At 45.5% G+C, this 144179-nt stretch overlaps 2 protein-coding genes and 1 non-coding gene across 6 annotated transcripts; 1 reads left to right on the forward strand and 2 right to left on the reverse strand.

Moving 5' to 3' along the window:
* Positions 1–13431: 13431 nt before the first annotated feature.
* On the reverse strand, positions 13432–13525 carry TRNAI-UAU. Its single transcript has 2 exons — positions 13488–13525; positions 13432–13467 (listed from the first exon to the last, which is right to left on the reverse strand). It is a non-coding gene; the product is annotated as a tRNA-Ile (tRNA).
* A 16501-nt stretch (positions 13526–30026) lies between these two features.
* On the forward strand, positions 30027–97833 carry HAAO (3-hydroxyanthranilate 3,4-dioxygenase). Its single transcript, XM_044292470.1, has 10 exons — positions 30027–30276; positions 37902–37980; positions 43909–43992; positions 51407–51513; positions 76665–76754; positions 80914–80957; positions 87068–87213; positions 91100–91168; positions 95170–95252; positions 97659–97833. The coding sequence occupies exons 1-10, from the start codon at positions 30194–30196 to the stop codon at positions 97735–97737; spliced, it is 864 nt and encodes a 287-aa protein (XP_044148405.1). The 5' UTR covers positions 30027–30193; the 3' UTR covers positions 97738–97833.
* Positions 97834–102920: 5087 nt separating this feature from the next.
* TMEM229B (transmembrane protein 229B) lies at positions 102921–112207 on the reverse strand. 4 transcript variants are annotated; one of them, XM_044291449.1, is made up of 4 exons: positions 110820–111137; positions 110586–110708; positions 107324–107401; positions 102921–104088 (listed from the first exon to the last, which is right to left on the reverse strand). In XM_044291449.1, exon 4 carries the CDS (start codon positions 104061–104063, stop codon positions 103587–103589), a length of 477 nt encoding a protein of 158 aa, XP_044147384.1. In that variant the 5' UTR covers positions 104064–104088; positions 107324–107401; positions 110586–110708; positions 110820–111137; the 3' UTR covers positions 102921–103586. The 4 variants fall into 4 exon arrangements, with proteins under 4 accessions (XP_044147384.1, XP_044147383.1, XP_044147385.1 ...); XM_044291448.1 differs by lacking the exons at positions 110586–110708; positions 110820–111137 and adding an exon at positions 112097–112144; XM_044291450.1 differs by having other exon boundaries at positions 110586–111137.
* Positions 112208–144179: the final 31972 nt, after the last annotated feature.

Consider the following 144179-nt stretch of genomic DNA (forward strand, 5'->3'; position numbering starts at 1 on the left):
AGGATGGAGCGGCCGAGCGAGCGGCCGCCTCTCAGTGCGCCTGCGCAGATTGAAGATAGGTACGGCCGCGGCGCAGGCGCCAGATTTTGAATGCAAACAGGCAGGGCCAGCAGAGAACGATTCCGTTCCCTGGCCCTGTCAATCACAATGCGGAGGGGGCGTCATTAGGATTGGAGGATGCGGCTGCTACCAGCAAGTAGCCGCCCTACTTGCTGGTAGCAGGGTAATTTGCATATTTTAAAAATCGCTTTTTATCAAATTCTACTGAACCAAAATGATTAATAGTTAAGGCTGCATGCATCCTGTAATTGTGGGAGGGGCCAGGTCCCCTTCTTAAACCCCCTGCTCTCTTACCCCGTTGCCGCATTCGCTCCTCCGTATGTTTCGTCACTTCCGGTAGGTATCGCCGTGAGGTAAGTACGCCGGCCGCCTCACACCGCGTGTCCCTGGTCGTTCCGCTCCCCCCCCTCCTCAGGCTCGCCGTCTCGGGTCTCGTCGGCGCCCAGCCACGCACACCGCCCCGTTCCCGCGGGCTCCCGTCCGACCGCACTCTCGCGAGAGGTCGGCCCCTGCCGCGGACGGGTCCCGATCGCAGCGGCCGGCGCCGTTCCCTGCGCCGGCTGCTGGGAGGTGGAGGGGGGGGGGGTGAGAGCGGAGGAGGAGCCCCGACCGCGCCATGACTCCCACACACAGCGGGCGGCACGCCAGCCGCCCACGCCTCCCCAGAGACAGCGTGCAGCATGGCACCATGCCACCATCCCACATGTCGCACCGACACAGCTCACGCCAGCTACTCCTTCTAGGAACACAATTCAACTCCTATGCTGTAACATATGTTAATAAACTGCACTCCACCACTTCACCACATGGTCCTGTTCCGTGTCATCACCCGACATGCCATTCAGACCAGGGCGTCCTGCGAGCAGGCGCCATGCCACATGCCGTCGTGGTGATATGTTGGGGGCCAGTTCCACATCTCACTTGTAGGCCACCCTGTGCAGGCCATCCCATTCTCCCATGGGTGAGACTCCCCACATCAAACACGTGCCAGTTGCATGGGCCCATTCGTTCCCCATGTCCGAACATCCTCAACCCTTGGTCCCAGCACCGTCCATGCACAGCGCCGGCCGAGTCTCCATCATGGCACTTGCCCGCGCGCACGGTGGGCAGCATAGCCAGCGGTCCTCGGCTGGTCCCTGCAAGCCTGCGACCAGCTATGCTGCTGATCACGGACGCTCGGGGTACTTGATGGAGGCAGGGCGGCACTCTCCACGTGCCTCGGCTCCACCGTCCACTCATCCGTGCCCCCTGCACCTGCCAGGCAGCGACACCCACCCACCGCCACGCCTCCCGGGTCCGGCCATGGCCTCCCAGGCCTTCCACGCCCCAGCCGGCATCGCTCCTTCCCTGCACCCCACGACCTTACAGCCGGGCCTCACGGGACCCCCGGTCATCGCCGCCCCCATCCTCACATCTTCATTTCTTTTTTAGGTGCCAGTAGCGTGCGTGGTCCCCGCCGTGTCTTGTCGCAGCAATCTGACATCAGGTTTAGGTATTAGGCGGGGGTACTACGGTCACACCAAAAAAAAAAGAAAAAAAAAGGGTGTTTATCTTCCAACAGGTTGCAGAAGGTTGCTACCTACCACTCGCGGGATTTCGTTAGTTCAAAGGTTCCGGTAAGTTAATACGGCAGTACCGTCCACCCTAGCCTGAAGCGTTCAGGTGTCTTCTCTGTCCACCTTAGCCTGAAGCGTTCAGGTGTCTTCTCTGTCCACCGTAGCCTGAAACGTTCAGGTGTCTTCTCTGTCCACCTTAGCCTGAAGCGTTCAGGTGTCTTCTCTGTCCACCTTAGCCTGAAGCGTTCAGGTGTCTTCTCTGTCCACCGTAGCCTGAAGCGTTCAGGTGTCTTCTCTGTCCACCGTAGCCTGAAACGTTCAGGTGTCTTCTCTTTCCACCGTAGCCTGAAACGTTCAGGTGTCTTCTCTGTCCACCTTTGCCTGAAACGTTCAGGTGTCTTCTCTGTCCACCTTAGCCTGAAGCGTTCAGGTGTCTTCTCTTTCCACCTTAGCCTGAAGCGTTCAGGTGTCTTCTCTGTCCACCGTAGCCTGGAGCGTTCAGGTGTCTTCTCTGTCCACCTTAGCCTGAAGCATGCAGGGTCTTCTCTGTCCATTAGCCTGAGGCGTTCAGGCGTCTTCTCTGTCCAGGTACCCTGAAACGTTCAGGTGTCTTCTCTGTCCACCTCAGCCTGAAGCGTTCAGGTGTCTTCTCTGTCCTTTTGCCTGAGGCGTTCAGTTGTCGTCTTTGTCCAGGTTGCGGCAGCTGCAGGTGTCTTCTCTGTCCATCTACCCTGAAACGTTCAGGGGTCTTCTTTGGCCAGGTACCCCGGGGCCCAAGGGTCCCCTCCGTCCCCCGTTGTCAACAGCATCGGGGTCTCGTCTTGATTGCTTCTGCCTACTGCTCACAACCCCCGCGACGGTCGCAACCAAGACGTCAGGTATCCTCCAGGTCCACGTTCCTGGCGGCTCCCAGGCAACCCTGCTTGCGCTCCAATCCCGGAATATCCAGGTCACTCCTCGCCACCAACCCCGGTACCTTCAGGCCGCCTCCTTTCCGCTGTCTTCAACTCCGTCTCCGGGCTCACCCGATATTCCTCCGTTTCCTTCAGTGTTCTTTCTCACCCCGCTGTGTCCATCCTTGAGCTTGCACAGTGGTGGGTCCGTCCGCATCTGCATTGTTTTCGTGTCCACTCCGCTTTTCTCACGTCGCTCCTAACTTTTCCAGTCCTCAGGGCCAGCCGGGTCGTTCTCGTTGTTCCTTAGACGGTAAGGCAAGGGTCTCGAATCCCAAGCTTTCAGGTACGTCATCCATACGTTCACCCACGTCCGCAGCAGACACGGTACACGGTCCCCATGTCCGTTCCAGCGGCCATATTTTTGTCTCTAATTCCAGGTCTCGCTTAAGTCTCGTCCGGCGGCGAAACCATGTCTCAAGTCTCAGATGTGGACGACGCGTTGTCCCTCCCGGGTACTTCGGTCTCTGGCCAAGGTGGGCCCGAGTCCCTCCGAAGATGGACCGTACCGAGGCTGGTGGCAGAGTTGAGCAGAAGGGGCATCAGGCACCCAGCCTCAGCCAGAAAGGCGGAGCTGTACAGGTTGTTGATGACGGAATCCGGTCCTCCTGAGAGAGAAGATCCGACCCCGTCCATCCAGCAATCCTTGGTACAATTGCAGGCCTCAATGGATTCTCTGGTCTCGTCCGTGGCCGACATCAGGTCCAGGGTGGTGGACTTAGAGGCCAGGGCGCCGGCTCCATCTCAGGCGGTGGTCCCTCTCAGCGATCCCCCGCTGTATCAGCTACCAGCTCCAGGTACGACCCCTGCCGCTCCTGTGGTGGCTCCGGCACACTTCGTGCCGGACAACATCAGGAAGGACATTTTGGCAGGCAAGGACATGAACCTCGCGTCCATCCTGATCGCGTCCCACGATGCGGCGGATAACAAGACCTTCGACTGCGGGGAGATCTCGGTGGTCCTTCGGGCCAAAGATGGCCGCCTCAATCGCAAACTCACGGTGCCGGAGTTTGTCTTGGCCTTCAGCCTGTATAGGGATGTGATCTGCTCCGCCTACCCAGCTCGCCGGGAGGAGCTGGACACATACCTATACAGGGTCACTGATCTGGGGCACAAGTACGGCGGCACGGCTTTCTACGATTATCATCGCTCCTTCTCAGCCAAAGCCGCCGCCGCGCTGACCCAGTTTCAGTTTACTGTCAGCTGGGCCACCTTGGACATGGAATTGTTCTGCCGGCACTTCGCCGGTCTCCGGGCCCCCGCATGCTCAACATGCCAGTCAATATTCCATGCCACCGAGTGGTGTCCCCAAACGGCCACGACCCAGCCAGACAGGGCCATCCCAGGCCCCTCCGGGGCTTCCCGCAGCCCCTCCTCCACCGATAAACTGGGCAGACCCATCGTGTACCTTGGCAACAGTCAAGTGTGCAATAATTTCAATTTCGGGTCATGTCTGTTCAGCGGGTGCAGGGCCCTGCACATCTGCTCCATTTGCTTCAGGGCTCACCCCAGGTCCACATGTCCCAAGAAGGCATCAAAGCGCCTATGACTGGCCGACTGCAACATCGACCTCCTGGCCCTCCTGTTACGGGAGCATCCGGTGCCGGGTTTTGCGGATTTCCTGATCACGGGCCTCTGCTTTGGCTTCGACACAGGGTTGGTGGCGCTCCCCCATTCCAACTGGGAGTGCGACAATCTGCAGTCGGCCAGAGCAGATCCTGCCTCGGTTCAGGAACTCCTGAACTCGGAAGTAGAGAAGGGGTTCCTCCTGGGCCCTTTCAGCCAAATTCCCTTCTCTCGCTGGCGGATCAGCCCCATAGGCATTGTGTCCAAAAAGGACTCAAATAAAAAACGTTTGATTTACGACCTCTCCGCCCCCCATGGTTCTGTCATCCCCAGCATCAACTCGCTGATTCCTTCTGAGGAGTTTTCCATGTCTTATGCCTCCATTGACGAGGCCATCGCCCTCATCCTCAGCGCTGGGAAGGGCACCTGGCTGTCCAAAGCTGACATAGCGGACGCTTTTAAACTGCTGCCTATCGCCCCACACCTATGGCAGTTTTATGGTATCCAGTGGGAGGGCAGGTTCTACTTCGCTAACCGGTTGACCTTTGGCTCCAAAAGCAGCCCGTGGTTGTTTGACCGGTTGGCGCAGGCCTTACATTGGATCCTGCTTCACCACGGCAGCACCCCGGCGGTCATCCACTACCTGGACGACTTCCTCCTTATAGAACCTCCGCTATGTCAGCCAGCCGGGCTGCGCTCCCTCCTGGACCTGTTTTCCGGCCTTTGCATTCCCATCTCGCAGGGGAAAACCGCGGGGCCTGTCACGTCCATCACCTTCCTGGGCATCGTCCTGGACTCCGACCGGATGGAGGCCAGGCTGCCAGAGGCAAAGCTGTCCCAGATCCGGGAAGTCGTGGCAGGGGCCATCACCTCGTCCCAGGTAACCAAGGTCGAGCTCCAGTCCATCCTGGGCCGGCTGAACTTTGCCTTAAGGGTGATGCCCCAGGGCAGGGCCTTCATCTCCCGCCTGCTCTCACTTCTTCCGACGGCCTCCGAACCCAGCAGCATCATCCACCTGGACAGAGCTGCCACGGCAGATTTGCGTATGTGGGACAGCTTTCTCTCCACCTGGAACGGGGTCAGCCTGTTTGTGTCCCCGTGGTCCTAGTCGTCCACCAGGGTGTTCTCTGATGCCGCGGCGTCTCAGGGTTTCGCGGCCATCTGCGGATCCCGGTGGTTGGCTGGGCCATGGCCTCCTCAGGTCAGTGCTGATCCACAGTCCCTCAGGTCATCCCCGTTCCTGGAATGTTACCCCATCGTGGCAGCCGCATCTGTTTGGGGTCACCTCTGGGCTAATACCAGCGTAATGTTCATCACCGACAGTCAGGACCTGGTGGACATCGTTTCCAAAGGCCGAGCCAAATCCGCCAGGGTCATGTCCTTGCTGCGTAAACTAGTCTGGCTGGCCATGGTCAATAATTTCCATTTTACTTGTGCCCATATACCAGGTGTCAGCAACACGGCGGCCGATGCCTTGTCCAGGTTCAACTTTCAAACCTTCTTTCAGGTGTGTCCCGAAGCAGACCAGGCCGGGGCCCGGATTCCCGGTTTCTACGACCTGATGTTGGATTGAGGTCCCTGCTGGCTACCGCCAAGGACCTCATGCACCGGTCCCTCTCGGTCAACACGGTCCCGAATTACAACACGGGTTGGAACCTGTACCAAAAATTTGCAAAAGATCATCCTCAGCAAGATACCGCCTTTGTGTCATATGTCATGGCTTTCATGGCCCATTGCCATGTCAATCTCAAGCTGGCACCTAGCACCATCCGTTTGTATCTGGCCGGGGCTCAACATTTCTTGGTTCTACAGAATCCCGAAGTTCGCACAGCTTTCACTTTCCAAGCCGTCAAGGCCACTCTCAGGGGTATTGAAAAAAGCAGCAAGGAGTCAGGTCCTTCCCGTCGACCGGTCTCAGGCGAACTTTTCAGGCAACTATCCGCATCCCTAGATGGCAACCCTTTTGGCCCTTCCGTTAGCCTGGTCATCAAGGCCGCGATGTACCTGAGCTTCTATGGATTCCTGCGCCCAGGTGAATTCTCAGTCTCTTCCCAGAAGTCGACCTTCCTGAAGAGAAAACAGCTGTCCTGGAATCAGGACCATCTGGTGTTAAGTCTTCCATCCACCAAGACGTCGCAAACCGGTCCTCCCATACGGATCCGCTTCTTCAAATCCGAAAACGCCTGGTGCCCTGTGGTGGTACTCCAAGGTCTCATTGATTCCACGCCTTCTCCAAATCCCGAGGCTCCGTTGCTCCCGTGCCAAGGGAAGCCCCTATCCACGCCACAGTTTGTGTCATACATCCGGTCCCTGGTCGCTGGGTTAGGGGTGGACCCCAAAACCATATCAGGGCATTCCTTCCGCATTGGGGCGGCCTCCGCAGCCTCCAAGCTCGGGACACCTCCGCACGTCATTCGCCACATGGGTAGGTGGAGATCTGCCTGTTTTTCCCGGTACATTCCGGATCCGCTGTCTGAAACCCGCCAGGTATTCCGTTCCTTGGTTTTGTAATCTGTTTTTCACGCATTAAACAGCACCTTCCCTACCCTGTGTCTTTTGGCCCTCTTTTAGGCAGGCCCACGTCCCGTGGCTCCAGGCACACACCAGCCACCGTTAGGACCCCCTCCTGTCACCCCACTGACCGTGGCCGCGGCCACAAATAGTTAAGGCTGCATGCAGCCTGTAATTGTGGGAGGGGCCAGGTCCCCTTCTTAAACCCCCTGCTCTCTTACCCCGTTGCCGCGTTCGCTCCTCCGTATGTTTCCCCCCCTTGTTCCCACCCCTTTCTTCTACTCTCCCTAGGGTTGGCCCTCTTTTAGGCAGGCCCACGTCCCGTGGCTCCAGGCACACACCAGCCACCGTTAGGACCCCCTCCTGTCACCCCACTGACCGTGGCCGCGGCCACAATTTAACTTATGTATAGGGAGCTCGCAGTATAGGGATTATTAGTAAACAAAAAAAAAAAACGGTTTAGTGGGCTGACAGAAGCCCTTTAAAGAATGTATTCTATGTATAGGGATTTTTACATATGTGTTTATTATATACTTGTACTATTGGATCGGGATTGTTTTAATTATGTTGGTTTTTATGAGCATATTTTGAGTGGTTTTAAGTATAGCCTGGAGGGTGACGTGTTTCCTCTAGTGAGCTGGGGGAGGGTTGGCGTTTAAATAGACATGGCTCAGTATAGCCTTAGATTTCACCCCTGTTGAACCCTTGCGCGAAAACCCGGGTTGGGCTGTGATACGAAGGAGAAAATATTGTGTTTTAAAAAAATGCTATCAATTGTATTGTGTTTGTGAGTATAATAAAACCCTTATTTATTCAATTGCACTGAAGGTACTTCACTATTGTGTGATTTTGATGCTCTGCAGACGCTGGATGGAGATCTAAGTTGGGAGTATCAGTATCTTGTGTCAGAATACTGGGTTTACTGCATTTGGAGGATAGTGCTATTTGCACCAACTGAAGCAGTGCAGGTGAATAGTGGTGTAGTGAGGAGCAGAACATATACAGTATATACAGTATTACTACCTGCAGAGTGTCTCATCATGTCTGCCAGTGTCTGTTTGTGTGTTGTGTTTTTTTTCTTTACACTAAGCTTTATTAACAACTTGACAATATCACCTAAAGACAGGCAGCCATTTTACATCACCTACAGACAGGCAGCCAAGTACATATACATGGTTATTTTGAAGTGTGGGGGAATTTGTGGGGGTATTGTATGTTTTGTACTGTTACCTAAATTGCAAAAATACCAATAAAAATGGTTTGTTTAAAAAAAAAAAAACTTTTGTGAAGTTACTATAATAACTGCAATGCAAATCATTATTCCGACACTAGCCCTATGTACTTATAACATGAATATATGCAGTGTGCTGACCCAGCACCTGTATGTCATGTAACAATGCTGCTTTACATGACTGATGCCATGTTTCAGTTAAGCCATGGATGCATTATATAGCGCTTATTCAAGGGCTACGCCATTCTACTGCTTATAGGGGTCAACCGCCTGATATAAGAAAGGTATGTATTTTAATTACAATTACGTGTTATAAAATTATATGATTTCCTATTATATAAATTATATAAACAAATAAATGTAAAAAAATTTAAACTAGAATACCCCTTTATCAATCCAAATACATATTAGTCATAAATTTTACACTAAATAAAAATGGCGCAGTACAAGCCTATCTTAAAAGGGTTATCCCATGACTAAATAGTATCAGACATCATATAGTACATGACAATCTCTTTCTAACAAAGCTAGAACCAGCCCTGTACCTCACATGGATCCAGAGATCTCCACATTCATGGCTCTGGTAGATTTATATCAAGATGACAGCTCAAGGGGAGTGTCTGTTGTGCTGCAGCTCAGGGGGCGTGTCTCAGCTCTCCCTATCACAGCTCAGGGGGCGTGTCTCAGCTCTCCCTATCACAGCTCAGGGGGCGTGTCTCAGCTCTCCCTATCACAGCTCAGGGGGCGTGTCTCAGCTCTCCCTATCACAGCTCAGGAGGCGTGTCTCAGCTCTCCCTATCACAGCTCAGGAGGCAGTTGAAGGATGAAACTGAGCATGTGCGGCCACTCAGTAAGCAGGACAAAGAAATAAGAGAAAAAACAAACAGCAGGTGGCGATATACAGATAGATTTCAATGAATAACTCAGTGGCTATAAGAAATTTTGAATTACATGCAATTACAAAAGTATTCAGTTCCAGGGGATGGTTTGAAAACTGTAGAATATTTTTTGTGGGACAGCCCCTTTAATATATCTTCCCCATTAGGCCTCATTTATCGAAACTGATAGTAAGGCTTTCTTTGTTGCCAATAGCAACCAATCAGCACTCAGCTTTCATCACCTAAACTGCTGAAAAAATGAAAGCTGAGCCCTGATTGGTTGCTATTGGAAACAAAGACAGCCTTCCCTCTCAGACAGTTTTGATAAATAAGGCCAATGTACTAAGCAAAGTGCCATTCACATCAGTGACTGTTTACTTTTCATAAGGGTGTGTTCACACACCAGATTTACGCGTATTCCATTTGAAATCTGTGTGTCAATGGGAATCTATGGCGTAGTTCATACAGTGCAGATTTTTCTGCCACCGATTTAAAATCCATGCCTTGGATTTCTGATGCAGATTCCACCGCAAATACAGTACACATCAGATGTTTCCGATCAGCATTCATACTTGCCAACTCTCGGAATGTCTCTGGGGCTCTGGAAAAAAGGGGAGACCTCCTGGACTACAAAACTAAGTTTCCCAGGACTTCCTGGACATCAGCCCTGGGTGTGACGCACCAGATACAGCCCTGTCGTACACACACATTGAGGAGGCGGAGCATATGTTAAAAGGGGGTGTGGTTTGTGTTAAAGGGGTTTTCCAAGACTTTTCTACTGATGACCTACCCTCAGGATAATGAAGGAGCAGCACTTCTGTACCTTCTAGACTCCTTTAGACATGCAACAGCCCATCCAGAACATCGGATCCACGGTGCTCCATAGGTACATTTTCGAATAGAAGATGCTTTATTATCAGTTAGTCCATGAAAACATGTACAAAAAGGTGTATAAAAAGCAGCAACGTTTCAACTATCACCAAGTCTTTGTCAAGCATAGTATGACATGCTGTCCCAAAACATTTATAGGGCACGCGATACCACCCACAATATAAACAGACCAATGATATCAAGTCGATTTCCATTACCCAACCCAGGCTTGAAAAGCCACCAATACATAAACCCCACAGTGTATTACTAGACATAATTAACATATTGCTCATCATAATATGGAGAGCATTCAGCGATGGACCCCTCACCTCCAGGGGCGTAACTACCATAGCGGCAGACCAATGCGATTGCTATGGGGTCCCGGGCAAGAGGGGACCCAGTATTAGTTGGGATTATCTCCTCTTCTACTGGAGATGAAAACTTGGTCAGGACTCCACCATCTAAAGGAACAACTTTTAGCAAACCAGGCAGCTGAAAAAATGGCCCACAGGTCATTGAAAGGGGGGGAGGGGCCTGGTTTGATCCTTGCTATGGGGCCCTTACTTTTCTATGTACGCCACTGCTCATCTCATGCACCTTCATCAAGCTTGGCGTCTCATAATGTTTTGCCGACCGCTCCATGTCTCCACCCATTCATGATGTCATCTACAGCTGCAATGGCAGACCTGTGACCACACCTCTCCATGATGTCATCTAAAGGAACAACTTTTAGCAAACCAGGCAGCTGAAAAAATGGCCCACAGGTCATTAAAAGGGGGGGGGGGGGGCCTGGTTTGATCCTTGCTATGGGGCCCTTACTTTTCTATGTACGCCACTGCTCATCTCATGCACCTTCATCAAGCTTGGCGTCTCGTAATGTTAAATGTTAGAAAAAACGCGCAATGTAACCCCATCATCAGGTACTCAAATCACGTTATCAGAACCCGCTCACATGATTGTTCAACCACTCCTCCATCGGTCCGTCCAGCACATTGTTTTGCCGACCGCTCCATGTCTCCACCCATTCATGATGTCATCTACAGCTGCAATGGCAGACCTGTGACCACACCTCTCCATGATGTCATCACATCATGTGATTAACTTGCTATCACATGATCGCAACATACGTTTCCTTCTGGCCTAGCCAGCTACTTATCCATATGATTAAACATCACCATGGGGACCAATATATAAACAACTCCCTATCGTGGAACTAGGTACCAATGAAGGTATCCATCATCCAAACAACAAACTGATCACCCAAAAAAAGATCAATACTAGGAACACTGCAAATGGCCAACTATATATCTTCATGCATGGTAATGGTCCAACGCCGAGCACTCTCCACCTACATACACAAAATAAATGGGAAAATATAGTATGAAAATTGTTTTTAATTGATTTTAATATTTTCCCATTTATTTTGTGTATATAGGTGAAGAGTGCTCGGCGTTGGACCCTTACCATGCATGAAGATATATAGTTAGCAATTTGCAGTGTTCCTAGTATTGATCTTATTTTTGGGTGATTTATTTCCCCATCAGTTTGTTGTTTGGATGTTAGATATCTCCATGTTGTGATCATGTGATCGGAAGTTAATCACATGAGGTGATGACATCATGGAGAGGTGTGGACACAGGTCTGCCTTTGCAGCTGTAGATGACATCATGAATGGGTGGAGACTATGCGTGACAAAGACTAGGTGGTAGTTGGAACGTTGCTGCTTTTTATGCACCTTATTGTACATGGTTTCATGGACTAACTGCTAATAAAGTATCTTTGGACGAAAATGCTGCCATCAACTTCTACTTGAAAAAACTAACCTCAGGATAGGTCACAAGTATGTGATTAATGGGGGTCCGACACCCGGGACCCCTGCCGATCAGCTGTTTAAGAAGGCACCGATGCTCATAGTAGTGCTGCTGCCTTCTCCATCTTTTCCTGGGCCATGTGATGTCAGTTCATCGGTCACATGGCCGAGGCGCAGCTCAGCACCATTCATACCTCCCAACTTTTGAATTCAGGCACAATAAATGCCACACCTCTAACTCTGCCCAAAGCATAACTATACACACCCAGTTCCCTTAACGCCCCCACATAGTAATTATTCCCCCTTTGTGCCAGCACACAGTAGTAATGTCCACATTGTGCCCCTCACAGTAGTTATGCCACCATGTGTACCCTTCACAGTAGTTATGCCTCTGACAGTAGCTATGCCCAGATGTGCCCCCTCACAGTAGTTATGCCAGATTTGTATCCTGTCACAGTAGTTATGCCAGATTTGTATCCTGTCACAGTAGTTATGCCAGATATGTGCCCCCTCACAGACAGTAGTACTGCCCAGATATGTACCCCTGACAGTAGTCATGATCAGATATGTGCCCCCTTACAGTAGTTATGCCCAGAAATGTGCCCCCTTCACAACAGTTATGCCTGATACGTGCCCCCTCAATGTAGTTATGGACAGATATGTGCCCCCTCACAGTAGTTATAGCCAGATATGTGCCCCCTCACAGTAGTTATGGCCAGATATGTGCCCCCTCACAGTAGTTATGGCCAGATATGTGCCCCCTCACAGTAGTTATGGCCAGATATGTGCCCCCTCACAGTACTTATGGCCAGATATGTGCCCCCTCACAGTAGTTATGGGCAAACATCACACTGCTGTGTAGGATCAGGAGTCCACAGACTGACTCCCGGCCTGCCCCGCTCCTCCTACACAGTGCAGCAGCAGGATGTGTGACAGTACATTGTGCTGCTGCTGTTCAGCGCCGGCAGCTGAATAGTGATGAACACTGAGACAGCTGAGAGGACATACCTCAGCCGCTCCAGGACCGAGGAACAGCCTCTGAAATCTGGGACTAGTCTGTCCCGCCGTGTGTGGGACAGTTGGAATGTATGCCCACAGAAGTGAATGGGGATGAGCTGCAATACCAAGCACAACCACTATACAATGTACAGCGCTGTGCTTGGTGAGCATGGAGAAGGCTTCGGTGATCACAGGAGCATTGGTGATCCGCGGCGTCCCAGGTCATCAGTATTAGGGCTCATGCACACGACCGTATGCCCTCCGAGACATACGGTCTGTGAGCGGGCCATATGTCCCGAAGCGGCATTGATCGTACGCACGGGAGTACACATCATCATAGGTTACAATAATGCTGTGTCCCGCGGGCGGCCCAATGCGCACAGCATCATAGTAACCTATGATGCTGTGCGCTCCCGTGAATGATCAATGCCGCTTCGGGACATATGGACTGCTCACGGACCGTATGTCTCTGAGGGCATACGGTCGTGTGCATGAGCCCTAAGAGTGTAGAAAACCCCTTTGTGGCTATATTTCCACATAAGTGTTCAGAGAAGATGGCACTGCATGTGTTTCAACCATGTGAACACCACCTCACAATGCTTCTCTCGAGCCATTGCTGCGGCGGGAGTGATGTAGTTCCCGACACGGACATGGCTCAGGAGAGGTGCTGTTTCTGAGAAAAAAAAATCTGGAGTGCCCGCTCCCCTTTATTTTATAAGCAAGCACTGAATCCCAGGCATGGAAAATATCCAAGACCTCCATACAATGGATGAAAAGCCCCTACACATACAGGCAGTCTGCGAACACTTACCGTACATATATACTGTACAATCACTAGCAGTACTACCTGGAGCAGGATGCCCCAGGGATATGCTGTACTCTACCATAATTCACATTTAATAAAACCACAGAATGCTCCCTGTGAGAAGAGATATAAACCGCAGTCCATGAGGCAGAATGAATAAAATAGTTCATGAAAAGTGAAGGAAAAAGATCATGCTCCAGGTGAGGCTCGAACTCACAACCTCGGCATTGCTCTGCATTGTACTGCTGTATAAGTACCGCGCGCTAACCGATTGCGCCACTGGAGCTCTGACATGTGTGCCTGCAGAACGCTTTATCAGCCTTCACCAGGGGCGGGCCTATGATGTCATATTCCACGCCCACTACCTCCGTTCACCGTCTATTGTCAGCCGGGAGCTCCGAGTCAGTGAATGAGCGCTCCGCCCCCCCCCCCCCCAGTACAGCTCAGTGTGTGCCTTGTTCTGTATGGATTTATTGTTGTGACGCTGACCTCTAGCGGCGCATTCTGATATTGCAGCTCTATTATTATCCAGTGTGACAGCGGTTCTCTGTGACAGGCTGGAGCTATATACCACGGTATGGCAATAGGAAGCGTGCCAGCCCTGGAAGCCATGTGCCAACACAGCCATCAGTGACACTGCCAAGTACAGGTGCCCCAGGATACTACCACAGATCCCGGGTGCTTCCGCCACAAAAGACCTCGTGACCAGCCACACATGCCCCCCCCCCCCCTCCATAGTACGGCCACTGTGCCAGTCATACACATCACTGCCAGCCACGCGTATCATATCACTGCCAGCCACACATACCCCATATCACTGCCAGCCACACATTCTCCCATATCACTGCCAGCCACACATTCTCCCATATCACTGCCAGCCACACATGCCCCCCCAGTACTGCCAGCCACACATGTCCCCATATCACTGCCAAACATGCCCCAATACTACTGCCAGCCATACATTCCCCATATCACTGCCAGCCATACATGCCCCATATCACTGCCAGCCATACATGCCCCATATCCAGACACACATTCTCCCATATCACTGCCAGTCACACATACCCACCATAGTACTGCCAGCCACACATGCCCCACAGTATTGCCAGCTATACATGCCCCTATAGTACTGCCAGACACACATGCCCCACAGTATTGCCAGCTATACATGCCCCATAGTACTGCCAGCCACACATGTCCCCAATATCACTGCCATTCATGCCCCCATACTACTGCCAGTGCCAGCCATACATGCCCTATAGTATTGCCAGCCACACATGCCCCATATCACTGCCAGCCACACATGCCCCATATCACTGCCAGCCACAAATGCCCCCCCCATAGTACTGCCAGACACACATGCCCACCATAGTACTGCAGCCACACATTCTCCCATATTACTGCCAGCCACACTTGCCCTATATCACTGCCAGACACACATGCCCCATAGTATTGCCAGCTATACATGTCCCCCATATCACTGCCAGCCACACATATCCCCCATATCACTGCCAAACATGCCCCATATCACTGCCAGCCATACATGCCCCATATCACTGCCAGCCATACATGCCCCATATCATTGCCAGCCATACATGCCCATATCACTGCCAGCCATACATGCCCCATATTACTGCCAGCCATACATGCCCCATATCCAGCCACACATGCCCCATATCACTGCCAGCCACATGCTGCACCTCACGGGACTCACTGGCACGGCTTCATGAACTGTGAGCACGGGGATATGGCCACCATTTTAACCAGACTTGTCCACAGGCGATTTTTATCTGTGGGGAAATGTAAACCAGTAAGTGACCGCTAACCATCCACATCCCCTGGAGAACATCACAGACACCATCCGCCGCATCACAAGCCGTATCCGCCAACATAATCCGACGTGTCCAAAGGTGCAGAGACCTGAACAGGGACTCATTTCAGCATCTTTTGTGACTTGTGGGTAATTAAAAAAAAACAATCCACTTGCTCGTTCATCTTGCCATACTATTGCTGGAGGCGGGCTACTTTTTTGTGGGCCACCCTGTATAATTATAATATTACTACTGCTACTACTACCATTACTACTATTACTACCATTACTACTATTACTAATAATAATAATATAAATATTATGCTACTGCTACTAAGGTACTATTGCTATTACCAGTAATAAAATTAGCAGTAAGGCCTAGTTCAAATATCAGTTATTTGGTCAATTATTTCCATCAGTAATTGTGAGACCAAACACAGAACGGGGGCAGGTCTTTCCATTATACATTATCTTTGAGTAGGCTCCATTACTGATGGAAATAACTGACCAAATAACTAAAATGTGAACTCAGCCTAATATCATATTTAGAATATTAATACTACTGATAATATTATATATATTATATATAATGACTCTGTGCGTTTTTTTTCCACACAGTCGGAAGCGGCGGAATGGTTGGACCTAAAGGGCCTATGAAAAGTACGGAAGGTGGGTGAGGAGGGAGGTTAATGAGGGGAGGTGGCAGGGGGGAGGTTTGGTGGTAGGAGAGAGGTTGATGGGTATTGCGAAATGCCCTATCAACCATGCAGGTTGTTTTTTTTTTGGGGGTGGGTTTAAGGGAGGGATTGGCTGTCGTCGTTTGCTGTGCAGTTATGCGTGCTTCTCCGTTAAGAAAGGGGGGTTAGAAAATCCCTTTATCCATAGGATATGCCGTGTAACATTCTATTTTGGAATGTGAGAGGGCTGGGAGACAGGGTGAAGAGGACGGTGGTATTTGATCTCGTGGTCCGCCATCTGCCGGCGATTGTGGTACTATTGGAGACCCACGCTACATTAGATAGGATTTACATACTGAAAAGGAAATGGGCTTCTCTTGAGTACCACGCTTGCTACTCCTCTTATGCAAGAGGGGTTAGCGTATATATTCATCGTGGGATGGAGTTTCAACCGCTAGATAACCTGATTGATAAGGAAGGGAGGTTTGTATTCCTCCACGGGTATTGGAAAGGGCAGGAGGTCATACTGGCTTTTATCTATATTCCTCCACCATTTAATGCAACGGTGCTTTCACAGTTAGTCCAATATATATCCACAAAAAATCAATGTGCACTATTAGTGGCAGGTGACTTTAATGCAGTACCTGATCCTGAGTTGGATCGGTTCTCGTCGTTCTCTGGGTGCGGTCGCACGGGATCCCCCTTGACTGCTGTATGCCAGGAGTTGGCGCTGGTCGATATCTGGCGCCACCTCTATGGCAACAAAAAAATCTTTTCATGTTTTAGCCAGTCATTCGGATCAATGTCCCGTATACATCTGGCGTTTGCAAGTCGGGATCTGTGCGGTCGCGTCCTGAGAATGAGGTATGAACCTCATGGAATCTCGGATCACTCCCCAGTTCTTGTTATATTTGCGGAGGCCCCAAATACAGGTAGAATCTTTAAACTGAACCCGCACTGGCTTGATGTGATAGGGGAGCAATCCCGAATAGACCAGGATATTCAGGAATTTTGGGACCTTAACGTAGGATCGGCACATATTCACTACGTGTGGGACGCTTTGAAAGCCCATATAAGGGGCTTATACTTTAGTAAAATTAACAGGTTTAGAACAGAAGTACGGCGCAGGGAACAACAATTGACAGACTTAATAAGGAGTTTACGTGCCGCATTAATTGACTCCTATACGGAGCAATCCATTAATCAGTTAAAAGAGGCCAACTTACAGCTCAAGACGCTCCTATATAATAAAGCACAACATAAGCTCCTATTTCAAGGCCAGAATCGTTTTTGCGAATCTGGTAAAACGGGCAGGTTTTTGGCTCGTTTGGTGGCCAACCAGAGAGAGTCTACCAGTATAAGAGAAATCAGGAATTTTCAGGGTGTGGGGGTGAGTTCTGCAGAGGAGATAAGGGAGGAATTTGCGAGATATTATTCTACCCTTTATAAATCTGAGTCTATGTTTAGTCGTACCGATATGGATCAATATCTTCAAAGATTAGAGCTCCCCCAGTTATGTTCTCAAGATAGAGAGCCCTTGGACTCCCCTATTCTTTTAGAGGAACTCCAGGCGACTCTTCCCTCTCTAAAATATAAATCATCCCCTGGTTCAGATGGATTGCCGTTTGATCTCTATAGGTACCATGCTAAAGTACTTTTGCCGATCCTGCTTCTAGTCCTGAATGAATCCCGCGCATGCTGCTCTTTACCTCCATCATTTAGAGAGGCAGTGATCATCTTGGTCTTAAAAAAGGAGAAGGATCCGTGTGATATGGGGTCATATAGACCCATATCACTTTTAAATACAGACTACAAGATTTTTGCTAAAATTTTGGCCAATCGCTTAAAGGGGGTTATAGCGGGTTTGGTACACCCCAATCAGACGGGTTTTATCCCGGGACGGCAAATACAGATGAGTCTATATAGGGTTTATTTGAATTTGTCTGTTGGGGGTAGTATAGACCACTCCATTCTGTCTTTAGATGCTGCAAAGGCGTTTGACAGGATGGAGTGGTCCTTTTTGTGGGCTACAATGTCCCATTTTGGCCTTGGGGATTCGTTCCAGGAAATGACTCAAATGCTATACGCACAGCCAGTTGCATCTATCAGTGTCAACGGTATCAGCTCTTCCCCCGTGATGATGCAGAGAGGGATGAGACAGTGATGTCCCCTGTCTCCTCTCCTCTTCGCTCTTTTTATTGAACCATTGGCTTCCCGGATTCGCTTAGATAATTGTATAGATGGTTTTGGGGTGGCGGGAGTGGGCGAAAAAATAAGCTTATATGCCGATGACGTGATTCTGTTCCTGGATCAGGGATGGAAAATTCTCCCGTATGTTATAGAGGTAATAGAAGATTATGGCAAACTATCAGGTTATAGAATTAATTGGTCAAAGTCATCGCTCCTCCCACTGAACCGCAAAGCTGTAGATGAGGGGAGGCGAGTTCGTGTTTTGGCTCCTAATGATACTTTAGATTATTTGGGGGTTAAGATTGGGGTCCCTATAAATAGGTTTTATGATCTTAATCTGGCCCCGGTTTTGAATAAAGTTAGGGACAAAATCAGCGCTTGGCGGAAATTGATATTGGCACAGACGGACCGTATAGCTTTGATTAAAATGATTATCTTACCGTTAGTTTTGTTTCCGTTGTGTGCCTCCCCTATCTGGATAGATGATATCTTCTTTCATAGGTTGGAGACTATGATTAATGATTTAATTTGGGGAAGGAAGAGGGTGCGTATAAAGCAGAGATATCTATGGCTGTCGGAGGCAGATGGTGGGCTGTCATTACCTTTTTTTCAAGGTTATTTTTTATGTGCACAGATTCAGCACTGTTGTTTTTCTAAAGAGAGTCTACTTTCACGCTATTTGACAAAAGTTTTTGATAATCCAGTTGATAATATCTTTGCATGTTTGGAGACTGGGTTTATGGGAATGAGGAGGTCCTTGCTGATCCCGTGCTCACTGCAGAGGATTTGGAACAGACTGAAGAAGATCCTTAAATCTTCCGGTCCGTTTGGTTTCACCCCTCTGTGGGAGAACAGGGGGCTGGAGGAGTTCTTCAAAATTACAGATTTTGGTTATTGGTTACGTAGTGGTATTAACAGAGTGTCCGACCTTTTTTATATGGGTCGCTTCAAATCACTTTTGGAATTTGGTTTTTCAGATAGTTCACCATTAGACCTATTTATGTATTCACGTTTGAAACATATATTTGAAACCTCTAGGAATAGGGGTGTTATTTTTCCACGAGAGAATATATTCTTTGATTTTTGTGACGCTCAGAAGTATGAAAAAGTGAAGTTATCTAGACTTTATGCGAAACTTCGGATGGCACTGGCAACTGTAATACCTTTCAAAAGCACAGATAAGTGGGAGCAAGAGCTGAATTGCCCCCCACTACAGTGGTCTACTATTTATAGGAATGTGAAAAAGGCGACAGTTTCCAGTGCGCATAGGTTAATTCAATTTAAGATACTCCATAGACTGTATTATACGCCTAAAACCCAAGGAAAATTTCCCCAAAATAAAGATCGGGATTGCTGCTGCTCTAAATGTGGATATGTTAATGCAAATTATGTCCATCTGCTTTGGAGCTGCAGCAAAATAAGAAGTTATTGGGATGAGGTTTTCGCTACCCTACAAAAGGAGAGTTCAATGAACTATAACCCGGGAATTTTGATAGTGATCTTTGGAGATTATGGGTCAGAAGTGGAAGTCCCGCCCCAGGTTAGACGGATTTGGATGCGGGGATTGATGGTCGCTAAGGCTATATTGATAAAGTATTGGGGCTCTGTCTCCCCGCCCTCAATAAGGGAGTGGGGTTCATACCTCCAAAGAATTAAGGTATATGAGGACATTGAAAGGAAACGGAGAGTTGCACGCATAACTGCATAGCTATAACTAATATTGATACTATTTTATACAATAATGAATGGAGTGACGGCAGCCAATGGGGGGAATGGGGGGGGGGGGGGGAGATAGTTTATTATTATATAATACCTTGAGGGTGTTCTTAGGAGGTTGTGTAGAATTTTTCTTGTAAGGACATCTATGATTGCCATGCTGGGCACACCGCTGTGAATAATATTGTTTTATGTATTAATACTATGACTTGGAAAATAAAAATATATATTTATTTAAAAAAAAAATACTACTGATAATAGTAGTATCATCATAATTATACTACTACTACTACTAATAATAATAATAATAATAAATTTGAATACTTATAATAATACTAATTAATAATAGTAATAATAAAACCATATTTATAATGATTGTATTATGTAATCATTTAACAAAAATAATATCACTCTGACATATATTATCGTAAATGCCATCACGTCCCAGACCCTCAGCTGCCCTCCTCATAGACCAGTGATCCCAGAGAAGCTTGGCCCATGATACTCCTGTTATCCAAGCCTCGGGCAGCTGGCGGCTTTACGGCACTCTCTTCTCCATGAGAACCAAAATCATTAAAACTTTCCAGTCTGTGGCTAATTGCCCCCTGCAAAGCACAAGCATGCCGCCTCCATGTCACCATTGTCCCAAATGCACTTCAGAGGGTGACATTAAATGATACTGATGTGACGAAGAACATATGGCAGCATCCCGCATCATGGAAGATTACAGAACCGCTCATTAGAAGTCCTATTGGGTTGTTCCTTAGTAAGATTTGTTTCTGACAACTAATATGGCTGCAGTCACTCTGCGTTCCAAAACCCCTGATCGGCCAGTCTGTATATTTCCGGTATACACTGGTACATTCCCTATTCCCATAAGGCTCCATGAATACGGAGTTGTGAGAACGGAACCTGTATAACATTCCTATGGCTCGGTGTGCCGCCATACAATGCCTCTCTATGACACTGTATAATGGGGGAGATTTATGAACTAGTCTAAAGCAGTGTTTACGTGATACAATTAGCAGCGTGTTTATGCTCATAAATCACCCATATTAGCCACTGTAATACACTTCAGGAACGTTTGAAAAAGGCTTCCTATTGTTTTCAGTGAAAAATACGTGCCATAGTTCCCAACTTTAAGCTGATGGTAAAGTGGTATGTCACTTCTCTGAAGCTTCGCAAGTGTTTACGGAGCTGAAAAAAAGAATACACCAAAAAAAGCTTCTGGATTTCAGAAGCTCAATTCTATGTTCAGTTTACTGTGTGAACAGAGCTTAAAAATTAAACAGCTTTTTGTTTTCTACGCTTTTTGACATAAATCTGCCCCATTCTGTGCCAGAATCAATGCCTCTAGTTTCTATGTAATACAATGTCTATTAACTCTAACCCACTGTACAATATGGCCCAACTATTGTCCACTATTCTGAGGTGCATAGGGTGTCTTAACTTGTTTCCCCTTTGCAGCAGCAGGGTCTGGAAACCATTAAGCTGGAATAACTTGCTGTCTTTCTCTCACTGTAACAATGCAAATCCTCCTCCTTTAGTTCTTTCCTCCTTTCATCTTTTGAAGCTCATGGAGGTGATGGGGCTCCAGGGCTTGTAGCTGGAGTCTGCTCCCTTCCTCTTCCCTCTTTACAGCTAATTTGATGGAAAACTTCTGGAACCAGGGCTGGGCCAGGATTGTTAACTTTGGCCATGCCTGGCTCATGCTGGAACAAATGAGTGTGTAGCATAGCATTATAATGATTTATGATGCTATGTAACCCTTACAGTTCTGGAATGTATTGTATAACACTGACAGCATTATACAATACAGCACCCAGACAACCCCTTCTTCCGTTTTTAAGAACTGGCTATCAACATCCTGGAGATAGACCATAACCCTGAAGTTGTCAAAGGTGTTAATTCATTGCCTAACGTGTATCCTGTGCATGCAAAAACCAACCATGCCATCAAGCAAGGGACTCAAGCTCCTAAGTGATTAAGTCTCCCTCCTAAATGAAAGTATGGAGAGGACTCAACAATAACTGGAGCAAATAGAAAAGTGTCTACAGACAGAACAGAGAGAAGCTTCACAGGCTAGAATCCTTCCTCCTTCTGGTTCCGAAAAGTTCTAAAACCTGACTCCAAGTAGGCTGCCTATAACCAGCTACAATGAGCCCTAGAGACCCATTTGCAGGTACTGCCACAAACGTGGCCACACAAAACAGATGAGCTGGCAGTTAAAAGGGCATCTTCCAAGGCAAAGGACCTCCCCTCGGGAGGAAGAAGGTCCAGAAGAACTAGGTTGGATTCCCAGGTACGTGGGACCCTGTCATGCGTTGGTCCTCTGTGCATGGGTACTAAGAACCCATTCTGCAAGTGGAAGAAACCAGGCTTCCATAACAAGGAATCATTGTAGTGCAAGTCTGAGATGACAACACTCCTCCAGTAGTGTTTAGCATGGACGTTCTCACAAATCGCTATGGAGAGATGCTAGAAGCACTATGGTGGTCCTTGCCTACAGCTTTTCACGCAATCAAGAAAGTAGTTCAGCAAACTATCAGAGCACTGTCCAAACAGCAAAAGTTTGACAATCAAAATGGTGAAGTCTGTTGTGTCCACATCAAAGATGCACAGCTAATAATCTTACAACCTGGCGCAGAAAATGAGTTATGTTGCAGAGCTTGCAAAGACATCCAAGACTAACAAGCCTTAGTGGAACCCATCCACTAGAAAGAACACCCAATGGTCTTAGCAGCAAGGTGTCTAGTAATAGTCTCCCAAGGGAGAGTACTAGGGATGAGCGAATCGACTTTGGATGTTTATTTGTCACAACCAGACAGCTGAGAAGCTCTGACAGAGGCCTTTCAGAACCTCCTCCTTGAGTTTCTGTGTTGTGGTATTCAGCTCCTCCTCTCGTTAGCCTCTCTCAGCTGTCATGTGTTGGACTAATTGCTTCCCTTTAAACTCTTCCCCAGAAGGCTTTTCTGGGCGGCTTATACTACTTCCTGGAGTGTGTGTGCACGCTGACTCTGTCCTCCTGTTTTCTGATATCAAGGAGAGTTTTGCTTCCGCTCCCATCTTGGTGCAACCTGATGTTTCTTTACCCTTCATAGTTGAGGTTGATGCTTCTGAGGTGGGTGTGGGGGCGGTCTTGTCTCAGGGTTCCTCTCCTGCCAATTGGCGACCGTGTGCCTTTTTCTCAAGAAAACTCTCCTCCGCAGAGAGAAATTACGATGTGGGAGATAGGGAATTGTTGGCCATCAAGTTGGCTTTTGAGGAATGGCGCCATTGGCTAGAGGGAGCCAGACACCCTATTACCGTATTTACTGACCATAAAAATCTGGCCTACTTGGAGTCAGCCAAGCGTCTGAACCCGAGACAGGCCAGATGGTCGTTGTTCTTTTCTAGGTTTAATTTTGTTGTCACGTTCCGCCCTGGAGTTAAGAATGTGAAGGCAGATGCCCTGTCACGTTGTTTTCCGGGAGGCGGGAATTTTGAAGACCCGGGTCCCATTTTGGCTGAAGGTGTGGTGGTCTCTGCTCTTTTTCCTGAATTGGAGGCAGGGGTGCAGGCAGCCCAGTCAGAGGCTCCTGATCTTTGTCCTCCTGGGAGGTTGTTTGTGCCTCTCGCTTTAAGACACAAGATTTTTAAAGAACACCACGATACGGTCCTTGCTGGGCACCCGGGGGTAAGAGCCACACTGGATCTCATCGCTCGGAGATTCTGGTGGCCTGCGCTTCGTAAGTCGGTTGAGGGTTTTGTGGCAGCCTGCGAGACTTGCGCTCGTGCCAAAGTCCCTCATTCACGGCCATCAGGTCCTCTCCTTCCCTTACCCATTCCTTCCCGTCCTTGGACACATCTGTCCATGGACTTCATAACGGACCTGCCTCGTTCCTCGGGGAAGACTGTGATTCTGGTGGTGGTGGACCGTTTTAGCAAAATGGTGCATTTCATCCCTTTTCCTGGTTTGCCCAATGCTAAGACGCTGGCGCAGGCATTTGTTGATCACATTGTCAAATTGCACGGTATTCCTTCAGACATAGTCTCTGATAGGGGCACGCAGTTTGTTTCCAGATTCTGGAAGGCTTTCTGTTCTCGCTTGGGGGTTCGGTTGTCATTCTCTTCTGCTTTCCACCCGCAGTCGAATGGCCAGACAGAGCGCGTCAATCAGAATCTGGAGACATATCTGCGTTGTTTTGTGGCGGAGAATCAAGTGGATTGGTGTGTTCTTTTTTGTCCCTTGCTGAGTTTGCTTTAAATAACCGTCGTCAGGAGTCCTCTGATAAGTCACCATTTTTTGGTGCATATGGGTTTCATCCACAGTTTGGGACTTTCTCGGGAGAGGGGTCTTCTGGTTTACCTGATGAGAACAGATTCTCCTCGTCTTTGTCATCTATTTGGCAAAAGATTCAAGATAATCTAAAGAGCATGAGTGAGAGATATAAGCGTGTGGCTGATAAGAGACGTGTGCTTGGTCCGGACCTGAATGTTGGTGATCTGGTGTGGTTGTCTACCAAGAATATCAAATTGAAGGTTCCCTCCTGGAAGTTGGGTCCTAGGTTTATTGGGCCTTACAAAATCCTGTCTGTCATCAATCCTGTTGCATACCGTCTTGATCTTCCTCAGACTTGGAAGATCCATAATGTTTTTCATAAGTCCTTATTGAAACCTTATGTTCAACCCATTGTACCCTCGCCTTTGCCTCCTCCTCCGATTATGGTTGATGGGAATCTTGAATTTCAGGTCTCTAGGTTTGTGGATTCTCGTCTTGTCCGCGGTTCTCTTCAGTACCTTGTTCAGTGGGAGGGGTATGGTCCTGAGGAGAGGATGTGGGTCCCAGTGACGGACATTAAGGCCTCTCGTCTCATCAGGGCTTTCCATAGGTCCCATCCTGAGAAGGTGGGTTCTGAGTGTCCGGAGTCCACTCGTAGAGGGAGGGGTACTGTCACAACCAGACAGCTGAGAAGCTCTGACAGAGGCCTTTCAGAACCTCCTCCTTGAGTTTCTGTGTTGTGGTATTCAGCTCCTCCTCTCGTTAGCCTCTCTCAGCTGTCATGTGTTGGACTAATTGCTTCCCTTTAAATTCTTCCCCAGAAGGCTTTTCTGGGCGGCTTATACTACTTCCTGGAGTGTGTGTGCACGCTGACTCTGTCCTCCTGTTTGCTTCAAAGCTAAGTGTTGTACCTTTATCTGTTATTTTCTGTTTGCTGGATCCCAGGTGACCCTGACTCCCTCCGTATCTTGTGTAGGGAGCCGGTGGTCGTGTCCCCTCACTATTGTAGGGTGCTCAGGGCTTTATAGTCAAGGTTCGTGGATATGCAAACCTCCACCATTCGGATCTTTGCATAGGCTGAGCAGCCAGGGAAAGTGCCAGGTCTTCTGCAGGGGTCTCCCTTGGTTCCTTAGTTTTTGGATCCAGCGAGTCGTTTATACATGTTGCTTTGCCTTGTTTCCTGTACACCGTCCGTGACATTATTAGCATAAAACTTTGTTAGAATACTGTACGGAGCTGTACAGTATAACAATGTATTGGCTCCAATGAGCCGAATTGATTACTTCACAAAGTCTCTCGAGACTTCGGATAATAACTTCAAAAATGAATTTCTACTGTAAAAAACCTTTTGGCTCACCGGAGCCAATACATTCTAATACTGTACGTTTTATGCAAATCGACTAGAATCAGATGTTTCATGCTAAGTCGATTTGCTCATCCCTAGAGAGTACCCATCTATCTTTTGAACCTGGGCAAAGAGCGTGTAGTGCTCAAGAATCACTATCCAGTTGCCTGGCTGTTACAGGTAACAATCCAAGATATCTTCAACCCACCTGCCACCATTGTCCTACAGTCTTCCCAAACACTTCCTGAAAAATATTCCAGGAGAGACTTTAACCATGCCATGTTGGGCGGAACTTTATGTGGGTAACCTGACCACTCCAGCTAAAAAACTTGAGGGTGTGCTCAATGTGGCTAAAGAACATCACTAAGCCTTCAGTAAATATCCGATGTACTTTAGTAAAGCCAGTCTCATCCAGCATACCATCCCAACTGGCTCACACCTGCCAGTTAAAGACAGACACCAGCCAATTCAACCTTCCATGTACCAGCCTGTCAAGAAAATAATCTGAGAGATGAAAGAAGCAGACGTCATCCAAGCTGTTGTCAAGAAGAAGGATCCATCCAGTTCTGCCTGGACTATAGAAAGATCACCAGTATTACACGCAAAGATGTATACCCATTATTACGCATAGAAAAGTCCCTAATCGCACTTGGATCTACTGCTTACTTCTCTATCCTGGACTTAACCAGTATTTACTGGCAAGTACCTTCCAGAGACTAATGGAGCGATGTCTAGGCCGCAAAATTGTACTTGGATGATGTGATAGTCTTTTTTTTTAAATCAGTACACATGATCCCTCTCTGCTTCTAGCTTGTGAGCCAATAAGAAGGCTGCAATATACTTGACTTTAGGAGTAGTAGTGTTTGCGAATTTTGCTCTATATTCGTTTTTTCGAATATTCGCTATATTGCTATATATTCTTGTTTTAGAATATTAAGAATATTCGAAAAAACAAAGTTATAGCAATATAACGAATATTCGGAAAAAAAAAACGAATATAGAGCAATTTAGCTAAAATGGAGCTCTAATCATCTTTGTCTAATAATTGTAATTTTTTTCTAATCTGAAGTTCAGATTGGAAAAAAATTACAACTATAAAAAAAAAAGATTATAGCACTATATTAGCTAAATTGCTCTATATTCGTTTTTTTCGAATATTCGCTATATTGCTATATATTCTTGTTTTAGAATATTACGAATATTCAAAAAAACTAAGTTATAGCAATATAGCGAATATTCGAAAAAAATCGAATATAGAGCAATTTAGCTAATATAGTGCTATAATCTTCTTTGTCTAATAGTTGTAAGTTGAAAAATTTGCAATAAAAATTCAAATCCGAAAATTCGAATTACAAAAATTCGCATATTACACAATCATTACATTGCCGATTTTTCAAGAAAAAAAATCGTGAATTTTCGAATATTCGACGAATATTCTAAAAAATATTCGCGAAATATCGCAAATTCGAATATTACCCCTGCCGCTCATCACTATTCGGTACCTAGAAAACTGAAGCCACCATCAGATGCCACATGGAAGTAGCCAAACTCCATAAAGATCAGCATTGCACCTGAATAGCACTGCTCCCTGATGCATAAGTCAGGTATTCTGATCATTAGTGACCGTCACATACAGTATATAGGTAAACAGATAGTAGTCAGTGGTAAGAAATAGTCTGTTTATAGTGGTTTTCTGAGACTTATAAATTGGCGACCTATCCTCTGAATAGGTCACCAGTATCTGATCGGTGAGGGTCCGACACCCGGGACCTCTGCTGATCAGCTGTTTGAGAAGACACCTGCGCTTCTGTGAATGCCATGGCCCTCTCCCTTGATGTACATTGTATAGTGGCTGTGCTAGGTATTGCGCTCAGTCCCATTCACTTCTATAGGGCTGAGCTGTGCCTAGGCCACGTGACTGATGAACGTGACGTTACTTGGCCTAGGAAAAGCTGAGATAAGGTCTCTGCACCGCTAGCTTCTTAAACAGTTGATTGGTGGGAGTCCCGCGTGTCAGCTGCATGTGTTCTCTCTATGCCTCGGCAGCTCATCTTCTTTCTCTCCTCTTTCATCTCCATAGACTTCAGTGGGCTGTGTACGTGCTTTCATGTACACATTTGATCAGTCAGTTCGGAGACAGTGAACAGTGCAGTGGGAGTGAATTAAGCGCAGAAACTGGCAATTTAATAAAATATATTACAGAGCTAAGTGTGCTTTAACCACCTAACTGTTTTGCCCACATACCTGGTCATGAATTCTTCTGAAATGCCAGATGTGCCCTGGTCAGGAGATTCTAATGGTCTTTGTTCTATGCCTTTGTCACAATTGTGGAGAAAGCAGTTTGTTTAATTTATGCTAATTAGCCCCTGGGTGCAACAAGGGCAGTGTCCTTGCATCTCCCTGATTTGGAGGCTCTGCTCATTTTCACTGCTGGTCATGCCCACACCACTTTAACTAACAATGCCAGGCTGTGAAGACATATTCACAACTGACCCTGACGTTGCACCCATATAATCAGACAGATGGCAATGGTTCTTCTTCAATCCTTAATGGCATTCTGGCATTCTTGGCACGGCCTCTCATAGGCCTGTACTACTGATATTTACACATAGCCTTGTACAGCTTGTGGTGAGGCTCTTCTTCTGCATCTAAGATGTCTACTTCACTTCTCAGACCTTCTGATGCTCACTGTGTATCGGTAGCTCAAGATACTTTTTACTTGTTCAGTCCTGCTCTTGGATTGGCCATAACTGATCCTGTGAGCAGTGCTGGCCAATCCAGGGGTAGTAGGAAGAGTCTTGGACTACCAAATGCCCAGTATGCATCAGGTAGCCTGAGAAGCAGTGGGGTCATCCTGGATGGCAAAAGAGGTGTCCAGGAATTGACAGACCTCCATCTGAAAAGATGAAAATGGGGGCACCAGGTAAGTGTTCTGTTCATTCCCCAGTTAATATGAATTTTTTAACTGAGCTGGAGGGTTGCTTTAAAGCAGGGGTGCACAACCTGTGGCCGGGGAGCCACGTGCGGCTCTTGATACCATTCTGTGTAGCCCCCCCAACCATCTGGTGACAGACATGTATGTCTATGTCTTGTTGCTGCTCACATGTATTTTTCATGTACTGTATTCTGCCATTAGATGGTATTCGTGGAAGTGTAACCAGGCATTGATTCTATACACTGTATGTACAATATACCAAAAATACAGTATTTCTGTTGGTAATACCCTTTTAAGATTTATTTTTGGCCCTTGGGTTTGCTTCAGTCTGATTGTATGGTCCCAACCAGAAAAGGTTGTCCACCCCTGCTTTAAAGCTTAGATTCTTAGGTTTAAAACAAGACCTCAAGGCTCATATTTCTAGGTGATATACAGCCCGTGACAGAGCTGTTAGTAGCAAGGCAGTATCACATACTGTAACTCCTTGGCCACTGAATATTATGAACACTTTCATGTGCTAGTAAAATTTAAAGGGATTATCCATCCTGAAGAATTGATCAATACTTACCTGGCAGATCCTGACCTTATCAGACAGAGGTGAAGCTTCTTGAGAAAGGGGCATGACTAGGGTTGTCACCTTTCCCAACAAAAAATACCGGCCAGGTTAAGCCACACGCAAAATGGGGGGTGGTTGTGGGGGCATGGCTTAACATGGGGTGTTAAGTCGCTGTCATACTGTGGCTTCTAATAATATTAATGCCCCCAGTAATATTAATGCCCCCATTAGTGCAACCCAGAATTAATAATGACCCCATTAGTGCCCCCCAGCATTAATAATGCTCGCATTAGTGCTGCCAGCAATAGTAATGCCCCCATTAGTGCACCCCAGAATTAATGCACGGAATTAGTGCCCCCAGTAAGAGTAATGGCCCTATTAGTGTCCCCAGTAAGAATTAGTGCTCTCCTGTAAGAGTAATGCCCCCATTTGTTCCCCTAGGAAGAATAATACCCCCATTTGTGCCCCCCAGGAAGAATAATGCCCCTATTTGTGCCTTACCAGGAAGAATAATGCCCTCATTATTGCCCTCAGTAAGAATAATGCCCCCATTAGTGCACCCCAAGTAGAATAAGGCCCCCATTTGTGCCCCCCAGGAAGAATAATGCCCCCATTTGTGCCCCTAGAAAGAATAATGCCTCCTATCAGTGCGCCCCAGTAAAAATAATGCCCCCATTAGTGTCCCCCCAGGAAGAATAATGCCCACCATTAGTGCTAATGCCCCCTTCTCTGCTTCTGCCCCCCCCCCCCCCCAAAAAAAAGACCTCCTCCATTTGATCACGCCACTGTGTGATACAGGACCTGCGCTCCAGTGTGATGACGTCTCACAGGTCCTGTCCTGAGCTTCCAGTGATCTGCACAAACAAATGGAGGAGGTGAGTGAGGGGGGGGGGGGGGTAATGGCTGCACTAACAAGCGCTCCACAATGAACATAGTCGGTAGAAAAAAATTACCGGCATCAGCAGGGCCACTAAATTACCGGCCTTGCCGGTGAGATACCGGCCAGGTGGCAACCCAAGGTGTGACCTAAGATTAACCATTTTGTGCCAAAATTGTACCACATTTCTGGAGTAGAATTCTTACTCAAAGACCAATGTCTATCCCTGCGCCAGATTTATCATCCAGCCTGAGCCTCTGTGATAAATCTGGTGCAGGTCCACAGAGCCTGATCTCTTTACTCCATCTACAGGATTAGTAGATCTGGGCCACCTTCTCTGAAGGAACAGTTCAGTAAGCAGCAACAGTCCTGAATACTATTTTAGGGGCTCGCATGACACCTTCACACGTACAAGCATGTTTTCTTTATATTTTCAGCCAGCTCTGCTCGTCTTTACCTTTGCACCTTCCAACCTTTGTTCGGTAAATATGTAGTGGTCTAAACAGCATGTTCTGCTTTTTTCTCTACAAGACTGAATATTATGCCAACATCCACGTTCCTCCATAATACGGACACTGCATTAAGATATGGAGATGCAAGCGATTAACATAAAGCAATGGCTACAAGAGAACAAGATGTCTTTCTTGCCTCCTGTGTGCAACAAGCTTATGTAAGTACAGGGATTTATCCGGGGTATACAGTACATACGTGAATTTTTTGTTCCGGTTGCCAGATTAGCACCTAGACTGTGCTATAGATGGAGATGAGGGCATTTACCTGCTGGTTGTGTGAGCAACTGAATATTATAAAATGTAAATAAATGATTGCACTTAAAGGGTATAGTAAATATTTGTGTATACAGGGTGTTGACTACAGCACCCTTCCCTTCTGGTGTGCTGTCTCCTATTATACACAATATAAATGCACCTGAAGGGTATGACAGGAGGATATGTGTTACTTAAAAGTTGCACTATACTGGCATCTGTCTAGGGCACTATTGAGGAGGGTGTTGTAATTTATGTATTAGAAATAATAAAGCTAGGTACTGGGGGGGGGGGGGAATTCAAATGATTTCATGATATGATTAGGGGTGTTTGATCTGTGGGTTTATTATAAGCACATCCCCAGTCGTGGGTCCATAGGCTTTATATCCAAATAAAGGCTATTATACTCAATAACAAGGGCTGTGGTTGGTGGGGCACATTCTAAAATCTCTACCATGAGCACCAGAAGAGCTTGCTTTGGCTGGTGCTACTGGTCAGTGCGGGAAAAAAGTTAGAAGGAATAGGCAACCTACCAGGAGAGGCATATCATAGTGCCCCCCCCCCCCCCTTAATAGTAGATTTAATGAATGTGATGGCATCTGACCTGCAGTACCTGACACAACCTTCTGATAACATTGGTGCTGCTTTTGAAAAACAACAGACCATTTCTTCCACTGTCACAGTGTATTCCAGTACTTATGTAATATATCTGTAAGATAGGGGCTAACTATGAGATAGGTGGGGGTCTAACAGCTGGGACCCCCACGGTTCATGAGAACAGGAAACCCGTGTCCCTCAGAGCCCTCTAAATGAACGGAGTGGTAAGTAGAGCTTGCGCAATTTATCTCTATGGGACCTGCCAGAAATCGCCTAGCATTACACTCTAAGATGCCCGTTCTTATGAACAGTGAGGGTCCCAGTGGTAGTACCCCCTCCAATCTAATGATTGTCCCTGCCCTGTGATTAAACTAAATTCACACCCTTTTTTACAAGCCATACCGCCTTTAAAGATAGGCCACACAAACACCTTTACATAACACAGTCATGTAGTGCCCTGGAGCAAGGGTATTTTGAAATCTGGACATTCGTGGACATTTGCCCCTATTGATGTTATGCTGCTATTTAAAGCCATCAACTTCCTACTTTATTACACTTTTAAGAGTTAACTTACACTGTGATTTATGCCATTGTTTACACTTACTTTTTTTATATTGTTGAGTATATGTTTAATTATAAATGCACAGCCAGTTCATACTAAGAGACTTTGGGAATTTCTAGTCTGTACACTGAGAAGCTAGTCATTTTCCACTGCTGTCATAAAGGACTATGCAGAGCAGAGTTTTGAAAGGAAAAAAAAAAATAAACGGTGAACTTTTGACCCTCTGGTTTAGCTCTGTCTGACTGTTGCTTATGTTTGGAAACTGCTTAGTCATTTCTATTGACTGGTATGAGGCACAATATAAGCCTATGGCAGCCGTGAACTGCAACATTGTTTCTGTTAGTCTGTACTTCTCTAGCTGCAACCATCCTAACTAGAAGGTTCTGAATCAGTTAGAAACTTATAAAAATAAAACCGTGAAAGCCCCTAGAGGTTTGAGGATAGGGACCATTGTTCAGTAGGAGAGACTTTGCCAGATGGCAGGAGTGACCAGAAGAAGATGCTGAGACGGGGATGCTTTGTCCAGGGTATCAGTCTTCTGAGACGGAGAGAGAGAGAGAGAGGGGGAGAGAGGGACAGCTAGCTCAGGGCTTTCCTCAGCACAGAACCGACTTCTGCCAGGGAGGAGTCTGGAGAATCCAGTGTAGTGCCTTGCCTCCAGGAAAGCACAATGGTTTACTGCAACTCCTCGATCTGTGGACTTATTTCCCATTGGGGTGCACCATATTTTACCATCCCCTCCAGAGAGCAGCAACACATGGTGTCCAAGGGATGCAGTGTAGTGTTGGGACCACCACAAACCTGGTCACTGCACTCACTGTGTTTTTGGACACTGACTGGAAATCCACATGCAGTACGCCGCCCTGCAGGGTATTGCGATGTGAGGTCACGGTTAATAGGCAAGCGAGGGTTACTCACAGTTTGTAGGAAAACCCTTGAGAGGCGTACAGCAGTGGTGGAGAGGCTGGCACAGGGGTCCTCTGGGGCACACTCTGTATTTAGGGACCAGCCCTGATGTTGGGTGAGGTGCCCTGGATGTTGCAGATGGTTAATGTGCCTAGGGCAAGGTCCCTTTAAGGTTCGTGACGCCAGTGCCTGTAACGGTGGCACACCGGTTTATAGTTGTAATAAGTGAGGAACACAGGTTGTGGTGAACCAAACTTTTCTTTACTGGAAACAGTTCAACTTTATACAATTTGAATTCAGTTCCAATTTGCAGCAGCAATCAATAGCAGAGGTTATGTCAATGGCAGGTAATGTTCTTTGCAAGATACTCAGAGGGTAAAATCAACACTCACAGACCAGGCCGAACTATTCCTCAGATATCCTGGCTGTCTGTATCCCAAGGCCCGTATGCCCTAATGCTGGTAGCAATCCTCCTCAGGTATATATCCCTTGCTTTAGATTAATAATCCTTCTGCCCTTCAGCTTACTTGACTAGCTGGAACACTGGCTCTGCTCTGCTTGTGGGAACTGCAGGTTTCTCCCAGGAGGCAAACTCTTCTCTTGGGGTGAATCTTCTAAGCTAACTGCGGCTCAGGAACTTCAGGCAGGCTAGACTACACTTACTAGCCCCCTGGACTGCACTGCCCTTTCCTGTCTGGGCCTAACTATATATACTAAGGGTTCCCTAGCTCCCTCTAGTGTCTAGGAGGCTGAACTACACCCTAATAGGCCTGCTACCCAGATAAACAGGAAAATATGCATAAAACAACATATCAATACAATAGTTACATTAACCCTTGTGTAGTGCCTACATTTACCTAGTGGGACACTACACACACACATGGCTGAACTCCAGAAGGTGCCGAAGGCTACTGCAGCTGCTGGGAAATTTGCCAACACTTTTTCCAGGAGCTTATGGTTGTTCCAGTGGAGTTGTCAGGTAAGATTATAGTCCAGTTGGAACAGACTAAGACATAGGTGTAATAAGTAACTAGGAAGACCCAAAGAAAATCAATAATTTCTCTGCTATACCACAACCACCACCATCAGTAATAAGTAAGCTCAGACAAGAGAACGGTTGTAATGATTATGGTCTTGATAGTTACATTCTTGATGAGGTTGAAAAAAGACACAGGTCCATCAAGTCCAACCTATTATAATCCAAAGGAAGTCAAAAACCTCTATGAGGTGGTCACCAATTGCCCTATATTATTGGAAAAATGTGTTCCCGACTCCAAAACTGGCAATCAGAATAAATCCTTGGATCAACATCCCATCTCCAGAAATCTAGTATCTATAACATGTGATATTATTACTTGGAAGACATCCAGGGCCCTATTCAACCTGTGCAATGACAACCATCATAACATCTTGTGTTCCATAGTCTCACTGATCTTATAGTAAAGAATCCAGTCTACGATGATGGTGAAACCTTCTTTCCTGTAGACATAGAGGATGTCCTTATTGTCCTGTTTACAGGTAAAAAAGGTAAAAAATAATTAGTAAAAATATCTCTGTACAGTCCATTCATATATTTGTACTTTGTAATTAGATCTTGCCTAAGCGGTCTTTTCCCAATACGGAATAACCCTAATTTTTGTTTGGGTGCTGTAGACCATCCATTCTCTTAATTACCTTGGTCACCCTCTGCATCTGCTGTAGTTCATCTATGTCCTTCTTATACACAGGTGCCAAAAATTGCATGCAATATTCTACATGTGGTCTGACAAGTGATTTGTTTTGTGACAAATCTATGCTGTTGCCATGAGAACCTATGATTCTTTTTATCTCATTATTTTATTTGCCTTGGCAGCAGTTGCCTGGCACTGGTTTCTAAAGATGTTAATAAACCCCATGGCATTTTGTCTCCTGTCATTGGTCTCCCAGCACTCTTCCCCCTACTACCCATGTCCGCTTGCTCCTTATTCTGCATGCTCACCTTTTCTCTTACAATCTATCATTCATATTCTTGGCAGTATCACAGCAGTATCATGCCGCTAAGGCCTATAACCAAACTTTTCTGGTATTCCAGTAACTTTTTTTTAAAGGCTGAGCCCAGTGATCTACAAGCCATTGATAAACTGGAATAACCCTCTTCCTTGGAATAAATGAAGGGTGGGAACAGTCACAGATGCCACTTAGTGTGATGCCTGTCCCGAAATTGGCTTGTGACCAACGAAGATAGGCAGTGAACAATAGGAGTTGTCACCAGTGAGCAGTTTTTTTGGAGTTCACACATGAAGTTGCAGGTAAAGTTAAAGATATTCCAAGTTCCCATATTGAAGCAAATCCAGAAGGATAGAATGCCTCACTCCTCTCAACAACCAACTACCACCCCCAGTCTCAGAGATATCCAAAAACACATCTGCCCCTCCTCTGTCTGTACTATAACTAGCAGGGGTCCGGGTTCACTACCCCCAACTGTTCCACGTAGGTCTTGCACTTCCTACAAGCCTGGTCTGAGGATGTAAGAGGGACTTATGCCTCAGTAGGTGGCATGCAGGTCAGTGACCATGGTTTAACCAGTATATGGCAATTAAAACAATTAATTAAAGTTGTCCATTCCTGCTTTATAGTAACTGATTTACTCTATGTGTAAAGAAATTGTCCATGTTTTAGATATTGGTGACCTATTATCTGAGCTGCACTATGCTGGCATGGTCACTACATGTATAAAATAAGAGAGAAACAAGGAACGAGAGTTAATCTGATCCTTTGGGAGGCGTTCTTCCCAGAGAAAAGAACTGGAGGCGCCAATGTTGATAGGAGGCAAAGAGAAGAAAGTAGATGTGTTGGAGTAAGCCAGTACAGTGGGAGTATGGTACACTGTAAGTAAAAGAGGGAGGCAGCTGTAAAGCCAATCATCGGGGGCAGATGCCTACGTGTACTGACATTTTGCTGGAGAAGAGAACGGAGGATGTGGACAACCTACTGAGTGTGTTAAAACTCTAGTGGTCGTGACGGTTCCCCAAAAAGGAAAAAGAAAAGAAAAGGACAAAGCGCAAACCTCAAATGTGTACCAAGAAGTTAGGTTATGTTACTCAAATGGGTAGAGTTTCTCCCATAACCACATTCAATTAGGAATCACCACATGGTGAATTACAGAATGTTAATCGTGCACAATTATGTAAAACGTAAAACATAAAACGTATAGATAAAAAACTATATAAAAAACAGCGTGCTAAAAAAATGTTAAGATATCAGAGTATTTACTCACTTCACTGGGGGGTAGTCTGTGGGATAAACTCAAGACACCCAACAAACCAATCCCTCTAGCCAGAGTCGCAGATATTGATGGCAGCCAATTACACAGGGGCTTCTTAGCAATATCTTTATAACAGATTTTGCTCAACGCGTTTCGGGGTGATCCCCTTCATCAGGAGCAATACAATAATAAAAATAGATACATATATACAACAAAAGAGTTTCATTAAGTAGTTAAAAAAAAACGCCAAAAAGCGCAGGAGTGTGGTTTTAGGGTGTCACTTCCGGTTTTCAGATGCGTTCCACAATGGAACGCACTGTCGGCTGTGTGTATCTGGACATCAGTCTAATGCTGATACTACACTGGTCTCACACACTTTTCCTTTACCAGACGTTCACCTCCTATGAACACTACCCACCCCAATAACAAAGTGCTGGCTATAAGCACATGAATCTCGTTATCTAAACTACTGACTATTTTTTCATATTAGTGCACTCGACGCGTTTCTGAGGCTTCTCTTTCTCTTAAGCCTCATCATCAGGAGCGCTATAAAACAACAAACAGACAGACATTTACATATGCTGCACTCTATAGATGATGGCCGTCAGTGCCGCAGGCTATGTGTCTATGTGCTGCACATGTGAGATCTATAGAGTGCAGCATATGTAAATGTCTGTCTGTTTGTTGTTTTATAGCGCTCCTGAGGCTAAAGAGAAGCCTCAGAAACGCGTCGAGTGCACTAAGACTTTGTTATCGGGGTGGGTAGTGTTCATAGGAGGTGAACGTCTGGTAAAGGCAAAGTGTGTCTGGTTTTCTGACTCTTGGCCAATGCACTCTAAATGCCCTGCCTTGCACCCTTTGAAACACCAAACATCATGGGCACCCCAGCTACCATCAGACAGGAGCCCCAGAACCAGGCTGTGTCCAGATGAAAGAAATGGTGCCCCCTCCTTGTGCTGCACTGGTCCTAGGGAGCAATGGTGAGAGGCCTCTTTGATAGACTGTGTTATAACAGGAGCTACTACCACTACCATCCTCCGCTTTGGCTTTTCAAGGGCTTGCTGCAATTTGATATTGATAACCTATCTGGAGGGTATCTAACAGGTGACCACCTCCTTTGAAAGGATTTTCTGGAACAAAATTGATGACCTATCCCAGCACCACCACCAATCAGCTATTTGAAGGGGCTACAGCACTCAGATAGGCACTGTGGCCTCTTCATAATATACCAAGTACTGTTTACTATATAGTGGCTGTTGAGCATTGCGTCTCAATCCCCACTTGAAAGGCCATGTGCATAGTTGCCAACATCCCGAATTTGCAGGGAACGTCTGTAATTTTTGGAGACCGTTACAGCAAATTCGGACTATCCCAAGCCAAAAAAGACGGGGCTTATGTAAGCCCTGGCCATAAGGGGGGTGTCTCTTGTGGGTTTGGAGTGCCACAGAAGGTGGCACTTGCATTCTCTGAATTTACTAATGACAGTGTTGGTAAATAAGGATATTATTAATGGACATGACTTCACAGGCAGAGGAGGAGCGCCATGGCCTCTTCCAACAGAAGTCAGACCACCAACAATTAGATATTGATGGTCTATCCCAGGGATGGCCAACCTGCGGCTCTCCAGCTGTTGTAAAACTACAACTCCCACCATGCCCTGCTGTAGGATAATAGATGTAGGCAGTCTGGGCATGCTGGGAGTTGTAGTTTGGCAACAGCTGGAGAGCCACAGGTTGGCCACCCCTGGTCTATCCTGAAGATACGGTAAGTCATCAGTTTTAAAGTTCTAAAAACCACTTTAATATCCTGGTAGTTCCTAACATGAAAGTTTTCTCGGTGTTTTTTGGTTTCTGCAATCCATCTACATTACTGAACTCTATTTTTCGTGGTTACATAAAATGCTTTTTCTTGTGCTAACCACTGCACTAAAGCAGAACTTCATTTATTATGCTTACCTACGAGCAGATACTTATTACGACTCTAAGGAGACCTGACTGCACTGCTCTCCATTACCGAAGTTATAATTATACCTAATAGACCAGTGTATCCCGTGATGCCATGTGGGCAATAAACACAATGAAAATAAAAACTAAAGCAAAGGAATGTATCTCTGCAGCCAGTCTGACAATTAGTAGGCAGGAAAGACGGGAGAATTGCGCATTAGAATTTGCTTCCTTGGGTCATCTTCTCTGATATTAATATTTTTATATTTGTTTTCACAGGCACAATAGTCAGCTGATGGTAATGTTTGTGGGAGGCCCAAACCAGAGGAAAGATTATCACATTGAAGCGGGAGAAGAGGTAATACGGTCGCCCTGAGCTCATCAGACAATCCCTTTAACATGGGAGTGGTAGAGGCGATTAGCTGATCGTCATGATCCTCTCCTGAGTCTACATGCAAACAGTTGCTTATTTCTCTTGCATGGTCACTATAGGTGGAAATAGTATCCTAAGAACTAAGATGGATAGACCTGGTCCATGAGACCAAGAATTGCAGATTTTTAGCAGAATTCTGGTCTGACTCATGGAATGGTTCCTCCTGACTCCTGAGCTAGGCGCCCTCCTCTACGAAACTGTCACGGATGTACCGAGACATACGGACGTCCCCGCGACAGTGGGTGACAGAAGATCTGTGAGACTGGCAACACGTGCTTTGATCTGACTGGTTTCCTTGTGGATCAATAGACGTCTGTGTTTTTTCTGATACTGGCCACACCTCTAACGTCCAGGTGTTGCTATTGTGGTTATTTAACTTTCCTTCTTTATAGTTGCTTCTCCCACAATGCTGTTCGGTTTATAGTTTCAGTGGTATCTGTGGTCTGATGGTGTTTGGTTCTTGGCTGAGTTCCTGTTGCTGCTACTGGAAAGTTAAGTGTTTCCTTTCCCTTTTGCATTTTGTTTTGGTTTATTTGTGTGTTTTTTTTTCTCCTGCCCTTTGTTGTAGGCCTGAGGGAGACTCCTGGTCGTCCTTCTTTTCTGGAGGACCAGGTAGTCTGTGTCCTGTCACTATCGCCAGGGTATTATAGGGTAAGTTAGGACTCTAGATACTCCTGCGTATGAACTCACCCACCTTTGGGGTCTGTTCATACTGATATCCAGTCAAGACTGTGACTAGGGATTTGACTATGAGGTGTCCTTCTTTCTTCCCTTGCTTTCAGGCAATGTTCCTTGTTCCCTCTCCTTCTTCGTCCGATGTGGTGTCTCCCTCCTACACACGGGCGTAACATACGCCATATACCGGTACCTTAATAGAGAATTTAGAAGGCATCATCAAGATAAGACAAACCCTTTAAACAAGATTTCTTGCCAACTGAACTGATATCATATTGCTAGGATATTCCATGAATCTCCAAATGAAAGAGTTTCAGCTCCAGGTCCGTAATTGTGTAACTCTACTAAAATGTTGCCCATACAGTGGCGACCTTCTATTCTATGTATGCCATGCTTCTCTTCCTCCATTCCTTGGTATCATGCTGATCTGCACTAAAGCTAGATGAATGATCTTCAGAATGGGTCATCGATATCTGTTCAGTAGAGTTCAACTCCTGGCGCCCCCTTTGATCAGCTGATTGACTCCTTCCTTGGCCATTGATGTCATGTCTATCGGGCACATGGCCTGCCTGCGGCTCAGCCCCATTCAAGCACAGTCACTACACAATGTACAGTGCTGTACTTGGTAAAATATGAAGAGGCCTCAGTGAGGGTCATATAACCACAGCCCCTTCAAACAGATGATTGGCAGAGGTGTCAGGAGTTGGATGCTCACTGATTATGTACTGTATTGATGGTCTATTTTGAGGATAGGTAATCGATGTTGAAATCTCTTTATGTTTTCCTTTGCACCTTCCACTCTCATCTTCCATTTTCATCCCCTTTGAGTGGAGGCTAGCCCTCTTAGGTGCTAGGCTTCGTATCAGCATTGCACCTTTGACCAAAACTAATACAGAAGGAAAGAGGTTCTGTTAATTGCCCCAGAACAATTCAAGCCCCCCAACATTTCTCCTGCTCATACATCAAGCCCAACCCATATCATATGGGCAGCAGAGGACATATGTTACAGGATAAAGAAATATCTCAACTGCTCATATCTGTCTGGGGCCAATCAGAATTATCGCAGGACAGAACCAATTCAAGTACTGACTCTTATAGCCACAGCTAGTAGGACTCGCACTTGCCCTGTAGTATTGGAAGGCATACTGATGCACCAAGACTCAAATGTCAATGCTGCCTCTACATCCCCTATAACGGTACCGCTGCATTTAACCACTTTTTTTTCTATCCGGGTGCTCAGTACACACCTCCACCCAGAGCTAGGACAACGGGGGTTAATATATGAATTTCATGGCTCCAATCTAAAGCAGAAAGCTCCACCAGTGGGCATTGACTGTACTGCATGGAAGCTCCAGGACATGCATTAGTCTAAGGCCTGAAATACACAGCGGTATCGTCCGCAGATTTTAGATCTGCAAAATATGAATGCAGTCCGTGTGCAGTCCGTGTGCAGTCCGTGTGCATCCCGTAAAAAAAATAGTATAGCAAAATGAACAAGAATAGGACAGGTTCTATAATTTGTGGCCCGGCAGCACGAATGCAGACAGCACACGGAAGACATATATTTTTTTGCAGACCCATAGAAATAAAGGGGTCCGTGTGTGATCCGTAAAAATGTGGATCGGACATGGACTAAAAATACGGCTATGTGCATAAGGCCTAAGGCTGCTTTCACACATGTTTAGTTCAGTGTTTGATCAGTGATTATCTTCGTTGAACCCAAACCAGCAATGGAACCGTTTACTGAGATAAGGTACAATGAGAAGATTTGCACCACTTCTGAGTTTTGTAACCTGCTCCTGGTTTTGACCCTGAATCACTAATGGGAAATCACTGATCAAACACTGAGTGCGCGAAAGAATTTTTGTTCTAGCTATCTGGCTGTGAGAGGGTTAATGTTACTGTATTCCAAAATAATATACTATAATTGAACGCTCCTCTAAGATGTACTCCGAGCAGAAGTGCAATTTCAGAAAAAAAAAAAATCCTCTGAAAATAGAAATTGCTGAAGCAGAGCTGATGAATAGCTGTATCGGGCTGTTTATAATTATTTCATTTACGTATACATTACTTGTATCTGTGTGAAGCGCGGCTTCCGAGAAGATTCATTAATTACTGGGATGCCTGAAATGATCTTGTAGTAAATATAATGTAAAAACCTTTCACTGATTTTGTCCTCTGCATAGAGATTCTTTCATCAGTATAGATCTACATTTTAGAAAGCTGCTTCAAAGTCCAAGCAAAGGCTGCAACTGGAATTTAAAATGCTACATAACAAAGTCAAGGATAGGTCTTTGACCTGTAGCCGGCAGCAGCATTAATACTAGTTTTGCCTTATAGCATATCCACTGCATAAAACAGAACACACATACACTAAATGGCAGAAAGGCTGTAAGAGGGTTTATTTTTGATGTGTGGCCCGTGACCCAAATATGGCACCTCGCTTGAGGATGGCAGAGCAATTTAGGCAGAAACAGTACAGTTCAACAGAATCAGTGGTGTTATTTTAGGAGTCACAGTTGCACCTGGTCCCCTAAGCCAGGGAGGACCACAGGTGCCTCTCTCCAAACTAACGCTCTGCCTAATCATAGAGAGGACTGTGGAGCCATACAGTTACAGTGCTCTCTGCGCCCTCCCTGCACTCAGCACTGGAGCCTGGGGAGGTGGGTAACAGCTGGACCCCAAGTATGCGGCATTAAAGGGGTTGTACAGTCACATAAAATAGTGTGTTTTATGGAAGCATAATTATATCTAATAGTAGAGTATTTTGACTTTGGGCCCCAACTCCCCTTTCAGACCCCCAGTCATGTGACCACAACGATCCAGAGTACACTCATGTGGCATGACGCTTCATCTGCCGATCATGTGACTTCCTCCACTTGTCGCCGTAGTGGAGTGTGGCTGTCCTTTAATACATGCAGTGCACAGTTAAAGGGTTTCTGTCACCAGAATTAACCCTATTAAACTGGCTGACATTAGCTTATGGGCTTATGGATGCGCCCCTTACTGCACAATTTTAATTTTTATTATATTCTAATTAACCTCTAGGAGCAGGGAGGGGGGGGGGGGGGGGTGTTGCACCTGCTCCTAGAGGCTCTGTCCGCCCACCTCTTTCAACGCCCTTGTTCACTTGATTGACAGAACCAGGCCAGCATTGGTATCCTCCTGCCGGCGAAATCTTGCACCTGCGCCGTCCCTTTCAGGATTCGGCGCTGGCGCAGTGAGTGAAGGACGCTCGCCGGCTTCCTCACTGCGCCTGCGCTGAATACAGCCAGCATCGCAGAGAAGAGGGCGGAGGGAGCTGTGACATCGCTGGATCCTCCTATGTGGTAAGTATTTGCCTAATTGGCCAGCGCTTTATTCCCACTGATACCACCAATGATCAAGGGGGCATTAGAAGAATAAATATTTTATACAAAAAACGGTCTAGCAATAATATTTATATTTATGACCACTATATCACCAACAAATCAAATTCATTTCGCCACCAACAAGGCTCAGTGAGGAAGCCGGCAGCCGACGAGGGTCCTTCACTCACTGCGCCTGCGCTGAATACTGAACGGGACGGCACAGGCGCGAGATTTCGCCGGCAGAGAGGGCCGGCAGGAGGATACCAAGGCTGGCCTGACCCTGTCAATCAAGTAAACAAGGGCGTTGAAAGAGGTGGGGAACGGAGCCTCTAGGAGCAGGTGCAACACCCCCACCCCCCCACCCCCCGGCCCCTAGAGGCTAATTAGCATATAATAAAAGTTTAAATTGTGCAGCAAGGGGTGCAACCATAAGCATAAGAATAGGCTAGTTAGGGTCTTCTGACATTAGCACACCGCTAATGTCAGCCAGCTTAATAAGGGTAATTCTGGTGACAGAAACCCTTTAACAGCATGGGGAACACGGTGGCTCAGTGGTTAGCACAGGTGCTTTGCAGCGCTGGGGTCCTAGGTTTGAATCTAACCAAGGACAACATCTGCATGGAGTTTGTATGTTCTCCCCGTATTTGTGTGGGTTTCCTCCCACACCAAAGACATACTGATAGGGATCTTAGATTGTGCTGCTAATGTCTGTAAAATGCTGCAGAATATAGTAGCTCTATATACCGTAAGTAAAGAAAATAAATAATTAATATGACAAAGGACTGGGCAGGCTAAAATTCTATTTGCCTGATCCTACATTTACTAATGCTTGGCAAGCAACGCCGACATGACATTTTGGGAGATACACTGAGATTAGAGAGGTGTGAAACCCCCCCCCCCCCCAAAGGGCGATTGCGTCCCAGTGTTAGGAAGCCAAGTGACGTTGGTGTTCCTACCTGGACATTGACACTCTCGAGGCTTAGGGTCCTTAGCAATAAAGCAGTAGGAGTTGGTAGAAGTAGGAAGTAGAGTCCAGACGAAGTATGGTTAATGTTGTTTACGTGAATGAACTTATAGCATTTCAAACAGAGATTCTCTTGTTGTTGGATCCAGCAGGTTACAGGTATACTGGGAGGGTGATTCGTACACTTCACTATCGCTGCTGTGCTAGACTCTCTAGATTCAGTCTGGTTCCTATCAGAGTGAGATATGATTGATGAGTGGGATATCCTTGAGCACCTGGTCTTGTGCACTGAGTGTGTCTTTGGCACCATTTTCTTCTGCTATATTCCAAAGTCCTTTTAATGCCTAGGAGTTGTCTGCTCTTAGAGCTGCTTTCCCTACTCCTGATGTGGTGGAGGTGAACCGTTCCCTTTCTCTCCTGGTGTGCTCCTCCGCACACTTCACTTTTCAACTCTCTCCCTCACAACTTCGAGAAACCCATCCCTTGGTGGGAAATGGGACTAGCCCACTTCTGCCAAAAAAAGAAGGGAGAATGGAATGGTCAGTTCCATTCTATTCAAAGGTACTCTGCCAGATACACTACCACTTACTGGGACACCAAGCACATTAAATAAAATATATTAACTGTTGCATAATGACACTGAATGAGAAGACCTGGAAAGGAATGCACAAAGATGGTATGTATTGTTAACCAGTAGAGACAGTAGACGGGTATAAAGATGGTAGTGCCCACTCTAGGGTACTACATAAGCAAGAGACACCAACAATGACCTCATGTCTATGTCAAGATGAAGATGCTCTTACAGTAACTGGCTCATCATGACGCTGACACAACTCACAAGGTGTAAATTTTGCTGTTTTACAGTTATTTTACCAGCTGGAAGGCGATATGTGCCTGAAAATAATTGAGAATGGAGAACATAAGGACATTCACATTAAGGAAGGGGAGGTAAGGATATCAGTGATATCATATCCTAGATGTTTGCCTTAAAAGAGTATTCCCATCTGGGATGTTTATGGCATATATACAGCATATGCCATAAATGTCTCACCCCGAAGTGAACGGAGAGCAAGCCAATCATGTGTGACTGCCTAGTGGTGAATAGAGTGGTGCATAGTGGTGAATAGAGAGGTGACCATATTTGCAAGGCTTGCTCTCCTAGCTCTATCACTGTCTCAACAGAGGAGAAGGCAATTGGGAGGGGAGGGGGGGGGGGATATTAGACAATAGTGCTACTATTAGTGGAATCGCTAGGACTGTTTGTGAGGGACTATTTTCTATGCAAGGAAAAGGGTAATAAGAGAAGATACAAGTGCTTTTTAGTCTATGGGATGAGCTGCTGCCCACCTACATAAAGGGACGAGATAGGTCATCCAGATAATGCAAGACAGTGAAAAAAAGGTTAAATTACACTGGAGGCAACTTTATTTTTGCACTGATATATGGTGTTAAACGAATCGAAGTCGACGAATTTCAGGATAAATTCAATTTGCCCCGAAGCCGAATTTTCTCGTGCTTTGTAGTAGCGAATCGATTTAAAGGGATTCTGTCATCAGAAATGAGTATTATAACCTAAACATATGGCGATGTCCCTAGTAATACACTGAATCCTAAAGTGACTTTATCAAATGCTCCTGTGGCTCTATAATCATAAAAAAGAGGTTTATATCACCTGTCACTCACTTCAAAATGTGTCCAAGGGGACGTCTCATGGTGAAAGGTGCCCGGATTCGAATATTCGAGCTCAACACTACTCTTTAATTCTGTGTAATTAGAAGATATTTCCCTTGGTAAGATATTGCTGTTTATGCATTCTGTAGTTACGTGACTTTGAAAATACTTCAAGACTCTGTGATGCTTTGTGTCCCTTAGCCGTGAAACTTTTGAAACAAACTTCCCTTGGATCCACTAAGGGGAAATAACTACTGTGTGGGGCACTAAGGGGGCATCACTACTCTAAAGGGGTTGGCCTATCTCACACACTGGTGGCGTATCGCTAGGATATCGAAGTCGACGAATTTCAGGATAAATTCAATTTGCCCCGAAGCCGAATTTTCTCGTGCTTTGTAGTAGCGAATCGATTTAAAGGGATTCTGTCATCAGAAATGAGTATTATAACCTAAACATATGGCGATGTCCCTAGTAATACACTGAATCCTAAAGTGACTTTATCAAATGCTCCTGTGGCTCTATAATCATAAAAAAGAGGTTTATATCACCTGTCACTCACTTCAAAATGTGTCCAAGGGGACGTCTCATGGTGAAAGGTGCCCGGCTGCAGCCATCTCGTTTAGGTGCCCAGCGCCGCCTTCTAAAGTGAAATCGCCGCCCTCCCTTTCATTAGATCCACCTACCTCAGATCATCTACCTCTCTAACGTCCGCTCGCTCCAGACAGATCCCTATACCTAGTGCGCACGCGCAGGATCTGGCTGGAGCGAGCGGACGTTAGAGAGGTAGATGAACTGAGGTAGGTGGATCTAATGATATGGGGGGGGGGGGCGGAGATTTCACTTCAGAAGGCGGCGCTGGGCACCTAAACGAGATGGCTCCAGCCGGGCACCTTTCACCATGAGACGTCCCCTTGGACACATTTTGAAGTGAGTGACAGGTGATATAAACCTCTTTTTTATGATTAAAGAGCCGAAGGAGGATTTGATAAAGTCACTTTAGGATTCAGTGTATTACTAGGGACATCGCCATATGTTTAGGTTATAGGACTCATTTCTGATGACAGAATCCCTTTAACCTGAAATAGTAAAAAAAAAAAAAATCATACTTACCTGATCCGTTTGCTCACATTTGCATTGGTCAGAATCAGTTGTTATGCCCACTTCATCAGCTTACAGGGAACACTGTACAGCTATATAACAGTACAAGGCTATCCCCAGTGATCTAAGTAACAGGCTGCAAACATCTTCCCTTTCATCAATCCTTGAGACAATTAAGATGAAATAGCTCTTTAACAATGATGAGCGGCAGGGGCAATATTCGAATTCGCAAATATTTGGGCGAATATTCGTCATATATTCGCGAGTTCGAGAATTCGTGATCTCGTCATTATTTTCTTGATTGAGAAAATCGGCAATCAAAAAATTTGCGATAAAATCCGCGATACGAAAATTTGCGATCAACAATACTCCTATAGGCAATTTTCCTATTGGTTGCTAGGGATGTTGCTAAGTGCCGATATTCACGATAAATTCGCAATAAATGTGCGATAAATTCTCGATTCGAAAATTTGTGAATACAAATATATAGCACTATATTCGAAATATTCTCAAATTCTCAAAGTGGCGGTATTCGCGATAAAAATTTGCGATTCGAATATTCGAGCTCAACACTACTCTTTAATTCTGTGTAATTAGAAGATATTTCCCTTGGTAAGATATTGCTGTTTATGCATTCTGTAGTTACGTGACTTTGAAAATACTTCAAGACTCTGTGATGCTTTGTGTCCCTTAGCCGTGAAACTTTTGAAACAAACTTCCCTTGGATCCACTAAGGGGAAATAACTACTGTGTGGGGCACTAAGGGGGCATCACTACTCTAAAGGGGTTGGCCTATCTCACACACTGGTGGCGTATCGCTAGGATATGCCACCATTCTCAGGTAGGTGCAGGTTCAGAGAACCTTAACCTCCCTGGCGGTATGATTATGTACCATTTTTTGCATAAATATTTTATGGGCACAAATGATGGTAAAATGGCAGGCAAGGGGCACTGTACAGTCATCAAATGTCAGATCTGAGGTTATACAGTGTAATCCTCTCAGATTACAATGTATACCCTCTTTTATGTGTGTTTGTCACTTTTTATGTTTATATTTATTTGAATTTCTCTCCCATGTGCAGCTGCTGCTCGCAGGGAACGGAACCAGGAAGTCAAATGCCGGCCGGTGTTCTGCCAGATCTCTATACCTTGCGAAAAGTCTATACCGGAAGTGACGCGGCCGCACAGGAATCAGCTGGAGGAGGGTGTGCGCGGCTCTGCGCAAGCGCACATCCACTGGCTTAGGACAGAATCGTTGCAGTGCCGCAATAGAAGTACTTCGTGCACCGCGCGTGCTCACTTAGGGGTATAGAGATTTTGCAGCGCAAAATGTTGCATCAGATCTCCCTACCCCTGAGCGCGCACAAATCATCAGATCAAATCAGGATGAACTGCAACTGATGATTTGTGCGCATGTGTGCACTTAAGGGTAGGGAGATCTGATGCAACATTGTGCGCTGCAAAATCTCTAGACTGCTGGTATTCAGGGAAACAGGGGGGGGGGGGTCCAACTTTAACTCACCCCTGGCCCCTTTACCCAACCTTGACCCATAACAAAAGACACAGACAACTGTATAATTTTATTGCTGGGTGGTGATCGGCCACAGTTTCTTTATTAAAGCGGCAAACTTTAATAAACCATAATATCGGAGCGGTATGCCAAATGCTGTACTCCCAGCGGGCAAGTTAAGCCGTAATCATCAGAGCGGTCTGCCAACCGCTGGACTCCCAGCGGGCAGTTACACCATCTGCTACCACCATATCTCCGCTGTACTCAAATGCCGCCAGCTGTGACTTCATAAACTCAACCAGAATTCGCAGCTCTCAAAAGCCGTAATCATCGGAGCAAAATCCGAACCGCTGGACTCCCAGCGGGGGCTCTGAAGAATAGAAAAAACAAAACAGAATAACCAAGTATCCACAACTGATCAGAACCTTGCACCTCGACCCGCCTCCCAAGAATAACCGCAAAGGGAGGGAGGGTGGGCCAATCTGCTTCCACTTGCAAGAGGAAGTGACCAGGACAGAGAGGAGGTATATGTGACCTTCAGGATTTCCTGCACCGCCCCCATCCTGTCTAAGGTGGATCCTCAGTGAATTAGCCCTTAATGACCCTAATCTGCAACCTACTTAACCATTACTAAGACGAGGCCAGCTCCCTAAACGCCCCTAAGGGGGGAGGACCATCAGTCCCTGAGCACCCTCCCTATACAGTCGGGTGCTTGCCATACCCCTAAGTGCGCACGCGCGGTGCACAAAGTACTTCTATCTCGGCGCTGCAACGATTCTTTCCTAAGCCAGTGGATGTGCTCTTGCGCACACCCTCCTCCAGCTGATTCCTGTGCGGCCGCGTCACTTCCGGTGCAGCCGCATCACTTCCGGTATAGACTTTTCGCAAGGTATGGAGATCTGGCAGAACACAAGCGGAGGACATCGCCAGATCGCCGGCAGAAGCTGAAGGGACTCTGCAATGTTACCCCGAGCGTGACTCGGGGTTACCGCTTCTGGCAGCGAAAATTAACCCCGAGTCACGCTCGGGAATACCGTCAGGGAGGTTAAAGGGACTCTGGGACTCGCACCTATCTCTCGAATGGGGCCCCGAAAGATAATGAGAGCAGACTGTGCATCTATGGGAGTTCCCAAAAGAGCTGAGCGAGCGCGCTCCGCTGTTTCCCAAATCTCCCATAGAAGTGAAAGAAGAGTGCCCTGCAAATGCGGCCACCTCTCCATTCACCTCTATGGAAGTTCTGGAAATAGCAGATCACTGGTGATTCACTTTGGGGGCCCGGTTCTAGAGACAGGTGCGGGTCCCAGAGATGGACCAACCCCTTTAAGGTTCTCTAAACTTGGGCCTAGTTGTGCGGGAGGTTGAGCAGTCTTGTCTTCCATCCACACTGCTTCAGACTAGACCAGGGGTGTCCAAACTTTTTCCAAAGAGTGCCAGATTTGATAAAGTGAACATGTGCGAGGGCCGACCGTTTTGCCTGACATTCTTTAAACCATTAAACTTTTATGAAAATTAACTATTTTATGCAAAGTTTATTGAAAACGGCATACTTTTCATTTTGTGACTTGGATGACAAATCTAAACAGGTGTTAAATCACTCTGCCTTTAATATAAAAAAAAACAACAGGAAGCTGAAATAGGTCAGGAACGTTGTGCATTGAACAAGTACATTACACAAAGTAATAAAGGTTGTCTGTCAACTTTTAAGTAAAAAAAAATGTGAACAGGAACATAACACCAAGTATACATGTGTTCAAATATACAGTATTTATAACTGATTTAGACCAACTGACATTAAAGGGGTTCTGCACCTTCATTTAACTGATGATCTATCCTCTGGATAGATCATCAGCTTCTGATCGCCGGGGGTCCGACACCCGGGACCCCCGCCGATCAGCTGTTTGAGAAGCCAGCGGCGCTCTAGCAGCGCCGCGGCCTTCTCACTGTTTACCGCCGGGCCGCCCACCCACTGACGTCACGACTTGTATCAACTAGAGTGGGCGCGGCTAAGCTCCATTCAAGTGAACAGAGCTTAGCCGCGCCCACTCTAGTTGATACAAGTGCCTTCTCAAACAGCTGATCGGCGGGGGTCCCGGGTGTCAGACCCCCGCCGATCAGAAGCTGATGATCTATCATGAAGGTGCAGAACCCCTTTAACTGAGATTTTACAATGTATTCATCTCAATAAAAAAAAAACCTTGCCTGCACTAATGTGAAGGGTGAAACTGAGATCTGGACTGCAGCAATTAGACAAGGTCTTGTTCAAAGGCCATGGTTTTGATGCGCAAAATGTCACTTAGAGAGTCACTTAGAGAAGCACAGGGAGAAGGAAAGCCAAAATCTTGCAAGATCTTGGACATCGCGAGATTTGAGCTTTCCTTCTCCCTGCGCCGGTGTTCTGTCAGAATACTATACCTTATCAGAATGCTATACCCTCGTCACTTCCGGTGACGCAGCTGCACTGGAAGTGACAAGAATCAGCTGGAGGGGGGGGGGGGGGTGCGACGCTGCGCAATTGCAGATCCACGGGTGAGTAAAAATTATAGCACCGCCGTGGGAGAAGTGCCCACTTAATGTGCATGCGCAAAAGCGGCCAGGACACACTGTGCCTGCGCGTGCGCACTCAGGGGTAGGGAGATCTGATGGAACATTTTGCACTAACAAATCTACCTACACCTGAGTGCGCACGAGCAGTGTAATCCTGATGTGTGTGGTGGACGGGAGTATATAGCCACACGTGCGCACCCTCTCCTACCCAGCCGTGGCTCTGGGCGCAGGCGCGGTGTCTCCCGGCCGGTTTCGGGCATGCGCATTAAGTGGGCGCTTCTCCCGCGGCGGTGCTATAATTTTGACTTACCCGTGGATCTGCGCTTGCGCAGGGCCGCACACCCCCTCCTCAAGCTGATTCTCGTCACTTCTGGTGCAGCAGCATCACTGGAAGTGACGAGGGTATAGCATTCTGATAAGGTATAGTATTCTGACAGAACACCGGTTGATAACGTCAAGTCCCGCGACGAGAGATCCCAGGAGTCCTTAGCGGGGCTCGAGGACTCACTGGGGGGACCGTAAGATCTATATTTGCACAACTTATCTGTGGGGCCTTTATCAGTCCAGAACGCGGGCCGCAATTGGCCCGCGGGACGGACTTTGGACATGCCTGGACTAGACTCTCTCAACACTCACTAATCAGGGGGCAGACCTAGTACATCTCATGAATACATAACACAATCTACCAAGTTGTTAACCATATGTTGTCCATGCAATGCCATTATGTTCATGTACAAAACAAATAACAACATTTAATAACTCAAGAAACATTGCATTAACTCTGTCAATAGTAATTAACCCTTTGCAGTAGTCCTTCTGGGGTACTGCATAACTACCGTGTGGGGGAACTATGGACGCATTCTACTGTGAAGGGGGCATGAATGGTAAATAACTGGTGTATGGGGCATACAGGGCCTGGGCAGAAGTAAAGTAAACTCTTGACTTCTTCTCCTGACAAGCGCTTGTGGGGGCAGGGTTGTATGGAGAGCATTGGGTGGTCTTGACTAGCCGTGAAAAGTGGGGTTGCTGGGAAGCTGCTTGAGAGAGGGCCTGTTCATACATTTTGTATGGGGCCCAGCCTTTTCTAGCTCCATGCCTGGTCATAGAGCATGCCCACAGCACTCTCCCATAGAAGTCAATGACCATCATGTACAGAAAATAAAAAAAAGATTAGAAAAATTGAATCAGTATCTGTATTAATACGACACATCAAGGTGATGTATTCCCTTTCATCTCATGAAGATTCAGCGTTAGGTTTATCTTGAAGATAAAGCAGAACACAGAAGTTTTGTCCTTGTCTTGTCTCGTTGGAGACCCTGACACAGTCTAGGATGTTCTCCACAGGGATAATTATACATGGAGACAATAGATTATCAATGTCTTCAAGACATCTGCAAGACATCTTGTGTTTTCTTCCTTTGTGCATTTGTTCTGTTTGATTCCAGTAGGGAGTACTTGTCATGTGTGAGGCTCACAGCACGGATAATTCTATATTGTGTGAATGTTCCCCTACAATAACGCATTATTCTGTCCGGACAGATGTTTCTGCTTCCTGCTCGGATCCCGCATTCTCCGCAAAGATTCCCCCACACGATCGGGCTTGTGTTCGAGAGGAGGAGATCAGATGCAGAGAAGGATGGCTTGAGGTAAATGCTATTCTTGTCACCGTGCTGACACAAGGCGGAATACTACTTTTCCATGGTGATTATACATACTGCATTACTTACTGATGAGAATCACAATTTATTAAAGGGGTCGTCTGGCCTAGGACCAACCCAATCCCTGGAACCTGTGTACCATAGCTTCGGTGCAATGACCCCACTCCCAGCCATCTTGGGCGCACTAGACCCAATTGTGGCTTGGCCGCAAGTGACATCGTAGTGACGTGCCACTCTAGCACTATGACTTATGAGGACAGTGATTGGCCACAGCGATCATGGGACCGAGCCGTTTCTGGTCTGGCAGGAACCCAAAGTGGACTGTGGACAAGTGAGGTTTTTTTTATTATTAACTGGGCACAGGTTCAGAGGATTGGGTTGGTTGACTCCTAGGCGAGACAAAGCCTTTTCGCAAGACAATTTTAGTCCTGTGCTGTCTGGATAGAACCTATTGGAGACATTTATCAAACTGGTGTAAGGTAGAACTGGCTTAGTTGCCCATAGCAACCCATCAGATTCCACCTTTCATTTTTCACAGATCCTTTGAAAAATGTAAAGTGGAATCTGATTGGTTGCTATGGGCAACTAAGCCAGTTCTGATTTACACCAGTTTGATAAATATCTGTTCATCTAGATCCTTCACATTCATAAACAGAATACTAAAATACTGCTGCCTGTGCAATGTGCCACCCCCCAGGGCCGATCGTGTCCCAGGAATTCCGAGTGGTGTGGTGTGGCCTTAATAGTTTACATGTGTGTCACGGTGCTCCTACCTGGATACCGTCGCTCCCAAGGGCTTGGCTCTGAAGCAATAAAGAAGATGAGTTATGGGGGAGGTGGAGAAAAAGTCGAGTCGAGACTCTGATAAAGTTCAACAGCTTTGCTTGCATCAACTTGCATCTAAACAATATTCAGGCTGTTGGTTCCAGCAGGATTTGGCATAAACTGGCAGGCAAACTGAAGTACTCAGATTTCTCTCCCTGCTGTGCTAAACTCGGCTTTAGTCTGGTCGCTGGACTTTCAGTCTGTTCTGGTATCTCTGGAGTGGGGTGCCTTCGGCTGTTGACCCCCTCACAATACTCTGTCTCTTAGGCCTCATGCACACAACCGTTGTTTTGGTCCGCAGTTTTTGAGGCTCGGATGCGGACCCATTCACTTCAATGGGGCTACAAAAGATGCAGACAGCACTCCGTATGCTGTCTGCATCCATTGCTCTGTTCTGTGGCCCCGCAAAAAAAAATATAACATGTCCTATTCTTGTCCGTTTTGCGGACAAGAATAGGCATTTCTACAATGGGCCGCCTGGTCTGTTCCTCAAATTGCAGGAAGGCACACGGGCGGCTTCCGTGTTTTGCGGATCCGCAATTTGCGGACTGCAAAACACACAACGGTCGTGTACATGTAGACTTAATCTGTAAGGAGTCATGGTGCTCTATGAGCTGCTTCCCTCTGAAGAGACTCCTTGTGCAGGAGGGGGGAACTTTCCCCTTGAGGTTACATTTTTCATTTCTTCTCAGCATCACTGTCTAGACTAGACTGGAATCAACTAGAACTGCAACCCCTCCTTCTGTTAGGAAGCAGGACTAGCCCACTTCTGCCCAAAAGGGGGAGAATGGAATGGTAAGTTCCATTCTATCTCAGAATCATTCTCTCTCTCTGTCACAAATACATAACACCATCTGCTGAACAACCAGGAACATTACATGAGATCAATAGATCAATCAGATCAATATTATCAATGCACAATATAAAGGACCTGGAATAAATACAAGGATGACATTATTGTTAGCCCATTGGAGACAGTAGCAGAGTGTAGGAATGGTAATACTACTCTGGGCTATTACACCTGCTTTAAAAGTGGCTGTCTCATAAATGCATCCCCATATATCATACTAGTAGATATGGACCTGCTTGGGACCCCCTCTATGCTTAGTCCATGTTCAAACATAGCAGGATACACTGCAAATTGTCTGTTGGAGGGCAGAAAATCCAAACGGAAGCTTAAGGCCCCTTTCACACGGGCGAGTTTTCCGTGCGGGTGCGATGCGTGCGGTGAACGTATTGCACCTGTACTGAATCCTGACCCATTCATTTCTATGGGGCTGTGCACATGAGCGGTGATTTTCACGCATCACTTGTGCATTGAGTGAAAATCGCAGCATGCTCTATATTGTCCGATTTTCACGCGACGCAGGCCCCATAGAAGTGAATGGGAATCGTGAAAATCGCATAGCATCCGCAAGCAAGTACGGATACAGTGCGATTTTCACGCACGGTTGCTAGGAGACGATCGGGATGGAGACCCGATCATTATTATTTTCCCTTATAACATGGTTATAAGGGAAAATAATAGCATTCTGAATACAGAATGCATAGTAAAACAGCGCTAGAGGGGTTAAAAAAAAAATGTAACTCACCTTAGTCCACTTGATAGCGAAGCCGGCATCTCCTTGTGTCTCCTCTGCGCTGAACAGGACCTGGGGTGAGCATTAAATAGAGGTTAAGGACCGTTGATGACGTCACTCCGGTCATCACATGGTCTTTTACCATGGTGAATCACCATGGTAAAAGATCATGTGACGTACCATGTGATGACCGGAGTGACGTCATCAAAGGTCCTTAACCTCTATTTAATGCTCACCCCAGGTCCTGTTCAGCGCAGAGGAGACATAAGGAGATGCCGGCTTCGCGATCAAGTGGACTAAGGTGCGTTAAATTTTTTCTTTTTTTTTTTAACCCTTCTAGCGCTGTTTTACTATGCATTCTGTATTCAGAATGCTATTATTTTCCCTTATAACCATGTTACAATACAATCTTCAGAACATCAATCCCAAGCCCGAACTTCTGTGAAGAAGTTCGGGTTTGGGTACCAAACATGCGCGATTTTTCTCACGCGAGTGCAACGCATGACAATGTTTTGCACTCGCGCGGAAAAATCGTGCATTTTACCGCAACGCACCCGCCTCTTATCCAGGCAAAAAAACTGACGCCCGTGTGAAAGAGGCCTTAGGGTAGGTCATCAATATCAGATCAGTGGAGGTCTGTGGCCTGTTCATAGTATACCAGACACAACGCCGTACATTGTATAGAGATTGAGACCTATGGATGTGATGTCAGAAGCCCAAAGAAGAGGCCACTCGAGCCCATGGCCCCTATAAACAGTTGATTGTTGGAAGTGTTAGGATTCTAAGACCCCCCCCCCCCAGTGATCTGATTTTGATAACCTCTCTTAAGGTAGATAATCATTATTTAAAGGGTTCATCCCACGAAAACTGAAACTGTTAACATTTTTCAAACCAGCACCTGGATCTAAATAATTTAATAGCATGCAGTTGAAAATGTAGTATATAGCTACTGAGTTATTCAATAAAATCTATCTGTATAGCGCCACCTGCTGTCTGTTCTTTCCATATCTGTCCACGTCAGTAACATTGCCGAGGTTTTCGCGGGTGCTTAGTTCCATCCTTCAACTGCCACTGTTAGAAGCTTTGACAGTTCTCAGCCCCCTGAGAAAGGACACGTCCCCTGAGCTGTCAGTTTAAATTAAGAGTACCATACGATTTCTGGTTTTTAATTTTTTTTCATGGAATTACCCATTTATATCCTAGACAACCCTTTTAATGTTCATTGTAATTTCACAGCAGAACTTTATAGGTAGTGATGGACGATTCGCGTTCGCGGCGGGCCCCATTCACTTTAATGGCAGGCGAACTTGAAAAACCTTTAGGTCATATTTTTAGCCAGCAAACACTTACTAGAAGTACACAAATAGTCCCACAACATGGACAGTGATATACCAGAGGGGGGATCATTGGCAAAAATTCCCACAAAAAATATGTATTTTAATAAGGGGCCATTTTTATGCGTCTTAAAGGGAAACTCTCAAAAATGTGCCCTGCTGGAGCCTAGAAAGTTTTTATTTCCTATCGGTTTGATGTGTACACATGTGCAGCACTCCACGTTTTGTATCCTGCCATAAAAAAAATGCATACGTTAATGTACATTTTTTTTCTACCATGGAACAGTATGGTGAACGGACGCCACTGTACGGCATCAGTCTGAAGCATCTGTTAACACGTACATTTTTGGTATGCATTAAATGGATGGCAAAAATAACATGTGATCCCAGCCCTAGTGTCAGAATAGGCACCAGTACACAGCGGAGCAGCGTGGCGGAGAGGGGAGGCCGCCATGTACTGACAGAGCACTACCTGGTCCTGGTGGTCAGGGATGAGGACTGTGCTTCCCAAGGATCATTTTCTACTGGGAAATACAGGGCACAGTATAATACACTAGAATCTATATAATATAAAGATATTAGCCCTACCCCCAAATAATAATACAATTATGTGGTCATTTATTATATAGAAATACGTCTATGTTAGGCGTATTTCTGACACAGATTGTGGCGCAAAGGTCCTTAGCACCGCAATCTGCATATTTTTCCTGCTCATGCCAGATCTATAAAAGGATGGCATAGACAGGGAAAGGGATACAGTTATGGCCATCCAGTTATTGGATACCACCGCCATACATTGACCGGATAATACTGCCATACCGTGACCGGATAACGCCGCCATACTGTGACCGGATAAAAGGGTATAAGAGGGCACAGTACAGGGAATGACTAGGGGCACTGCACAGGGTGTGGTAAGAGGGCACAATGCGGGGTATAAGGGGGCACAGTACAGGGTGAGGGGCACAGTCACATGACCCTGTGACATTAGATAGTCCTTATGGTAAATGCGATTCATACGCCACCATAATGAGAGGCAGAGGAGTGAGACAGGAGTGTGATTATGTGGCTAGAGATAAAAAAAAGTACCGTAAGTACTGCGTCTTATACGGCGAATGCTGTCAGTTTTACATCGCAAGCTGCGATGTAAAGCAAGCAGGGACTCAGGGAGGGACTGGGAGGAGGAGCTGGGGGCCGGCAATAGCGGCAGGGCGGGGCAGTCACTGTATTATAGCCCCGCCCCGCCGCTCCGGTATACTAATATAATATGTCTCATTTAATTAATAGTTATTAACTATGCCCCTTTATTCCTAATAGTACCTTAAATCCTAAGCGCTTCAGTACAATGGCGGCAGGCAGCGTAACTCCCTGATGTCACGTGCCTGCGCCGCCTACTTTATGAATGAAGTGGGCGGTGCAGGCAAGTGACGTCAGTGAGTGACGCGCCGGCCGCCCGGCCTGCCTGCCTCCATTGTACTGAAGCGGTTAGGATGTAAGGTACTATTAGGAGTTGGGGGGCATGTTTAATAACTATTAATTGAATAAGACATCTTATATTTGTATACTGGAGCGGCAGGGGATCTGTGGATGGCACAGTTATGGGCTGGGAGGGTCTGTGGATGACACATATATAACAGTGCCATCCACAGATCCCCCCCCTGTAACAGTGCCAGCCACAGAGCCCCCTGTAACAGTGCAAGCCACAGATCCCCCCATAACAGTGTCCATCACAGATCCCCCCATAACAGTGTCCATCACAGATCCCCCCATAACAGTGTCCGTCATCCACAGATCCCCCCATAACAGTGTCCATCATCCACAGATCCCCTTCATAACAGTGTCCGTCATCCACAGATCCCCAGTAATAGTGCCATCCACAGACCACCATTAGTTCCAAACCCACCAAACACACAGCACACCTTTTGGTTAAAAATATTTTTTCACGGGGGGCGGAGCTAGCGCCGGACGGAGATGGCCGCATAGTTCCCTGCGCTCCCAGGAGGTTTACTTACAACACCAGCTTACAGTAGCATAAACGGGCGAGCATGGTTAAAATCGGCAACCAGAAGCAAGGCGACCACCCCACCAACATCAAGGGACAGATCCCGCCTGGAGAGATGGATAAATTCCTCAAGAAAGCGGCCGCAACGGTCGCGGCTAGAGAAACCAAAATGGCGCCGTCATCACAGCACAAAGCGCCAAAGCGGGCTCCTACCCTCTCGGAAGATGAGAGTGATACTGAGGATAACCAGGTCAGTCCTGACCTACCACTTACTAGGAAATATCTAGATCGTGCCCTGAGTAGGGTAATGGAACCCATTCTCACTGAAATATCAGCCTTTAGACAGGAGGTACGGCACATAGGGGACAGGGTAGAAACCCTGGAGCTACATCAAACGGCCTCTCTGAATCACCATACAGCAGTGTCCGATGCTTTGCGCCGCTGCTCTAACTACTTGAATGTGATGCACAACACTATTGAAGACCAAGAAAACAGAGGGCGCCGGAACAATTTAAGGTTCCGTGGGATTTCAGAAGCGGTCCTACCTGGAGATATTCCTGCGGCTGTTCTAGCTATTTGCAGTTCACTACTAGGGCCTAATTTTCCGCAAGATGTGGTCATAGAACGGGCTCACAGGGCCCTTCGTCCGAAACCCAAGCCCTCCGAACCGCCTAGGGACGTCATCTGCAAGTTCCTGAACTTTCCTGTAAAATCCGCCATCTTGGAAGCTGCCCGTAATAATGCTGGACTGACATACGAAGATTCCAAGCTGGAGATTTATCAAGATTTGGCACCCTCTACGCTGAAAAAGCGCAGGGCGCTCAAACCCTTGACCGATTGGCTCCGGTCCAACAAAATACCTTACCGATGGTCCTACCCTTTCGGACTTGCTTTCTTCTTTGCCGGGAAAAAAGTCTTCATCACGTCCTTCACAGATCTGCAAGCCACCTATGATCTTTTGAAGGTGGATCCTTTGCCGATTGAGAATTGGGAACTTTTTCAGGACTTACGGGACCTTCCTGACCTGCCTAAAATAGTTCCATTCGAAGTCCTACGTACCCCGAAGTCCTCCAGATCTAAGAAAAGAAGCTTGCAGCTCACTCCTAGAAGCCTCTCTCAGGAACATTGAGTAAAACCACAAGAATCCCTGTACTTATGCTGGCGCAAATACTTAACCATTTATCCTGAGCAGGTTCATTGATGCCATGTTATTAATCTGCTTAATGTTTGATATAATGTCAGTATTAACATACTGGTTACATCGCCCAGATGGAACCATTCTCCCTGATAATTCATGGGCCTCATCAGAGGTGTTGTTCGCCCTCCTCCACGGTCACTAGACCAAATTTCCCCCACATGTATGCAGTATATTCAAATATGCTGATTTATTCCTTGTTTGTTCCCCTATGTTCTGTTCTTTGTTTTTACCCTGTTCTTTCTTCAAGGTATGCGACGCGCAAACTGACTACGTACGATATTTGTTGTATCCTGACCCAGTACACTCGCGTGGAGACAAGACTACATACTATCTATTTCCTCTCTTGGAGGAGACACTCTTGGCTCAGAGGTAATCTCACCTACACCTCACCAAATGGCTGACCTACACATTGCTTCTTACAATGTTAAGGGCTTTCACTCCCCCTCCAAAAGGAGCCAAGTCTTTACCATTCTAAGAAAAGCCAAAGTTGAAGTGGTGTTCCTCCAAGAGACACACTACCGTTTCAATCATTACCCCAATATGCAGTTCTCTTATTACTCGGACTGGTTTCATTGTGGGGGCAACTCATCCGCATCATGCGGGGTCAGTATAGGATTTCATAGAAGGGTTCCATTTAAAATCATAGATCAAATACTTGACCCAGACGGACGGTATATCCTGATTAAGGGTTCTATTGGACAACAAATATATACCTTTGCAAATGTGTATGTTCCTAACTCCAACCAATCCCAATGGATAGCTAACATAGTCTCCATCTTTAACCCCTTTAAAGAGGGTATTGTGATATTGGGAGGGGATCTGAATGTTGCTCTATTCCCGCAACTCGATGTTTCATCCCACAGATCATCCCTGCCTGGTAAATCCCTTAAATCCATCAGGAAGAACCTCTGGGGTCTTCACCTGGTTGACTCCTGGCGCTCTCACCATCCTAATGACCTAGATTACACCTTTTATTCTGCTCCCCATGCCACCTACCACAGGCTAGACTACCTCTTCATATCAAAAGAGCACCTCCATCTGTGTAGCTCAGCCTCGATAGGTTCTATACATCTGTCAGATCATTCCCCTATTTTCATCCAGATACTAGCTCCCTCAAAAAAACCCTCTTGTTTTAATTGGCGTTTGAATGAAACTCTCCTGGGTTCCCAAGATTCAATAGACCGGATTTCTAAGCACCTATTAGACTACTTTTCCCTAAATAAAAGCCCAGACATTTCTATCAACACTCTCTGGGAGGCTCACACACCGGTCATCAGAGGCCACTTTATCAGTATAGGTTCCCACAAAAAGAAACTTCAAGAAAAAGCTATAGATGATATCCTCAGAGAAATTCAGAGACTGGAACTCTGTCATAAATCTTCCGACTCTGCCCCCCACTTAAAAGAACTGTCAGATAATAGAGCTAAATTGAAATCTCTTTTATCTTCCAAAGCAGCCAAGTACTACATGAGCATTAAACATAAGTTCTTTGCTCATGGGGATAAGGCAACTAAATTTCTGATGAGTAGGATTAAGGGGAGAAGGTCCTCTAACTATGTCCACCAACTCTCTTCATCTGATGACAAACCGATTTTCTCCCTCTCCCAGATCACTGCACAATTTCGGACTTATTATGATAACCTCTATAATCTCCCCCCCACTGAGACGCCTGAGAAGAGATTATCTGCTATAGAAAATTTCCTGAACTCTTCTAAGATACCATCTCTCTCCCCAGATCAAAAACTAAAACTGGAAGCTCCTCTCACTATTACGGAACTTAAGAACGCCATCTCACAAATGCCGTCGGGAAAGAGCCCTGGCCCAGATGGGTTTCCCCTGTCATACTATAAAACCTTTCAGGGAATACTCCTTCCCTACCTCCTAGAAGTCTGTAATCAAACATTATTGGGCCGCCCTCTTTCCAGAGACATGACCATGGCACATATCTCCCTTATACCAAAAGAAGGGAAAGATCCCAAACAATGCTCTAACTATAGACCTATATCCCTCCTAAACATAGACCTCAAGCTCCTGGCCAAAATGTTAGCTAATAGATTGGCTATCTTTCTCCCCTCCCTCATACACGGGGATCAGGTTGGCTTTATCCGCACCAGAGAGGGTAAAGACAACACGGCCAGGGTGATTAATACCCTCTGCCACACCAAAAGACTCTCTTCCCCTTTGCTTCTCCTTAGTACGGATGCGGAGAAAGCATTCGACAGGGTAAATTGGCAATATCTAAAACATACTCTGGTGAGGTTTGGCCTCCCTGGTCCCTTTATACTAGCTACCTTCGCCATGTACGAGTATGCGTCGGCAAGAGTACAAGTCAATGGAAACCTATCTGTTCCATTTACAATAAGTAACGGAACTAGACAGGGTTGCCCTCTCTCACCCCTCCTTTTCATTTTAGCGCTAGAACCCCTCCTTGCTAACTTCAGACTTGACGGGGAGATTTCGGGTCTATGTTTGGGAGGCAGGGAACAGAAAGTTGCAGCATTCGCCGACGACGTCCTGATAATGACGACTAACCCCAAAGTCTCCCTCCCTCGGATTCAAAGTCATCTAAATTGCTTTAGTCGAACCTCAGACTTCAAAATTAATGCTAGCAAGTCCTTGGTGCTTTGTACGGGAATTTCCAACTCCACAAAAAACCAGCTGAAGGCCGATTCCCCATTTAACTGGTCCTCAAGAACAATCACTTACTTGGGAGTCAAACTGAGTTCTAACATACATGACCTCTTTGCTCTTAACTATATCCCTCTTAGGAAGTCCATTTTTGAGGCCATTGACAATTTGGCAAAGTCCAACCCAACCCTATCTTGGTTTGGCCGCAAGAATCTTCTAGCCTCCTTAATCCTTCCTCGCCTCACCTACCTACAACAGGTATTGCCAATCTCAGTCCCCAAACAATATTATGACCAAATTTTTTAAAAATTCAGGACATTTATTTGGCATGGTAAAAGAGCGAGACTATCATCTTCATTACTCACCAAACCTAAGCATGCGGGAGGGATCGGGCTGCCTAATCCTGAAATCTACAGTAAAGCTATCCTTCTAACCCGAGTGGTAGCTTGGTTGCACTCCTCCCCGCCTTCCCTCTTGGTGGAACTGGAATTAGATATACTACAAAAATCCCCTTGAGCACTACTACTAGGCTCCCAAACGGTCATCCCAGGACAATTCTCCCAATACCCGATAATTAAAGCTACTCTAGAGGCCTGGAAATGGGTTTCTTACTCACACTGCTCTATACCATATCCCTCCCCCCTTCTGACGGTGAAGGACATAATTGGCACAGCCCCCGGGGCAATAAAATCCGCGACTTCCCAAACACTTAAGTCTTCCTCTATACACATTAACTCCCTGGCATTGTCTTCGGGTGAATGGCTAGACCTACAAGCACTTAACACTATTTTAAACCCGCACCCATGTGATATCTTTACCATGGCTTATCTAAGAGCTTACTTGAAACAACATATCAATTTAGGAGATTTATCACGACCTTTAGTCTGGCTCGAAGCAGTTATTTCACTCCAAACTATGCCTAGGAAATTAATTTCGCTGATCTATAGTAAATTACGTTTTCCGACCCATGCTTGCCAAACCGTCATTCGTGAGTAGTTGGGAAAGGGACCTTAATATAGTTTTCCCATTTAACAGCCTACCCAGTCTCCTTAGCTATCCCCACAGTGCCTCACGCTGTGTTCGGATCCAGGAAAATAGTTACAAGATCCTCACTAGGTGGTACAATACACCTGACAAAACATCATTGTACTCAGAATCTGCTTCGGATGCTTGTTGGAGGCACTGTGGGGGAAAAGGAACTTTCTTTCACATCTGGTGGACATGTCCCAATATACACAGATGGTGGGTGGAGATTTTTGCTACATCAAGCAAGATCTGCGGGACCTCTATTTCACCCTCTCCGCAACTAGCTCTCTTGTCCTTCTCCCTTGAGGATCAGAGTGTGAAACCGTCATACTTATTCATGCAAATGTTAATGGCTGCCCGCCTGTTGCTTCCCAAACATTGGCTTCATCCCCAGGTTCCAACCATGGATGATTGGATCCAAAAAATAGACCAAATCCATAGGTTTGAAGAACTCTCTTCTTGGGAAATGCGATCCCATAACACATTCCTCAAAAAGTGGTCCCCCTGGTCGGACTTCAGAAACTCACACTAGAGTGGTGAAGCTCCGATTTATGTCCTCTGACCATCAACCTCTGGATCTCCTTCTTTGTAGATTCGTATTTTACTTGTGTGCCTTTGACGCCTACATAGCATTGTCTTGCTTGTGTATACGAAGCATATGTGATGTCTAAGTAAAGTTTTAAAATGTCTAGAATGTACTACTTGGATCTTACCCATACCGTCCTCTCAAGCACTAAGTAACTTATTTTTCACTATTTTTCATTATCTTTCTGTGCTAACTGTAAATGCTTAGGCCTGCGCGCCCTTGCCTTGATACAGTGTAACCCATTGTTTTCTTGTTGAAAAACTAATAAAAATTTTAAATATAAAAAAAATAAATATATTTTTTCACAATTTTTTCATCTTATTTTCCTCCCCAAAAACCTAGGTGCGTCTTATGGGCCGGTGCGTCTTATACGGCGAAAAATACGGTAACTGCCGGCCAGTACAGGCCCCAAAAATTAGCCAATAGGCATTCACCTGACAGCAAAGAACTTTGGATTCTCTGGTTGTAGATATATTAGGCAGTCACAGGATAAATACAGTTGCAAGAAAAAGTATCTGAACCGTTTGGAATTATATGGATTTCCTCTTTAGGCCTCATGCACACGACCATTTTTTTTTAAAGTCCGCAAAAACGGGGTCCGTAGGTCCGTGATCCGTGTCCGTTTTTTCTTCCGTGGGTCTTCCTTGATTTTTGGAGGATCCACGGACATGAAGAAAAAATCGTTTTGGCGTCCGCCTGGACCCAAACGGATCCATCCTGACTTACAATGCAAGTCAATGGGGACGGATCCGTTTGACGTTGACACAATATGGTGCAATTGCAAACGGATCCGTCCCCCATTGACTTCTCCAATCCGATGGTATATTTTAACTTGAAGCGTCCCCATCACCATGGGAATGCCTCTATGTTAGAATATACTGTCGGATATGAGTTAGATCGTGAAACTCAGATCCGACAGTATATTCTAACACAGAGGCGTTCCCATGGTGATGGGGACGCTTCTAGTTAGAATATACTAAGAACTGTGTACATGACTGCCCCCTGCTGCCTGGCAGCACCCGATCTCTTACAGGGGGCTGTGATCCGCACAATTAACCCCTCAGGTGCCGCACCTCAGGGGTTATTTTGTGCATATCATAGCCCCCTGTAAGAGATCAGGGGCTGCCAGGCAGCAGGGGGCCCCCCTCCCTCCCTCTATTGTATTAACTCATTGGTGGCCAGGGTGCGGCCCCCCCGGCCCCCCTCCCTCCCTCTATTGTATTAACTCATTGGTGGCCAGTGTGCGGCCTCCCCCCGGCCCCCCCTCTCCCCCCATCATTGGTGGCAGCGGAGAGTTCCGATCGAAGTCACAGTTTAATCGCTGGGGCTCCGATCGGTAACCATGGTAACCAGGACGCTACTGCAGTCCTGGTTCCCATGGTTACTTAGCAATATTAGAAGCATTATACTTACCTGCTGGCTGCTGCGCTGTCTGTGACCGTCCGGGAGCTCCTCCTACTGGTAAGTGACAGATCATTAAGCAATGCGCCGCACAGACCTGTCACTTACGAGTAGGAGGAGCTCCTGGCCGGTCACAGACAGCGCAGCAGCCAGCAGGTAAGTATGATGCTTCTAATATTGCTAAGTAACCATGGCAACCAGGACTGCAGTAGCGTCCTGATTGCCATGGTTACCGTTCAGAGCCCCAGCGATTAAACTGGGACTCCGATCGGAACTCTCCGCTGCCACCAATGATCGGGGGGGGGGGGGGCCGGGGGGAGGCCGCACACTGGCCACCATTGAGTTAATACAATAGAGGGAGGGGGGGGCCAGGGGGAGGCCGCACACTGGCCACCAATGAGTTAATACAATAGAGGGAGGGGGAGGGCCGCACTGGCCACCTATGAAATTAAAACTGGGGAGGAAGGGGGGTCTGCCCCCTGCTGCCTGGCAGCCCCTAATCTCTTGCAGGGGGCTATGATACGCACAATTAACCCCTGAGGTGCGGCACCTGAGGGGTTAATTGTGCGGATCACAGCCCCCTGTAAGAGAGCGGGTGCTGCCAGGCAGCAGGGGGCAGTCATGTACACAGTTCTTAGTATATTCTCAGTGAAAACTCAGCTCTGAAAAAGCTTTTATGCAGATGGATCTTCGGATCCGTCTGTATGAAAGTAACCTACGGCCACGGATCACGGATGCCAATCTTGTGTGCATCCGTGTTCTTTCACGGACCCATTGACTTGAATGGGTCAGTGAACCGTTGTCCGTCCAAAAAATAGGACAGGTCCTATTTTTTGGACGGCCAGAAAAGACGGATCATGGCCGCTGATGAACAACGGTGCATTTTCCGAGTTTTCAACTGACCCATTGAAAGTCAATGGGTCCGCAGAAAATCACGGAAAACGGAACAACGGCCACGGATGCACACAACGGTCGTGTGCATGAGGCCTTACAGAACTGTTTCAGTTCAGCAATATTCTTGGGATGTCTGGTGTGAATCGCTTTCTTGAGGTCATGCCACAGCATCTCAATCGGGTTGAGGCAGGACTCTGGGCCACTCCAGAAGGTGTATTTTCTTCTGTTTAAGCCATTCTGTTGTTGATTTACTTCTATGCTTTGGGTCGTTGTCCTGTTGCAACACCCATCTTCTGTTGAGCTTCAGCTGGTGGACAGGTGGCCTTAAGTTCTCCTGCAAAATGTCTTGATAAACTTGGGAATTCATTTTTCCTTCGATGATAGCAATTCGTCCAGGCCCTGATGCAGCAAAGCAGCCCCAAACCATGATGCCCCCACCACCATACTTCACAGTTGGGATGAGGTTTTGATGTTGGTGTGCTGTGCCTCTTTTTCTCCACACATAGTGTTGTGTGTTTCTTCCAAACAACTCGACTTTGGTTTCATCTGTCCACAGAATATTTTTCCAGTACTGCTGTGGAACATCCAGGTGCTCTTGTGCAAACTGTAAACGTGCAGCAATGTTTTTTTGGACAGCAGTGGCTTCCTCTGTGGTATCCTCCTATGAAATCCTTTCTTGTTTAGTGTTTTACATATCATAGATTTGCTAAGAAGGATGTTAGCATATCACAGAGACTTTTGTAAGTCTTTAGATGACATTCTAGGATTCTTCTTCACCTCATTGAGCAGTCTGCACTGTGCTCTTGCAGTCATCTTTACAGGACGGCCACTCCTAGGGAGAGTAGCAGCAGTGCTGAACTTTCTCCATTTATAGACAATTTGTCATACCGTGGACTGATGAACAGCAAGGCTTTTGGAGATGCTTTTATAATCCTTTCCAGCTTTATGCAAGTCAACAATTCTTAATCGTAGGTCTTCTGAGCGCTCTTTTATGCTAGGCATCATTCACATCAGGCAATGCTTCTTGTGAAAAGCAAACCCAGAACTGGTGTGTGTGTTTTTTATAGGGCAGGGCAGCTGTAACCAACACCTCCAATCTCATCTCATTGATTGTACTCCAGTTGGCTGACACCTCACTCCAATTAGCTCTTGGAGATATCATTTGTCTAGGGGTTCACATACTTTTTCCACCTTCACTGTGAATGTTTGCATGGTGTGTTCAATAAAAACATTGTAATATGTAATTATTTGTGTGTTATTAGTTTAAGCAGACTGTGATTGTCTATTGTTGTGACTTAGATGAAGATCAGATCACATTGTATGACCAATTTGTGCAGAAATCCATATCATTCCAAAGGGTTCACATACTTTTTCCTGCAACTGTATGTAACTGTCAGCCAGTACAGGCCCCAAAAATTAGGCATTCACCTGACAGTACCTAAAAGTACTTTTATGTCGCTGTATATACATAAGGCAAGGACAATTCGTTGTTCTGGGTGGTGGTGGATATGTGTGGGCTGGCAGGAGGAAATTCAATTACACGTGGTAATCACAGGTGTTGAATTCCTCCAAGATCCATGCCTTATTCATTCTTAAAAATGTGAGGTAGTCCACACTGTCGTGAGCTGGGCGAGTGCGCTTATCGGTCACGATCCCCCCTGCTGCACTGAACGTCCTTTCGGACAGGACACCCAACGAGGCGCAAGCAAAGAGTTCCATGGCAAATTGTGCCAGCTCTGGCCACAGGTCAAGCCTGCACACCCAGTAGTTAAGGGGTTCCTCGCTTTTCAGAGCGTCCACATCGGCCGTTAACCTGATGTAGTTGGACACCTGTCGGTCTAGGTGTTCCCTGAGGCTGGATTTGGAGGGCGGCTGTCAATGGGTTGGATGCAAGAATAATCTCATATCCGAAGGAACCAACACATCTTCAAATCACTGTCTTCTTGCAGGCGCGGTAGGATTGGTACCCGCACCTGTTTCGCTATGGGTGGAATTTCCTATGCCAGTGCCCGCAACAGCAGAATGCAGCATCTCTCGCAGCAAGGCCTGGAAAGGAAATGCTGCATTCTGACAGGCCTCTATGATCCTGGTAACATGTCTGCCATTTTGTGTTTGTACCGGGGGTCTAAGTACGTTGCCACCCAGTACAGGTCCTTGACCTTTATGCTTTTTATACAGGAGTCCCTCTTCAAACACTGGAGCATGAAAGCCCCCATTTGCACTAAATTGGAAGCGGTGGAGCGCCCTGGCTCCTGCTTATCGACCCAGGAGAATGTCGTCCTTGGTCTCCTTCCCCCAGCCACGGACAACACCAGGGATTTCCGAAAAGTTTAAAGCCTACTCTTATTGCTCCTCCTCCTCCCCCCAGCCACCATCCTCATTTAACTCCTCTTCAGACTCTTGTTGATTTGTCTCAGATGGAGTAGCCCCCCCGGGAATTCATTCAGCATTGCGACTTCCTCATCTTTCAGCTCATCGACGGCTTGATCAATGAAACGATGCAATGCACGCTCCAGAAAGAAGGCGTAAGGTACGATGTCGCTGATGGCGCCCTGGCTGCGACTGACCAGTTTGGTGATCTCATCAAATGTCTGCAGAAGTCCCAAGCTCCCCAGAACCTGTCCTGCTGCAGAGTTCGTACAGGTAGTCGTTAACGGCATGTTTCTGCTGGAGCAGGCTATCAAGCATATACAAGGTGGAGTTCCAGCTTGTCAGGCAGTCACAAATCAGACGTCTGACGGGCAAGTGGTGTTGCCGCTGAACGTCAGCAAGACGAGCCATGGCCTTGTAAGATCTAAAATGGCCAGGGATTTTCCTGGCCTGCCGCAAGATGTCCTGGGGTATTTGGCAACGAATCGCTGAATGACTAAGTTCAGGACATGTGCATGTCATTTTGCCCTGTTTCAGCATGCTCAGCAGATTGGCACCGTTGTCACACACCACTTTACCAACTGTCAAATTGAGCGGGGTTGGCCACTCATCGGCCTGTGACCGCAGAGCTGAAAGGAGTGCAGGACCGGTGTGGTTTTTGGCTTCCAGGCACCACAGCCGCAGCACAGCATGGCAACGTCTCACCTGGCACGTCGAATAGGTTCTGGGGAGCTTGGGGGATGCAGCAGAAGAGGCGGAGCAGTGGAAAAGGAGCAGTCAGCCGAGGAGGAGACGGAGGATGGAGTAGGAGGAGGAGAAGAAGAGGCCGGCCGGCCTGCATACAATCCGTGGCAGCACTGGCGCACCTACAGGGGGGGTCCAGCAGGTCTGGACCCCCCCTAGAACAACCAGGCAAAAAATTTTTTTTTTAATCCTTCAGGGCCGCACCGCCGATCACCACAGGCGGCGCGGCCCTGGATGTAATTGTAGCGGCGGCGGCTACGGCGGCGGCGGGGGGCAGTAGGAGATGAGCGCTTCCATTGTGGAAGCGCTCATCTCCATATCTGTGCTGCGGCAGGGGAGGGAGAGGTGTGTCCCTCCCCTGTTCTTCTGATAGGCCGCAGGCACTAATGCCTGCAGCCTATCAGAGGCCGGCTCTGGCGGCGCGATGACGTCATCATCGCGCTGCCTGAGCCGGGAAGCACAAAGCAGGGACACGGGCCGGAAGAGGCTGCATCGCATCGCTGCTGGTAAGTATCGGTGTATTTTTTTATTTTTTATTTTTTTTGAGGGGGGGGGAGCTGGCACTATGGGGGGCACTATAAAAGGGGAGAACTGCACTATGGGGGGGCACTATAAAAGGGGAGAACTGCACTATGGGGGCACTAAAGGGGAGAACTACACTATGGGGCAATAAAGGGGAGAACTGCACTATGGGGCAATAAAGGGGAGAACTGCACTATGGGGGCACTAAAGGGGAGAACTGCACTAATGGGGCACTAAAGGGGAGAACGGCACTATGGGGGCACTAAAGGGGAGAACGGCACTATGGGGGGCAGTAAAGGGGAGAACGGTACTATGGGGGGGCAGTAAAGGGGAGAACGGAACTATGGGGGGCAGTAAAGGGGAGAACGGCACTATGGGGGCAGTAAAGGGGAGAACGACACTATGGGGGCAGTAAAGGGGGAGAACGGCACTATGGGGGGCAGTAAAGGGGAGAACGGCACTATGGGGGGCAGTAAAGGGGAGAACGGCACTATGGGGGGCAGTAAAGGAGAGAACGGCACTATGGGGGCATTTTTTGGGGGGCACCATGGGGGAGAGGAGCACTATGGGGGCTCTAAAGGGGCTTTTTGTTTTACACATTATGGGGGGGCACTATAGGGGAGAATGGCACTATGGGGCATCTGGTGGCACTATAGGGGCATTATTTGGGGGCACTAAAGGGAAGTGGGGACTCTAAAGGGTTCTTTATTCTTATTGGCACATTATGGGAGCATTATTACATCTGGTGGCACTAAGGGGGCATTTTTTTTACTGGCACATTATGGTAGGCACTATGGGGGAAAGGAACACTATTGGGGCATATGGTGGCACTTAGAAGGGGCATTTTTTACTGGCATATTATGGGCGACACTATGGGGAAGGGGAGAGGAGCACTATGAGGGCATTTGCTGGGGCACTATATAGGGGTATTTTATACTGGCATACATTATGGGGACATTAGCTCAACAGCGGGTACTAAGCGGGGTTACAATCATTTTTGGGGGACATTATCTTTATACTATTAGTGTCTGGGCGCAGTTATTTTTTTAGAGAACTGTGTGCCAATAATTGTTGAAGGGGGCACTATCTGTGTGGTAGCAGTATTTACAGGGGGGCTGTTTCTGCAGTATAGTATTGGGGGCACAGCGGGCACAGTATTGGGGCACTATCTGTGTGGTAGCAGTATTTCCAGGGGGACTGTTTCTGCAGTATAGTATTGGGGGCACAGCGGGCACTATCTGTGTGGTAGTAGTATTTCCAGGGGGACTGTTTCAGCAGTATAGTATTGGGGGCACAGCAGGCACAGTATTGGGGGTGGCAGGAAAGGGGGTTCAGAAGATGTGAAGATGATGGAAATGTGGGAAACTAATGTCTGTTTGTTAATCTCTGCAGAGACGGGAGATGGCTGAAAAATCATCATGGCGGTCTGGTCTGAATGGAGAAGATGAGGAAAGAGAACGTCTACAACAAAGGTGACATCACTGGATGTAAGAGGTAGGGGGCGCTATTTACTAGAGGAGATGCTCCGGCTCCTCCCTTGCCGTTTGCAGAAGGAGGATTCAGAGCTGGGTGAGGACAGCCAAAGGGGGCAGCAGGCAGATGGTGGGGGGAACCACAGGCCTTGAGCAGGATCGGGGGAGGGAGGAGAGCGGAGGAGGAGCTTCCTGGCTGCAGCCGGCTGTCTATTGTATGATGTGAAGCAGACAGTGCAGCCAGGACAGACTCCCCCTCTCTCAGTATGATGTGTAGAGACAGGCCGCAACTATAGAATGTCAGCTGTACAGTGTTTGTTGGGAGTGGCCTCTTATATGTAGGAGGGGCTTTTAATAATGGGCGGGGCCATTTTTTAATAATTCGCGCGCCGCATTGTTCTTTTCCTGCAGGGCTTTTAGAATCGCCAAGTAAAAGAATCAGCGCAACACACTACACCCCCGTCCCTGCAGTTTTAAATATAAAGGGGGCTTTGAAAAATTGAATTAGCACAGCACACTACACATGCCACATTTTTTTGCCTTTCGGACCCCCCCTAGACAAAATTCCTGGGTGCTCCCCTGCGTGGCAGTAACACCAAATCCACATGGGTGCCATGGGATACATGCTTGATGGGCTGTCAGAAGGTTCAACCAGTGGGCAGTAAAAGTTATGTACCTTCCCTGCCCGTGTTTGCTAGACCACGTGTCTGTGGTCAGATGTATCTTGGCACCAACACTGCCAGAGATATATTAACTTGCCACTGAACGTGGCCATATAGTTCAGGGATGCTCTTCTGGGAGAAATATTTCCTTCTGGGGACCTTTCATTGTGGTGTGCCAATGGCCATACATTTTCTAAAGGCCTCCGAGTCCACCAATTATATATGGTAGTAGTTGGCGGGCTATCAGTTCCGACAAGCCAGTGGTCAGCTGTTGGGCAAGAGGGTTATCCGGCGTCATAAATTTTTTACGCTCGAACATTTGGGCCACGGAAGCCTGCCTTGTGCCAGATGAACGCAACGATGGCATGGTGGAAGGTGGAATGGAGGACAAATGGGAGGAGAGAGGAGAAGAAGAAGAGGCAGGACGTGGAGCGCTGGGAGTGTGGCTTTGTGGGTTCTGACGGCATTGCTCCCACTGGGCTCGGTGATGGGAGGCCAGGTGCCTTCTTAAGGCAGTCGTCTCTAGGTGAGTGTTGGGCTTACCGCGACTTATGTGTTGACAGCACAGGCTGCAGATGGCAACACTATTGTCAGCAGCTGACACGTTAAAAAAAAGCCCACACTGCAAAGCCATGTGCCGGCGTCTTGGGGGCGCAGGATATGACCGTGCATGGTGGATGGCTAGCTCCTGATACATTTGCAGTCTGCTTTTTACCTCCTGTGCACTGGGAGTTCTGCCTGCTTCTGCTCCCTATCTGCTGCTCCATCTCTCCCTCTGAACTCCCCTCCTCTTCCACTCCTGTGGGCACCCACTTGACGTCCATCGACACGTCATCATCGTCACCTTCAACACCACTGATATTAGAGATCTCGGAGTAGGCAGCAACAGCGGGGACCACCCTCCTTGGGCTGTTCTGGGTACTGTCGTCAGACTGCTTGGTGGCGGCCGTTGCTACCTCCTTTTCCTTATCTGTTGCAAAGAATGGCTGCGCATCGGTAAGGTCTGGGAATGGATGGGGAAATGTTTCCTCTGATTCGAGTGGAGGAGCTATTGTGGTGTCTTTGGGGGTGCACACAGCAGAGAGTGAGGAGGGTGCAGATACAGAGGATGAGGAGGGTGCAGAAGCGAACCACTCAACCAACTCTGTGCCATTTCTCCCCCTCCATGTCACATTTCTCCCCCTCCATGTCACATCACCCCCTGCTTTTTACATCACCCCCTTTGTGTTACATTTCTCCCCCCCATGTCACATTTCAACCTCCATGGCACATTTCCCCCCCCCCCCCATGTAACATCACCCCCTCCATGGCACATTTCCCCCCTCTATTAATGTTGTGTAAAAATAAACATGCTCCTCACCTGGGCCTGTTCCCGTCTGCAGCAGCTCCCCTTCTCCTTTGTGTGGTCCTGGTATCTTCTCTCTGTGCTCCCAAAAAAACTTTGAGGACCTTTCCCACTCAGCCATCAGTGGCTGCAGCTGTGTCATGTGTCAGACCAGTGATTGGCTCAGCGGGAAATCACTGCCCTGACACGTGACACAGCTGCGGCCACTGATTGGCATAGTGGGAAAGGTCCTCAAACAACTTGTCAGGACTCGGGAGCCCAGAGAGAAGATATGAGGACCACCACACAAAGGAGAACAGCTGCAGTGATTAATGAAAAAAAAGTTACATTTTTCCGCCCCCCCCCCCCCCCCCCCCCTTCTCAGCGCCCTTAGGCGGCCTCTTGGTCTGCCTTATTATAGCACCGGGCCTGAGAAAAATCCTGAAGAGCCAGTGCAGAGGATGGGAGTGGTAGTGGCCCTGATGAGATGTGTCACTGTGTACTCCCTCAGGCCAGTGCAGTGGAAAGGTGCTTTAAAGACCCAGGCCAGATGTAAAAGTAGAAAAGTCTCTCTTTACTTAGTGCAAAATATAAGTTGTGATAGATCCAGCATTAGTAGGCACAAAGTACAATTCCTGTCACCAGATGAGGAGGTAGGGTGGCTGCGAATGTGGCAATTAAATGGCACTTCAGATGTGCTATCTTGTTGATGTCTCTCTCTTATAGTTCTGGCTAACAGCAGTATGCTGGAACTTTTAGAGATAGGTGTCCACTGTATGATACAGGCTTGGAGTTACAGTTGCAAGAAAAAGTATGTGAACCCTTTGGAATGATATGGATTTCTGCACAAATTGGTCATAAAATGTGATCTGATCTTCATCTAAGTCACAGCAATAGACAATCACAGTCTGCTTAATCTAATAACACACAAAGAATTAAATGTTACTATGTTGTTTTTTTTAACACACCATGTAAACATTCACAGTGCAGGTGGAAAAAGTATGTGAACCCTTGGATTTAAAGGGTTTCTACCACTTTGAATTCACATAATTAGCTTCCAGACACTAGCGATCCGCTAGTGTCTGCTCTGCCAAACTATCCTGCTATAATAGCTTTTGGGGCAGCCGTTTCGCTAAAAAAAGAACTTATATTGATATGCTAATGACCCTCTAGGTGCTATGCGGGGGTCATTAGCACCAAGAGGATCGGTCTACCTTCTCAAGATGCCGCCGTCCAGCGCCTCCCTCCAGCCCGCCCATCTGCTTCGGAATGCGATCAAACGGACGACTTCACGCGCATGCGCCGTGCGCGGCTGTATTCGGCGCATGCGCAGTGAATGTCCGACCGCTTCCCTGCTCAGACATCTCCACTGCGCCGGCGCCGATGACGTCATAGTGCTCCATCGGCGCCGGCGCAGTGGAGATGTCTGAGCAGGGAAGCGGTCGGACATTCACTGCGCATGCGCCGAATACAGCCGCGCACGGCGCATGCGCGTGAAGTCGTCCGTTTGATCGCATTCCGAAGCAGATGGGCGGGCTGGAGGGAGGCGCTGGGCGGCGGCATCTTGAGAAGGTAGACCGATCCTCTAGGTGCTAATGACGCCCCCATAGCACCTAGAGGGTCATTAGCATATCAATATAAAATCTTTTTTTAGGGAAACGGCTGCCCCAAAAGCTATTATAGCAGGATAGTTTGGCAGAGCAGACACTAGCGGATCGCTAGTGTCTGACAGCTAATTATGTGAAAGCGAAGTGGTAGAAACCCTTTAATAACTGGTTGAACCTCTTTTGGCAGCAATAACTTCAACCAAACGTTTCTTGTAGTTGCAGATCAGACGTGCACAACGGTCAGGAGTAATTCTTGACCGTTCCTCTTTACAGAACTGTTTCAGTTCAGCAATATTCTTGGGATGTCTGGTGTGAATTGCTTTCTTGAGGTCAGGCCACAGCATCTCAATCGGGTTGAGGTCAGGACTCTGACTGGGCCACTCCAGAAGGCGTATTTTCTTCTGTTTAAGCCATTCTGTTGTTGATTTACTTCTATGCTTTGGGTCGTTGTCCTGTTGCAACACCCATCTTCTGTTGAGCTTCAGCTGGTGGACAGATGGCCTTAAGTTCTCCTGCAAAATGTCTTGATAAACTTGGGAATTAATTTTTCCTTTGATGATAGCAATCCGTCCATGCCCTGACGCAGCAAAGCAGCCCCAAACCATGATGCCCCCACCACCATACTTCACAGTTGGGATGAGGTTTTGATGTTGGTTTGCTGTGCCTCTTTTTCTCCACACATAGTGTTGAGTGTTTCTTCCAAACAACTCAACTTTGGTTTCATTTGTCCACAGAATATTTTTCCAGTACTGCTGTGCAACATCCAGGTGCTCTTGTGCAATCTGTAAACGCGCAGCAATGTTTTTCTTGGACAGCAGTGGCTTCCTCTGTGGTATCTTCCCGTGAAATCCATTCTTGTTTAGTGTTTTACGTATCGTAGATTCGCTAACAGGGATGTTAGCATATGCCAGAGACAAGTCAACAATTCTTAATAGTAGGTCTTCTGAGAGCTCTTTTGTGCGAGGCATCATTCACATCAGGCAATGATTCTTGTGAAAAGCAAACCCAGAACTGGTGTGTGTGTTTTATAGGGCAGGGCGGCTGTAACCAACACCTCCAATATAATCTCATTGATTGGACTCCAGTTGGCTGACACCTCACTCCAATTAGCTCTTGGAGATGTCATTAGTCTAGGGGTTCACATACTTTTTCCGCCTGCACTGTGAATGTTTACATGGTGTGTTCAATAAAAACATGGTAACATTTAATTCTTTGTGTGTTATTAGTTTAAGCAGACTGTGATTGTCTATTGTTGTGACTTAGATGAAGATCAGATCACATTTTATGACCAATTTGTGCAGAAATCCATATCATTCCAAAGGGTTCACATACTTTTTCTTGCAACTGTATGCTGGCCTGGATTTTGCTTAGGTGATGGGTGTCTGAACCGTATACCCTCACCTGCAGCAGGGTCTGTAAAGTTGTGATTGCTAGATACTCTTCTGACTGAACATGCTGTAGCTTCCAAGATGGAAATAGTCTTGGTTCTGTGAACCTCTCTGGGGTAATGGTCTCACAGGAGAACTGAAGGCTCCTTGGAGAAGGAGCTAAAGCATGAGCTTCCTTCCACCACTCTGTCTGGGCTCCATTCCCCCTCCTGGCAGGAAGTTGGACCAGCCCACTCCTACCAAGAGAGGAGGCACAAGATGGCTAACCCTGTCCTTGCCAACCATACCTCTGCATACTGGTGTAAAGTGCATAACATAGCATAACAAAACATGGCAATACATTGGTCTGCAGTACTGCACATGCACTAATTTTCTTGGATCAGGCACATAGATGCATTAATAAAATGGAGGGGTGAATAGTCCCCTTTAAAAAAAAAAAAAAAAAAACACACACATGGGACATAGAAGAGAAATGTGGTCATGTGAATCAGGTGTTGTGGCAGTGGTGATTCATAGATAGGCTTAGAGATGAGTAAAGGTTTGTAAAATTCGATTTGACTGCTTCGCCGAATTTAACAAAAAAATCCACTTTGTGATGAATTACTTTAGAAGGTCGGGTTCAATGACAGGGAACGGCGATTGCACCGCTCCCCATCATTGTACCCCTCAGATGCCGCGTTCATAGCTGATCGCGGCATTTGATAGGAATAATACACTCTAAAATGTAAAAAAATATTAATACTCACCTGATCCATTTGCTTGGGATGGGCCGGTCGACACCATCTTGTTTGAAGGTCTAGCACCATACCTTACCGCGCACAGGATTTCGGCCGAGATCTTCAAGCGAGATGACGGCGGCCGGCCTGTCGTGAGCAAATGGATCAGGTAAGTATCTTGTTTTTGCTTGTTACACTATTTCAGGTTAAATTGATTCGCTACCTCGAAACACGAGGAAATTCTGGTTCGCGGCGAGTTGAATTTATCCTGAATTTCGTGGACTTCGATTCGCTCATCACTAGATATGCTGTTTGATCTGAACACCATCCTTTTCAGTGTATGTACCCCAAAGACCTGCTATAAATACACTGATATATCTATCCCCTACAGCAGGCATGCTCAACCTGTGGCCCTCCAGCTGTTGCAAAACTACAACTCCCATCATTCCCGGACAGCCTACAGCTATCAGCCTACAGCAGGGCATGGTGGGAGTTGTAGTTTTACAACAGCTGGATGGCCGCAGGTTAAGCATCCCTGCCCTACAGCTTAATATCACCTGCTGCATTCACAGTGTACATGATAAAACTCAGCCTGCCGGCAGCTGCCACAAGGGGGCGCTCAGTGGATATGGATTTACCCAGCCACACACAACACTCAAGGTGCAAAACAGAGGCAAGTAATAGCAATACCAGATCAGTCAAAAGCAGCTTGTTGACGGTTTCCACAGTATAATCTTACAGCATTTTAGGGCTCTTACACATGTCTGTCCACGTCAGGTGCTTTAGTTATGTGATGTCTGGCTATCCTGCTCATTCACATCATGAAACAATTGAATACATTTTCTTATGTATTTTTTTTACAGGTATTATGTGGAAAACTCCACTGAAGTTTTATTTGAAAAGTGGTTTCACTGTGAAGATCTTGGAACACAACTCAGGCCAATAATTAATGAGTAAGTCCAGTGGAGTATACAGATCTCATAGGGCCCCATAGCAAAACTTAATATGGGCCCCTTGCCCCACCCAGTTTCCTAGTACATGTGTGTCAGCCACTCCCAGGCAGGGTGGTATATAGAGCCCGACACCGCAGATTTCTGATGAATTCGCAATGTTTTTTTTTTAAGAAGAAGACCTTTTAATTTAAAAAAATGTGATAAAATAACAAGTCCTTCTCCCTCATCTGCTCTGGTCAGCTCAGTGTTTTTTTTACTTCAACGGGAGCTGTAAAATCCGTATGTAGTGAGCCCGAGACAGTTCTGTAATATAACTGCTATGTCTCATCTGGTGACTTGGTTCAGCCCCTTGTCTGGCCAGTCTCGAGGTCCAGGGAAGGTGTGGTGCAGCAGGATGTAGACCGATGTAGCAGAGCCAAAGAACTGGCATGGCAAAATGTAGGCCTGGTGCAGTAATGTAGCAGAGCCAGAATAGTGGTGCTGAGCTTGATGTAGTAGAGGTGATGAAGTGGAGCTAAACGTAGTATATCAGGACTGATGTAGTGAAACGGAACTACACGCAGTGGTGTTGATGTAGTGGAGCTGGACTCGGTGTAGCAGGATTGATGTGGTGGAACAGATCTTGAAGCAGTGAAGTTGATGTAGCTGAGCTGGACTGAGGTAGTGGAATAGAACCTGATGCAGCGGTGTTGTTGTAGTGGAAGTGAACTTGATGCAGCAGAGTTGATGTAGTGATGCTGGATTTGATATAGCAGATCTGATGTGGTGGAACTGAACATGATGCAGCAAGGCTGATACAGTGGAGCTGGACTTGGTGTAGCAGGACTGATGTAGCAGAACAGAGGTTAATGCAGCAGAGTTGATGCAGTGGAGCCAGACCTACTGTAGAAGAGCTGATGTTGTGGAACTCAACTTGATGCAGCAGACTGCAGCAGTGATCACCTAGAAATGAGTGGGGCTGCACCCTGAGTCACAAGTGTGCCATGACCGCAACCCCTGAATGGCAAAAAGTATAGCAAAGAGAAAACCTGCAGCTTGAACCCCAAACATAATTGATGTGCTGTGGATTTTGAAATGGTGGCCTTTGGCTTCTCTACACGATTAGAAAAATGCACAGATAAGGCTACTTTCCGTCATGGATCAGCAAAAACACTTCCGTTACTGATAATACAACCGTCTGCATCCGTTATGAATGGATCCGGTTGTATTATCTCTAAAACAGCCATGACAGATCCAGCGCTAAAACCATTGTACGTCAATGGGGGACGGATCTGTTTTCTTTTGTGTCAGAGAAAACGGATCCTGCGCTATTGACTTACATCCGTCTTGATCAGTGTCCCATGACGTACACTCAAAATCACTGCTTGCAGCGCATTTGTGTACATCATGGGGAATCAACCAAACGGAACGGAATGCATCCTGTTGCGCTCCGTTCCAATCAGTTCAGTCTTGTCCCCACTGACAATAAATGGGGACAAAACTGAAGCGTTTTCCTCCGGCATTGAGATCCTATGAGGGATCTTAATAGCGGAAAGGAAAACGCTGGTGTGAAAGTAGCCTAAAATGTTTGACTACAAAAAAAAAACATTTGTAAAAATGCATGAAATCCAAAAAACAATGCCAATAAAAAAACAATGAGTGAAGAAAGCCATAAAGGTTTTTTTTGGAACTCCCCCAAATTCAGTAATTTTCTGAAGGCCAGGAATGTTAGGCTACTTTCACACTAGCGTTTAACTTTTCTTTTATTGAGATCCGGCAGAGGATCTCAATACCGGAGAAAAACGCTTCAGTTTTGTCCCAATTTATTGTCAATGGGGACAAAACGGAACTGAACAGAGTGGAGCGCTCCAAAATGTATTCTGTTCCGTTTAGTTGTGTTCCCATACCGAGAGCAAGCTGCGGTTTTCTGTACGTCCTGGGATGCGGAGCAAGACGGATCCAGCATGACACACAATGCAAGTCAATGGTGCCAGATCAATTTTCTCGGATGCAATAGAAAACGCGTTGTATTATCAATAATGGAAGAGTTTTTGCTGTTCCCTGCGGAATCAGGCAAAAAGTGTGAAAGTAGCCTTATATAAGAGCTAAAAAAAAGCTTTAATCACCTGCTCATCCCCATGCTGTTCTATGCAGTCTATCCTGGCAGTCTAGCTATCCAGCACTGCATTCCATGTAACAGCTGCAGCCAGTCACTGGCCTCAGTGGTCACTTGTAGTCGGTGACTACTCATTCACATACAGGTCCTTCTCAAAAAATTAGCATATTGTGATAAAGTTCATTATTTTCTGTAATGTACTGATAAACATTAGACTTTCATATATTTTAGATTCATTACACACCAACTGAAGTAGTTCAAGCCTTTTATTGTTTTAATATTGATGATTTTGGCATACAGCTCATGAAAACCCAAAATTCCTATCTCAAAAAATTAGCATATCATGAAAAGGTTCTCTAAACGAGCTATTAACCTAATCATCTGAATCAACTAATTAACTCTAAACCCCTGCAAAAGATTCCTGAGGCTTTTAAAAACTCCCAGCCTGGTTCATTACTCTAAACCGCAATCATGGGTAAGACTGCCGACCTGACTGCTGTCCAGAAGGCCATCATTGACACCCTCAAGCAAGAGGGTAAGACACAGAAAGAAATTTCTGAACGAATAGGCTGTTCCCAGAGTGCTGTATCAAGGCACCTCAGTGGGAAGTCTGTGGGAAGGAAAAAGTGTGGCAGAAAACGCTGCACAACGAGAAGAGGTGACCGGACCCTGAGGAAGATTGTGGAGAAGGACCGATTCCAGACCTTGGGGGACCTGCGGAAGCAGTGGACTGAGTCTGGAGTAGAAACATCCAGAGCCACCGTGTACAGGCGTGTGCAGGAAATGGGCTACAGGTGCCGCATTCCCCAGGTCAAGCCACTTTTGAACCAGAAACAGCGGCAGAAGCGCCTGACCTGGGCTACAGAGAAGCAGCACTGGACTGTTGCATGTCATTCGGAAATCAAGGTGCCAGAGTCTGGAGGAAGACTGGGGAGAGGGAAATGCCAAAATGCCTGAAGTCCAGTGTCAAGTACCCACAGTCAGTGATGGTCTGGGGTGCCATGTCAGCTGCTGGTGTTGGTCCACTGTGTTTTATCAAGGGCAGGGTCAATGCAGCTAGCTATCAGGAGATTTTGGAGCACTTCATGCTTCCATCTGCTGAAAAGCTTTATGGAGATGAAGATTTCATTTTTCAGCACGACCTGGCACCTGCTCACAGTGCCAAAACCACTGGTAAATGGTTTACTGACCATGGTATTACTGTGCTCAATTGGCCTGCCAACTCTCCTGACCTGAACCCCATAGAGAATCTGTGGGATATTGGGAAGAGAAAGCTGAGAGACGCAAGACCCAACACTCTGGATGAGCTTAAGGCCGCTATCGAAGCATCCTGGGCCTCCATAACACCTCAGCAGTGCCACAGGCCGATAGCCTCCATGCCACGCCGCATTGAAGCAGTCATTTCTGCAAAAGGATTCCCGACCAAGTATTGAGTGCATAACTGAACATAATTATTTGAAGGTTGACTTTTTTTGTATTAAAAACACTTTTCTTTTATTGGTCGGATGAAATATGCTAATTTTTTGAGATAGGAAATTTGGGTTTTCATGAGCTGTATGCCAAAATCATCAATATTAAAACAATAAAAGGCTTGAACTACTTCAGTTGGTGTGTAATGAATCTAAAATATATGAAAGTCTAATGTTTATCAGTACATTACAGAAAATAATGAACTTTATCACAATATGCTAATTTTTTGAGAAGGACCTGTATAATGATTGAACAGGTGAGCAAGGCTTCTTATCATTTTGTAACATTACCGCCTTTCAGCAAATGTTTGGGGGTCTCAGAGAAGTTTTTTTATCTTTTATTTTTACATTTCTGTGAGTCTTGCAGCACCATTAAATTTGCAACCCCTTTTACTCTCTTCTACAATTTTAATTACAAATTGCGCTTGCAGCACATTGCTTGTAGTACCTCCTTTTCGCCTGTAGGTGTCAATAATCTTACAGCTTTCTTTTAGAAATGTTATCAGCTCACAAACCATACTGTATGTGTTATCTACACTGTATACCATATAACATGACCTAACAATGAGACTTTTCTAATGTTTCACTTTTTTAGATTTTTCAACTCAAAACAATATAACACAGGAAAACCTGACCCAGGTAATTATGACTATCCACCCGCTAAAGCATTAGGCCTCTTTCACACGAACGTGTGCACTCCGTGGCCGTATTGCGGACCGCATTTGCGGATCCTCAATACACGGGCGCCGTTCCGTGGGCATTTTGCATCACGGATGCAGACCCATTCACTTGAATGGGTCCGCAAATCCGGAGATGCAGAACGTAAGCGCGGAACGGTACCTTACGGAGACATTACTGAGTGATTCCGTGGGGTTTCGTCCCGTGCTTCCGTTCCGCAAAAAGATAGAACATGTCCTATCTTTTTGCGGAACGGGCGGATCTCGGACCCATTAAAGTAAATGGGTCCGCAATCCGCTGCTGCTGCCCCACTGTGGGTGTTCGTGCATTACAGCCACTGGGCGCACACAGCCACGGGGCGCACACATTTGTGTGCAAGAGGCCTTACCCAGTTGTTCTGAGCGCTGGAAGGTGGAGATCTGAAAGCTTTTATTGTCTTTAAGATGAATGAATGTACAGTCGTGGCCAAAAGTTTTGAGAATGACACAAATATTAGTTTTCACAAAGTTTGCTGCTAAACTGCTTTTATATCTTTGTTTCAGTTGTTTCTGTGATGTAGTGAAATAGAATTACACGCACTTCATACGTTTCAAAGGATTTTATCAACAATTACATGACATTTATGCAAAGAGTCAGTATTTGCAGTGTTGGCCCTTCTTTTTCAGGATCTCTGCAATTCGACTAGGCATGCTCTCAATCAACTTCTGGGCCAATTCCTGACTGACAACCCATTCTTTCATAATCACTTCTTGGAGTTTGTCAGAATTAGTGGGTTTTTGTTTGTCCACCCGCCTCTTGAGGATTGACCACAAGTTCTCAATGGGATTAAGATCTGGGGAGTTTCCAGGCCATGGACCCAAAATGTCAACGTTTTGGTCCCCGAGCCACTTAGTTATCACTTTTGCCTTATGGCACGGTGCTCCATCGTGCTGGAAAATGCATTGTTCTTCACCAAACTGTTGTTGGATTGTTGGAAGAAGTTGCTGTTGGAGGGTGTTTTGGTACCATTCTTTATTCATGGCTGTGTTTTTGGGCAAAATTGTGAGTGAGCCCACTCCCTTGGATGAGAAGCAACCCCACACATGAATGGTCTCAGGATGCTTTACTGTTGGCATGACACAGGACTAATGGTAGCGCTCACCTTTTCTTCTCCGGACAAGCCTTTTTCCTGATGCCCCAAACAATCGGAAAGAGGCTTCATCGGAGAATATGACTTTGCCCCAGTCCTCAGCAGTCCATTCACCATATTTTCTGCAGAAGATCAATATGTCCCTGATGTTTTTTTTGGAGAGAAGTGGCTTCTTTGCTGCCCTTCTTGACACCAGGCCATCTTCCAAAAGTCTTCGCCTCACTGTGCGTGCAGATGCACTCACACCTGCCTGCTGCCATTCCTGAGCAAGCTCTGCACTGGTGGCACTCCGATCCCGCAGCTGAATCCTCTTTAGGAGACGATCCTGGCGCTTGCTGGACTTTCTTGGACGCCCTGAAGCCTTCTTAACAAGAATTGAACCTCTTTCCTTGAAGTTCTTGATGATCCTACAAATTGTTGATTGAGGTGCAATCTTAGTAGCCACAATATCCTTGCCTGTGAAGCCATTTTTATGCAACGCAATGATGGCTGCACGCGTTTCTTTGCAGGTCACCATGGTTAACAATGGAAGAACAATGATTTCAAGCATCACCCTCCTTTTAACAGGTGAAGTCTGCCATTTTAACCCAATCAGTCTGACATAATGATCTCTAGCCTTGTGCTCGTCAACATTCTCACCTGAGTTAACAAGACGATTACTGAAATGATCTCAGCAGGTCCTTTAATGACAGGAATGAAATGCAGTGGAAAGGTTTTTTGGGGATTAAGTTAATTTTCATGGCAAAGAAGGACTATGCAATTCATCTGATCACTCTTCATAACATTCTGGAGTATATGCAAATTGCTATTATAAAAACTTAAGCAGCAACTTTTCCAATTTCCAATATTTATGTAATTCTCAAAACTTTTGGCCATGACTGTACAATGAATATTTTCTTGACCCTATCCCCAGTGTTCACAGCACCGGCTGAGAAGGGACCAGTGTGAAAATAGGTTCCCTTTAATGACTTGACTTTCAGAATTCCCAACAGTCTGTCTTGTTGTCGAACTGCCTGGCAAACCATAAACCAAAGGGGTGTGGCTTATGCAAATGTTCATGAAAAGGGACATTTTCGGAGTGGGAAAGAGACTGGTTTAAATGTCCTCTTATTTGGGATTGAAATGTTGGTAGAAAATACAAAATATTTTCTGAGCTTTCAGCGTCTGGGCACAGGGATTATAATGTGATTTAATGCATCGGCACAGGGTTTGCTTAGCTTTAATATTAGGATGCAAGATTATATTAGGTCAGTAAATCAGCATTAACAGAGCGGAATATTAGAAATGCCGGTGATTGGAGGTTGCATTGGTAATGTCATTTCTGCTGAATGATGATTACCAGTGTCAGCCCCAGCTGCAAGGCGTAGTATCATTTCTATGCCTCGGGGCCCCATATGTACGGATGTGTTCACACATGGCGCAGTGCTCCATTTCAGAACCAGAAATAAAAAATGTTAATCACACGTTTGCTTCGTTTTTACTGTAGCAATGTGGCTTTCCATAGAAGTATCCCTAGAATGAATTGCTACAAAAGTATTCCCTGTAATAGACATGATTGTGTTATTCCGCTTAGGTCATGGTCACACAGGGCAGATAGGTTGCAGATTTGCCGGCCAGATTTTTACAGTAGCAATCAAGTGGGTGAGATTTGATCACATTTCATCCACACGTTGCAGAATTATTGATGTGGAATCCATGCAGCCGTTGACCTGCGGTGCAGATTTTTAATCAGCAGAATGCCAGTTGATGCTGCAGATTTTCTCCGTGGATTTTCTCCATTGCAATGCGTAAGGTGAAATCTGCTGCAAATCCAATTTCCAATATCCAATCCAATATCTGACTGATGAGGACAGGGCCGTCTTTATTATTGATTGGACCCTGGGCAAGAATTTACTTGGGCCCCCTGAATCCCGGCTTCCCACACCCTAGCATGCAATCACGCCCTCCACCACAACACACACACAAAAAACAAACAAGTGATATATATAATATAGCTTACAGTGAATTACTGTAAATACTTACAGTTCTGAAGACTCTAGCAGGCTCAGGATCTGGGCTCAGGGCTGGAAGTGGGCACCACTTTGCAGTTCAGGAAGGAGACCGGGGCTTGGCTCACCCTAGCTTTGCAGTGCCTTCGCGTGACGTCACGGCGCGTGGCGTACGCAAAGGGCAGGGGAGGTCGAGAGGAGGAGGAGCAAGCAAGTACCGTATTTTTCGCCCTATAAGATGCACCGGCCCATAAAACGCACCTAGGTTTTAGAGGAGGACAATAAGAAAAAAATATTTTCCATTACACCTCAGGTCAAACCACCAATCAGACCCCCAATGTTAAACAGACCTCAGCTGACAGCCCCAATCAGACCCCCAGCCTCATGTATCAGCCCCCCAGCCTCATGTATCAGCCCCCCAGCCTCATGTATCAGCCCCCCAGCCTCATGTATCAGCCCCCCCAGTCTCATGTATCAGCCCCCCCATTCTCGTGTGTCAGCCCCCCCAGTCTCATGTATCAGCCCCCCAGCCTCATGTATCAGCCCCCCAGCCTCATGTATCAGCCCCCCAGCCTCATGCATCAGCCCCCAGCCATCAGAGCAAATAAAATAAATAAACAACTTACCTCTCCTCCTGGACGCCGCCACTCCTCACCACCAGCGCTCTCTCTCTTCTTCCTGGTCCTCGACTGTCGGCTGTAAAGGCTGCGCACAGTGTGAGGTCACGCTGTGCGCAGCCACTGCACAGCCGACAGCCGAGGACCAGGAAGCGGTGAGTACAGAGCTTTCACCGCTTCCCGGTCCTTCAGTACTAATCAGCACTTCCATAATGGAAGTGCTGATTAGTATTCATCCCATAAGATGCAGGGGCATTTTTCACCCACTTTTGGGGGAAAAAAATGCGTCTTATGGGACAAAAAAATAATTTGTGGGCAGTGGCCAGCGGGGCTCAAGAGGCAGCTGCCTTGGGCCCCCCAGTAGTAACTGGGCCCGAGGCAGCTGCCCCTTTTGCCCTGCGTTAAAGACGGCCCTGGATGGGGATCCGACACCCTACACAGCTCCGTCCATTGTGTAGTGGACAGAGCTGGTTACTGCAGCGTCGCTCTCATTTGTCCCAGTGGGAGTAGCACTGTAGTAATCAACTCTGTCCACTGTACAATGGATTGAGCCGTGTACAGTAGTTCAGTTGATTGTCAGGGGTGCGGGGTATCAGAGCCCCTCCAATCGTACATAGATGACCTATCCTGAGAATAGGTGATCTCTTTTAAAATATTGAACAACCCCTTTAGGCCTCATGCACACGACCGTATGTATTTTGCGGTCCGCAAAAAACGGATGAGGTCCTTGTGCATTCCGTATTTTGCGGAATGGAACAGCTGGCCCCTAATAGAACATTCCTATCCTTGTCCGTAATGCAGACAATAATAGGACATGTTCTATTTTTTTGCAGAACGGAAATACAGACATACGGAAACGGAATGCACATGAAGTAACTTCTGTTTTTTTTGCGGAACAGACACGGAAATAAAATACATTTGTGTGCATGAGGCCTTAAGGTCAGTTTCAAATGATTGAGTTCATTGTGAGAAACCCGTCCCGTGTGGGAGCATGATTTCCCATCCTGGACCGTCTGTTGAGAACTGCACAGCCAATTAGGCCGCAGCTGCCTTTTATTTGACTAATGAAGACCGCACTGTATAGCCGGTCTTCATTGTTAAGGGGTATTCTCATCTGAGACAATGGGGACATATCGCTGGGATATACCCCCATTGTCTGATAGGTAGTCCACTGGGACCTGCACCTAAATCGAGAACGGAGTGGACAAAGTGGTGGCTGGAGGACTCCTGTCCGGCCACTACCAAGTGCTGTCTTTATAGAAGTGAATGGGAGCACACTGCGTATGCATGGCCACCAGTCACTTCTATGGGCCTGACAGAAATAGCTGAGCCAGTGCTCGCCTATTATTGTTGGCCCTATAGAAATGAATGAAGGGCGGCTGTGCATATGGAGTGCGCCCTCCACCACTTTCGTGGATCCATTTAGGAGATAGATAGATGCAGGTCTCAGCGGTGGAACCCCACACATACCAGACAATGGGGGCATATCCTAGTGATATGCCCCCATTGTCTCAGATGAGAAAACCCCTTTAATCGCTGTGTGGTATTGAAGGTTCCACGCAGCTTTTAACAATGAAGACCGGCTATACAGTGCAGTCTTCGTTAGTTAAAAGGGTTTTCTCCGGTTTTATTTTACCCAGGACCCCTGCTGATCAGCTGTTTTGAGCAGGCACTGGCGCTCCTGTGAGGGCCGCTGCCTTCTCTCAGCTCACCAAGTACAGCACCGTACATTGTACAGTGGCTGTGCTTGGTATTGCGCACAGCCCCATTCGCTTGAACGCCTCGTCACTGGCCTAGGAAAAGCATAGAGAAGAATGCAGCTCTCGTAGGATCGCAGCTGCCTTCTCAAACAGCTGATTGGCGGGGGACCCTCACCTATTAGATACTGGTGACCTAGGTCTTCAGTATAAAAATTTAGGAAAACCCCTTTAAATAAAAGGCAGCTGCAGCCTAATTGGCTGTGCGGTTCTCAACTGCAGCTGACCGCAACCCGAATGGATCACGACTGCACCGTGTGGTTGTACCTTAATGATTTCTAATGCAGGGTGTCCCTGACATAATTTGTAATGAATTGCACTGACAGCATTATGTCGGTACAATTCAATACAGTCAATGTCGGACAGGGGCACACAGCATTATAAATCATTATAATGCAATGAGGTCCTGTTACAAGAGCAGGATTCCGGTAGGGAAATCGCACTCCCACATGGAGCGTGTTTCTCACCGTGAACTCACTCATCTGAAAGTGGCCTAACAGAAACGTTTTGCTACAATTTTTTCGGACTACATTGTAACTTTTTTTGGGCAGTAACTTCTCATTCTTTTCTTTTCTTAAAGACCAAATACCAGAGAAAATTCCGTTCCCGCTAAATACTGAAAAAGTTCTGGAGCCCTTTTCCTTTCAGAGATGGCTAGATTCACACCACTTGGAAATAAAGACGAAAAAACATGTAAATTTGTTTGAAGATCGTTTTGAGACTAAGGTATGATATCCTGCGGGGAGCAACATAAAAATAATCTCATTTAAAGGGGTTGTCTCACTTCAGCAAGTGGCATTTATCATGTAGATAAAGTTAATATAAGACACTTACTAATGTGTTGTGATTGTCCATATTGCCTCCTTTGCTGGATTGATTCATTTTTTTATCACATTATATACTGCTTGTTTCCAGGGTTTACGACCACCCTGCAATCCAGCAGAGGTGGTCGTGCTTGTACACTATAGGAAAAAGGTAAAGGGCTTATCCCATAATTAATGTAAATGTCATATAGTACATGACAATCTCTTTCTAACACAGCTAAAACCAGCCCTGCACCCCACAGGGATCCAGAGATCTCCACATTCATTGCTCTGGTAGATTTATATCAAGCCGGCAGCTCAAGGGGAGTGTGTTTTCTGCTGCAGCTCAGGGGGCGTGTCCATGCTCCTCCTATCACAGCTCAGGAGGCAGTTGAAAGATGAAACTGAGCATGTGCGGCCTTCTAAGTGAGCAGGTCAAAGAAATAAGTAAAAAAACTGCAGATGGCGCTATATAGATGCATTTTATTGATTAACTCACTGGCTATGCTAAGTTTTTAATTAAATGCAATTACAAAAGTATTCAGATTCAGGTGCTGGTTTGAAAACTGTAGAATATTTTTCGTAGAACAACCCCTTTAATCAGTAATTTATGTGTACCCCAAAATCCAAAATGGTTAAAAACTACAACGCAAAAAATAAGCCCTCTAACAGTGACAATGATGGAAAAATAAAACATTTATAGCTCCTGGAAGCGACAATGAAAAAAAAATACAAAAAAAATTCCTTGATCACTAAGGCATCGCATTTTTCCCATCAGTTTAACGTATACAAAAAACATATACGTTAAACGGATGCCTCAGACTGATGGATCCTTTTTTTTTTTTACTGGACTCTGCAGGATACAAGAATGTGGTATGCTGTGTTTTTGTATCCTTTTTTTTTATAGAAATCATATTTTAGTGATCTGGGTTAATTAATACTTAGCTTTTATTATAGCTTTATAAAATAAATGAGATATGTCCCTCAAATTAGAAAAGGTAGGTAATCAAGAATTGCTCACAGTGTCCCATACTCGGGCGGGACTTTTACTGAAGGCAATAGTATAGTGTCCAAAATGATGCAAAGGGTGTTGGGCAAAAGGTAGCAGGTGTACTTGTACAATAGTGCCCTAAAGCCTGAAGGTGACTAAAACAGTGTATTTTAGTATCCAAGCCACAGGCTGCTATAGGTGTAGTGGCTGTGTAGCCTGCAGAATCCTACAAAGCAGTAAGACCTTCTATAGCTCGAATCTAGACAAATCCTTCACCATCAAGGATTTTATCAACTGCCGCACACGCGGTGTGATCTATAAGATCACATGCGTGTGCGGACTTGAATATGTCGGAAAAACGAAGAGGGAGCTGCGTAGACGTCTGGGAGAACATCTGGGTGATATCGCGAATGAACGTGACACCCCAGTGGCCCGACATGTCAATGAACATCATGGTGGAGACTCAAACTGCATTCGAGCCATAGGAATTGACAAAATCCCACCACCAACACATGGTGGTGATTGGGACCGTCTCCTACTACAACGAGAAGCACGTTGGACTTTCCAACTGGATACGGTATCCCCCAAAGGTTTGAATGAATCTCTCCACTTTGGCTGTTTCCTCTAGAATACCTCATGTCCAGGATTTCTGTTCTTATTACAGATCTAATTAAACAAATGCCTAATATTACCTCACCCTGCCTGTCTAAATCTGGCAGAACGGGCTATACATTATGTAGTACCTATTAACTGCCGTGTGTCATTTTTTGTTGACCACTGGCGGAAAATGAGAGCACCAAGACCGCAAAAAATACCACTAATTAATTTATGTTATATACCCATATCAGGGTCTTTTGAGTGCGTCTGTTGGACATATGTTCCGTTGCCCACAGATGCACCCTTATACGGTGCTTATATATCAATAAGCCTGTATATACGGACGAAATGCACATTTATGCTTTGTCCGTATTTTTGTATCTGTAGGTTTACAGAGTGCGCCTGTACAATACACATATTTCTGTCCGGCGCTCTCTGTATATTCTATCCTTTTCTTATGTATGTCGTTTATGGCAGCATTTGAACAATGATATGCAAGTAAAATAACAGCACTTCTTAGGTTGTAGCGTAATTATTGGAGCTAAGTTGCCAGTGCAATGGTCTTATTGACATAACACAAACACGAATACTGCCCAATAGAAGCTGCATACTGGACCCTGGCAACTATTTTTGCGCACGCGTGGCCTGGATGTATTCATTCATGCCATGATACTATGAGATACACCGCGTAATGCGCGTGTGCCATTGCGCATGCTCGGCGTCTACATGACGTGCGGGTATGACGCGCAAAGCAAGGGCAAACGTCATCATCGGCAGCCGCCATACTAGGCGACGGCTGACGTCATCATGACGCGCGACGTGCCGACATCTCGGCGCGAGGCTTCAAAAGAGAGGACGCGTTTGCACCAAGACCAGGTAACATACACGCCTGCGGCACCAACCTGTGCACCACAAGAAGAGAGGGGGCGCTTATATCTGTCCTCCTTTTTATCTTTACCGCTATTTGTTTGTGCACCTACCTGTGCGCTTCACCCTATTGCAAAAAGGGAGGGGGCTTTTTTCATCTGTCCCCTTTCCCCTATTCCCGCTGTCTGTTGTGCACCTACCTGTGCGCTTCACTCTATTTGAGAGCTACCATTCTTGGTGGCTCTCTTTTTCTTTCCTTTTTTCTGTATTTGCCCTTAATCATCCTTGGCAAATAAAGCTATATTTTCTGGCCCATAGAAATTACATTCCCCTGATGAGAGGAGGTTTTTTTTTCCCCTACCTCAGAAACGTGCATGTAGGGATCCTTTAGGGCCATATAGGGACCACAATTCCAGGGTTAGGTTCCGGACGGGGGCCCAACTAGTGGGACACCCCGTGGCTAGATCTAGAGGTTTATTGTAGGGCTGCGAGGGCCATTTAGGGACATTAAGGAGAACTTTCATTTGATCCCCTTCACAGTATCCTCCAACTGCCGCAACGAACCACCCTGTCTGACAAGACCGAAGCAAAGAGGTGTCCCGAGTATCCAAATTCTGTACGGTAGGACACCTGGTTTTTTCAAGCGGTGCCGCCGTGCACCTTATGCTGTGGATGCATCTGTGTATACTGTGTTACACGGAATTCCTTGCACCCATGTCCTTTTTGTGTTTTGTTTGTCGCTGTGCATATGTTTTGTGTTGTGAATTACTTGTTGTTATATTGTACGTCCACTATTGATGCAGGAGATGCTGGCACAATTTTATGCCATCATCCCAACTATCCTGTGGCTTGGATACTAAAATACACTGTTTTAGTCACCTTCAGGCTTTAGGGCACTATTGTACAAGTACACCTGCTACCTTTTGCCCAACACCCTTTGCATCATTTTGGACACTATACTATTGCCTTCAGTAAAAGTACCGCCCGAGTATGGGACACTGAGCAATTCTTGATTACCTACCTTTTCTAATTTGAGGGACATATCTCATTTATTTTATAAAGCTATAATAAAAGCTAAGTATTAATTAACCCAGATCACTAAAATATGATTTCTATGATTTATGCGAGTGATTATATGTGAATAATTCATATTCAACTTCAATTGATCCTTTTTTTTTACTAGCATATAGTCAAACAGAGGCATAAACGTGATTTGAACCCACCCTTAGGCCTAAAATGCTTACTGGGGTAAGGGGCTGAAATAACTGATTGGTGGTAAGGAGTGTAGGACACTTATCGTCTAGCTGATTCCAGTCCAAAATGAATAACGTAAATTATTTCTTCTTCATTTCAGGCTGCAGTGTATGGAGCAGGAGAAACACCAAAAAACACATTATATATAGAAACCTGGATTTGGCAGCTGGTGCGTTCAGAAAAAAACCCCCATTTAATTACCTATGTGGAGAAATTATAACGCAGTCAAAAATCTCACCTTTTTTCTTAATTTTTCACCCTTTTTCGTTCCTCCATCTTCTCAAAGATATATTTCAGAATAAATCATCATTATCTGATTGGTGGAGATCCACCCCCGCCGTGGTAGCTCCAGCCCCAGAGGTTGGCCCCAGAATTACATAGCTCCACCCACTGTGTAGTGGAAGGCCCTGGGTACTGAAGTGAATGGCATAGCACTGCAGTAACCAACTCCGTCCACAGCGCAATAGACAAAGCTGTGCAGTTTGGCCACCTAAGCTACTTTGAATATGATAAACAGCTGCAGAGAAATATGCATTTTATTCATATGCAAATGAGCAATTCGAGCACTCAGAGGAGGGGCTGAATATTCTGCGCACTGCTATGTAACACCCCCTGTGCTCTGCACACACACCCTCCACTTGATTGACAGGACTAGACATGCTGAGGAAAGAGATGTGTCCTAGCATCTATATTTCATATCACTATGTACTATAGCTTCACCACACTGACATCTGCTTGGAAAGCTAATATACATATTACTGCTTTATTCACAGGCAGAATATATCACTATAAAGACACCAGTAATATGTGTTAGCTTATAAGAATAGAAACACCATGTACCTCTATGAGGTATTTACATGCTAAGGGCTCATGCACACAAACGTATATTCTTTCCGTGTCCGTTCCGTTTTTTTTGCGGACCGTATACGGAACCATTCATTTCAATGGGTCCACAAAAAAAATGGAAGTTACTCTGTGTGCATTCCGTTTCTATATTTCCGTTCCACAAAAAAATAGAACATGTCCTAATGTCCGCATTAAGGACAAGGATAGTACGGTTCTTATCAGGGGCCAGCTGTTCCGTTCCGCAAAATACAGAATGCACACGGACGTCATCCGTATTTTTTGTGGATCCATTTTTTGAGGACTGCAAAATACATACGGCCATGTGCATGAGCCCTTACACACAGCTCTAGGACAGGGCTCTGCCCTGAGCATGTCTAGTCCTGTTAGTCACTGGGAGGGGGGCGTGTGCAGAGCTCAGGGGGTGTTACATAGAAGTGCTCAGACTGTTCAGCCCCGCCTCTGAATGCTCAAATTGCTCATTGGCATATGAATAAAAACGTTGATATCTCTGTAGCTGTTTATCATATAGACAAAATAAAAGTATTGTTTTAATCAGCAGTATGTCTGGTTTAATAGGGTTGATCCTGGTGACAAAGCCGCTTTAAATTTCCTCTTGCTTTTTGAAAAATTGCATGACTTTGCAATCTTAAAGGGGTTGTACAAGATTAGAACAGCATGGTTGTTTACTTCCGGAAACATCGCCACACCTGCCTATGGGTTGTGTGTGGTCTTGCAGCTCAGATCCATCAAAGGGCTTTTCCAAGCATGTGATACTAGTGACCTATCCTCAGGACAATATCTGATCAGTGAGCGTGTGACTCCCGCCACCCACGCCAATCAGCTGTTTGTGTGGCTCAGGTAAGCGGGGCAGCTTCCTTACAACTAACCTGGCACAGCGCTGTCCATTGGATAGTGGCTGTGCTTGGTATTGCAGCTCAGTAACCAATGAAAGTGATGTCACTGGCCTAGGGTGTGCTCAGTAGAGGCCGCAGCACTCAATGGAGTGCTGCGGCCTCTTCAAGTAGCTGATGTGTGGGGGTGCTGGGTAGTGATGAGTAGTGATGGACGAACATCTGCCGGGACGGTTCGCGAACGCGATCGTGCAAATGCGATCAAATGTTCGCGAACCGCAAGTTTGCAGCGGGTCCCATTCATTTTAATGGCAGGCGAACCTGAAAAACCTTCAGCTCATATTTGCAGCCAAGAAATAATTACTAGAACTGCACAAATAGTCCCACAACATAGACAGTGACATACCAGATGTATTATTCGAATTTGCGATCTCCATTTATTTTTGTTTTCAATGCGAAATATCGGCAATATAATTTTCGCGTACGCGCATGCGCTATAAAATATATTGGTATATAACACCCCACTTCAATCAGTTTTTTTGCGGGACGACTGGTATATCACACCAGTAGAAATTATTTGTTCCAATAACGCTTGTCCCTCTATATACCTGCAGTATCGCAGCAGAACCGCACACAACTGCCGCACAATACAAATGCACTATAATATACTTTCTATGTTAGAAAGTATATTATAACATTGTATAAGGAAGGCAATCCATTAGAATATACATGAAGATAAAACGTAACCTTTAATAATGTTACTATGAGAGTCCATTCACACGTCCGTAAGTGTTTAGCGGATCCACAAAACACGGACACCGGCAATGTGCATTCCGCAATTTGTGGACCGCACATCGCCTAATCTTGTCTGCAATTGCGGACAACAATAGGACATGTTCTATTTTTTTTTGCGGAAACGGAGGCACAGATGCGGAAGTGCAGATCCGCAAATGCGAATGCGGACAGCACATTCCAGCCCCATTGAAAATGAATGGGTCTGCACCCGTTCCGCAAAATTGCGGAAAGGATGCGGACCCATTTTGCGGACGTGTGAATGGAAAAGATATCCCTCAAAATGAAAATAAATGAAATTATTAAAGTTAACCAAAAAGCATAGATGTGGTCGGCAATAACAAGTGCTCGGCAGCACTAAATCAGAAACCATATGTCCTACCACAATCCGGGGGGTTCCAGTGCACATCCATGAATCCCGGAGGGAAAGCAAAAAACATCCATCCCTGGGCTAGATGATGATGTGGTATTGAAGGACAGGGTGGGCAAACAACTGTCCCTGATATTGGCCTACAGGGGGGTGCTATTCTGGCCCTGATAGCCTAACCACAGACCACCCACCCTGATAAGAGCGACTCCGTCCGGAACCTTACCCTATATAAAAATGGCCCTACTAAGCCCCTAGCCCCTAGCCCCTGACTTCCAGGTGATCACTATATAGATCTATGTGTTTTTGACTCATTATAAAAGTATATTATAAGTATATCGCACCCCTCTGTGTATTACACCTATCTATAGTACACCTATACCAGTCCTTAAAATGACTTTGATGTCCCTAAAAGCCTGTCACTGCCCCACACAGCAACCTCTCCCTACACTGTCAAAACACTGAATGTAAAATGGCGGCCAGATCAGGTTTATTTATAAGGTAGGGGGTATGCAAAGTTTGCCGCAAAAGAACCGCAAAGTTTGCCGCAAAAGAAATCTCTAGTGATGAGCGAAGTTTACTAAAATTTGATTCACAAACAAATTCGCTTTTTGACGAATTACTTTGTCATCGCTGATCACGGCATCTGAGATGAAAAATGAGGGCTTTCAGGGGTTAATCGATTAAAATAAAAAATCAATACTCACCTTATCCATTTGAGCGCGAAGAGGCCACTGGGGCCACCTTGATTGAAAATCCTGCGTGAAATCTTGTGCAGTGTGTGATGACGGCCGGCGCGGTGACGTCATAGGTCACTGCACACAAAATTTTGCTCGGGATCTTTAATCGAGATGGCCGTGGTGGCCTCTTCACGCTCAAATGGTTGAGGTGGGTATGATTTTTTTTATTTTTTTATTATTTACCACCATTTCAGGGAATATGGATTAGTTACCACGAAGCATGAGGAAATACGGCTTTGCAGCGAATCTAATTTTCCCTGAAATTCTGATGGAAGTCTGCTTTGGATTCTTCATTTCGCTCAAGCCTAGTGCTGAGAGTTGGACCCCCCATCGATCAAATACTGATGACCTATCCTGAGTTTCAGTGCCACACAACCTGAGGACAGGGGTGTTGTTGAAGGAAGTCGGCCATGTTTTACAAATGATGTGCAGTGGAGTCTGTAGGTTGCATGGGCACCATGATTGAGGTGAAAACGACTCGGAGCAGAGCTGTCTGTACAGTGTAATACACTCCATCCGATATTGTAATAAACCATAATATACTTTATAGTAACTTGCTGACAATACATTACAGGAGGGCTCCTCTGTGGTAGCTGCTGGTGACCAAGTTCTGATGTTAACTTCTGGAGACAGCCTTCTCCTACCAAAACAGTCTGTGTGAGTAAAGACATCAATCTGTCATGCTGTACTGTATAATTTAACCCTTTCAGGACCAAGACCTTCTTAGGTTCTGAATGTCCATAGCAAAATGTCACCTTTTAGAGTTACACAGAATACTTTTTTCATTCTTCTATTTATTTATTATTTATTTATTTGCACAGATAATGAATTAACGGGGGTTTCCAGGAGCACAGTATTAATATCATCCATATCAGATTGTGGGGGTCTGACTACCAGTACCCACGCTAATCAGCTGTTTGAAGAGGTGCACCCTGGCCTCTTCATCGGCCACATGGCCTACGTGCAGCTCAGTCCCATTCAATTAAATGAGACTGAGCTGCAATACCAAGCACAGCCACTATGCAATGTATGGCGCTGTGCTTGCTATGTTGTGACGAGGCTGCAGCATTCACTGGAGCGCCGCAGCCTCTTCAAACAGGTGATTGACAGAGGTGCCAGGGAACAGATCCCCACCGATCAGATAGTCATGACCTATCCTGAGGTCATCAATATGTAATACTCCCAGAAAACCCCTTCATTTTTTATGCAAAATACACCAGCTGCAGATGTTCCATGGAAGTTTATGGGAATTATTAAAAACAGGCATTCAATTGTAGGGGTGTTTTCTCACCCTTGAGGTGTATTTTTTGGGTCAATGCAATTTTTTGTTTTACATTGCAGCATGCTCTGGGTCTACAGGTATTTATTTTGCTTGTTTACTGGAATTTTTCCTCCCATCGACCTCCACATTTTTTTTTTTTGTAGCTTTAAAAATGCATTGGCAGTTTGTGTGTTGGTGGTTTTTACTGGTGTCTTTTTTATGACACTTTTTGTACTAATACATTTTTCCCCATACTGCTCTAAAAAGTAAGTGACATTACTGGGGACATGTACTTTCCTATAAACAATCAATAGGCATAAAAAAACAACAACAAAAACTCCAGGTGATAGAATACAGTATATGGGGCAAAAATGCCCCCCAAAAAGCTAAATTTTGACGCTTTTTAAGCCAAAAATAAATGCACAAATCAAAACTGTGTGTGGAAGTGCAGTACTCCAAACCTGGGGGCATCTGCAAAATTATTTGTAATGTTTCATAATGTTATGCCATTTATTCCAGCAGAAGATGTATGGGTGGCAATGGTTGGCAGGAACAGGGCAAACCACCCTTTTCCTCCTTTTCCTCTTGGGAGGAGTGGATTGGTACTGCTTCCTGCCAGGAGGGGGAGTTCCAGCCCAGACAGAGAGGAGGGAGGAAGCACATGCTAGAGCTCATACTCCAAGAGACCATATCCAGTTCTCCTGTGAGATCACTGCTTGTAAGAAGCTTCACTGAGCCTAGACAGCAGATTGATCAGCCAAATTACAGTTTCACAGACCCTGCTGCCAGTAAGGGAAAACAGGTCAAACACCCATCACCTAGAGCAGGCATCCTCAAACTGCGGCCCTTCAGCTGTTGTAAAACTACAACTTCCACAATGCCCTGCTGTAGGCTGATACCTGTAGGCTGTTCGGGCATGCTGGGAGTTGTAGTTTTGCAACAGCGGGAGGGCTGCAGTTTGAGGATGCCTGACCTAGAGTAACCACCAGTTCATACTAACATCAAGCCTGTACCACACAGTGGAAACCTATATCCAAAAGTACTTGATAGTTACTACCACTTAATTGACACTTATCCAGCCACTATACTTCATCATCTGATGACCGAAACTGCACTTTGTAACTACTGCTGCTCAATGTACCAGAAGATATATAAAGAGAGACTACTCTACTTTTACTTCTGGCCTACCTCTTCAAACCACCTTTCCACTTCGCCCATCCCCATGGAGCAACAGCCTGAGGGAGTACACCATGACACAACATCTCATCTCCATCCTCTGCAGCAACTCCTCAGGGGCTTGCTGCAGAAGCAACCTTAAGAACATCTATATACAGGATAGGTGATAAATGTATGATTTCTGAGGGTCTAACCGCTGGGACCCTCACTCATTATAAAAACGGGGGGCCCGAGTCCCCAAAGTGAATAGAATGGTGGTGTACATTTGTGACCACCGCTCTGTTTACTATCTGTAGGACTGTCGAGTACAGCGTCCGTCCCACAGAAGTCCCATATTCCAGTTTCATGACATTGACGAACTGTCATCAGGTCATCATGATCAGATCGGTGGGGTGTTTGACACTCCACCGTCGTTCCCAATGTTTGAAACAGCTTACTCTTCCAATCGATCTTCTCTGAGCTCAAGGGGTGATTGTGAGGGTCCCAGTGATTGCAGAGAATATATGTCATAGTGAATAGTATGTATTGGATTTGTATGTTATCTCGGTACATGTTTTCTAGTATATCCTGACTTTTTATGTTGTTTTCTACATTGTAACATTTTCTTGCTGTTTTACTTGGAACAGGTTTTCCTGGAAGAGACATGACGGGTGTATTGCCTTCTGCGTTCGCATGGAACCCACTCAACGGAAAGCTTGTAATTAAGACTTGATCAGAGGATTTTCCAAAGAGAACAGCTGCATTCTTTTCATGACACAGTTGCCACTAAACATGTTCACGAATAAATTTGATATCTGAGAAGTTGTCTTTGAAGTATATTGAAATTAAAGGCATCCAGCCTTAGGCCTCTTGCACACGACCGTATGGCTTTTTCAGTTTTTTGCGGTCTGCAAAAAACTGATTCGCAAAAAATACGGATGACGTCCGTGTGCATTCCGTTTTTTGCGGAACGGAATAGCTGGCCCCTGATAGAACAGTACTGTCCTTTTCTGTTATGCGGACAATAATAGGACATGTTCTATCTTTGAACGGAACGGAAATACGGAAATGGAAGGCATATGGAGTACCTTCCGTTTTTTTTGCGGATCCATTGAAATGAATGGTTCCGTATATAGTCTGTATACGAAACGCAAAAAAAGGAGCGTAAACGGGGAAAAAATAATGTTTGTGTGCAAGAGGCCTTATACAAAAGCAATTATGGCACAGGCTTTTTATTACTCCAGTCATCCAAATATACAGCACTTGTATATAGAGAAAGGCCCGTGTTTCCATATGTCTGCTACTGAAAAGCATTTTCAAAAAGAGGTTTGTCTGATCTCATTTAGTTAAAAGGATACCCTAACCATACAGTGATCAGAGCTTGTAGCACTGCTGGGACCCTCAGCAGTCAGCTCGATTTTGTTGGGGGAACTCACCAACCCAGTGTTCAGTTTCCCTGAAGCAGTCAGAGGGGAAATAAGGCATTGCATGCTGCCTGATGAAAACAATAGCACGGGCATGCTGGGTAGCCCCCAGTGAGAAGTACTGATTGAAGCAGATGAGGGTCTTGCTGCGTAGTGCAAAGAGAACAGTGATGGTCAGTTCGCAGTGTTCGCCAGCGAACACATGCAGGCTGCCATCTTGACTCCCCCGTCCGGCGATGCACAGGTAAGACCTTCCCTGTGCCTGTGTCAGGAGCCGGTCTGAAATCAAATGCGGTCACCGGGAGCAGGCAGTTTCGAGAACAGCCGCCGGGGGCCTTCATCGGGCTGTTCTCGAAACTGCCTGCACCCGCTGACCGCATTTGATTTCAGACCTGCTCCCGACACAGGCACAGGCAAGGGCTTACCTGTGCATCGCCGGACGGGTGAGTCAAGATGGCAGCCTGCATGTGTTCGCTGGCGAACACTGCAAACTGACCATCACTGAAAGAGAGTGCCCACTGGCTCCCTTAACCCTTTCAGCCCCGGAGGTTTTTTTTCCATCTTGGACATTGGGGGCATATTGCTAGGATTTTTGAAGGAGGTTGTTCCAAACATCTTGGAGAACTAACCACGGATCTTCTGTGGATGTAGGCTTGTTCAGATCCTTCTGTCTCTCCATGTAATCCCAGACAGACTGGATGATGTAGAGATCAGAGCTCTGTGGGATCATATAATTACTTCCAGGACTCCTTGATCTTATTTGAACGGAAAATATAGTTCTTGCCAGGACAATGGCTTGTGTTTTGGGGTTGTTGTCCTGCTGCAGAATACATTTAAAGTAAACTATTACTTCTATTTTTTAAATCATTCTTACTTTGCAGCATTTTTTTTCACACCTGCCTAAAACATTTACACAGTACTGTGTTTAATGTGTGTTATAGTCATCAAGCTTTCTTAGCATCATATGGGATTATTTAGAAAGTGAAGAGAAAATGAGGTGTTTACAGCTAAAAGAAAACAACCGCTTGCTGAAGTTTACTGATTTTCCGAGCATTATCCACCTGTTCCTGCAGATTTACTAAGATAATATTGGTATAAATAATCAGACGGCAACAAATTAGTCAGGACGTTCAGATGTTGTTTGTGAAGAGCTTATTAATAGCTTTGATAAGGAAATGTCTATACACATATATAGCACAGCTATTTTTGTGGACATTAATTAAGTATATATGTATAAAACTTTCCCAATTCACTAGAAAATGTACAGTTTGGATCAGTGGTGGCCCACTGATCCAGACTGAATGGTCAGTGGTGGTGCCCACTGTTCACCACTTGGTAGATGGTATATACCATTTTCCCTTTGCAACGCACCAGACCACAGGGGGAAGAGGGTCCTGAAGAATATAGAGAATGGGGGGTGACTGAGGCAATGAGGGTGGTTGTAGTCCTTACAGTGACTATACTCTGCTCCAGTTTTCCCCTCGGTCTGGTTGTGCAATGAAGAGGTGGTGGGAGGTGCACCCTGGATTTTAGAGTCTCCTGTCTGTTGGTGGCTGGGTGCTCTTAGGGTTAAATAAGCAGGAGAACAGGACCAGGTTTGGAGGAGGCTAATAACAGAGTCAATATTCTAATTAACTATGGTTCACCACTACAAGGCTTAATGTACACTATGGCTAAGGTGATTTTATTATACACTTTGTATACCACAAAGGAATTAGTGGTAGGAATTAGTTAACTGGCATTCCTTACTGATAGTTGCCAAGTGGTGTGTTGGTCCTGCTTTCAGCTGACTAGAGAATTCCTGGCAAAGAGAGATGATGTGTATGGTGCTGCTGGTGTGTAAGCCAAACAAAAGCAAGAGAAAATAATTATTCTCCAGGGAGACCCTATCCCTGTAAGTGTAAAGCTGCCAGAAGAGCAGAGGACCAACATTTGATTGAGTGAGGAACAGACTTTTTACAGAAGGTTGAGGACCTATCCAAAGGATAAGAAAGCCAGTTACTGTAACACACTTTTACAGATGTAGACTTTACTGCACATGGATTGAGGTATTTGCTTCTGGTGCCCTTCCACACTACTGCGACGGACTTTCCATCCATTCTAGCACTGCACCCCACAGTTGGGTATTGCAGAAAAACAAAAAAGGACTTGCATACCTTTTGGTTCAATTGCATTATACAGCTAGAGAAAAACTTGGAGGGTGGTGTACTGTTGCCCTTTTCAGCCACTATGCCCAGCCTTTGGGAAAAGCTTACCCTATGAGATATCTAAGAACTACTACCTGTACAGACTACGACTTGTATTTGCAATGTCAAAAAATAGTAATGGAATCTTGAGGTCATCCGGTATGCAACAGCCTACCTGGAGTCCAAGATTCATCAGGGCTCCTACGTGACAAGTCCCAAAAAAGAAGATGGAGGCAGAATGTCCGGTATAAAAAATCCCTTTAATGGGAACCGACGTGCAACAGGTTGTGACTTTTCGGCTGATCCACAGCCTTTATCAAACACAATGTGAAATCTAAAAGTACCTGTTTAAATACATTAAAACACACCCACTCACACAGGAGTGGCCAATAACGCAGTGTATAAGGTGCTGATGTCATCAAGGATGCGTCCTCTAGTGCTCCTACTTAGTGTCTCAGTATACACCTACTATAGGTTTCAGATCCATTACCCCACATACCTTCAGGGCACACACGTTCCTCTGCATTCCCAGGCCGCCAGCGCGCATGACAGGGAAGAAGGGGTTACGTCACTGTCTGACCAACCCGAAATCAGCTGATCGTGAGCGGCTCCACCCCGGCGATCATCGCGTCATCATAAACATCCCATGTCTTGTGCGCCGTTGCCAAGGACGCCTAAGAGCCGGTCCGCCCACCTCCATGCAATGAAAGCGATTGCCTCACACCACCACGTCATCAGCGTCAGCAGTCAGGTCCTGGATCAAGCGGTGCGGTAGTCAGAACTCACCGGCTACCACATCGCATCAGCTGGCACAACCGGGGGACGTCCGCAGAGGTACATTTGCAATGTATTGTATTTGCAATGTGACACCCATCATCTATTCAGCAAAAGAGAGACTATATTTTACTATAACCAAACCAGTCTGGGGTTTGGTCTCCAGATCCAATCGGGGTCCCTGTTCTCCTGCCTTGTACCCCGCTGCTCACCTAACACCAAGGGCATCAAAGGAACCGCCAGGTAGAAGACCCCCAGAATCCAGGGTGTGCCCTGAGGGAAAGAAGGGTTGTGCCTCTCCACCCACTGCATACCTGGCCTGGGCACAAGCTGGAGCAGGGAATGGCCACCATAAGGACTACAACTACCCTCATTGCCACTATCAGAGCTCCCATCCTCCTCTCCAACCCTGCACGCCCCCCTCCTGCAGGCTGGTGCACTGCACAAGCACTGTGCCTTTTTATAATGTTCTTCAACCTTTTTTAAAAAGTCTGTTCTCTCTTTTCAGAGGTTGGATCTTAGCACAGTTGTCTTTCTAGCAGCTTGACACTCACAGGGATGGTGTCTCCCTGGAGAAGAATTATTTTCTCCTGCTTTTTCTTCAGTTTGTCTGGCTTAAACACCAGCAACTGCATACATGTCTTTTATTTTGGCTTATTTGCCAGGAACTCTTTAGACAGGGGACATCTCTTAGACAGGGGACATGGGACCAGCGCACTATATGGCAACTATTATTAAGGACTTCCAGTTAACTATTTCCTATCCATATACAGCTTTGTGGAATATAAAGTACATAGTCACATTAACCCTTGTACCAGTAAACGATAGTGCATGACAGCATTTATTGTTTAGCAGAAAACCTTTTGACAACTTTAGCAGTAAACCACTTAACAAATTTATCAGTTAACCACTGGGTCACTGGGCTCTGTCTTCTTCTAGCTGATGACACACAGCACTATATGAGGGCCCACTTGTTTAGAGTGCATCTCTAGTCATAACTGGACAAATATCATATGACCAGTCCAGGCTCTAACATAATGATAAGCCACAAAGGTCCAGGAGATGACAATGCGATTTGTCACATATAACCAATTAGATCTTACTAATGAGATGTCCTGTGTGTACATCTTCTGTAAGTACTGTAATTTGTGCAGAAGGAGGGTGGAACAAAGGAGACGCACTGGATTTTCTGTAGAAAAAGATTTTATTATGGTAATGCATTAAACACGCACTATGTGTTTTTCTCTCTTTTACACTTGAACATTTCTGTAAGAAACATATTTTAATTAGTTCAATAAGTATGAAAGTTTTGAAATAAAAAATAACAAAATACATATTAAAGGAAATGTGTTCTCAGAAAATTAACTATTTTTTAAATCAAATTTTTGGGTGAAACAAATTTGTAAATCATTTTTGGTGATGTTATTTTAATTTTCCATGTCACCATCTAAATAAAAATAAAAAAATCTTAAAATCCTGCCGTTTTCTCACTGGCCACTAGGCCTAATAATAGATGGTACTTCTTGGTCCGTACAGATCACTTTTCAGCAGACATCTCATTATCATCACAGGCTGAATTACAAATGGATCCACCATTCACAACAGGCGATTGTCAAAGCTTATCTACTCCTCATCCCTGTACAATGACCTTTGCACAAGTCACAGAGCCTAGTCAATGATTCCAATGCAGACTAATGTTTCTGTTTGTCTCTGAGAGGAATTACAGGAGGAGGAAACCAGGAAAAAGAGAGGCAACATGGCCAGCTTGCAGTGATTGCCTGTGTGCTTGTGTGGAGAGGAGGAACTTGGTCTTTCCACCTGCTTTGCATTTCTGGGTTGGGGTCTCGGCAGAGCGGATCTAAATATCTGAACTTTTCTGCGGTGAAGGTGGCCTACTTCTATAGATCCTGCAGCACCAAAAAACTGTGGATTCTGGACAATAAGGTTTTTTATTCTTTGATTTTACCTGCTGTAATGGAGATCTGCTTTCTCAGCACTAATTTACAGATGGTGGCGGTGGGCTTCTGCTCATTCAGATCAGCCAACCTCAACAGGCAGAGTTGCAGTAAAAAGTAGATGGCAGGAGTGTGGCCCTCTGTTGGTATATTTCAGACTAGGGAGAATCAGTGTGAGGTAAAATGAGCTAATGAGCCACAGTGGCTAACCAGCACCCATCTTCATGGTAAGGCCATCATACCCCTTTGCTATTTTTATGGTCACTCTGGATGAATTGCAATCTGAGGGTGTTTTTGATCACCACTTGTTCTGCTATCATACAGCCAAAATACCAAGGCACTGCATACTCCAAAGTGATGAGCCCCATGATGTTTCCACTGAAATGAGAGTAATCCCATGGGCAGGAACTAAAAGTCTTTAATAGAAAACCGGTGGAGAATTCCCAGGCATATGTCCAGAGAGTGTATAGGAGACATCTACAGAGAAGATTACATTTTCCTTCCAGATACAGAGACATTTTCTCTATGATGAATATGGCCGTTCCATATATAAAAATCGCCCAGATGCTGCTCACACCGATTAGTTTCCAGCTGCTGGTGGTGACAAAATCCCAGGTTGCTGTAAACATGATTTCAGATAGAAGTCCATGAAGTGCATAAATGTACCAGCGGCAGAGGCCACTGAGACCTCCCGATTTCTGCTTCTTCACCATCGTTGATTCCAATTAAAATCACAACCTAAGAAACCGGAGAATGGTAAAAATATTAGAGGTCATAGCCAGACAAAATTACCAAACATGTCCCGAGATGCACCTTCAAATGGACAACATGAGTTAAATGGATTGTCTCAGGATAGATGTTGGTGGTACGGTATATCACTAGGATATGCCACCAATGTTAAATCTTCCAATCAATAGAGGGCTGCCCACTTTACCACTCTGTGTGGTGATTGCAAGATCAAAGTGACAGCAGTGTTGTACCACTTAGTCCGTCTTTTTCTGGGCATCCACATGGGCTCTTGGGCTGTCATTATAAGGAGCCTCCATGTCATCTCTGAAGAAAACCAAGCAGAGCCACCAGGGGATGAAGTGGCACTCTTTTCTCACGATAGATGGGTGTCCTTGAGTGATACCACCAATGTCTATCCTGAGAGAACCCATTTAAAGGAGTTTTTGTAAGATTAGCAAATAAGGTAGGCTTTTTTCAGATATTGAGGCATTATTTTATATCTTGTATTGTATGTAGCTCAGAATATAGAATAGGGTGCATTCCCACTACATTTGCACGGTTTGTTTGGCCTTTGGACCAAGGACATATACTTCACACAAATGTATAGACCTCCATTCACCCAATGGAAGCCAAAAGGGTGTCCTTTAGGCGTGTGCCTCTTCATAACTTTGGCAGATCCACTGCCAGCTATGGGGCTTTATTAAAACCGGCGTGTAAAACACCGGTATTAACCCTTACCGCCCATCTGTACGGCGCAACTGGACGTGTCTTAACGCCCAGCGCCGTACATATACGATGCGCTGATCGGGCGAGTGCAGGAGCTGCGCCTGCCCGATCCGTGGCAGGGGTCCGGCAGTCACTGATAGAAACATAGGAAAGCCTGTGAGATCCAGTCCCCTGGATCTCACAGGTAAGCAGGTTGTAAGTGTATAAAAAAAAGTGTCCTTTTCCCCCGAAAAAGTAAAAAAAAAAAAAAAAAAGGAACAAATAGGGAAAAAAAGAAAAGTAGACATATTAGGTATTGCCGCATCCGTATCGACTGACTCTATAAAAATATCACATGACATAACCCCTCAGGTGAACACCGTTCAAAAAAATCTAATAAAAACTGTGCTAAAAAAAAATATTGTGTAACCTTACATCACTACAAATGCAACACCAAGCAATTAAAAAAGCATATGCCCCCCAAAATAGTACTAATTTAACCATCACCTCATGCCGTAAAAAATTTGCCCCTACCTAGGACAATCACCAATTTTTTTTTTAAAACTATAGCTCTCAGACTATGGAGACACTAAAACATGATTTTATTTGTTTCAAAAATGCTTTTATTGTGTTAAATGTAAAAAAATAATAAAAAAATTTACATATAAGGTATTGGCATGTCCGTAACAGCCTGCTCTAGAAAAATACCACATGACCTAACCGCTCGGGTGAACACCGTATAATAAATAAAATAGAAACAGTGTCAAAAAAGCCATATTTTGTCACCTTACATCACAAAAAGTATAATAGCAAGCGATCAAAAAGTCATATGCACCCCAAAATAGTGCCAATCAAACAGTCATCTAATCCCGCAAAAATGATGCCCTACCTAAGACAATCACCCAAAGACTGAAAAAACTATGACTCTCAGACAATGGAGACACTAAAACATGATTTTTTTTTGTTTCAAAAATGATATAATTGTGTAAAACTTACATAAATATAAAAAAAGTACACATATTAGGTATTGCCACGTCTGTTATGACCTGCTCTATAAAAATATTACATGACCTAACCCCTCAGGTGAACACTGTAAAAAAATATATTAAAATTATGTAAAAAAAGCTATTTTTTGTTACCTTACATCACAAAAAGCGTAATAGCAAGCGATCAAAAAGTCACACGCACCCTAAAATAGTACCAATCAAACCGTCATCTCATAGCGAAAAAAATTTGCCTCTACATAAGACAGTTGCCCAAAAAATAAAAATAAATATGGCTTTCAGAATATGGGACATGTTCTATCATTTGCAGCTGCATGGAAGCGGACAGCACACGAATTACATCTCTGAGTTGTCCGCAAAAAATGCAGAGCGGGCATGGCCTGAAAATACGTTCTTGTAAATGTAACCCTTCCCAGTTTAGTAAATTTTTACTGCAGCTCTGCTTCTTCAGACTAGCTGCTGTTTATTATCACAAGCCCCCCACTTACTTGTCATGGCAGAGAGCAAAGATATTCAACACAGCACATACAGAATGATTGAAACCACAAGCCATTTAGAAAAGGCCGGATTATGTACAACAATAATTGTTATAATTTCCTCAGTTCCGATCGTCTCAATTATTGTCCAGTAGTGATGAGCGAAGCACGCTTCGGATGCTACATCCAAAGTCATTTCGCTCAAAACTTTGGATTAATAATGTACGGAGATTTGTCTCCATACTGTAGTAGAATGTATGGGCTCCGATGAGCCGAAGTTAGTTTTTTCGCAAAGTCGAAGTTGAACTTCGGTAATTGATTTTTAGTGGAGAAACAATTTAAAACTTGAAATCAAACTCGGCTTCGGTTCTGAGGTACCAGTCGGAACCGAAGCCACGCAACTTTGGTTCATAGGAGCCCGCACATTCTAATACTGTACAGAGACGGATCTCCGTACAGTATTATTCCTAAGTTTTGAGCGAAGTGACCTTGGATGTAGCATCCGAAGCTCACTTTTCTCAGCGCTGTTGCCTGCTATACAATTTGATAGAAACAGAGCCACTCTTATCCACAGGATGTGTGCATTTACTTAAAAGCAGATGAGCTGCAATACCAGACACAGCCCGTAGACATTTGGTGGTGCGGTTTCTGTAAAAGAAAACAAAAAAAAAATGAAAAACTTTTTCTAATGCTGGACAAACCCTTAAAGAAAGATACTTAGTAAATTAGCCTCAGTAGGTGGGGGATCCTACAGTTCAGAGTGATGTAACTGATTATATTGATTTGCAGACATTGATCTGTAGGCATTGGTAGAGATAAGATAGGGCGGAAAGAGTCACTACCATGCACAAAGTTACATGAAACCATCTCGGGCCAAAAGTCCAATTAATGATTTACTAAAGCCAAAATAATGGGGTAATTGTAGACGAGCGTCAAATCAACAGAAAATGGAAACAGGTTGGTCACACGTCCACTATATAATTAATAGAAAGTGCAATTAAAACAGATCAACTTTATTAACGACAGAAAGAAAATGGGAGTCCTGTGAAAAGTACTTACCCCTTCACCATCATCCCCTGGAGTATATTTGTGGCACTGAATAGATGCAGGGATCTGCAGGTCATTAGCCTGTGGTGTCTGCAGAATAAGGGGGGTGTCTTTCAAAGAAGGAAGTTGCACCAATAGGTTAGTGCTGTTAAAATGACTAACCTTGAACAAAAAGTTGTATTATAGGTAAAAAGCAGTGCAAAATTCTGCATTGATACATTTCATGATATACAGTTCAGACCAAAAGTTTGGACACACCTTCTCATTCAAAGAGTTTTCTTTATTTTCATGACTATGAAAATTGTAGATTCACACTGAAGGCATCAAAACTATGAATTAACACATGTGGAATTATATACATAACAAAACAAACAAAAAGTGTGTGAAACAACTGAAAATATGTCATATTCTAGGTTCTTCAAAGTAGCCACCTTTTGCTTTGATTACTGCTTTGCACACTCTTGGCATTCTCCTGATGAGCTTCAAGAGGTAGTCACCTGAAATGGTTTTCACTTCACAGGTGTGCCCTGTCAGGTTTAATAAGTGGGATTTCTTGCCTTATAAATGGGGTTGGGACCATCAGTTGCGTTGTGGAGAAGTCAGGTTGATACACAGCTAATAGTCCTACTAAATAGACTGTTAGAATTTGTATAATGGCAAGAAAAAAGCAGCTAAGTAAAGAAAAACGAGTGGCCATCATTACTTTAAGAAATGAAGGTCAGTCAGTCCGAAAAACTGGGAAAACTTTGAAAGTGTCCCCAAGTGCAGTCACAAAAACCATCAAGAGCTACAAAGAAACTGGCTCACATACGGACCGCCCCAGGAAAGGAAGACCAAGAGTCACCTCTGCTGCGGAGGATAAGTTCATCCGAGTCACCAGCCTCAGAAATCACAGGTTAACAGCAGCTCAGATTAGAGACCAGGTCAATGCCACACAGAGTTCTAGCAGCAGACACATCTCTAGAACAACTGTTAAGAGGAGACTGTGTGAATCAGGCCTTCATGGTAGAATATCTGCTAGGAAACCACTGCTAAGGACAGGCAACAAGCAGAAGAGACTTGTTTGGGTTAAAGAACACAAGGAATGGACATTAGACCAGTGGAAATCTGTGCTTTGGTCTGATGAGTCCAAATTTGAGATCTTTGGTTCCAACCACTGTGTCTTTGTGCGACGCAGAAAAGGTGAACGGATGAACTCTACATGCCTGGTTCCCACCGTGAAGCATGGAGGAGGAGGTGTGATGGTGCGGGGGTGCTTTGCTGGTGACACTGTTGGGGATTTATTCAAAATTGAAGGCATACTGAACCAGCATGGCTACCACAGCATCTTGCAGCGGCATGCTATTCCATCCGGTTTGCGTTTAGTTGGACCATCATTTATTTTTCAACAGGACAATGACCCCAAACACACCTCCAGGATGTGTAAGGGCTATTTGACCATGAAGGAGAGTGATGGGGTGCTGCGTCAGATGACCTGGCCTCCACAGTCACCGGACCTGAACCCAATCGAGATGGTTTGAGGTGAGCTGGACCGCAGAGTGAAGGCAAAAGGGCCAACAAGTGCTAAGCATCTCAGGGAACTCCTTTAAGACTGTTGGAAGACCATTTCAGGTGACTACCTCTTGAAGCTCATCAAGAGAATGCCAAGAGTGTGCAAAGCAGTAATCAAAGCAAAAGGTGGCTACTTTGAAGAACCTACAATATGACATATTTTCAGTTGTTTCACACTTTTGTGTTATGTATATAATTCCACATGTGTTAATTCATAGTTTTGATGCCTTCAGTGTGAATCTACAATTTTCATAGTCATGAAAATAAAGAAAACTCTTTGAATGAGAAGGTGTGTCCAAACTTTTGGTCTGTACTGTATCTTTAAAGCAGCTAAAGCACCAGTTTTCTGCCATCAACCTCCAAATCACCCGTATATAAATTTAATTGATTACAATTCTGGTTGCCATCAGTTACCACTAGAGGGAGCTTAGAAGCTCACTGCATACTGTTTAGCCATTGATCACAATAATACAATACTGTAAACACCTAAGCTCCCTCTAGTGGTGGCTGCAGGCAGACAGGAGTTTATCATTTAACTCTATTGCTGTGTGAAGAGAAGCAGAGGATTTGCAGCTCTGTAGTAAAAACATTGTCGATCCCGGGTGCCTGCTGTTTAAAACACCATCGCGATCTTTAAACCCGGCCGGAAGGGGTTAATATTGTTATACCAGCCTTTAATCCCTTCCTAACGTGGCGGTTTTCCATTTTTGCAATTTTTATTTTTTTCATACACTGTCTTCCCTGAGCCATAGCATTTTTTTACATTTTTCCGTTCACATAGCCACATTGGGGCTTGTTTTTTTGCAGGACAAGTTGCAATTTCCGATGGCACCATTTAATATTGACATACTGGGAAGCTGGAAATAAATTCCAAATGTGAAGGAATTGGAAAAAAAATGCAATTCTGCCACAGTTTTGTGAGTTTTGTTTTTATGGCGTTCACCGTGAGGTAAAACTGACCTGTTCCCTTCATTCTCCGGGTCAGTATGATTACAACAATGTCACATTTATATAGTTTTTCTTGTGTTTTAATACTGAAAAAAAAACGTCATCGCAAAATTCTGGTCCCAAACACTAGTTATGTCTCTGAAGCTGTGCGGGGGCTTATTTTTTGTGGGCTGATCTGTAGTTTTTTATTAATATCATTTTGGGGTATGTATGACTTTTTGATCACTTTTGATTCCATTTTTTGGGGGAGAAGAAGCAATGAAAAAACATCCATTTAGATTTGGGGGTACATTTTTTATATTTTAATAGTACAGGTGTTTTTAGACATGGTGATGCCTATTATGTTTTTTTTTTATTGTTTTAATTTTGGGGAAGGGGGTGAATATTTTTATTTAATTTTTTTAACTTTTTTTGGGCCCCCAAGTGGACCCCCACATGCATGCAATAATTAGATTACAATTTGTATAAATAAACTTTTATCCAATGTAAAAAGATCAGTATATTATAATTCAGTGCTTCCACCTGCTGGCCTGAATTGTAATATACCAGTAATAAGCCTAGAAGCCTAGTCCAGGATCTGGCTTATTACTAAAATGGAATACCTTCCCCGATCTCAGCCAGGTGTAGGCGTTTGCCGTGGTCACATATGACCATGGCATCTGAGGGGTTAAATGCTCCGGGTGTCTGCGGTGTGAAACAGCAGATACCCAGTAGCTTTGGCGCTTCCTCCACTCTGGAGCGGGCACCATCTTTGAAGACCCAACCTCAACCTTACCTGTGTGGCGGATGTCAGATCTTCCAGCTCTCCCGACATGTCTGTTTTAGTAAATATGTGCCTTCCCCCATAAAATAACGATGCTGCAGAGCTCTGCATTGTGCTGTTCTCCTGTTATTACTCCTGGAAATGTGTGAATAAATTGACAACTGGATGGTACCATTCCCCTTGTCAATAGAGTGCGCCTCTACACAGGTGGGCACTAATGGCGCTTAATGCACCCAATTGACTTACAATGGGTCTATCAGGTTTCCGTCGTGGCGTCCATCATTTCAACAGGAAGCAGGATGTGGCACAGCACTGATGAAGCCTCCAACGGAAATATGAGAAGAGCCATAATCCACTTGACTAATAGGAAAACTAAGTAATTATAAGCACTCATTGACAAAAACAAAAAACAATGCACCAGAAAGAAATGTCAGATTGCTGCAAAACTGTCCATGCAGTTAGTCAGATATGTCAATGAATACAATGAATACAATTGTGGTCTGATTAGACCACTTGAGGGCATAAAAGTGATTCCCCGCTGGTCTATAAAAAGGTTCTCAGAGGCTACTTTTGGGTAGTGTACCTCTAGATGGGAGATTGATTACTAGGTCTGCCTCTATAACCCACTCAAAGACATTTTTTCCATTTGACTGAGTGGGCACACCATTGGACTGATGTAAATCTTGGTAAGTTATTTTTTTGTCAAGTGTATTTGTTTACTAAAAACTATATATTTCTAATTGTAAAGTTGAACATTTAAGGCAAATACGATAAACATGAAATAAAATAAAGCTCTACATTGACCTCCAGCGTCTAAATATCTAATACCACAACTATCCATAAGGACGAAAATTCACGTATATTAAGAATTACCAATAATAGTTACTTCTGTTGCTATAACTTATGATGTTCTAGTTGTTGATTGTTCAGACAACTCTTCAAATACTACTGCATGTACATTGTTTCTTAAAGGCATTCTCCAGTTTGGTCAGTGTTTTATTTTCTATTAATTAGAAGGGTCCCCCAGTGATAAGGTGATCACAAGTGGTCCTGCTGCTGAACTCCCTATTGATCAGCCATCCAGGAATCCAGCAGCAAGTGTTTAATTCTTCTGCAGCGCCACCACAGGTGGAATGAAGAATGACATAATGTCCGTTGATGTCAATGCTCTGTCTGTGTAATGCACAGGCATGCCTAGTCCTCCAGAGCTATCATTCTGTCCTCTAGTTAATAGGTGAGAGTCCTGGATGTGGGGCCGCTAGTGAATATCTCAATATTCTCTAATAGGTTATATTTAAAAATTGGTTTCCTAAACTAGACGGAAGAAACTTTACATACAAATCTAAAAAAATATTTAAATTAATACTAAAGTAAATGTTTCAATTATACTCATCATCAATTGGCAAGCCAAAATCAAACGCCATGCACCAAGTCCCACTGGGTATTTCTAGTACATAGCATTGCTAAGTGCCCTCCACAAGTAACGCATCTGCTACTGATTTGAAGAAAGACGCTTCTCTCACCTGCCCCTCTTCAGGATACGTTCTTGCTGCTGCTCTGTTCAGCACTTGACTACTTGAAGTTGACAAAGCGTAATCTAGTTAATATTTTCTTTGGCTGCGTACTCATCTACAATAACATTGATCAATATCCTGGGTTGTGAAAGCCTCTTGGAAATAGTGGAGGACAGCACCATATGCTCTTACAAAGGTCACTAATAACTGCATGCAATAAAAAAGAGATATTGCTGAGCAGGTGTGTAATGCACTAATAGACCCGAGAGCGCGGCTTATCAAACATCAGCTTCAACCTAAATGGGTTGTCTCTTCTCCTACCTTGATGTCATATCGTTAGGATAGGCCATCAATGTCACATAGGTGCAGGTCCCATCTCTGGGACCTGCTGCTATCTCAAGAACAAGGGCTCCCCACGTGAATGGATAAGTGAATGGCCACCCATCCTTCACCACTATGGGAGTTACGAAAATATCGTGGCAAGTGCGATCAGCTCTTTCCAGCAGTCCCACTGGGGTGAATGGAGTGGTGCCATGGCACTCTGAATTCACCGCTATGGGAATTCCAAAAATATCTGAGTGCGCTTGCTCAGATAGTTTCAGAACTAACATAGGGATGAATAGAGATCATGCTGCACATGCGCGACATGCTCTTCTTCACTTTTGAGGCACCGAAGTGAATGGAAAGCATCTGGGTCGTGCGCAGCCACCCTTTGTGAAAACACAGCCAAGTCACAGGCAAATCACAGGCGTGTTGCACGCATCTTCCATTAAAGCCAATGGCAGAAAAGCTGCACGCGGCCTGCCACATAGGACACAGAATCCGACATGTCTGCATTCTTTGCATCATGGTTCTATCTAGAGATGAGCGAATTTCTCATAAATTCGATTCAGCTGGTTCGCAGAATTTTTCAAAAAAATTTGGTTTGATCTGAATTTATTCGTGGCGAATTGAGTTAGAAAACGGCTTTTTCCTGGATGCAGAGAGCATCTATAGTGGTGTAGAACACTGTGCCTTGTAGCAACACATAGGGAGTCTGCTGTGGTAGTGAAACAATACTGTGAGTCAGTATGACATGCAGATGTCGCTCTTAGAATCACTGCACACTTCACTTATTTGGGCAGTCACGGGGCCAAAACTGACCAAATAACTCACAGGTCGATGTTAGCGCCAGGTATAAAGAACCGTGCAGAGGCCCAAGATCCTACTACAGCGTGAAAGAGGGCACTCCTTTTACACCAATTCACTAATTCCACATAGATGTCTACAGAACCTGTTCTATTAAACGCTTATACAAGTAGAGCCCCCCGACAGAGTGGAGAGGGTGTCAGCAGTAAGTTTGTGTTGACATCACTGATTATTTTGCCCTTTCCCTGATCCGTCAGAACAATAAACCCAAAAAAACAGATCCTGTCTGTGGAGCATCCGCCTTCATCGGTCAGCATTTGGTCAGTAATCCATCAGTATTGCTAAAGCCAACAAAAAAAACAGGAGTGGATCTAAAACAGAGATGACACGTGAATGGAATATGTGCATGTCTTCTGTGTTTTCTACCCACTCCTGCTTATGGCTACCAACTCATAAACAATTCTGATGCAAAATAGGGACCATGTCATGCAGGCCTTACTGCTGTTACATAGACAGGATCTGTTGTGCATCTCATTTTTGCTTCCTTCTGACAGATCAGACGTAGGGTCAAATAAATGATGATGTCAGCCAGGCCAAAAGGTAAAATAGTGGCCCAGTCATGAAGTGGGGAGGGTGGGAACAGCATGAGAAGTCCACAGAGTGGCCCTATGACATAGTGGTGAGGTGGAAGCCACATGACAAGATCACAGAGTGGCCCAATGACAAAGTCTGAAGGTGGCAGCAGCATCAAAAGGAGGCCACAGAGTGGTACAATGACAGTGTGGAGGTGGCAGCAGCATCAGGAGGCCACAGAGTGGCACAATGACAGAGTATGGAGGTGGCAGTAGCAGCAGCATCAGAAGGAGTCCACAGGGTGGCACAATGACAGTGTGGAGGTGGCAGCAGCATGAGGAGGCCACAGGGTGGCACAATGACAGGGTGTGGAGGTGGCGGCAGCAGCAGCATCAGGAGGCCAAAGGGTGGCACAATAACAGTGTGGATGTGGCAGCCGTAGCATCAAGAGTCCACAGAGTGGCACAATGACAAATGCTGCTGCCGCCACCTCCACACTCTGTAATTGTGCCACTCTGTGGCCTCCTGATGCTGCTGCTGCCACCTCCACACTGTTATTGTGCCACCCTGTGGCCTCCTCCTGATGCTGCTGCTGCCGCCACCTCCACACTCTGTCACTGTGCCACTCTGTGGCCTACTGATGCTGCTGCCACCGCCACAAAACACTTTAGAACATATACAGTGGATATAAAAAGTCTACACACCCCTGTTAAAATGTCAGGTTTCTGTGATGTAATTTTTTTTTTAACAAAGATAAATCATTTCAGAACTTTTTCCACCTTTAATGTGACCTATAGACTTATAAACTGTACCACTCAATTGAAAAACAAACTGAAATATTTTAGGAGGAGGGAAGAAAACAAAAAAATCTAAAATAATGTGGTTGCATAAGTGTGCACACCTTCTTATAACTGGGGGTGTAGCTGTGTTCAGAATTAAGCAATCACATTCAAAGTGCCTCTGATTAACCCCAAATAAAGTTCAGCTGCTCTAGTTGGTCTTTCCTGAAATTCTCTTAGTCGCATCCCACAGCAAAAGCCTTGGTCCACAGAGAGCTTCCAAAGCATCAGAGGGATTTCATTGCTAAAAGGTATCAGTCAGGAGAAGGGGACAAAAGAATATCCAAGGCATTAGATATACCATGGAACACAGTGAAGACCGTCATCATCAAGTGGAGAAAATATGGCACATGTTCATCTGGCCTGTGTCCCTTACACCAGAGCGTGCCCCAGAGAGTTCCTGTACCGTTCTCCTCATCACTTGTGCAGGCCTGCCCAGGAACAACGTAACCGTGAGTAACCAGAACTGTATTTACCTCGGCCCACCTAATGCTCACACCGTGACCTCACGTGTAATTCCCCTGTTAGGTCTGGCATACCGCATAATTAATCTTGGCGTCACCACGAACAGGATTGCGATAAATTCCTTTGTGCCTTTAATGAACTGTATGTACAGCATTGGCAAAACCCTGCATCATTATAGACTGCCAATTGTGAATGAGCCCCAACTGTTTATTGCTTTTATTTGGCCAAAAGACTGTTTAGGTTGCTTATAAGCTGTCTGCATGTATTGCACTATCCTTCTACTACAAAATCGCATAATTGTGGATTTTTCAAGAGTCAATACCGCTGCTTGCTGTGTTTGAATGGACTGTTTTGCACTTAAGATGGCCGCCTAAGGGACTTGTAGTTGTTTGCTGCGCCATCACCGAGCAGCCTGGCGGAAAAAAAACAAGTTACACCCCCTTCCAGTGCGGGAAAAGTTGGCGCACCGCCCCATATGTAAAGCAAGCGTTAAGGTTGCCGCCTACCACTCCTGTAGCAGTCCAGGGAGGCCGGGCTGTATGCAAAGTGTAGCACCGCCCCTTCTGGCTGTGGATTGCGTTGAAGAGACGCCGCGCACGGGACTTGTGTGTGACGTAATCTCGCGCATCGCGAGATCTGGCAGGCGAGCAAGAGAGAGGAGTACAGTCGCAGTTATCAGCCAATCTCCACGGGATAAACGCAGGTACAGGCCCCGACCTTACTACTCAGCCTGTGAAAGTACCCCCATCAGTAACAAGGGGGCATTTAGTAAGAAATTTCCTCAATCGTATCTCCGTCCCCTGCACCACTCGTCTTAAAGGGCCATACACCCGCAACGGTTGCCCATAGCAACCCCATTCAAAACGGGTATAAAGTCAAATTTAGCCTGCAGCATTTAAATAAACTGTCATTGCCATGTCTGTTCAGGAGGGAGCCGCGGAGCCCGACCTCAGCAGATCCCCTGCTGCAGCCGCAGCTGGCTCCAGTACACCGCCAGCCGCTGCAGCAGCCAGCATGATGCCACTAACCATGCCCTACTACTTTGGAGCCCCTTGGTTCCCCCGATACTCAGGGAAGCTCACACCCTAAGAGATTTTAAAGAAAAAATGTTTGCCTTGTTCAGGTTGTACCCTGTCTCCACAGAGCAGCAAATGGAAATACTCCCAGCGCAACTAGAGGGAGCAGCACTCCGGGAGGTGAAGTCCTGGCCCAGCTCTGAAAGGAGAACACTGGGACAGATCTTTGAGAGACTCTACACCGTGTCCGAGGTCAAAATCAGGTTCTTCAGCACGAAACAACAAGCCGGTGAATCACTTAGAGACTTTGCATTGTCTTTACAAGAAGCCCTTAGAGCTGTGGTTCAGGTAGACCTCCTTGAGGCAGAGAACCAAGACAAAACTTTGAAAGAGCAATTCATTGAAGGTGTTAACACTGACACCCTAAAAAGCCAGTTGAGAATGTTAGCTGCACAACACCCAAGTGTCACCTTCCTGGACTTTAAAGAGCTAGCCATTAGCATTCTGGGAAAGATTCTGCAGCCAGAGCCTGCTAAAATTGCTGAAACTCTAGCCAGTCAGGCAGCTCAAACTCCAGTCCCTGATGCCGTAGCAACCGTGACAGAACAGGTTAACTTTTTGACAAAAAGCCTGGAGAAGGTGTGTTAGAAATTAGAACAGTGGGAGAAGCCTTTATTATTGGAGGATGAGACACCTGTACGAAAATAACTTTTCCCTCCTGACTACAAAGATATATATCCCAGAAGTCCTAGCAGGCGCCCAAATGACCACTCCAACACCTGGACGCCGCACGTGCTAGACGCCTGGAGCAGCGCATCCTCCAGCAGCAGCTTCTCCACAGACTTGAAAAAGGGGTCTGCAGAACCCCGAAACGCGTTGTCACAATAAAAAACCTACTGGTTTGAATATCTCTGGTTACGTCTTTGCGCCTATGGTCCACCCCTCCACTCTACCTTCCCAGTCCAGTGGAAACTTACCATAAATTTAAAAGGAGAGATGGATCAAACTTCAGTCAGAAAGTAGAGTAATCGGAGAACTACATGATTTCCTTACCAGTGGAAGAACACCTGAGAGAATCCGCTGAAGAAATGCAGACCCAGAACTGTTGAAGCTGTGGAGACACCGGAAACAACTCTTCCTGCAGAAGGGCCTACTATTGAGAAGAAGCCTGGATCCAGTTACCTATGACAGAGTATACCAAATCCTAATACCTCGCCGGGATGCAAGCATCATTCTTGAGATGTAGCATGACAAATCAGGACACTTTAGCGTGCAGAAGACAGAAGCTACCGTCCGTAGACGATTCTATTGGGTTGGAATACGAGGAGACATTGAGAAGGGGTGTCGAGAGTGTTCCGCCTGTGCTTTTGGACGTGGTGAAAAGCATGACCAAAAAGCACCCTTACATCCCATTGTAAGTCAGACACCGTTGGAAATCATTGCAATTGACCACGTGAAGCTGGAACCAAGTCGCTCAGGCTATACATACTCTATGACCATCATTGACCACTACACCAAATTCGCTGTAGCCACACCTGTTAAGGACTTGACTGCTAAAACAACTGCAGATGCCTTCTGGAAACATTTCCTGTTACCATACGGATGTCCAGAGAAAATTCTTAGTCGCAACTCTTCAAAGAACTGTGTTCACTTCACAATTGCCAGAAAATCAGAACGACAGCTTACCATCCCCAAGGTATTGGACTTTGTGAAAAAATGAACCAGACCCTAAGGCCTCATGCACACTACCGTTGTGTGCACCCGTGGCCGTTGTTCCGTTTTCTGTGATTTTTTGCGGATCCATTGACTTTCAATGGGTCCGTTGAAAACTCAGAAAATGCACCGTTTGTCATCCGCCTCCGTGATCCGTGTATCCTGTCCATCAAAAAAATATGACCTGTCCTATTTTTTTGACGGACAACGGTTCACGGACCCATTCAAGTCAATGGGTCCGTGAATAAACACGGATGCACACAAGATTGGCATCCATGTCCGTGGCCGTAGGTTACTTTCATACAGACGGATCCGAAGATCCGTCTGCATAAAAGCTTTTTCAGAGCTGAGTTTTCACTTTGTGAAAACTCAGATCCGACAGTATATTCTAACACAGAGGCGTTCTCATAGTGATGGGGACGCTTCTAGTTAGAATATACTACGAACTGTGTACATGACTGCCCCCTGCTGCCTGGCAGCACCCGATCTCTTACAGGGGGCTGTGATCCGTACAATTAACCCCTCAGGTGCCGCACCTGAAGGGGTTAATTGTGCGTATCATAGCCCCCTGTAAGAGATCCGGGGCTGCCAGGCAGCAGGGGGCAGACCCCCCTCCCTCCCCAGTTTCAATTTCATTGGTGGCCAGTGTGCGGCCCCCCCGGCCCCACCTCCCTCCCTCTATTGTATTTATAACATTGGTGGCCAGTGTGCGCCCCCCCCGGCCCCCCCTCCCTCCCCAGTTTCAATTTCATTGGTGGCCAGTGTGCGGCCCCCCCGGCCCCACCTCCCTCCCTCTATTGTATTTATAACATTGGTGGACAGTGTGCGGCCCCCCTCCCTCCCTCTATTGTATTTATAACATTGGTGGCCAGTGTGCAGGCCCCCCCGGCCCCCCTCCCTCTATTGTATTTATAACATTGTTGGCACAGTGTGCGGCCTCCCCTCTCCCCCCCCCCCCCGATCATTGGTGGCAGCGGAGTTCCGATCTGAGTCCCAGTTTAATCGCTGGGGCTCCGATCGGTAACCATGGCAACCAGGACGCTACTGCAGTCCTGGTTGCCATGGTTACTTAGCAATATTAGAAGCATCATACTTATCTGCTGGCTGCTGCGCTGTCTGTGACCGGCCGGGAGCTCCTCCTACTGGTAAGTGACAGGTCTGTGCGGCGCATTGCTTAATGATCTGTCACTTACCAGTAGGAGGAGCTCCCGGCCGGTCACAGACAGCGCAGAAGCCAGCAGGTAAGTATGATGCTTCTAATATTGCTAAGTAACCATGGCAACCAGGACTGCAGTAGCGTCCTGGTTGCCATGGTTACCGATCGGAGCCCCCAGCGATTAAACTGGGACTCCGATCGTAACTCCGCTGCCACCAATGATCGGGGGGGGTTTAGAATATACTGTCGGATATGAGTTTTCACGATGTAACTCAAATCCGATTGGTATATTCTAACATAGAGGCGTTCCCAGTGTGATGGTAACGCTTCAAGTTAAAATATACCATAGGATTGGAGAAAACTCCGATCCGATGGTATAAAAGGGACTCCTGACTTTACATTGAAAGTCAATGGGGACGGATCCGTTTGCAATTGCACCATATTGTGTCAACGTCAAATGGATCCGTCCCAATTGACTTGCATTGTAATTCAGGACGGATCCGTTTGGCTCCGCACGGCCAGGCGGACACCAAAACGACTTTTTTTTCATGTCCGTGGATCCTCAAAAAATCAAGGAAGACCCACGGACGAAAAACCGGTCACGGATCACGGACCAACGGAACCCCGTTTTGCGGACCGTGAAAAAATACTGTCTTGTGCATGAGGCCTAATAGAAATGCTTAGAGCTGTGCCACCTGCTACCAGGAATGATTGGCCTACTCTTCTACCTCAATTGATGTATACCTATAATAATACCATTCACTGTTCCACGGGGTATACACCTTACTATCTCATGTTTGGTCATCAAGGTAAACTACCTGCTGACCATACTTTGGACGTACAAGTGCCTGATGCCATCAATCCATTGCCAAAAACTGATTGGGTGAGCGAGCACCAAAGACGTCTAGCTGATGCACAAGAAATTGCTCACCATCGCATGGAACATGCTCACAAAAGGCAGCAAAATTATGACCAGTCTGCCAAAGCAGAGCCTCTTGAAATTGGTGATTATGTGTGGCTATAGAACAATCATCGCACCAGCAAGTTGGACAGTAAGTGGGAAAGAGATCCTTACATCGTCTCGGCTATCCCCAATTCAGCAACTGACACCTATGAGATCACCAGAGAAAACAAATCACCTCAAATAGTACATCGCAATCGCTTTAAACTGTGTAACAAGGAGAAAGATACTCAAAGGGGAATCCTTCCAGATGAGAGTGTTGCAGAGGAACATCAGCCTCCAATTCAAGTGTCTGAAATACCAGATAAGCCTGTAGAGCCTATTCAAACTGTTGAAAAACTAATGACAGAAGCAGATCCTCTAAAATGGTTCCTTACACCATGGTTAAACATTGCTGTGTCTGCTCCAGTCAGTACAGTGTCACATCAGCCAGAGGAACCATCTCAAGAAGAAGTTTCAGTAGTGCAAGAAATTCCAGATGTACAAAGTCCCCTTGCGCCAAGGTCAGAAGAAGGACCGCCACTTTGCAGATCCAGTCGGATTACAAAGGGACAACCACCTGCCCGTTATAGGGAGTATTTACTTCAGAATCAGTGGAGAATGCTTCCAGCTATCCCAGTTTAATGTGGATTACAATTTTGCTTCTTGGTGAGATTACAGAGCCTGAGTAAGAGACTTCTTGACTCTGATTGTTTGCCTTACTCCAAGGACTCTCTACAGTCTTGTTTGTTTTGTTGCCGCAACGTTCAAGCCTATGCCTGGAGAGAGACTCAAACGTACCTGAGCCTCTGTGTTGTTCATCATCTTTACTTCCCATATGCTCAGGGAACGGACTCATGCCCTGTGAGCCTCCTGATTTTCACCCATTTTTATTATTTCCCCATTATGGACTATCCTGGTGTATTATTGTTCCGCTGTAGCAGGTCAGCGCCCCTGTTCATCAGTCTCCAGAGGGAAATAACGACGCCCCTTTTAACTTGTTTATTACCATTTTTTATGTTTGCCTGATATTTACAATTGTGTCTAACCAATTGCTTTTCAGTCTCAAGAAAAAGTATTGTTATGGGTTATGGTACTGTTCTTCATGCCTGCAGGATTGTTCTCTTTTTGTATCTTTCAGGAGACCGTCATTTTCATGTCGAAGTCGACACAGGTTAAACAAGGGTTGTATGCAGTGTCCCACTACCCTTGTGGGTACTGCAAAGTTGCTTTGTATGCTTTGTTTAGCCTGTTTTGTGCTGCAATGCATCTTTATGCATAATCCCTGCCTACAGGTGTATTTAGATTGCATTACACTGAGCCTACCACTAGGGGGAGATAATACCTCCCATATATATAGCCCAGCTCAGGCCTAGCTAGGGAGTCCAGTTCAGTCTAGAGTGGGTTTGGAGTCTAGAGTGGATTCCAGTTTAGTCTGATCTCTCAGCCAAACTTCAGCCCAGAGTTGAAGTGGTCCATATAATCAGAAGGATATTAATTCAGAAAATACTAAAGAAGCAGAGCCCCCAAAGGGTTACGGCCATTGCTATAAGCGCCTTAGGACCTTTGGAGTTACAAGTGAAGTATTTACCAGCCTCCGGCGGCCTCACTACCCTGCACTGGGATAACCGGGACCAGCATGAAAGTCCTCTACCAGTAAGCCTAAAAATCGATATCATTTAATATGGATGTGCCCTGGAATTTCTTTATTTATATATCATTTAATAGCTAGAGAGACAGACATCACACCTGTCAGCAGTGGACCTGTTGCAGCTTTACCTCTGTCCATCTTAAAGAGACTGCTTAATACTTGGATGTTACTGTTACCAGGAGCAACGTTTAGTAAAAGTTATAAGTTGAATTACACCATCCTCGTCTCGGTCTTCAGTTCCTCAATTAACACTACAATAAATGGTTGTACCACCATAAAAGGTACTGGCGTTACGACTTCAAGGGACCTTGCCATAGGCACATTAATACAGACCATCGAGGGCACCTCGAACCACCTTACACCAGAGTGTTCCCCAGAGAAATCTTGTGCTGTTCTCCTGATCACTTATGCGAGCCTGCCCAGGGACGACGTAACTGTGAGTAACCAGAACTGTATTTACCTCGGCCCACCTATTGCTTTGTGACCTCAAATGTAATTCCCCCGTCGGTCTGGCATACCGCACTTTTGCCACTTATACACACCACAAAAGGCTTTAGAACATATAACTGCACCGCTGAACGGCAAATAATATATATTTTTTTGCTACCAATACACAGCAAAAAGGTCTTTAGAACATATAACTGCACCGCTGAACGGCAAATATATATTTTTCTGCCACTAATACACGCCAAAAAGGGCTGTAATTTTCTCACTTCACCACACAACGGCAATTTTTTATTTATTTTTTTGCCACTAATACACGCCAAAAAGGGGCTTTAGAACATGTAACTGCACCACTGAACGGCAAATAATATATATATTTTTGCCACTAATACACAGCAAAAAGGGCTGTGATATTAGCACTTCACCACACCACGGCTAATAAGCCCTTTTTTCCCACTAATACAAGCCAAAAAATGCTTTAGAACAGATAACTGCACCGCACAAGGGCAAATAAGACATAGAAATATTTCCTTGTAATAAACCCTGTTAATGGCTGTAACACCCCAATAACAAGAATGGTTTGCTGGAATTACAGAGCTGTATAATGGCAGTTTGGATCCGCACTCAGTGCAGCAAGGTGTAATAGGATTGTTCCTATTACCCAGGCTGTAAACTCCCCTACTGAACCAACCCTGTTCTGCTTCAATACTGTGGAATGTTTCCTCCATATAATTTCCCTGAACTTCTATACAGCAAAATAAAAGTTTTAAAGTCTTTCCTAGCACTGTCCCTAGCGCCTGCTGACGTCTCTCCCTGCACTAAGTACACTGGAAAATGGATGAATCCAAGATGGCTGAGGCTATTTAGAGGGCTGTGACATCACAGGGCTGTCTGGCTGCTGATTGGCTGCATGCATAGCATTGTGGGTGATCCCTCGTTCCCAGAGTTCCTTGCTCCATGTCCTAACACGTGCAGCAGCAATTTTAGGAAAAAATTAGATTTGTTACCACGAAATTCGGATTTGGTGCGAATCAAATTTTTCCTGCAATTCGGATTCGAATATTCCACTTCGTCAACTTCGATTCGTTCATCTCTACTTGTAGCATGTCACATTTTAACAACATTGACAAACATTAGAACAAAGGTCTCTCAACTTTCTTGTCACACAACATGTCACCATGTAGCCATACCATTTCTTGCGGATTTGTGTGGATTTGGACACAGATTTGCAGCTGAATTTCTGTGCATGTTACCCTTTGCATTACAAATCTGTATTTAAATCTGCATCAAAAACTGCATGTAAGACCTCTGGATTTGTCTGTAGTGTAAAATGGCGCCACATATGGAAGCAGTCTTAGTCGCCAGACATGGGTTGTCTTACAAACAGCAGGAATGAGTATAGAAGGCTAGGGAAATAATACCACAGATTAGCATGCAAGCCTTGTGACCTGATTTTTCAATTACCTGTCGCTTTTTGATAATACTAATAAAAGCCATTATAAAAAACACGGGCATTTTCTAATGAGGCGACCAGAATCCATCAGCCGAATGAACCTCAGTAATCCAATCCTTGATAAATCATGGCAGGAAGTCATATAATTACACACATAGGGAACTTCAGATTTGAATAACCTTAAATTAAATATTGTCAGAACTTCAGAAGGGAATGTGCACTTAAAATAACTATTTGCAGTGTTTTTAGACTTGTATTTGTGTTACTTTTCTATTTGGCAGATGACATAACAGTGATTAGCGTTGGAGAGCAGATGTTAGTGGGTCCAGGCTGAAGCCTGTTGTGGGTCCATACCTCTGCATGTGTCCTATTTTATAAATTCTGAATCTATTATAACAAAAAAATGCTGCATGCTTCATCTTATGCAGTATAGCACGCCTCACAATAAATTAGGCGCCTTCTTCAGCAGTCCGTGCACCTAAAGTGAAATCTATGGCAGCTTGGAGCTAGCATTGACTTACTAGGATGGACGATCCCTTCAGTCATACACCATACCTACCACCACTTACCCCGGCCGCTCTCTAAATTAACACACAGAGATAACTTCTTGGAGAAAAGGCCTTCACGGACCAATTTCTTAAAACAGTACATTATTCACCAATTTTTCCACTATAATAATATTAATAAACACATAACATATCAAATGCAATAACATTCCGAACCTAGTGATAGGATCCTAGAAGGCAACCAGGCAAGCTGTGTTCTTCACTCTTCACCTCCACTTGTCGTATCTCCTTACCCTTGCCCGCGGTCACTGACCCAAAGGCAACAAATCCTCCAAATTATAATTCCATCTACCCCTGTAGGCCCTTTTTGCCCGAACAGGAGCCCCATCCACCAGCTTTCCGAACCTCATGAGATGCATGCTCCAACTTGTCATGCACCTATTAAACCTTGCATTGCCTTCCAGGACCCTCCATTAACATGTCCATGCTAATACCATAACATAAAATCCGAACAGGGCGGGTGGGTGGGAAACTTGGCAAGCTACCAAAGGACACTGGTGGGAGGTCCCTCCCCTCCAACAGATTATATGCAGCCTGCGAATCTACCTGCACCACCCCTTATCCCAGCAATCCTAGCTAACTCCTATACCAAATTTACCCCTTCTTGCCTTCAACTTCCCCCTAAGTCAAGCAACACTGCGCTATAGCTGCGCCCCGCTCCGTTGCTCTCAAGATTTCAGTCTTTTTTTGTTCCCAGAAAGCTGGGGCAAAAAATTATAAATATGTTGAGTCCACTGAGAAATGTGCAGGGAAAGTGGCCATGGCAGTGTAGAAATGCCACTTGCACCTAAATTGATGCAACTTTATTTTATACCAGAAATCTGGCATGGGAGGAATGATAAAAATCCACTGCGAGTTCTTCTGGTTCCATCTTTGTGCATGTTTCCTGCCCTTGCACCACACCAAGGGCACCCAGAGTCTCTAATGGGGTTATGTCCCAGGCAAAGTAACAACACCATGTGAGACACCTTCTTCATTGCATCGCTACGGGGCTCGGAAGCAGGACAGCCTCCACCATGAGTGCTGACACCATTCGCCACTAATACCCCTCCTGTCCTCTCCCCACGAGCCTCCCATCCGGGTTGCTGCACAGTCAGACATCCACCGATTAGAGAGTGTTGGCATATCCTATCGATAAGATGGAAAATCAATTTAAATTACCCAGTAGGATTCAATTTCTGGTCCCTCCTTGGAAGCTCTTCTGGATACCATAGATGGCCTTAGGGTTAATTGGAGTAAATCTAGCCTCTGCTTGGTAGATGAGACGGATCACGCCGATATATGGAGTATATTACTCGTAAACTCGAAGCTTGGGAAAATTTACCACTGACATTGATAGGTAGAGCAAATATGATAAAAATGGCTGTGTTACCGAAGCTTCTATATCTTTACAGAGCAGCTCCTATAAAGATCCTCCATATCCACTTCGGCTCCTTAGATAAGATTTTTTTTCACCTTTTTTGTAGAAGCATCTGTCCCCTCGCATTGCTAGAAAGTGTTTGAAAGCCTTATATAATCAGGGGGGGTTGAGACTACCAGAAATGTTTTTGTACTACATCGCTGCCCAATTAGTGTATGCCTCCTGGTGGATCAGGGCAGATGCCAATAACCCGGCAGTGGTATTAGAGGCGGCTCTGGTGGGCTCCTATGAGGCATTGGCCAACTTAGTATATCGGGGGGGGGGGGGGGTGAGCAACTTCAGTCCTGCATTACACTGAAGCAATGGCTGCCGTGGTGATGGCTTGGAAGAAGTTTGTGGTGACGCACACCAAGAGTGAGGGATGTGATACTTGGTCCCCGTACATACCATTGTGGCGCAATAAGCAGCTGCAAGAACTGCTTCACTTATCTGATTATGAATTTTGGCCTCAGAGGGGTGTGAAATACAATTGAGTGAGGCATGTGGATGGGGTATTCTGTTCATTTGACAGCCTTCGTAGTGAATAAATTTTTCCCCGTACGTGTTTCTATCGGTACCTCCAGCTGAGGCACGCCTGTGAGGCCCAATTAAAATCCTTGTCTTTGAAATGCGGCCCCATTGAATCTGTGGCCCGGGTGAAACAACCTTATAAACCTATTTCATCATTCTATGTTGAAATTATGAAATTGCAGGATTCACTGCTCTGTCGCTCCTTCGAGCGTTGGATGGTTGATATCCCGGATCTGGAGGCGTCTCACCTGGAGGAACTGAGCTCTGTCTGGAAGAACACGGTAATAAGCGCTCGGGATCAACTCATTTTACTTAAGTAGCTACACAGTGTTTATCTCACTCCAGTGCGTCCACATCATATGCGTAGGCTCCCAGACTCTTCCTGTACTAGGTGTGTAGAGCCGAGAGGATCCTTATATCATATGGTATGGACTTGTCCTGTTGTGCGGAGATTCTGGAGTAAGATTTGTGATTTTATCTCCTCAAAGCTGGGACTCCCGGGAATACTCTCTCCTATAGTGTGCATTTAGGGTTAGTGTCAGAAATAGATCCTACTAAATATGGAAAGAAGTTGCTCCGTTTACTTATGTTCTATGGGAGGAAAACAATCCTTTTGCATTGGAAACCACCAAAAACCCCTACCCTTGGTTCTTGGATCCAACTGATAAACGCTGACCTGCAGATGTACAAACTCACTTTTGCAGCAAGGGGGAATCCTGACAGATTCCATCAGATTTGGGGACTTTGGTTATGTACGCAGGGTACTATTTGAGCTTAGGTGCCAGGTTCTGGGACTCCAGGTTGTATGAGTGTGTGTGTGAATGGTTGTTGGGTCCTGTACTCGTAAATATGCCATGATGTATTACGGGACTGCTTATTTGTTTAGCAACATTTTGCTATTGACTTATTCTGAGGTACTTCCCGACTAGGGATTCTTGTATGAGTACGGGTCTTCAGACTTGTTGTCTGGCTGTCTTCGTTTCTGTATCCCTTTGGGATTTGGAGAAGTTTTGTAAAATTTGAAATGCTTTCTATAAATATAAAAAAGGATATAAATAAATGTTTTATAAACATTATAAAAAAAAGGAAAACCTGGAAAACTTAATGCAATTGAGTTGCGACTGATGAAATATAAACTCCTGGAAAAAACCTTGAGCAGGGATACTTTTGCAGTGTCCCACTAGCTTACGTGGGAATTGCAAAAGCTTTTTGTTATCATCTGTATATCATGCTGTATTGCATTATCCTGTGATATTCCTATTTACCAGGCTGTGAGGTACACTACATACATCCACCACTAGATAGGGGTAGCACCACAGTATAAATAGTGTAGATCAGGCCTAGTTAGGGGGTTGGTTGTGTAGGAGCTCTCAAGAGGAGATGGAGTGAGGAGCTACATGGAGGAAGGAGAGTTTCCCTCTCCTCCCAGCTCTCTGGAGATTCACGGCACAGAGAAGTCATCATAGACCTTAGGATTCAAGCCAGGAAGACAGGCGGAGGGAAATCTACCGTTTATTCTTCAGGAGCAACAAGTGGATTTCTGATATTTAGTGGATCAAGACAAAGGAAGGACAAAGCCATTGTTGTAGGCTCTAGGTGCCTTTGTAATTTGGCAAAGGACTTAATAGCTTCATGGCAGCCTCACCATTATTCTGAAGACAGATAAGGATTCTGTCATATCACTTGTGTAGAAGCTCAGGATTGGGACTACTTCAACTAAGACTGAAGCAAGGCAAAGAGCTGTTTCTCAGTGAGTACATAACTTACCACCCTACAGCCTGACACAGTATCATCAGCACAGCCTGTTACTAGGATTTATCACATCCTACCTGTATGTGTACTGTATAATAGACTGTTTAATATCTGGATGTAAAATGTTATCAATAACCTGGTTAAAGTAAAGTTTACTGTTGGAGTTAAACCTGCCTCATTCTTCCAACTCTACACCACTATTACCCTCAACCTCTTGCACCATAAAGGTGCTGGCGTCACAACATTATTCAAACCAGGGGCCCAGCCGCCCAGCAACCATTCAGCATCAAGGGCACCTCAACCACCACCTGGCCGGTGTCCCCTGCAACCGAGTGTGCCCTGGAGAATCCAGTGCTGTTCTCCCCTTCACTGCACTGCTGGCCCAGGAAGGCGACTGCTAAACCTTGAGTAACCGATGAACTGTATATACATTCTGGCCCACTTTAAAGGGTTAACTTGCACTGACATGCTGTTTAATACCATGCAACTGCATTTTCTATGTATGTTGTGATATATATCATGTTTATTTGCACTGTGTTTTCAAGGCAGTGCTGAAAGGGTTAATGGACACTGAAAGACTTTTGGGACTTCCTAGCTGATAATTAGAAGCTGGTAATTTTCCACAGCTACCATAAGGTTTAAAGAATAGCATCTTTTGGAGGGAAAAAGCCAGACTTGTTTTTGTTTGGAAAAACTGCTGTGTCATTGCCATTGAGTATCATTAAAGCTTTGATGCACGTCTATGAGAGATGGCAGTTGTAACATTGTATTTGTTTGTGCTGAGCGTCTCCACTCCTCCCACTAGAAGGTTCCAGTTTAGCCAAAAACTGTATACAAGGAGGGCAGTCAGAGCCTCTAGTGTTCTGCAGTTAGGAAACACTGCTTATAAGAGGAGACTCTGTCAGGCTAGTAAGTGACCAGAAGAAGCCGTTAGATGGATATACTCTACCACAAACCCTGAATCACCAGCCTTTGGTCAGGGTACCAGCCTGCTGACAGAGAGAGGTACAGCCAGCTCAGGCCTTTCCTCTGCATCAAACCCTTGTTCTGCCAGGAAGGAAAATGGAGAAGCCATCCCTATGCCTCGCCTGTATTGTTTTACACCTGAATTCCTTCAGTAAAAAAGCACACTGGTTTACTGCAGACCCTGACTCTCTGGACTTATTTCCCACTGGGATGCACCACACCATACCATCACTTCCGGAGAGCAGCAACACGTGGTGACACCTCTACGGTGTCTGGGGGACCCAGTGTAGCATTGGGACCACCCTAAACCTGGCCACTGCACTAGTGGTGCTTGGTCAATGATAACACAACCAAGGTGGTGCACCTTGGTTGTGTTATCATTTATTTTTTGTTCTGTAGCAGAGTATATGATAAGGCAAGGTCCCATTAATACTGGGTGGCATCTGCCCTTGCTTTGATACAGGCTGCCACTCTGGCATTATAATGGTCATACAGATGGTGGATAGCCTTCTGTAATTATTCCAAGCTCTTTCAGTTTGGAGCCGTAGGCTCAGCTAAGATGGTTGTTCCTGTGCAGGGGAGATCCATCACCCTATTCAGTCCCAGACATCCTCAATCAGGGAGAGATCCAGTAGTTGTGTTGCGAGTCAAATAGGGCAGTAAGCCATGCAAGGGTGGACTGAGAATTTAAAGTTGCACTGGAAAAAAATAAAAGTGGCCTAATGTTGTAGGTGGGTCTATCTTGACAGAAGGCAGGGTCAATATAAGTAGGCAGAACTAGTTCTTTCTTTCTCTCTTTGGAGTACTGTAGAATAGAGATGGTTTTCTTGTTGGAAATATCTCAGAGATAGTAAATCTGGACTAAGGCTTAGTTTCTCCAAACAGTGAGCATCTAAGATAAGAAATGTTCATCCTTTATTAGTCCCACCATGGGGAAATTCACAGTGTTACAGCAGTACAGAGAATGCAAAAACTCCAAAATAAAGATATCACAGCCTATATCATTCAGTCTCTGGATGGAATGATATCCACAGGAACCCGTAGGTGATGACTGCAGTCTATCTCCGCTTGGGTCAGTGTTGGTTGTACAGCCTAACAGCAGAATGGAGGAATGACTTCCGATAGCGCTCCTTATCACACTTGGGGTGAAGCAGTCGGTTCACTGGTGATAATGCTTAATGCTATCGCCGTCACATGCATGGAATGGGAATTATTCTCCAACATGGAGATCAACTCTGATAGTATCCTTCTCTTACCTACCACCTGCACTGGTTCTAGGGGCTCCCCAGGACGTCACTTGCCCTTCTAATCAGAAGTCTGATTAGAAGTCTCTTCCTCTCCCTGGTTGAGATGCTGCTACCCCAGCAGGCCACCCTGAAGAAGACGGCTGATGCCACCACAGAGTTGAAAAAGGCGCTAAGAAGTGCCCTCTGTACCCCAAAAGCTCACAGCCTCCTGAGCAGGTAAAGCCTGCTGTGGCCCTTTCTGTATAGTGTGTCCATGTTATCTGCCCAGTCCAGCTTATTACTGAGGAGTACACCCAGGTATTCATAAATGTTGACTGTCCATCCTCTGGATGTCCACTGCTTTAGGAGGATGTCTGTACTTGCGGAAATCCACAACCATCTCCTTAGTGTACTCGGCATTGATCCTATGGTGGTTCTGCTGGCACCAATCCGCAAATTCCCAGATCAGCTCTTTGTATTCCATGTCATCCTTGTCTGTAATGAGGCCTACTATTGCAGAGTCATCAGAGAAATTCTCCAAGTAGCAGCTAGATGAGTTGTACCTAAATTCTGCAGTGTACAGTGTGAAGAGGAAAAGAGCAAGAACTGTACCCTGAGGTGCCCCTGTACTACAGATCACCATGTCTGACACTCAGTTCCAGACTCTCACATACTGAGGTTGTTTTGTCAGGTAGTCTAGGATCCAATATGTAGCTCCTCTCTCTTCCTCAGCTAACACTAGATTCATCCTAAAATAGGAGTAGACCTAAGTCCATCTCCTAGCCTCCTTCAAGGGCAAAGTAAGGATTCTTTAACCTTGGCTTATCCATATAAAACTATATGGGTACAATACAAAACCTCAGAACATTACATAGAACCAAATAACATTAAAGGGGTTCTCCGGAAATTACGAAAATGAAAATACTTAAATATTACTTTATTATAAATATATTTCCAAATACATTTCATTAGTTATAATGGTTTGTTTTGTGTGGGGAGCATTAGGAGAAATAAAATGGCCACCATCCTATTAGTACACACAAAACGTATCCTAATAACACAGCAGGACAGGTTACCTCAGGACACTGAGATGAAGAGCTGCCTCATCCTTTTCTCTACTCTGCTTGTCAGAGATTATAATCCTGAATAAAGTTTAATATGATCTTCAGCTGAATCTTTGTAGGGATGGAGTTCATGAGGAGATATGAAGTACAGAGAGGAGGCAAGTATAATGAGCAGCAGCACTTGTATGCAGTCTCCATTACCACAGCCCCACATTACCACAGTCTGTCCTGTCCATCATCTCTGTACTTCATGTCTCCTCATAAACTCAATTCCTACAGATTCAGCTAAATATCTTATCAGCTATATCATAATCCCTGACAAGTATAGCAGAGAGGAGGATGTGGAAGCTCTTTACCCCAGTTTTGTGAAGTAATTTGTCCTGCTGTTTGCTTAGGACAGGTTTTGAGTGTACTAATAGGACAGTGGCCATTTTATTTCTGCTAATGATTGCTCCCTAGAAAAAGTTTGCCACTATAACTAATGAAAGGTATTTGGGCATATATTTATAATAAAGTAATATTTAAGTATTTTCATTTTCTTAATTCCTGTAGAACCCCTTTAAAGACAAGAAACAATTTTACAAGCGCCCTATTCTGGGGTAGAGCGTAGGCGATCTCCAACTCTCCTGCAAACTTGGCTGCGGCCATCAATGGCAAACAATAGAGTTTAGTAATGAACGCAGGTTCTATGGTACTAATGATGGTCACATCATTTGGAAAACTTTATTTGGTAATTTCCACCTGTAATCATGATTTCTGCTGTGACTGGTATATATCTGAATAACACAATATCATGTGTCTGTTTAGTGGGTAAAAACTTGAACGCTCCAGTATTTAGCCCTGCATTTTCTGCAGCTGTTCAATGTAGATGTAAGGATATTTCCAACCAATTATCTCTGCTGCAGATTGTGCACCGCCTGTGACATGCATGCTGCTGCATAGGGTGCACTATCCAGCCTCTCCTGTGCCTTGTATCTGTGACTTAGATCTGTATATGTTTCTGTCTAGTATCCATCTCACAATTTGGCTTGATCTATATAAACATAGTATATAGGTTCTGATAGATGTGATCTGACCATACCTTCCTATGTGATATCTGGCCAGTGATTTCTCACTCCAGATGGTAGAGATAACAGTAGGTATTTTCTGCTAGGTGGGGAGGACTGTGACTACTGGTGAAATGAAGATGGTGTTGTAACTACCAGGAAAGTGGAATAGTCTACTGGAGATATGGGATAGAGATTTACACCGCTTGAACTACTGGGGTAAACAGCTCTATTCTGATTTTTGAGAGATGGGGGTGGTGACCTCATATGATGTGTAAGGCCAAGTCGGACATTTTTTATATTTTTTTTATATGAATCAATCCCTCCTCAACCTACCACACATATTTACTGATTTTGGAGATGTTTTTAGAGAAAGACTGAGTATCACAGGGGTAGAGGCAATGATTTCATAATGGCAGATGTCTTCCCTATCTTTGTCCATCAGCTAAAGTGAATAATATTGTACATCTTCTTCTTGTGGTCTCCACTCTACAGGTTGACTTGACTTCTGTGGCTACAAAAACTTCAAAAAGAGACAGACTGGAGCTCGGATCTGCAAAACAGAGCAATAGCGGTAATCAAGACAAGTAAAATGAAGTGCCACCAAGTGACAAATAACGTGTCAAAACTTTTCTCCAAGACTCGGAGATGACCTTAACCAAATGTTCTTCCTCTACAGCTTCTTAAATGAAAGTTCTACATCTTGACAAGGCAACAATTTCGACTGTGTGAAATGGGATTTTGTTCCGACACTTGATAACATCATAGAGGGTAATGTGGTTTGGCCCTGGATCCCTATCTATGTCAGACCATTGCTATGTTATTTTCACTAGCAATTTCTTTAACAAATCCTCTCCCTGAAATGTTCTGAGAGTCTCTTGAAATGTCTGAAGTATTGCTGCTGAAGAGCTTTATAGCTTTTATGCTGCATAATGGAAGGTAGTTTATTCACAATAGATACATTTGAACGACACTCTTGTTAGCTTCCCCTTTTTAGTTGTTTTCTACTTGTGCAAGTTAAGTGAGTGTAACTTTTATTTTATTTTTATACTATTCATTCAAAAATAAATTTTGAGTAGTTTAGTGACAGAACTGTCTTGATATCATATCATATTTAAGGGATTAAAGGACTGTTATAATTATAGGGGGATAAGGGTTTTCTGGGACTTTACTAGTAATGACCTGGACCAGGGGCGTAGCTAGAAGTGACTGGGCCCCACAGCAAATTTTTGTATGGGCCCCCCCGCAACTCCCTCCTCCTGTGTAAACCCCACTCCTTTGGCTAGTCACGATCTAGACCAGACCAGGCAGCCACGCCATCCTTTTCCTATATTATACTTTTATATATATATATATATATATATATACACACACTAACTATAATGTAGTGCAGATGTAGAAGGAGACACTCGGGTCCACAGCACTGAAGCCAGCCGTACTCTCTCACTGGACTGCAGTCTTCACTTACGTGCTCTTTTCTTCTTCAAGTTCTGCCGACGCACTGCTCCAAGCAATGAAATCTAGAAGGTAGAAAAAAATCTTTTGTAATATACTATTAGCCCAAGATGTAAGATGAGGGTAAGTCATCGAATCCTAGACATGACCTGAGCAGTGCGCTTGGCTATTTCCAGTTTTGGTGTTTCGCTATAGAGATAAGTGTGTGCAATGAGCAGGACCGTGGTACGGTTACACTGACGCCAAATTATGCAGTGGGTCAGGATATGGGTATAATAGTCTATTGTTTGTTTGTGACGCCAATTGCAGCGTGCGCAGGGTACAGTCACAGGGCCCTCCAAGATGTTATAACTCACGCCCCAGGTTAGGAATGCCAAAGTGGTGTAATGTCTCTGTATGGTAGTGGGCATAGTGTCAACGGTGTCTCCTACCTGGGTACGGCTGGACTCCTGGATCCTGGCTCACTTGCAATAAAATGAGTGTAGTGCTAGTAGGAGTAATAGAGGGATTTGCAGCAGAAATTGAGATCCAGACCTTTAGTAAAGTTCAAACTTGTCTTTACTGATGGTAACTTTCATCCAAGCAAGATACAGTTTTAGTCTTAGGTCCCAGCAGGTATTGGCAATGGTTGGCAGGAATTTATCTTCTGCTCTCTCATGTACCTGGAGCTTGCAGGAAAAGGATGTCTGCTTTGTTAGCTCTAAACTGTTGCCGGAATTTGGCTTCTTTACTTTCTATTTTCTGCTGTCTGGGGACTGACTAGCTGAGTAGGAATATGGCTTCTCCTGGGTCTCTGGACTTTACTCACAGCTATCTTCACAGGGTATGCTTCTTCCTGGAACTGGAGTTGTCTGCTTGCTGCTACCAGCTGAGACTGCAGGGCTCAGGCTGGGGATAATGATCAATGCCTCAGCCGAGACAAGAGCCTGGCTTGATTCCCTATATCTGGGAGCTCCTACACGCACATCCTTCCCCTAGCAGGGGTGGCTGGCACACTGACTCTAACTTCCTTCCCTCCCCATGCTGCAGGATGTGGCATAGCCCACTCCGCTCACAGAGGGGGGAGCTGAACTGGAATGAACATTGCTGCCACCTGCTGGTGAACATGAAAAATGACAACAATATACATTTAACAAGGCTTATAATGCACAGTTGTGAGGATATTATGTAAAATTACATTAGATGACAATGTTAATGCTCTTAACAGATTGTAGCGGGGTAAAAGAGTTTAGTAACACAACTCTAGGGTGTTACATGTGGGCCCCATAGGTGGGCCCGCACCTAACTGACATTGGTGGCATTTTGTAGCAACATGCCACCAATGTCTAAGTATACACAACCCCTTTAATACAAAATTATTTTTATTCTATTTCCAACTTTGCCTCCAAGATCAGTAACTTTTTAATTTACATAGTACTTTTTTTCATGATGCGCTTCTGGTATTGCTCCAGATCCCCCATTGTGGCGATCAGAGGAGCCGGAGCTTGTGTACGGCAGCCCCCTGTCAAAGTGAATGACAGGAGGCTGCTGCACAGTGTTTCCTACGTAGCCCCTGCCTGTAGCTGGGCTCAATAAGAAACGAGTAAAATTATTATAGACTCCAATGCTAGTTAACTAAAAAAAAGGCTTATAGGGGTCCGAAGATGTTTGTGTGCAATGTTTTGATCATTGTTAGGGTCCATGCACACGACCGTATGCCCTCTGAGGCATTTGGTCCGTGAGTGGGCCATATGTCCCGCAGCGGCATGGATCGTGTGCACAGGAGCGCACAGCATCATAGGTCCCATAATTATACTGTCCCATAATCACCCGTTTTAGTAATCTACTAAGCTGTGTGCTCCAAGACATATAATGCCTTAATGCCGCTCCAAGACATATAGCCCGCTCAAGGACCAAATGTCTCAGAGGGCATATGGTTGTGTGCATGGGCCCTTATTCAATTTTCTTTTTGTTTGGTGCGTGTGTGTTGTTGTTTTTTTTTTTATATATATTTTAATAGTGAAGACTTTTATGTTGTTGTTTATCTTTATATAAAACATTGGGAAGGGGGGTTATACTGTCTATAGCTTGCAGTACATGGCAGCCTCCCCTTTTTGCCTGCTGTTCCACCATGTACTTGTGCTTATTATGGCACAGGCCAGGCAAACATTATTAGAAAATCAATACAGGTGAACAGAGCAGTGGCACGGTGGTAGCACTGAGAGCCAGGACACAGAGCAGCAGTAGCAGGAGCTGATGGGGGGCACACATGGGCAGCGCAGCGGGTACAGACACAGATACATACCTGAAGCTCGGCACAGTGACTGATTTACGCGCGCTGCTCTGCCGCTGCCCTACTGCTCCTCTCCTCCCTGTTGGCTGTCGCGCTGTTTCTCCCGCCTGCTGCTCAGGTCAGGAGTCGGACTGACTCGGTGGGTGGGGGCCCGGGGGGGGGGGGGAGGGCCGCAAGGGGCTAAGTTTTTTTCAGATGATGGACAGGCTGGCGCCGCACTGCACGTGAAGGGGTCCGGCCTGGCCGGAAAAACTTTATTAGATAATTATCTCCTGACTCCTTGGTGTCACAATGCCGGGCTCCGGGCGGCCCCCTTGTCAGCCCAGGCCCCGAAGCAGGGCCGTAGATAATTTTTTTTCCTGGGGGGGGGGGGGGGGGGGGTTCAGCTAAGAGTCATTATCCACATCCACAGATATCTTCCCCCCCCCCCATAACAGTGTCCCTGACAGTGTCCCTATTGTAAGACGGACCCGCCGTTCCTTATGTAAGTGACTAAGTGAGCTACTTGTGCAAAGTATATGTACTACTACTATCTAATAATCTATCACTAACTTAAAATATCCCAAATTGCGTCCTAAACTGAAAAATTTGGTCGCCAAATTTAAAATACATATCATTGTAATAAAAAAGACATGGAGGAGAATACAGCACCACATACCTGTTACATCCAGTGACATCTCCTGTCATGTAGATCTTCTCTTTCCTCTTCTCCTCCATTTGACCCAGACCACCATGGCAAATTCTTTCAGCCGCATCTCGTCTCTACAGTTTGTAACACAGACACGTTAGATTTCTCAATTTTTCCATCAACCTCCTCATTCTGGTGTCCCCACAGTGTCATTCTGCCACCCCCAATACTGTGCCCATTGTGCTCCCCAATGCCCCAGGAACTATACTACTGAAATAATAGTGACCCTAATAGACATAATTGGGGTAATTTATCAAACTGGTGTAAAGTAGAACTGGATTTCCAAAAGAGCTGTCAAATATGAAAGGTGGAATCTGATTGGCTGCTATGGGCAACTAAGCCAGTTCTGCGTTACACCAGTTTGATAAATTACCCCAAATGTTCCTATAGTGTCCACAGCAGCTATAATGTCCCCTAGAGTGCCCCGAGTAATAATACTACCCTCTATTGTGCACCAGGCAATAATCCCTGTATAGTGTCCCCAAAAATTATAGAATTGCCCCTACAGTGCCTCACCAATAGCAAAATCCCCATATAGTAATTTCCACCACACTGCCCCCACATAGTAATCCCCCCATAGTAATTTGCCCCACACAGTAATTTCCCCCAAACTGCCCCATATAGTAGTTTGCCCCCACACAGTAATTTGCCCCACACTGCCCCCACATAGTAATTTCCACCACACTGCCCCCACATAGTAATTTGCCCCACATAGTAATTTGCCCCCACATAGCAATTTCCCCACACTGTTCCCACATAGCAATTTCCCCACACTGCCCCCACATAGTAATTTCCACCACACTGCCCCCACATAGTAATTTGCCCCCACACTGCCCCCACATAGTAATTTGCCCCCACATAGTAATTTGTCCCCACACTGCCCCCACATAGTAATTTGTCCCCACATAGCAATTTCCCCACACTGTCCCCACATAGAAATTACCCCACACTGTCCCCACATAGCAATTTCCCCACACTGTCCCCACATAGAAATTACTCCACACTGTCCCCACATAGCAATTACCCCCACATTGTCCCCACACAATAGTTTCCCCCACACTGCCCCCATATAGAAATTTTCCCCCACATAGTAGTCCCAAAGTCCCTCCCATAATAATTTGCCCCCACACTACCCCCACATAGCAATTTGCCCCCCACACTGCCCCCACATAGCAATTTGCCCCCACATAGTAGTCCCTCTCATAATAATTTGCCCCACATAGTAATTTGCCCCCACATAGTATTCCCTCCCATAATAATTTGGCCCCATACAGCCCTTACATTCCCCCCAATGTACTTGATTTATCTTCCCTAATATGTCCTCCTGTGTGTCGTCCCCCACATGTCCCCCAAAGTAGGCATAGGAAATAAAAAAATAAAAAATTAACAAAAAATTAAAAGCTAAATACTCACCTATGTCCAGGGCCAGGCGCTTGCTCGCAGAGGAAGGCGGGATGAGTCAGGCGCGTCACAGTGCTGCGTCCTGGCACAGGCGCGCAATGACGTCATCACGCACGCCTGCGCCGGGATTTCACTACCGCATAGGCCTACAAGGCCTGAAGCCTATGGCGGTGATCGGCGACGGGACAGGGAGCTATGCGCTCCTGTGCCCCACCGCAGTATGTGGGCGTTTGGGTCAGCGTTGGGCCCCCCAACGCTGCCGACCCGAACGTCCCTATTGTAATCCGCCACTGATGCTGAGGACAGACACTCTGGGGGGGTTTGAACCCCCCTATCCCCCCCCCCCCTTATCTACGCCCCTGCCCCGAAGCAGCCGCTTTTCCTGTTTCCCTGGTAGTTACGTCAATGTCCTGGCCCCCCGCCGATCAGCTGTTTGAGAAGGCACCAACGCTTACAGTAGCACCACGGCTTTCTTGCAGCTTAGCCTAGGACTAGTGACGTCACGTTCATCGTTTATATGGCCTAGGCGCAGCTCAGCCCTATTGAAGTGAATGGGACTGAGCTGCGATACAAGCGCAGCCGCTATACAATGTAGAATGCTTGTTGAGCTGAGAGAAGTCCGTGGCGCTACTGCTGATCTGCGAGGGTCTTGGGTGTCAGACCCCCACTGATCAGACAGTGATGACCTACCAGTCATCATCAGTAGTAAAGTCTCGGAAACCCCTTTAAATGCTAAACACAGATTTTATTCATTGAAATTTTATAGTTATAAAGTTTTATTTTAATATTTTATAATTTTATTTAATATAGTTCTTATAAGTATTATATTTAAAAGGGAACCTGTCATATAGCAAGTTATAGAGCAGGAGGAACTGAGCAGATTGATAGTTTTATAGGAAAAGATTCAGTTTAGCCTGTAATTTATACATTTATATCCCTGATCAATGTATGTTTAGGAGTCCAGTGGGCAGCGCTATCAGTGATTGGCAGCCTTCCCTGTGTGAATACATACAGTCATGCATACAGAGACAGCTGGTAATTAGTACGTATTGAACAAGCAGAGACTGATGAATACATCACACGGTATACAGAATATTTTCCATCACTCTGCTCAGCTCCTCCTGCTCTATGATAAGCCGCCTGCACATTGAACTCTATTTTCAAGGAGATAGGTTTCCTTTAGGGCTCATACACACAATCGTTTTTTTACCCGCATCCAATCCGCTATGGGGCCACAAAAGATGCGGACAGCACACCGTCCGTTCCGCGGCCCCGAAAGAAAATAGAACATGTCCTATTCATTTCCGTATCAGAGACAAGGACAAGACGGTTCCATAAAGTGGCAGACGTTCCGCAAAATGCACGTGGCTGGTATCCGTGTTTTGCAGATCCGCAATTTTCGCACTGCAAAAACGGATGAGCTCTTAAAAAAGACCTACTCTTGCTTTTAGCCCCCCCCCCCCACCTATTGGGGGGAAATTCCAACATTTTTTGTATGCAACTTTTTGCCTGCTCACCTAGCTAAGCACCCCCACTTTCTCACCCACTTTTCAAAAAGCCATGATAGTGTAAAAAGTCCCAAAAATTTCAGGAAAAAATGGGGAGTGCCATATTTTTTTTATTCCAAGAAACTGCTGAATAAGACTTCATACATTTCTCCCCTGTCTGTCTGCCACTGAGCCAAGCAGCCTTGCCCGCATTTATTATAATTATGCACAGTTAACAACTAAGCACCGAACAATCAAATCTTTCTAAATTCCAGGAATTTTGGTGATTATTATTACCGTATTTGCTTAGTTTCAGTACTTTAGGATACAGAAGGTGTCTGGCGCCAAATGCAGGAGTACAATATGTATGTTGACAACTTTAGTAAACCGTTAAGGTTGTGCCCACAAGATCTCCTGAGAGTGGGCGGCAAAAATCCCAAAATAATGCCGATTCTGCCGTGTGATGGCTGCTATTGACAGGTTTCACTGGTAATTGATACAATGAAGTCTGAGCATTTCTGCCGTTATGACAGATCATCTTACATTATTCATGTACAGTACAAGGACTGCTGAAAATCTATCCGGGAAGTTGGGAAGGTTATGTCAGCCCCTTATCATTGTAAATTCTAGAAAATGTACAGGGGATTTCAATTCTCACTTAACCACCTGCAGCAGTTTGAGGAAGACTGTAATAATTAATGAAGATTAATATATATTTTTTTTTATAGTCCAGTCCAGTGAAATGCTCATTCTCACTTAAACAGGGTTATCTCACAAAAAATATTCAGCAGTTTTCAAACCAGCACCTGAATCTAATTGCATGTAATAAAAAATGTAGTATAGCCATTGAGCTATTCAATAAAATATATATGTATAGCGCCACCTGCTGTATGTTATTTTTCCTATTTCTCTATCACTGAGATGGACGCACATGCTCTGTTCCATCCTTTAGCTGCCTCCTGAGCTGTGTGATAGGAAGAGAACTGCCCCTGAACTGCCAACTTGATGTAAATCTAGCAAAGCAACTGGAGCAATGAATGGGGAGATCTCTGGATCCATGTGAGGTACAGGGCTGGTTCTAGCTTTGTTAGAAAGAGCTTGTCACCTCCTTTAAAATTCTTATTTTAATTTTTTATAAAAATCATAAGATAATCCCTGCAATATGAATGTTCTCATCCAGTATTTAAGATGCAGACAACATACCGCATTTTGTGCCCCATAAGAGGCGTTTTTTCCCCCCAAAGTGGGGGTAAAATGTCACTACGTTTTAAGGGGGGAATACCAATGAGCGCTTCCCTTATTAGTACTGGAGGACCAGGAAATGGAGAATGCAGCACTTCCTGGGCTCTGTACTCACCGCTTCCTGGTCCACTGCCGTCGGCTGTGCTGTGGCTGCATACAGCGTGAGGGTGCTCTGTGACCTCAATGTATGCGCTTTGAGTCACAGCACAGCTGATGGCGGGAAGAAAAAGAGAAAGAGAGAGAGCTGGAGGCGAGGCGAGGCGTGGCGTGGCGGCGTCTGGAGCAGAAGAGGTAAGTGGATTTTTTTATTCTATGTGATCTGAGGCATGGGGGTCTGATCTAAGGCATGGAGGAGGTCTGATCTGAAGCATGGAGGAGGTCTGATCTGAGGCATGGGGACTTATCTGAGGTATGGGGGTCTCATAAGAGGTCTGAATGGGGCACATTGACATTGGGGTCTGATCTAAGGCATGGGGGTCTGATCTGAGGCATGGGGACTTATCTGAGGTATGGGGGTCTCATAAGAGGTCTGAATGGGGCTCATTGACATTGGGGTCTAAGCTGAGGTCTGATTGAGGACCTTATTAACATTGGGGGTCTGATTGGGGCTGTGAGCTGAAGTCTGACTGGGGCTCTGATCTGAGATCTAATGAAAAATATTTTTTTCTTATTGTGCTCCTCGAAAACCTTGGTGCGTCTTATGAGCTGGTGCGTTTAATAGGGTGAAAAATACGGTATATACCAGACCCTAACTCAATAGCTGTACTGAGAAAATCCAGTACTCCAAATGTCTGTTTGCTGTCATTGAATTGACATCTTCAATTTTTTTACAGGCATGTCATGTCCTGCTCATACAGCTGCACGGCTCATTACAATACACCGTACACCGTGTTTATGAAGCCATCTACCTCTGTAATCACTATTTGCCCGACTGATTTATATCCTCTACAAGTAAAAAGAAGTTTCCCATTCAATGACTGCAAAACCATATTACTAGAAAACTGCAGAAATAAATGAATTTACTTCATTTAAAGGTAATGTGCCATCAGAAAATGAACTATTATTTAAATCAGATTATGTTATGCAAAAAAAAAATTGTAAAACTTCTGGTGATTTTTTTTTTTTCCGTGTTCCTATATGAATAAAAAAAAGTTCTAAAATCATGCAGTTTCATACTAGCTACTAGACGTAAGATATGTCTTGACTTCCTGTTCTTTGAGAGCAGCAGAATGGGAACCCACCCCCGTTATTTGCAACGCGTCGCCCCCCAGGGCTCCTATTACGTCCTAGGTGTGGTAGGAATGCCGATCGGTGTAATGCCGCCTAAATGTCTCTATGTCATGGTGCTGCTACCTGAATACTGCCAGACCCCAGGCTTTGGCTCCAAAGCACAAAATAAAGGGGGGTTGACTTGAGGAATGATAGAAAGATTGAGTACAGACCTTGTATGTAGTTGAACAGCATCTTTACTTGTGTAAACGTTCATCAAAAACAATCTTCAAGCTTTGTCTTGGTTCCAGCAGGCTTTAGCATAAACTGGCAGGCAAACTCAACAACTTGCTCCCTTTCTCTGCTGTACTGACAGGCTTGCTCAAATACTTCACTTTCTTTATGCTGCACTAAACTCTGCTTAAGTCTGGTTTCTGAACTCTTGGTCTGTTCTGGTATCATTGGACGGAGTGCTGTTGACTGTTATTACCCTCCTGACACTCAGTAAAACTTATCTTCAGCCAAAGAACTCTTTCTCTTGCTTATTTCTGTTATGGTGGCTGAAGAACTATTACTCTGGCTTCTATGGCTTCCAGACATCTTTCTTCATGGCCAGCAGAGCTTGGGGTGCTTTGGCTGGCGTAGGCATGCTTGAGCGTGCCCCTGCTCACACTCCTCCTGTCTAGCGTAGAACTCGAACTAACTGGAAACTTCTGTCCCACCATACAGGCAGGAAGCAGGATTGGCCCTCTTCTGCCCAGAGGGGAGAGAATGGAATGGTGAGTTCCATTCTCTCTAACTATAGCTCTGCCATTCGCACTGCCACCTGCTGGTGAACCAGGCACATTACATGTAATAAAACAGTTATATGATAATCATAGCATTGCACAATGTAGATGACCTGGACAGAAATACAAAGGTGACATTCAGGTTAGACCATTAAAGATAGTAGCAGGGTGTAGGAGTGGTAACACCACTCCGGGGTGTTACACATTCAACCCCTCAGATGCCGCGTTCATACATGATCGCTGCACCTGATATTAATAACAGAGTCTAAACTTTAAAAAAAAAAAATACTTACCTGATCCATTTGTTCGCAACGGGCCATCTGCCGCCATCTTGTTTGAAGATCTGGCGCAAAATCTCGTGATACGTCACGACTCACCGCGCACGGGATAACGGCCGCGTTTTTTTTCACTATCTAAGGTTAAATCAATTCGCTACCACGAAGAACGAGGAAGTTCAGCTTTGCGGCAAATCTAATTTATCCTGATTCGCTCATGACTAATTGTCATCCTGCCTGTAATGATAACGTGATGGCAGGAAGTCTTGACATACAGTATTATTAGGCTTAGAGCTCAGTGTGAAACCTGCACAATTTTATTCTGATAATTTTATTTTAATACAAATATGGATACCAGAAATTCTTAAAAGATATGTTTAACATAAAAACTTGATTTAAACAGTAGGTCATTTTCCCCTTTAATGAAATTCAAAAGTCCCGTTATAGACATATTCATTTACTTAGGTCAAAAATTCTGCACCGATTCATTATAACTTTGTCACATAGCTTAATAGCGGTCAGAGCTTTTTATTTTTGTGTTTTGTTTTTGACAGGGGGCTCCAGAACGACTACATACACTTACATTTAAAGGGTTATTGTGTTTTCATAAAACTCTTCATATGTAAAAGATATATATCAAAAGTTTTGATCTGTAGCGTCTGTGCTGAGACCCCCACCGATCGCTAGAACGAGGAGAGAGAAGCACTCGCATATTGCGCAGACTCGGAGAGGAAGCCAGGTGGACTCAGTAGAAAGTCTATGGGCCTGTCACGATTCGTACTCTGCAGTGAGTTCACTATGTGAGTGCTCCTCTCTCCTTGTTCTAGTGATCGGTGGGGGTATCAGCACTCAGACCTCCACCGATCAAAACTTTTGATATGTCTCTATGACATATCAAAATTTTTATGATTACTCAGTGACCCTTTAAAACATAACATTCAGGATGCCTGCAGTTACCACTAGAGGGAGCTCACTGTTTATACATTGAATTCAGTCATAAAACAGTATACAGAAAACTCCTGGTGGCAATAAACATGTATTGGCACAAAAATTTGTACCTGGAACTGTCATGGTGATAAAAGGTAGAAATTCACTTTAAATTCTAACCTCTTCTTATTATTATTCCATCAAAAACTAGTGTTACAATAAAGTAATAGTCAATAGATGAATCGTCTTTAACATTGACATTTTCTGCTACTTCTACCTTAAACAATTTACCCAGTAGACTCAGTATCAACCTTACAATTTATTATATAAGTAAAGCAACATACATTTCTCGTCTAGAGTCTTCTTTATTAAAAAAGATTTATTAAAAGGTTTGATTAATTATTACATTTTTCTGTTAGA

This window comes from Bufo gargarizans, chromosome 4 (genome assembly GCF_014858855.1).
Source record: "Bufo gargarizans isolate SCDJY-AF-19 chromosome 4, ASM1485885v1, whole genome shotgun sequence".
NCBI lineage: Eukaryota > Metazoa > Chordata > Amphibia > Anura > Bufonidae > Bufo > Bufo gargarizans.

Excerpts from the sequence above, each read along its gene's own strand:
- HAAO (XM_044292470.1), top strand. The coding sequence starts at position 30,194 with ATGGAGATGCAAGCGATTAACATAAAGCAATGGCTACAAGAGAACAAG. Across the intron at positions 76,755-80,913 it reads CTCAGGCCAATAATTAATGA|ATTTTTCAACTCAAAACAAT; the intron begins GTAAGTCCAGTG and ends TCACTTTTTTAG. Across the intron at positions 95,253-97,658 it reads CTCCTACCAAAACAGTCTGT|GTTTTCCTGGAAGAGACATG; the intron begins GTGAGTAAAGAC and ends TACTTGGAACAG.
- TMEM229B (XM_044291451.1), bottom strand. The coding sequence starts at position 104,063 with ATGGTGAAGAAGCAGAAATCGGGAGGTCTCAGTGGCCTCTGCCGCTGG.